The sequence below is a fragment of the Amblyomma mixtum genome, chromosome 1 (genome assembly GCF_055824585.1).
Source record: "Amblyomma mixtum isolate Tamu chromosome 1, ASM5582458v1, whole genome shotgun sequence".
Taxonomy (NCBI): Eukaryota; Metazoa; Arthropoda; class Arachnida; order Ixodida; family Ixodidae; genus Amblyomma; species Amblyomma mixtum.
The window spans coordinates 61,349,689-61,490,194 of NC_143012.1; the positions used below are offsets into that span (position 1 = coordinate 61,349,689).

General features: G+C 48.9%; 2 protein-coding genes and 2 pseudogenes across 2 annotated transcripts; 2 read left to right on the forward strand and 2 right to left on the reverse strand.

Annotated features, from left to right (window-relative positions):
• Positions 1 to 7,627: 7,627 nt before the first annotated feature.
• Positions 7,628 to 8,944, reverse strand: LOC149366450 (uncharacterized; annotated as a pseudogene).
• A 9,696-nt stretch (positions 8,945 to 18,640) lies between these two features.
• On the forward strand, positions 18,641 to 45,335 carry LOC149366451 (uncharacterized; annotated as a pseudogene).
• Positions 45,336 to 51,666: 6,331 nt separating this feature from the next.
• Positions 51,667 to 68,680, forward strand: LOC149366452 (uncharacterized). Its single transcript, XM_089570859.1, has 14 exons — positions 51,667 to 51,754; positions 52,332 to 52,494; positions 55,043 to 55,209; positions 55,305 to 55,455; positions 58,966 to 59,274; positions 61,043 to 61,197; positions 61,304 to 61,433; positions 62,180 to 62,319; positions 62,832 to 62,946; positions 63,023 to 63,174; positions 64,486 to 64,657; positions 65,446 to 65,627; positions 68,066 to 68,204; positions 68,452 to 68,680. Exons 1-14 carry the CDS (start codon positions 51,667 to 51,669, stop codon positions 68,678 to 68,680), a joined length of 2,292 nt encoding a protein of 763 aa, XP_089426985.1.
• A 9,079-nt stretch (positions 68,681 to 77,759) lies between these two features.
• On the reverse strand, positions 77,760 to 79,225 carry LOC149366453 (uncharacterized). Its single transcript, XM_089570869.1, has 2 exons — positions 78,938 to 79,225; positions 77,760 to 78,083 (listed from the first exon to the last, which is right to left on the reverse strand). The coding sequence occupies exons 1-2, from the start codon at positions 79,223 to 79,225 to the stop codon at positions 77,760 to 77,762; spliced, it is 612 nt and encodes a 203-aa protein (XP_089426995.1).
• Between the last annotated feature and the right edge of the window lie 61,281 nt (positions 79,226 to 140,506).

Sequence of the window (140,506 nt, forward strand, 5' to 3'; positions counted from 1 at the left end):
CGGCGTTCGCCCTAGTATCTGCCAGCCGCTTTGATTAGCTTAGTTGGTATAGGGAAACTGCCGCTTATAGACTAGACTATGGTGCCGGGTTCGACCCCGGACCGGGATGAGTTCTCCTTCAAGTCCGAAGCTTCCCAGACAATATGTCCACTTTGTTTAGCTGCCGCATCGCCGTCCTCAATCGTTTGCTATTGAATAATTAGACCCTCACAATTACATGCAGCTGCAACTTTCAAATAGTTTTTAATAGTCACGAACCGCCAAACCTGATAAGCAGTGCATAAACACAAAGCACTAGGAAGGTTCCGAGTAATTTCCGGAGCGGGCAGGGCTCATGGAAGGCTCTGCTTTCTTAGGAAGGTACTAAATTTTTACTTACGCGATTGCTCAGCTGGAAAGAAAAAATAATAAGCGATTAGTGGCGTTGCGAAATTATTTTGCGGCAAGTTATATTTTTCAACAGTAAAAGACTGGATCAAGGTCTTTTTTCAACACAAGATGGAAAAAATTGCGAGGACACTTTGGCAATTCAAGTGTTCAGAGGCGAAAGCCGAGGACACTCTGCCGCGACGTCTTCCGGTGGATGTGACGTCACACCGCTCCTGTGGCCATATCGATACCCAAATTACACATCTTTCGGGGATCTTAAGTGTTAATTATGCTTAATTACACACTTTTTCATCTCATTTGACACAAATCCGACGTTTTCCCGACCATTCTGTGACAATTTTCACTATGCCGTAACGACTTCCGGTGGATGTGACGTCACAGCGTTCCCGTGGCTATATCGACGACCACGCTATTTAGACGCAATTTGGCCATTTTTGCCTATAATTAATTATTCCACAGTCATCAAAGCTGGCTTCCAGATTCATTTTTTCCTCCTCTAGCTGAAGCAACCATTCATTTTTCTCTATATTTTTAGTTTCCGAGTTAAATGCGTGTGACACGCTTTGTTAACGGACGACAGTATGAGCCATTAAAGGCTTTTGCCTTAAAAGCAATAACGGAAGCAGAACAAGACCTAGGAGACATACACGCAACTCCGCTATTGTGCCTTTTATGTATTGTCCTGCGTGCAGTTTTACTGGTTCCATCTTCCATGCATTATGAACCTACTAGCCCAGCATTTCCCACTATTGAATTATTATTTTGTATTCTGCACTATGTTCTATGTGATCACGTAAAAAAAATCCCGCGGTATTGTGTGTGTGCCCCCTCTGTGTTGTTCGGCGTCCGTTTTCGCGGGTTCTTACCTTTTGTACTGTGTTGTTTCGTCACCATATAGATTTGTCCCCTGCTCATTTTTTGACTATGCTTTTTTTTCTCGCGAGCTTACGTGTGATACTTTTTTACGTGTTTTACCCCTGTATGGTTTTTCGTGCGCCGGTAGGACCTGTGCTGCCTTGTCGCTTGCTGTTTTTCTTCGTTCCATTTTGCCCGCACAGGATGCGACCCGTTTGCCCCACATAATATAAGAATAAAATGCTGAATTATGCATCATGTCAAGGCGCATTCATAAATCGAGCTTAAGATGAATCTACCAGTCCTGGCTTGACATAAATGCCTCTTCCATATATTAACATTTTTCTGTAGCTGCTGAGGCAAATTTATCCCAGCCAACTTCATCTCCTTCACACATCTAACATTCTGCCGACCAGTGTTAACCTTGCCATGCCTCGCAATCCAGTCCGTTATTTTAATGACCATCGGTTATCTTGCCTTCACAATACGTGGCCTGTCCAAGCCATTTCTTATTCTTGATTTCGACTACGATGTTACTAACCCGTGTTTGATCCCTGACCCAGTCTGCCCTCTTCCGGTCTCTTAACGCGACATCATCATTTACCTTTCCGTAGTTCCCTGCGTTGTCCTTAAGCTGAACCCTCTTTGTTAGCCTCCACGTTTCTGCCCCAGAGGTGAGTACCGGTAAAATACAGCTGTCGCATACTTTTCTCTTCATGGATATCAGTAAACTGCCATTCATAATCTGAGAGTATCTGCCGAATACACTCTACCGTATTCCTATTCCCTTAATTATTTCACTGTTGTGGTCCGAAAATGCTGTGATTACCTACCCTGTCGTTCTTTACCGAGACCGTTGCACATTAATTTTCTGTACTTATTTTTAGACCTACCTTTACGCTTAGCCTGAGCACACGATCACGGCTTGCAGTTCGGCGCCTGAGTTACTTATCAAAGCAAACTGCGAGCAAACCGCCTACCGTGGCAGGTGGCAGTTAAATTCATGACTGGTTGCAAGAGGTTGCTGGGAAGATCAACCTGGGTCGCACGAGCCCAACCATTGGCAGCACCTGTCATCGCATGGCAGTGGCGCATCGCTTAACCGCAGCACCACTGCGCCAGGAGGGGTATGGGGACTCCCAGGGATCTATGAATGTTAAGTGGGAGTATATGTCCTCGCTTCGGCGAGCGCGGCTTCGGCCGCTTATATGTTTGTTCAGCAGCGTCCGCTCCGGCGGACGCAGTTGTTGCTGCGACGCGCGTCTTTCCTTTCCTTTTTCTCTTTCTTTTGATCTTTTAACTCTCCTCTGTCTGCACGTGGCAGCGGTGATGGCTCGGCTGGAGCCAGTAGGCAGGCTCGTGCAATTTCCTTTTCATCCTTCTCTCAGTCACAACAACAACAACAACATGAATGTTAAGTAGAGAGTGCCCAATTCTTCATATATGGGCATGAACCCATTAGCTATCGCGTCATACCGATAAGGCGAGCTTAAGTGTAACCTTCAATTTTGTTTTGCGTGTCTGGGCATTCTTGTGGTCACACGCGTGAGGGAGGATACATGGCTGTCGGGCGAAGAAAAAAATAACCATGCGCCTCCGGGGTGCTCATTTAGCAAAGCCCTATCACGACAAAGTGCTAGAGTGCTCTGAAAAGACGCTGCCATCGTAGTGCCGTGCACGTTCGACGTGTAGCCCATAGGTACGACAGTGTGCTTCCATCATGCGTAGAGGCTTACAGTTTCCATCTTTTAAGCGTGTTTTCGTGAGCTAATAATTTAAGCGCGAAGGAAAGACCGGTTAAGCCCTGGGTGGAGGGATAAAATAGCTAAGACACAGGTTTAACACGCTGACCGCGCCGTGGGTCACTGGTGGGTCACGTCGTCGTATTCGGAATTCAAGTCGTGAGATAAAGCCGTGGATCAGCTCAGATTTTTCAAAGAGCTTACGAAAAACGCACATTTCTGCACATTAGCCATCGGCATCTGTTGGCGGTTCCAAGAAGTTGGCTTCGCCGGTGGCTTACTGGTGGGTCACGCCGCAACCAAGAGAATTTATGGGTGGTATGCCGATGGGCCACGGCGCGCAACGATTAGGGCTCCGAAAATCGGTGCCTCTATAAACCTGCTAATGAGAGCACTGCAAAGACGAAAGCGCCCGCAAACTAACTCCGCGGCCGCCATTAGAAGGTTACAAATGCTGGTCTTTGCGCACTTACTCATGGTTGCTGGTGTGTCCTTGTAAGTCGAACTTTGTCAAGGCTGCTGTGAACGATCAGGGGACGGCACCCTTGCCAGGAGAAGTCACGTTTCGAGAGACGCTGCGCAGCGGAACCAGAGACAGGCGTCTGGGGATTAGCAGCTGGAACCCTCACGTAGTATGACTGGGAAACGATGACAGCGGCAGCTAGCAACGCCTTACCTGGGGAGACAGCAGCTTTCGACGAGGATTCCGGCAGGAAGCAGGGGCTGAACCTTCAACGGTAGCGGTCTCGGCAGAGCGAAGCGCACGCGGTCGGTCTCGAGGAGCAGATGCGAGCGCGCTTTTGGCGCGCGACTGGGCAGAGCGCTGATGATGATGATGATGTCTTCAGGCTTAATGGCATATACCCACGGCGGGCGATTGGCCAGGGTGCATAGCGGATACAAATGCACTCATGTACAGGGAACGGAGTATTTGTATAATTTTGGGACGTAGAGCTAGAATTTGTACCAAAAAAAAAATACGGAAAAAGAAAAGTAGTGAATTCAGATCCTAGCACAGCAATCTGCCAGAAGAAATTATCATCATCATAATTATATAATCGTGAATATAATAGCACACTGGTTTCAGCGGGCTTCGTGGAAAGCGCAACATTTTTTTCGAATCGCCGATAAAAGCCTCGTAAACGTTGAGCTGCGTCTGATGCAAGAGAGCTTCTAAAATGTATAAAAATTCTGTAGAGCTTGAAATGCTTGCCGAAGCCACAATATTGGGCAGGAAACGATCTTTCCTTTGCTGAACAAACTGATGGGTGGTCGACTTGATTCATGCGAAGGAAATGCGATATTTTTTTTCTCTCAGCAGTCGAATCCATTTCTGATTCCATTTGAATTGTGATTATCTTGTCTTTCACTAAATATACTATTCGAATCCTAATTCTATTCCAATTCTCAAAGTATTCGTAGCAGCCGCGCTCGCTCACTGTGGTGAACTGTGGTAGTGAAAGACGACGACGATCCTGAGGTGTGACGCTCGCTCCATGCTGTCAAAGGCTACAACAACAACAACAAGGCTCGCTCGCAGCCCGAACGCTTGGCCTGCACCTTTGCTGAACGTTGCAAAGCGACCTAGGTTCTGCTCAGCCACAACCCCCTCCTACATAATTTTGATTCCATTCCGGTTCTCTTCTTATTCCATGTTTGTTCATTGTGGCTTCTTGTATTTATTTTTGCGAATTTATTTTAAGTCCATCGGTTCCTTCCCTCTTTCCTCTCCCTTAAAAACTTTTTTGAGCAAATGAGAGGCGCGGTGGTGAGGGCTCTCGGCCACTGAGCCCGATCATCCAGGTTCAAAACCCGACCGCGGCGGCAGCGGTTCGACAGTGGCGAAACGCGAAAGGCGCCCGTGTGCTGTGCGACGTCAGTGCACGTTGAAGATCCCCAGGGGGTCGAAATTAATCCAGAGCCGTCCACTACGGCACCTATTTCTCCCTTCTTTCACTCCCCACTTTCTATCTTCCCTTATGGCGTGGTTCAGGTGTCCTACTAGGAGTGAGACCGTTACTGCACCATTTTCTTTCATCAAAAGCGACTCATTTTTTTTTACAAAGGCGAAGTGAATGTCTTACTTTTTGGTGGACGCTTCAACCGCACAGTGAGGCGAGGGAGGAAGGAGTGAGAGAAGGAAGATAGAAAGAGGTGCCGTAGTGGAGGTCTCCGGAATAATTTAGACCACCTGGGGATCTTCAACGTGCACTGACATCGCACTGCAGATGGGTGCCGTTTATTTAATGGGCACATGGGCCCATTCAAGTACAAAGGGGGAAGAAGAATAGAAAGGTGTGTGAGGGGAATAAGGAGAGGGGGCCGGTTGGCAAGTGCACAGAGGGAACTTCCCGTAAACCACAACTGCCAAGGTTCTCAGGTGGAAGGCGCCAAGATTGCATTGCCAAGGTGTAGGCCGTGAATGTCAAAGTCAACTCAGTTTTTAATGTGTCGGCATCGTCAGTGTGATTCGAGATATCGAGTGTGCGAAACGAGGCTTTAAAAATCGGGTTGCCTTTACAACGATGTACATTGAGAGAACAAACGCGCGTTGATGATATCCAAGTTGAAATCAAGAGGAAGAAGTGGGCTTGGGCAGGGCATGTAATGCGAAGGCAAGATAACCGCTGGTCCTTAAGGGTAACTAAGTGGATTCGAAGAGAAGGGAAGCGTAGCAGGGGGCGGCAGAAAATTACGTGGGCGGACGAGATTAAGAAGTTTGCGGGAATACGGTGGCCACAACTGGCGAAGGACAGGGTTGATTGGAGAGACATGGGAGAGGCCTTTGCCCTGCAGTGGGTGTAGTCAGGCTGATGATGATGGTGATGATGATGACAACATTGATCATATGGCCTCCCGAATTTTAACACAGGGCATGCCTTGTAGTTAACGTGTTTTCGTGTTTTGTCACGTTGATGACGTTGACGTTGTTTCCGTGAAGATACCACAGGCATCGACACACCTTGATGGATATGCAACGTGAAAAAGACAATTTAAAAAGTATCAGCCGCTGTAGCTTAATGGCTTCGGCGTTCTGCTGCTGATCCCACGGTCGCGGGATCGAGCCCAGTCATAGCGCTCGTATTTTGATGCAGGCGAAATACAAAAATCTCTGTGAGCTGTGTGCTCTTTGAAAATGTTGAAAATTATAGTTTTTTTTCAATAAACCTTTAGTTTTTAGTGAGCGCTTGTCCTTCTTCTTTCTTGTCTGTCAACGCGGCGCTGTTTTCAGTTCATCAGTAATGCACCAACTCGCTCATTTTTTGGTTCTTCAGCACTCAAGGTGGACAAGCGTACTCCGGAGCCCTCTAGTACGGCGTCCCTCCAAGTTCATGGGTCGCTTTGAAACGTTAGATCTCACAATTTGCAATTCTTAGTTTGAAGAGCGTTCGAAGGATCGTTTTCACTTTAGCTACAGAACCAAGTTACCGACGAAGGCATTTTAAACAATAGTCCCAGATTCGGTGTTGACGGCATTCAGCTTCGCGACATAATTTTTGTACCGAAACAAGGGCTTTTAAAACTTCATAATCTTCTCAATCGTCTTTGATTTCCAGTTATTCAGGTAAAAAGCGTGCGTTGGCTTTTTATTTTTTATAACGTGTACTTACGGCTACTGAGTCATAACCGTCTGCTGGTTTTGTTTCTGCATTTTTGACTGATTATTATTAATATTGATAGATAACTTTAACGTAATTGTTCCGGCCACCTACATAAAACGATGATTTTAGGACGAAGCTGCAAAGAAATTATTCATGATCTTACTTTTATGCGAATTTTTCAGTGTGCTGAGATATCTAGTGGACTGCGGGACCCCGAACTACGCACTGAGTACATACTATGCTATCATATTTACGCACTGTGGACGAGCAAGAAAGAAAGTTTCTATGTAAAGAATTGTTTGGTTCTACAAAGCACAGGGACATTCTACAGTGGTTTATTACATATTTTAGATAAGTGGGCGTAATCCTGCAATAAATTCTCGGGTTGCACCTTTACAGCTGTAGTGTAACATCAGCTATGACTTTCCACAACACGTCACATAATTCATTTCGTAACCCTGAGCAGGCGATGAGTGAGTAGTGCACCGAACCAAAAGCATACAGCTTACTTTTTCAGTTCTATGAACATATATAGCCGAAAGAGTTTTACTGCTTTTAGATAGAAAAATTCTAATAAATATAAAAAAGCGTTGTAAAGAGGCATCAACTCCCAACTTTCTTTACAAGCAAAAATTTAGTACATTCCCGCAAGCAGTCAAACGGCCGCTAACGTTCGTAGTTTATTCATTTCTGTATTGATAGCGCTTTTTTCACAGAATTATTGCGTAAGCATTTAAATTTCAGACATCACACAGGACATGCACACACACACACACCTACAGGTGTCTTCACCAGGACAGCTTATTTGCATTGCGCTTATGATTGAGATAAAAAACTGTAACGCGCTTTTGTGGCCATGCACCGTTCCTTCTTCATATCAACGTCCAGTGTTAACACGTGTACTTCGCCTTGAAAGTCCAGAGTCCGAATCCTAAACATCAAGGTTATTACCAATAGAAAGCTATGTTTTGGCACATATATTACCCAAGGGCGGTTACGGTAAGTCACTGGCCTACAAACAAATTACGATTCATTGATTCATGAAATATGAGTCAAATAATGAGTTGGCTTTGGGCGCCATGAGCGTTTTGCCACCGAATGCGAGATCATGCGAAGAAGCGGCACTGGCTATTCTCGTCTTCTTCGGCGGAGCGCTTGCCGCAGCCAAAGACGGAGGCGAAGTCTGGGAGGCTCCGAACCATGGCGGCGTAGTTGGTGCCCGTGTTGCACAGGAGGAGACAGTAGGTGATGAGGAAAATCTGGTCAGGAGTATAGTGCGTGTTGCACAGGAGGAGACAGTAGGTGATGAAGAAAATCTGGTCAGGAGTATAGTGCGTGTTGCACAGGAGGAGACAGTAGGTGATGAAGAAAATCTGGTCAGGAGTATAGTGCGTGTTGCACAGGAGGAGACAGTAGGTGATGAAGAAAATCTGGTCAGGAGTATAGTGCTGGGTGCTTTCCGACCAGTCCAGTATGCCCAGCAGTTCGCCCGATGTCTAGTCACTGCAGAAACGCGTGAGTCGAAGTATAAACAAGGGTACGTTTGCTCCTAGTGGCAGTGGTTCCACTTGTTACAATAAAAATACCCTTACAAAGATGAAATTTGAACGAGAGTTGACGTCTTGTTGAGCTCGAGTTGAATCAACTGGAAGCCAACATGCACTCGAAGTATTTTGAGTTCACTCAGCTGTTGCTCAAAAGAATTTCAATCGCGCTTTTCCCAATAAAATTTTAGTTGGGGATTTTGCGTTCATTTTCTAGTTGTGGTTTTACGGAACACACAAATAGTACATTCGAGCTTTGGCCGAAACGTGGAAATAGACACGTTTTAGAATCTGTCTGAGAAAGTCAAATAGGCATTGACGACAACTTCTTCTAATTATTGTTCTAAAGAAAAAAGTTTCAAGTTTCGTGAATCAGATTACTTCTCTTCTAAAGCAAAAGATGAATTTATTGATCACAAATATGGAGTTTAAAATGGAGCGTTTCTTTCCGGCCAATCGATGCAAACTCGTGACGCAAATAAAGAAAAGGGCTCAGTGATCACCAGCTGAGGGTGGATGGGGATGTAGACTACCCTCAGAGATCAGCACTCAGCAGCTAACAAGAACAGATCATGTTTGAACTATGCCTAAATGACTCTGCCCAACAGGTGTTGGCTATGCACGGACTATGTCTAACAAACTATGCTTGACAGCCAAAGAATTCGTAACAGACGTCTACAGCGGCCTACCTCGAGTCGTTCTTGTAGGCGTCCCAGAAGACGCGCAGGCTCGCCACCTGGAGCAGGTTCTCGCCTGTGACGCTGCTACACTTAAGCCTCTTGTAAAGGTGGTACTCGGCCAGCGGACTCATCCAAGACCTGCGCTGGCGTTCTTGCGTTCGGACGCCCTGCGTGTACGAGATGCGCTATAGCCGCCGCGATGGCTCAGTGGTTATGGTGCTCGGCTACGTACCCGAAAGACGCGGGTTTGATAACGGCCGCTGCGGTCGCATTTTGATGGAGGAGAAATTCGACTCCGAGCCGGAGTACCCGGGTTCGAACCCGAACGCGGCGGCCGCGTTTCGATGGAGGTGAAACGCAAGAGGCGCCCGTGTGCTGTGCGATGTCAGTGGACGTTAAAGATCCCCAGGTGGTCGAAATTGTTCCGGAAACCTCCACTACGGCACATCTGTCTCTCTTCTTTCACTCCTACCTTCCTTCCTTCCCTTACGGCGGTGGGTGGTGAAAACTTTTATTTGGTGAAAGAGTTTGGGAGCCACAGAGTGGCCTTGCTACATGGTCGGCGTCCCTAGTCCGGGACACCGCATGACGAGGCCCCGTCTCTCACCCGTTTCACCAGAGCCCTTTGGGACTCAAGCGAGGAGCATGGTTCAGGTGTCCGCCGAGATATGCGAGACAGATACTACGCCATTTCCTTTCCTCAACAACCAATTTACTTACCAGAGTGGTGAGCTTCAAGTTGTTAGTTGTCCGCTTTTCGGCGCTCGCACACATCTTGTCCTCTGGAGGAGTGACGTACGGTGACATGGTCGTTGTAGGTGACGCGGTTGTTTCTGCCTGCTTGCCCATGTCCCATGGAGAAGAGGCGCGCCGTTGGTCCTTGTCGTACGACTCGCTGTTAACCCGGCGGCTCTTTCCTGCTTTCTTCCCTTCACCTCGAGTCGCGGTGTGATCGCTACCACCGCGCCGTTGTTCCCTAAAAGACGCACCTGAGGCCAGCAAATGACAGGTCGAATGCCGCCTCGAGTGCGTAGGCTGCGCTGAGTGTGACGAGGAGAAACGGTGGGAATGCGTCGTCGATTTCGCGAAGGTGCCCATTGACTTGGCTTTTCCGGGATCCGCTTCACGACCTGGATAACAATGAGTTTTTTTTTTGCGAGGACACTTGGAATTGCGAGGACACTTTCGCAACTAAAGTGTTGAGAGGCCAAAGCCGAGAACAGTATGCCGTGACGACTTCCGGTGGATGTGACGTCACACCGTTCCCGTGGCTATATCGATACCAAAATTATACATCTTTCGGGGATGTTACGTGTTAAGTACGCTTAATTACACATTTCTCCATCTAATTTGACACAAATCCGACGCTTTTCCGACCATTCTGTGACAATTTTCACTATGCCATAACGACTTCAGGTGGATGTGACGTCACATTGTTCCCGTGGCTATATCGACGTCCGCGCTATTTCGACGCAATTTAGACATTTTTGCCTACAATTAACTAATATACAGCCATCAAACTTGGTTTCTAGGTTCATTTTTCGTCCTCTATCTGAAGCAACCATTCGTTTTCTCCTATCTTTTTTAGTTTCCGAGTTAACACGAGTTAAACGCTGCCAAAGGTGTGACACCCTCTGCTAACGGACGACAGTATGAGCCATTAAAGGTTCTCGCCTTAATAGTCAATATCCGATGAGTCGGCACATAGATAAGTGAGTTATTCGTAGCTACTGGATTTATTTCCCTTCCATTGTGCTGTGTTCTTAGCTGCTGCTCAAACGTGCGTTGGAAGACGCACCTGACTTTACTGAACAGCGAGCCGAATGCCGCCGCGGTGTGTGTACAAGCTTCGCAGACTGAAAAGGAGGCACGATGAGAAGGTGTCGTTCGAGGAACGAGCAACCGAGGTGCTTTTTTCAGGATTCATGGTGCGAACTGGACGACAATGACTTCTTTATTTTTTTTTAATCATGTCGCTCTAAATTTAATGGATGGAGACCCAGTGTGCATACAATGCCGAATTAATCAATGGCACTCTTCAGTGTAGCTAAAACACTAAAACGGAATCAACGCCGGTGATTCTTATGATCAATCCATGGAATGGCTCAACAATAGCGAAACTCTACACGGTAGGTTCGACGTACAGCCGGCCAAATCTTTAACTGGCTCGGGTGTTGCATCGCTAAATGCACCTTGTAAAAGGTTCTTTTCGGCTGCACCGCTGGAATATTCATGCTGTAATTTGACGCGTGAGATGACATTCCATGGTTCTTTTTTGTTCATATAATGTTTGAGTGGGGTACTTGCGTGTTTAGATCAAAGTGATTAGAAATATTCATCGCCTGCCACTACGAAGACCCGAAACAAGCGGCATACGAAGCAATGGTTCTGTTCCATATGGCCTCCTCCTCTGGGTAAACTACCACTCCTTTCCTGGCGGACAAGTCGTATACCCAGAGTAAGCGCAAATGCGCCACTAGAACCATTGCTGCGTATTCCGCTTGTTTCGGCTCTTCGTAGTGGCAGACGATGAATATTTATCATAACTTTGGCCTAAACACGCAAGTACTCCACTCAAACATTATATGAACAAAAAGGAACCACGAAATGCCATCTCATGTGCCAAATTGCAGCATTAATATGCCAGCGGTGTAACCGAAAAGATCCTCTTTACAAGGTGCATTTAGCGATGTAACACCTGAGCCAGTTAAAGATTTGGTCGGGTGTACCTACTCAGTATTCTGCAAATTGAACCTCACCTAACTTGAAAGGAGCTCCCATATACATAATCAGCGCAATTCAACCATCCTCTCCCGTACGCACACACACACTCGCGCCTGCAACATGCGTGTAGCAAGGACCAGAAAAACCGGCAAGACCTTTAAGACGAAGAGCACATTGAATTACTCCTGCGTCTTCTGCCTGTAGGCCCCGGCTCTCCGTTTTCGAAGAATGCCGTACAAGATCAGCTGAGAAATACAGAAGTGTCTGCTTTGACGCTTTCTTAACCAGAAGTAGGCGCTCACCTATCCAGAGGCGAACCGAATGCCAGCCATCCAAGTCTTTGCTTCTTCGTCTTCTCGCAAATTTTGCACGAGGTCAGGGGTGGGAGGGGCTCTGAGGTGGGATTGGCCGTTGTTGTTGTTGTCCTCATAAAATGGCACAGACCCACAAGGGGGATTGACCGTTAGCGGGCTTGTGACTACCAGTTTTGTAAATTGCATGCAGCAAACATGAGATGTTAGAAAAAATTTGAGCAACTCAGTTTCCGTGACAGAGGTGATGTAAAAAATTTTGAGCAAATCTGTTTCCGTGACAGAGGTGGTTGAGGGTGGTAAAGCGGCTGTTAAACCTAAATTTGTGGGAGGTGAACGCTTCACATTGCACACTTCTTTTAGGGCGCAGATTAAATAACAGGGGCGGAAATTAAACAAACTTTTCGTAAAGAATGCTTAATTGATTAGCGTTGATTTGGTCGAATTAACAGAGTGACTCCTAGCGAATAAAGAGTCATGGGCGAAAAGAGCCAGCAAGTTATGAATAAATTCGGCAGCAAATAAGTCCCGAGACAGGCGCTCGCAGATATCCGCTATGCACCCTGGCCAATCCCCCGCCGTGGGTATGTGCCATTAAGCCTAAGGACATCATCATCATCATCCCCACCTTCCCTCAGGCAATTGTTCGTTTGCAGTAGGCAACTTTCGCGACCAGAAAAAGTATGTGACCCTGCCGCTGGACCCCATTTCATCATAATCTCATTCAGATCTATGGAACGATACCATGCACCGATTTGATTCAAGGAATTGCACAAAAGCATATTGTTGAATAATATCCTCTTGATTGGAAGGCGTTTTGGTCAATTCTTATCCGTGAGCCGCCGCGGTGGCTCGGTGGTTCTGGTGCTCGGCTGCTGACCTGAAAGACGCGGGTTCGATCCCGGCCGCTGCGGTTGAATTTCTTTGGAGGAGAAATTCTAGAGGCCCGTGTACTGTGCGATGTCAGTGCACGTTAAAGAACCCCAGGTGGTCGAAATTCCCGGAGCTCTTCACTACGGCGTCTCTCATAGCCTGTGTCGCTTTGGGACGTTAAACCCCTAAACTAAACCAAACCAAACCAATTCTTATCCGTGAGATGACAATGTAGCCTCCACAATTATGTGTTCATGTGTAGGCATGATATATTTAGGATCATTTTCCAAATGAGAACCAACGGTAGCTTTTTTTGTCAATACAGGACGTATGGGTACGACTGTGATGCTCCATTGGAACTATGTAAGCGAACGGAGAACTCTTTGCGAAAACTTTCCCTCCGTCCATAGAACGTCCGGAAGGAGAGAACATGGTGCAGTTTGTGGTCGTATGACGATTGAAAAAGCCTTTAACTCACAGGCGCTATTTCACATGCGGAAATGAACTGAAAAAGAAGGGCTAAGAGTGTTGAGCAAAATTCCTTCGGCGCTCCATTATGACGCCTCAGTCGCCACATCTGTTATTGAATTGTCAGTGCGTGAGTGCAGGACTAAATGCGGCAAGTATCTTGCCTGTCCTGCGGGGTTCGTCTTCAGTGACATCCAGCTGAAGTACTTACTGGACTAGGGCATTCACTTGGAGGCGGAGCACAGATCAACTTCTTTGTAAAGTTTTTATTACGCGGCCTCTGAACTTGGTCCCTCCCTCACCTTCTAACTTCTGGATCGACAAGAAACGCCTCCTAAGACTGTTCCTGCTGATGAAGCGCTGAAACAGGCTGCCGTACACTGTGTCTCCAGCTCAAAGAAATATTCCTCTTTTCAAGATCTGACGCACTTGGAATGGGCTGTGTGAGCTTCAGTAATACTCTAAAGAAAGGAGAATGAAATAGATTAAAAAAAACATTGCTTTCTGGTCGGCGTGTTCACGCTGGCTTTTACGCTTATAAACAACTCACTGAGAGATGCTGACATATGTGCATCATGTGTAAAAATAAAATACTAGTGACTAATCAGCTCATACTTGGGCCTTTCATGTTGTCCATTGCCTTTCTGTGCTGTGTTCGAAGAAGTAGAAGAAGCAAACGTCTCTATCCGTTTGCCTCCACAACACTACACACGAACTTATGCAGGCCCACAGACAAGCACTCGCCTAGACAGGCACAGACAAGCACAAACACTCGCCTAGCTCAGTCTTTCAGGGGACATCACATACTTGGCACCCTGAAAATTCGCATACGAGCAGCGGACCCCCCACTACTACCAGCCCCGCTCTATACACACACAGCTCCTAGTAAAACCCCTCCCTCGGAACACCCACTCCACCTACATCTCGGTCCGCTCCATAGCCCGTGCAAACGCTCTCCAGAAATAATACGGTTCGGAAGTCGACGCCGTATGGGCGGACGTAGACTGTACAGGCGAAGACGTGGCAATTGCAGTGGTTGACCACACACTCCAACCTTTCGCCGCTCTTCAACTTCCCGCCACATCCACCCTGAAATCCTCGGAAGAGGCGGCAATCGTGCTTGCCCTTACACACACACTGATACCCGGTGCGTCCTTACCGACTAAAAAAATGCACTCTTAAATTTTGCACGAGGGTGAGTCCATGTGACTGCTTTCCGAATCCTCAGCTCGCCACCCCCCTCTCCTCCTACCTCCCCTCCCCCTCCACCCCATAAACCTGCCCTGCCATGTGGAGCTGATCTGGGTGCCTGTATACTCTGGGAACCCCGGCAACGAAGACACCAGTGACCACGCCCGAGGCCTTATGAACCAGGCGGCGGCGGAGTCGGGGTCGGGCTTTTCCTGGGAGCGCATGCACTCCTTAAGCAAGCTGACCCAGACATATCCCCACCCCACAAATCCCTTGACAAGTGCCACCAAATATTATGGCGCCGCCTCCAGACCCGCACCCTTCCCTCCCCTATTTCTGCCCCCGCATCCACCCTCGAGCATAAACCGCCTCAAACACCCAGTGCACCCACCCCCACGCCACTCGTCCCCACATTCTCCTTGAATGTCCTGCGGATTCTTCTCCACGGGGCCCGGAGCTCCTGACCACTTGGGAGGAATGGAAGATCCTACTGCAATCGGTGGACCCAGGCAGGCAGACGAACGCCACTGACGGGACCACGTACGTCATGGAACTCCATGAACTCATGAACGTATAGTGCAGTGGGGTCGTGCGGGGACCCAGGGACCTACGTGTCCTAAAACCACTTGGTCAATAAAGTTACTTCACTCTCTATTTTGGTGTTAAAAACAAATACTCAACTGTGAGCCGCTCGGGAATGCTGCCCCTGCCACATGGCGAGTGGTTCTTTTGATTAGATTTTTGAAATGCTTATTCCAATTTCATTTTTATAAATGTAATCTTTCTAATCCTAAATATTTCGGGTAAGCACCGCCACCTGGTGGTAAATAGGAGAAATTGTATGAGAACGGTTAGAGCGCGATTAAAAGCGTTCAAACTAAAGTAGTATTTTCCAGCAATGACGAAAAAATAATTATCCGGCACAGTGGATTAATGCTGTTTATTTGACTACGTAAGACAGCAGTTTCATCCCCTTCCTACGAAAAGCTTCCGTCGGAGCTGAGTGGCTACGTTGCTTGGGTGCTGACCCGAAAGACGCGGGTGCGGTCCGGGCCGCTGCGATCGCATTTCGATGGAGGCGAAATGCTAGAGCCGCGTGTACTGTGCGACGTCTGTGCACGTTAAAGAATCCCAGGTGGTCGAAAGTTCCAGAGCCCTTCACTATGGTGGCCCTCATAGCCTGAGTCGCTTTGGGACATTACAAACCCATAAAACCAAAGCAAAACCTTCCTACAAAAAACATTTTCTCCTTTTCTTCGTTCTTACGCCAAGACTCAAGCAGCAAGCAAATCATGCACCATTTTCCTTAGCTGCATGTTATCTTTTAGATTACATTTTTAGATGCTTGCGAGCGAGGCAAAATACTGGTTTTAAAATCTGTTAGATTAGCCTAGTGGCGAAACCAGAAGTTTGTGGTGCTGTGTGCTCTTGAATGAAAATAGCCCGCACAACTAACTCTAGTGCACGACCGGTCGAAAGTTATACCTTATTGCGAATTAAGAAAAAAAAAACAACAGTGGCTCGGTGTGCGCGGGCCGTAGCGCTTCGCTAGGCGACGAAGACGAAGAGGAGGCAGCCATTCCCAGCCGCCGTCCCAGGGCCGGGCCATGTGAACGGCGCGGGCTGCCGCCACCCGAGGACTCCTGACCAGCAGCCTGTTCCAGGTATCGCAGTATCGCGCGTGGCACACGCTTATCGAACGAAAAGGAGGTCAGCTGCGTACCAGCCATTTGTTTGCCGGCGGTTGTCGGTGGCGATGCGTTGAAGTGTAAAGGTTCCGGTGTCCATCGCTTCTGCGGCAGTGATCTGGCAGGCAATGGAGCGACAGCTTACTAACGTTCTCCACTCTACTGTACAATCTTAGCACCAATCCCCCTCTATGGGGAGTAAAAGGCGTGTAAGCTGACCTCTAGCGCACTCCCTTGAATAAAAGGGCGTGCACTAGAGGAGGATTGGTGCTGGCGCTACACTTATGTCACGGTTAGTGAGTCGTGCATCAGGCGTAGAAATTACATCTCATTAACATATGGCGTGCACACAGGTCGACGCGTTACGAAAGGCAATGAGGGGAGCCCATGTGAATGAGGGAAGATAGCGCGTTTGTGGCTATTCTAAATGTTGAAGGCACGTTCAGTCGTGCTTGCGCGGAGCTTATTTTAAAAAGCAGTATGAAAATTACGCACGCTGAAGGACTTGTTCGGTGTCTGTACCGCTTTGAAAACTAGGCCGTCTCGTTTTTTTTAACGGCCGTATGTGAGCTATCGGCCTACAACGCCATGGTCTGGTATGCTCTATTTAATGTCGCCTTCTACTTGTGCATACCTCCTTTATATTCTCCTGTGCATATGTGTTGTTGGCATTGTAGTGTGACTTGCGGTCTGTTAGTGCATCCGAAAGAAAGTGGCCGCTGGTACCATTCCGCGGCGGTCACGATAGGGGTGTCATCGTTCTCGGGCGCGATAAGTGAGTGAAGAGCAAAGCTACCCTTGCAATATTATGACAGATATACATGCAATATATGCTTATATATGACAGTCTCGTAACGTAACCCTAAAGAGAGCTGATAAATGGGGTCCAAAAGGGACCATTTCAACAAACAACGGCTCATGAGCAGGACCGGCTAAATAAGGGCGCTCTTGTCTCATATTTGCCGTTTGAGCAAAGTGAAGTGCCATGATTTCAAAAATATGGCGCAATACAAGTAGACCGCCACATAAAGCACGCGAAGCTGCAAACTATGACGAGAAATGACGTCACTACCAAGTTTGTTTTATAGGGACAGGACTACACTTATACATTAAGGGAGGGGCAAGTGACGGAATTTCACGGAGGCGCTCAATTGACTAGAGCCACTATCTCTAGTTGGGGCTCGGACATGTGATGGGAACATAAATGTGGAGCAAGGAGATGTTTTTGGGGCACGTGGTGAGTGCACTGTTGTAGCGGGGGTTCGTGGTTAGGTCGTTTGTTAAATATCATCACCTCAGATGCTTTGTATGCCCTTAAAAGGAAGGCTCAGTATTTATTCCCTTGCACTTTTGGCCTTATAAAGGGCATCAAATTACCTTGCGAGCGGGCTATCGGCGAGATTCGAGGCGTGGAATTTTTCTTGTAGGTATTCGTAGGCTATGAAAAATGTGGATCTTCTACAGACATATTTGAACAAGTTGTCTCTTTATCGGCATGCTAGCAGCCGTTGCTGCGAACCTGGGACACACTGTGATAATGCCTTTGCTAGCTTTATTTACTAACCACCACCACCATTGTGAACAGACCGTGCGAAGTGCAAGAATGACCGGCGCTTTTCGAAATAATGTGTATTTGGTACATAATGGAGGGATCGCCGATTTTGCCGTATGCTGTAAACCACCAGCACAAAGCACAACAGAGGGATGGCCAATTTCGCTTTCTATTGTAAACCACCAGCACAAAAGACAAACTTGCGAGAAGATTGATGAAGCCGTTTCATCATATAAAACGCGCTTGCCGAACGAGCTTAGAGTATTGTAAACCCACATCGCATGGCTACTTAGCCGCCCTTTCACAGATCTTGGAGGTGCGGTGGTGTGACATACGTGCACATGAAAATACAACCAAGTGCGGAAGTTATTACACAGTGAACGGCGCTGAGTGAAACGTGTGGCATGGATCAAATGGAACTTCCTAATCAACGAATTTCCCGCATTACGTAATCAGTTTTGTTTACGCGATAGCGTTTCTGGTCACATTCAGCGGACAACTCGGCATAGGTGCGTCGTGGCCGGTACGAGAGGGTCGTGACGTCACTCGCAGAACTGTGGAATGAAAAGTGCTAATAAATTTAAGAAGTGCTGATTAGAAGGCCGTAATATTACTCAAACGTAATGAATACATGTAAGTACATAAAGTAAATGAACTGCGCTGGAAGAAAAATTTGGGTAGTTATTATTACGGAATCACACCCCTGACCCTTGTGTTGCGAGTCAGACACGCTATCCCTAAGCTGTGCAGGTATGTTCGTACGGCTTGGATAAAGTGGGGCTTCAGCAAGAGGAGTCGCTGACAGCACCCATTAACGCTATGAGTCATACCCTTTTGCGAATTTCACACATCATTACTGAAGCAGGGGGCGGCAGAAAGTTATGTGGGCGGATGGGATCAAGAGGCTTGCGGGGATACGATGGATGCAACTGGCGAAGGACAGGGTTAATTGGAGAGACTTGCGAGAGGCCATTGCCCTGCAGTGGGCGTAGTCAGGCTGATGATGATGACACAGTGGCGATGGCTGCAGGTCTGCGGCTGGAGATGAGGGCCCTCGTCGCGTTCATTGGCGCCGCCCTCTTCCACATCGCTTGCTGTCATGCCTCGCCGGCGGATGTCGAAGCTCAAAGGGGTAAGTGATATATTTCACGAATATTCCAAAGGGATATGCACCCCTGTGGGCTTTCAAAAGTACCCCATACGCCTTCCTTTACGCATTCCCAGTAGCTCTTCACTGCGCCGCTACTCTAGGGGCCGACCAAAAGTAGGGATGAGCCACCGATTCAGCTCGCACGAATATATTTTTGGTACATAAATGAAATTAATTAAAATGTTAATGTCTTTTCATCACCGATTGACGCATTTATTCCTTAAAAAATATCTATTTAAAATATGATAATTCTCTACCCGCCACTACATTAAAAATCGCGAAGGCCGAGCAGGATTCCGTGATTACTGTTTTAAAGTGAACGGCCGTAAGCCCGCGCTAAACAGCTTCCTCGACATAATTGAAAACTGCTTGCGAAAACTGGCCATGGAGGCAATACCTCCATTATTTCATTTTTGTACTTTTTCTAGTCTACAGAAGGTTCGTTTTTAGTGTAATTAGCCTCTTTGCCTTCAGCACTCTTTCATCAGTCAATAGACCAAAAATTCGCAGACGTCAACTACATTATGTGCTGGTAATGCGATATCATGAGCAGGTGTTCTTTACTTTACCGGAAGTGACGTCACTTTCGTTCAGCCAATGGGAATGATCCCATCTGGTGACGTCACTCCCCCCCCACCCCACCAATGATAAGGCTCTGTCTGGTGCCGTCACTTCACTTCAGCCGATCTACAAATATTATGGCCGATGATGCATTTTGGCCCCATTGGGCTTCTAATGCGATCGCATTAAAAAAACTCTATTAACCATAACTTTCACTAACCAGAACCTTTATTAACGTTTAAGATCCAAACTATAATCGCAGGCGAGGGTGCCTGCGACGAGCCGCGCTTCACCGCTGGCCTGCAGGAGTGCGACACCAAGTTCAACCGCAGCGTCGCGTTCGCCAGAAGGGCTGGTGCCCAGACCGCCTGCTCGTGAGTATAAGAAGCGCCATACCTTTCTTTGCTTCATTTCTCGCTGATTTATTTAGTCCTGAACCATGGAGTCACAGGTTAAGGAGACAGACCACGGAGCTGAAGTGGTTAGTTTACGTCTGTGTCTTTCTCGCTGTAACCAGGCATAAGCTGTACTAAAACCGATGCTTTTCATCATTGGAATCTTTAGGGTTGTCACCGGGTTCCGCAACATTGTTTCTCTACCTCAGCTGGCAACTGCGCGCGTGCGATCACTTTTTTGCAGCAAAGAGGCACTGAAAGAAATGTACTATTTTCACTATTATTATTTATTTACCTGAAAGTTCCACGAATGACGTAGAATGAAATGTGTGCAGAGAAAATTAGGAGATGCTGGGCTTAAACTTGAGGTTTGTTTTCAATGGTGTCTGGAGCGTTCGTGGTTGGCGATGGTGATGATGGCGCAAATGTACACAAGGGGACAAGAGGTTCCCGGGCACAAGAGCGATATTCGAAGCAGATCCCTCTGTTAGCCGGATGCTACAGACCTCGCTGCCGATGGGAAGGTCATACTCATGCCATTTAAATGAAGTGACCGTTCTTAGACAAGGCTAGGTCGCTTTTACAGCGACCTGTAAACGTTTGCCACCGATAGCACGTCGTCCCTCTGCTTTTAGGAACCTCGTCCGTGTCTATAAACTACAGGGTGCATCACTTATGATTTTACACGATTTTTAAAAATAGGCTTTTTAGTTAGAAGAGTGCTTTTTTCGGCATAGTTTTTTTTTTAATATTAAGGAACTACTTTACACGCCGTCCCGCCCCCGTAGGAGGGGGGGGGGTGCACTTGGAGAGGAAATAATGAACGTTCTCTCGCGCAAGGCATTCTGGCCTATTTCACTAAATGATGTGTTCAACTGTAACACTGCTGAGTGCAAGTCATGTTGAAATGTGATCAATTAAGGCAATCGTGATAGAGACTGAAGGCAATACGGATGTGAAAACCGAATTTCTATCAATAGCGGCGAAGAAGCCCGCACTTCCGCCGCCAATCTTCTGTGAGCACACTTAATCAAGAGATTTTTCCCGTCTGTCCACAAAAAGATGCAGTCACAAGAAGTGATTATGCTAGTGAGCCCAGCTTAGCTGCTGCGTCAGTGCGCAGCTTGCCCAAATTGCTGCAATTCAACAGTAATTTCTGTAGGGCAACGAACATCGGTACACGGGCAGCTAATATCGTTACTTATACATATCAGTGACTAGAAAGACTCGATTACTGCTCTTCTGTCGGTCTCGACCACCTATATAATTTATTTCAGCGTCTTCTAACGCCTCTATAGTTAAGCGAAAGCTTCATGTCGCTACAGGTGAGGTTGCAGAGACTAAACCTTTACTAGGCCTCTCGTCGCACCCTGCGCAAACTTGTGTCATGCTTTCAAGCTTGCAAGCCGAGTGATCATGTGCAGTCGTCTTATGACTCAGTTATGACTTGCAGGGCGGTCGGCGAATACAAGGCGTGCTTGTCCAGTTTAACGGGAGCGACTGGATGTGGCAACAGGAAGTTCTTGAGCAGGCAGCTGCGGACTGCAGAGACATACTTGGAACAAGAGAAGCTCTGCGCCGGAAACATGAGCGGTACGCCGGCAGCCAGCTTCTTTCATAACATGAGAGATCTAACATATCACGATACTTGATGCCCTAGTACTATCCGCTTTCTCAGTAGCTATCTGCGCAGACTTGCAGGTGGGTGCCCCTTCAGGTGGGTGTAGGTGGGTTGGTGGTATTGTCAAGCAGGAAGAGAGCCGAGGAAAAAACTTGGGAGACGCTTAAGCTCCGCTTAAAAGTGAAACGCGATAGGGCTAATGGACAACGTCACGACTTTATCACATAGCTTTAACAGGCTAAGCCTTGGTCTGCGCCTTCTCTACCCCTGCCTTATATGGCCTCCTTGGTCGAACAGCCGTCGATGTAAACGGCTCATGAGCACTCATGGAAGGCTCACACTCAGAAGAAAGCCCCGCAATAGTAGACGTTACCGGCTCCATCACGGACGTGTGGCAGGAGCAAGAAAGCGCCCGCGCTTCATACGATCCACTTGACGGAATCACTCCGTACTGCCCCTAGAGAGACCCCGTGTCAATGAAAACTTTAAGCTCCGCTTCCTTAGAGGCGAACGATGACTTCAAACTAACTCAGAGCTCTCCTGGTGGCCTCTGCAAGAAGTAGGAAGCTTCCGTCCTCTCCAGCTGCAAAAGGCCCACCGCTGGTGCTCGCGGGATTTTTCGCGCACTAACGACGCGTCGGAGCCGCGGCGGGCTTAGATTGTGGCGACGCCGACGATGACGCCACCTGTCCGCCTCATGAACTCCTAAGCGCTTTCGCGTTAAAAGCCTAAAGGACGAAGCCGTGCTATCTTCATAAAGAACCTCGCATTGCCTTTTGCTGCACTAGGGGAAAATTGAACGTGAATCCGCCTGTATAAGCTTGCGTTTATTAAGCGCATAACCACTATTTGGTGCCCTGTCTAAGTCTGACGTGCGTGCTTAGATAAATGTGCCTCAGATTGTTCTAAGCTCACTCCCGCATCTGTTGCACGTGCTCAATTTTGTCGGCGTGGTATGGCGCTCTTGCTGTGCAGAGCTTAATAAATTTTTCTTTTCGAGCACGACTGCTCGTTTTCTGCAGTACAGTCTGCGCATAGCAAAAGCAATAGCCCATGACTAGCTGGACTGTAAAGGAAAGTGTGGAAGGTCGTTTGTAAATATTCCCATGAGCCGCCAGCCGAGCTCTCGGGCAGCTTTTTAGTACAGCGTGATTTAATTTCTGAAAATGGCTCTGAGCCACATACTGGCAGAAGCCAGTACCCACGCGACGGCTGCCTGCAGTAATGAATATTCCTAGAGATGAACCAGTGCATGTGCTTCCTTCCTCGTACCTTGTGCAAAATGCTGTCGGCAAAAAATGCTTGCGGTAGGTCTCAAAATCAGTAAAGTTCAGTAAAGAGTTTAGTAGATAGAGTTCAGTAAAGTGCTCTTGTCCTGTCCGTTGTCCCAGTGTTTTGCGTGTTTTTCTGTGCGCCGTTTTTAGAAGGTCTCAAAATACATAGAGAAAAATTTAACAGCGGGCAATTTAGTGTGCCAGGAATGTTTAGCGGCGGCTACCACCTAAATTACACCCCACATTTATTGAACACATACTATAACCAGGACCTCATCAATAATCGTCTCTTAAATGAAACAATGCAAAAATTTGGCGATTTATTAAGAAAGATGATCGCATGACGTTAAATTGCGCCAATTCTGATTATTTCATATTGTCTGTGGACAACAAAAATCCTCAGGAGTACTCAGCCGCATGTCATAAATGAAAAAACTTCCTCATCATCTGCCACTGCACCATTACGAACACAGATATTTCAGGCTGTTTGACCTGAAAGGTCAAACAGCCTGTTTGACCTTTGTTTGAAGCCTGTTTGACCTGAAAGGTCAAAGGTCAAACAGCCTTCGCAACAGGAGTTTTCGCAATAAGAGTTTTCTGCAACTATGACAGCTATTTGCGCACTTGTGAAATAAAAAAAGACATTTCGCATTCGATCCCACGTTACACGCCAGTCATTACCAGGTTTAAGGGAGGCTTAGGCCAAATTGAAGTTGGCATGCATCAATACATACCAATGTTCTAATTACGAAGATGCTACCTTCACATCAAACGAAGCTCTTGAAATATAGAAAATACAAAAAAATTGAAATATAATCATAGCCGGCAACAGCTGTTATCACAAGAAAATTGCAGTGACGTCAGCAATGATAATAACTCGAATCTCTGAGGCTGGACAAGACCAGCATTCGTTTACAAGCGATGATCTCGCTCTACTATTGGTCTTGGCGTCATCAGATGAGATGGATTTGCGCGAAAATAGAACGCCTTTTTAACATAGCACGCCCAGAAGACGGTATGCAATCAAATTACTAAGGAAAAAATAGCATGGCTTCTCATAAAGTAACTTGTCTAACAAATTGCTTAAAGAAAGTCCTCATTAATAGGTGGTTTACAGGTTGGTGTGGCTTACAGGTTCCCGATTGCCTTTAGCGGTGTCACCTTACAGCCTGAAATGGAAATGGGATACTTATTTATACTATGGTTTCAAAAATATATTCATGCAGCAGTACGAATGCGATTCTGAAGAAAGCTTATTTTTTTATAGGATAGGATAGGAGTAACTTTATTAAAATTCCGGCAACCGACGGTTTAACGCGTCGTGACGTTGGTCAAGCGTCGGCCTGGGGTTGGGCCCCACTCTGCACTACCCCAGTTCGGCCCGTTTCTGGTGGGTAGGGAGGTTTGTGCTTTTCGAGTGCACCCCGGGCCTGCTGTTAGGCCCACATGTTTTGTATAGTTGCTTTGAGTGAAGGATTGAATGAAAATAAAAAAAATTGCCTGGACACTTTGTGAGAAATATGATTTGTTGAAACCTCGAGACCACCTATGAAATTTTGGCATGCACAGAACCGCGCCGCGCGAGGCGTCGTATAAGCCTTAGGGATATGGGAAAGGTAAACACGTCTCTAAGCTGGAACCGAATACGAATAGGAAGATTTCCTCCCTCACAGCAATGCGACTTTAACATTGCTATTGAAGCGACGGCAAATCGCAGTGCAACGAAATCACATGAATCGAAAGCCGCATCAAATGCTATCGTTTTATAGGTCACGTTCTTGATGTGCAATGAACTAATGACTGGAAACTATTTGTAGAGCTCCTAAATGACAGCGCTGTTTTGTAGTCTTGAAGAACGCTCACAAGGTCAAGTTAGCAGTCATCTGGAAGATCTGAATCTTCTCTCATTCACGGCAGCGTGTCGTGGTTCGCAAACAGAAGAGTGCAAAATTAGTAAAAAATGTCACGGCAGTGCATCATTCCCATTATTCAAAATCAAGTGAAAACTATTTCCATGGTGGTAAAACTACAAGAAAATTCGAATGCTTTTTGTGCTCGATTCACTTCGTCCACTGGATACTAGTCAGGAAACATGGGATGCTTGATTAATAAAATTCACAGGGCAGTTACCCCTCTGTTGTGTAACACGAGGTCCAGCAAAAGCTTTTTTTTTTCTTCTCCTGTAGTAGAGCGCGCGTGAAGTTAGTAAGCTGTCAATGCTGACATCACAGTGTTCGGACCACTCACGTTGGCGCATTGCGGAGACGTCATGGCTAACACTACAGCATGCTCACCATTTGTCATGGAGTGGGTTCAGCGGAAGCTGTTTGTCTCCTCCTCTCGTAGAGCTTGCTTGACTTCACTGTGCTGTAATTTGTGACGTCACTTTACTTCGACCACTCAAGTAGGCGCATTGTAGAGGCGTCATGTATGGCGTCACAACATGCTGACGAATAAGCATGGCGTGGTGCTGAGCGAGTGGAAACGCCTGAGGACGGAAAGCGTGTCCTTGACAGGTGTCGCTGAAAAATATGTATTTTTTCTACACCTGCTGTCAAAGGTGTCTTTTAACAGCTGACGCCCCCCTTTCAGAACTGCCTCAGCACGCGCCGCCCAGGAATAGAAATCGGGCCCCCACAGAGACATGCGCGAAAGACTTGGTCTGGAATACGCAATTTCTCTGCGCCCAGAAGTTTCACAAAGACGTGGAAAACGATAAAGAAGACGAAGGAAGAACAGGAAACAGCCAAATTTGCCGGTAAGTACTCAGTGACCTTGGAAGTGCTGCGAAGTATTCGACGCCAGCTCGTAGCATTCTGACAGCTTAATTGTAATTGTGTGTGCGTTTTTTTTTAACGTTCAGATCAAGATAATGAGTCCCAAAACAAGATTAAAATGGCTTCCGCTATGTTTCAACGTTTGGTTGTGTGTAAGGGAATTAGTAATGCAAAGAAAAGCTTACTATTTGAAGACGACGATAATAATTGGAGCATTCATAGGTATCTGTTCGCGTGTGTTGTTTTGCGCTGTTTTTGCTATGGACATAACAAGATTAATTGAAGAGATAAGGGGAGGGTATGTGCCCTGCAGTGGGAGTAATCAGACTGATGATGATGATGCTAGAATTCAATGCTAGACTTCAATATCCACAAGAATCCTCAAGTGTCAGAGAAGCACACTGACTTCCACGTTTTTGCGAGCTCCTGAAGACGCTGGAAACAATGTGACTTTTAGCACGCCCACTCGATAGCAGCACATGCTCGACAAGTAGAAAGAGCTTTTCACAACACTCAACCTCACTCCTCGGCTGTGGCACCTGCGAACAGGCTTACTAATTTTTATTAAACGTTTAACGTTACGTAAAGTACGCTACTTATCGTTACGTAAACATTGCATTACGTAAGCGTGAAAATTACCTACATTTAAACGTAAATTAAATGTTGCACTGTCGGCAGACAGAAGCATATTTAACACACACACGCGAGTACGCACGCACACACATCCTCACACACACACACACACCCTCTCTATCACACACACACCCCCTCTCTCTCTCTCTCACACACACACACACAATCATGCATGCATGCACACACGCACGCACGCACGTAAAGGTGGTCGAAATTGTCTGGAGCCCTCCACTACGGTGCCTCTCATGCTAGAGTCGCTTTGGGACGTTAAACCCTCAAACCAAACCAATTATTCGACTATGACGTAGTACTATCGCAAAGTCAGGAAGCTGCGGTATCCACAGCGTCTTCCCATTGTTCCTTCACATTTTCTCACACACACGCACTGGCCATGCATTGTTCTCTTCATTTTTTCTTCTCTTCTCGCAGGTCCGTGAGACGCTACTACAGATGCCTAAACACCGTGCTCGGTGACGAGTCTTGTCGAAGCGACCCCGAATTCATGCAGCACGCGGAGTACTTCCCCACGGTGTTGACCCACAAGTACCGCGACCTGTGCCCAGCCGAGCTGGGGCTCAAGACGCAGCGCGCCAGAGGTAAGCTCCGAGGCGACGTTCCTTCCCCCGTCGCCCTAACGACCCAACTCTCTGTGCCTCGCCTCGCTCCCTTTCAAGTAAAGGTTCTCCGCGCAATCGGTGTCGTGGGCCAGGGTGCGGAGCAGTCGTGCGAGCAGGACAAGCTGACCAAGGAGTTCTTCGCCTGCGGCCTGCTCTTCAACGTCATCGTGAGCCGCAATCCGCCCAAGGAGAAGCTATGCACGTGAGCATGTCCCTGCAGCACACTGAGCAAAAAAGAGTAAAAATGGAATAAGCTCTCTTGGACCAAGGACGGGATATACACGTGAGCATATGAGCATATCTGTGCACTCTAAACAGAAAGGAGTAAAGCTGTCCTCGCCCAAGCGGAAGATATGTACGTGAGCATGTCTCTGCACTCTAAATAGAAAGGAGTAAAAACAGAGTAACCTGTCCTCGCCCAAGTAGTAGTTACGAACGTGAGCATGTCTGTGCACTCTAAACAGAAAGGAGTAAAGCTGTCCTCGTCTAAGAATATATGCACGCTAGCGTGTCTCTGCACTTTAATCAAAAAGGAGTAAAGCTGTCCTCGCCCAAGCGGAAGATATGTATGTGAGCATGTCTCTGCACTCTAAATAGAAAGGAGTAAAAACAGAGTAACCTGTCCTCGCCCAAGTAGTAGTTACGAACGTGAGCATGTCTGTGCACTCTAAACAGAAAGGAGTAAAGCTGTCCTCGTCCAAGAATATATGCACGCTAGCGTGTCTCTGCACTTTAATCAAAAAGGAGTAAAGCTGTCCTCGCCCAAGCGGAAGATATGTACGTGAGCATGTCTCTGCACTCTAAATAGAAAGGAGTAAAAACAGAGTAACCTGTCCTCGGCCAAGTAGTAGTTACGAACGTGAGCATGTCTGTGCACTCTAAACAGAAAGGAGTAAAGCTGTCCTCGCCCAAGCGGAAGATATGTACGTGAGCATGTCTCTGCACTCTAAATAGAAAGGAGTAAAAACAGAGTAACCTGTCCTCGCCCAAGTAGTAGTTACGAACGTGAGCATGTCTGTGCACTCTAAACAAAAAGGAGTAAAGCTGTCCTCGTCCAAGAATATATGCACGCTAGCGTGTCTCTGCACTTTAATCAAAAAGGAGTAAAGCTGTCCTCGCCCAAGCGGAAGATATGTATGTGAGCATGTCTCTGCACTCTAAATAGAAAGGAGTAAAAACAGAGTAACCTGTCCTCGCCCAAGTAGTAGTTACGAACGTGAGCATGTCTGTGCACTCTAAACAGAAAGGAGTAAAGCTGTCCTCGCCCAAGCGGAAGATATGTACGTGAGCATGTCTCTGCACTCTAAATAGAAAGGAGTAAAAACAGAGTAACCTGTCCTCGCCCAAGTAGTAGTTACGAACGTGAGCATGTCTGTGCACTCTAAACAGAAAGGAGTAAAGCTGTCCTCGTCCAAGAATATATGCACGCTAGCGTGTCTCTGCACTTTAATCAAAAAGGAGTAAAGCTGTCCTCGCCCAAGCGGAAGATATGTATGTGAGCATGTCTCTGCACTCTAAATAGAAAGGAGTAAAAACAGAGTAACCTGTCCTCGCCCAAGTAGTAGTTACGAACGTGAGCATGTCTGTGCACTCTAAACAGAAAGGAGTAAAGCTGTCCTCGTCCAAGAATATATGCACGCTAGCGTGTCTCTGCACTTTAATCAAAAAGGAGTAAAGCTGTCCTCGCCCAAGCGGAAGATATGTATGTGAGCATGTCTCTGCACTCTAAATAGAAAGGAGTAAAAACAGAGTAACCTGTCCTCGCCCAAGTAGTAGTTACGAACGTGAGCATGTCTGTGCACTCTAAACAGAAAGGAGTAAAGCTGTCCTCGTCCAAGAATATATGCACGCTAGCGTGTCTCTGCACTTTAATCAAAAAGGAGTAAAGCTGTCCTCGCCCAAGCGGAAGATATGTACGTGAGCATGTCTCTGCACTCTAAATAGAAAGGAGTAAAAACAGAGTAACCTGTCCTCGCCCAAGTAGTAGTTACGAACGTGAGCATGTCTGTGCACTCTAAACAGAAAGGAGTAAAGCTGTCCTCGCCCAAGCGGAAGATATGTACGTGAGCATGTCTCTGCACTCTAAATAGAAAGGAGTAAAAACAGAGTAACCTGTCCTCGCCCAAGTAGTAGTTACGAACGTGAGCATGTCTGTGCACTCTAAACAGAAAGGAGTAAAGCTGTCCTCGCCCAAGCGGAAGATATGTACGTGAGCATGTCTCTGCACTCTAAATAGAAAGGAGTAAAAACAGAGTAACCTGTCCTCGCCCAAGTAGTAGTTACGAACGTGAGCATGTCTGTGCACTCTAAACAGAAAGGAGTAAAGCTGTCCTCGTCCAAGAATATATGCACGCTAGCGTGTCTCTGCACTTTAATCAAAAAGGAGTAAAGCTGTCCTCGCCCAAGCGGAAGATATGTATGTGAGCATGTCTCTGCACTCTAAATAGAAAGGAGTAAAAACAGAGTAACCTGTCCTCGCCCAAGTAGTAGTTACGAACGTGAGCATGTCTGTGCACTCTAAACAGAAAGGAGTAAAGCTGTCCTCGTCCAAGAATATATGCACGCTAGCGTGTCTCTGCACTTTAATCAAAAAGGAGTAAAGCTGTCCTCGCCCAAGCGGAAGATATGTATGTGAGCATGTCTCTGCACTCTAAATAGAAAGGAGTAAAAACAGAGTAACCTGTCCTCGCCCAAGTAGTAGTTACGAACGTGAGCATGTCTGTGCACTCTAAACAGAAAGGAGTAAAGCTGTCCTCGTCCAAGAATATATGCACGCTAGCGTGTCTCTGCACTTTAATCAAAAAGGAGTAAAGCTGTCCTCGCCCAAGCGGAAGATATGTATGTGAGCATGTCTCTGCACTCTAAATAGAAAGGAGTAAAAAGAGAGTAATTTGTCCTCGCCCAAGAAGGAGTTACGAACGTGAGCATGTCTGTGAACTCTAAACTGAAAGGAATGAAGCTGTCTTCGTCCAAGAAGAATATATGCACTTTAGTATGTCTCTGCACTCTAAACAAAAAGGAGTAAAGCTGTCCTCGCCCAAGCGGAAGATATGTGCATGAGCATGTCTACGCATTTTAAACAGAAAGGAACAAAAAGGGATTAAGCTGTTTAATGGCAGCTCAGAGATACACACCCTCAAATCGGTATGGACGTCAACGTAATTCGTTTGTGGGAACAGCTGGTGTCTCTATACCGTACATTTGACTTTTAGTCTTTTTTTCTAGATAATAATTAAAGTTCTACCCTACTGAAAAAGGGCTTTATTATGCAAAAACATCGAACAGGCTTTGCCATACTACTGTCATACAGGTTGCATGACATCGTATGACTTGTGGACAAAGGTATGATTTTGTAAAAATTGCGGACATTTGTATGACATTTGTTAGATAACTGTATGACATTTTTGTTACAAACTTCTATGAGGTTATTGCATCAACAGCTTTTTTAGCTAGGGTGTTTTCAGTGAATGCAGCGTCTTTGGGAGAAATCGGTAATCGATCGATACGGGCCGACACCGATCGGTCATCAATGTTCCTTCGACGGTAAGTGAACACAGGATGAAATGAACATCCCAACTGAACCCAGACGGAGCTCAAGAATAAACATGACGTTAGAAAATAGACGCGCCTTTGTTCATTCCAAACCAGCGAGCCGGCATGGTGGTGTGGTTAGCGTGCTCGTCTCGCACTCCGGAGACCTTGGTTCCATTCCCCAAATCGACCAATTTCCTACTCGGATTTATTTATTTATCTTTTCTGACTGGAAAGGTTAATTAGGCTAATTGGTTAATTAAGTAATTAACTAAACTCAGTCGCACTTACTTGAGGCAGCACTATACCATCTCATTAATTGGTTGCATGGTTAGTAGCCAAAGTACAATTGGCCCCGCTTGAAATTCGAGCACTGTGACGTCACGACCGTTTCGACCAATTGAAAAGCGTGATATTTCTGTCGACAACTCCAGCTTACAACGATGAGGCATTAAAGGCTTCCGCCTTAAAAAAATGGCTGAGGCTTAGCTTAGGTTAAGCCTAGTCAGATGCGAAGCATATTGTCGCCGAGTTGCATATCGAGCACGCCGCTTGGCTAGACGTTCTTCACACTCTTCATCAGTCTCTGTAGCACGCCGCAAGTTTTGCTTCTCATTCCAACGAGCAGCCCTGTCTCCAGGAGGCATCTCTATCCCGTGTACGCCTAGCAGAGGCGGGCGCACCCCTTTGTATACCGCCGCTCCAGAATCACGTGTTCACTACAGCGTACTTAGCGGCAGAAGCAGGAAACACATTGGTCGCGACGCCTCGCGCGACGGCGCGAGCTGGGGCCCCGTTTCTCCTATGTCGTTACCTCACGCATCACGTGGTCCTCCTTGGTCGCGACGCCTCGCGCGACGGCGCGAGCTGGGCCCCCGTTTCTCATCTGCTGTGACGTCACGCACCACGTGGTCATCCTTGGTCACGACGCCTCGCGCGACGGCGCGAGTTGGGCCCCCGTTTTTTTTCATCTGCTGTGACGTCACGCATCACGTGGTATGACATGGAGGTCACGAAAGGTCAATGGTAACGACACCGCCGCGCTCGAGGAGCTGGGTTGGGCTATTTTAGTATGCTTCGCATAAAACAAAGCTCCCGCTGCTGCCGTTCTTTCGCAGGGCGTACAAAAACATGGAGCAGTGCACGCAGCAGTTGCAGTGCGGCTCTCCCTCGGACTTCAACAAGCACTCGATGCGGGTCATGGACACGCTGCTCACCCCGTACGACAAGTACTGCCGGGGCTTCGTGGCCACCGACTCGAACCGCACCGTGCCCCCGTGGACGGGCACGGGGCCGACGCCGGGGCCGGGGGGCTCAACCGTACCGCAGTGCAACGAGGACCTTTACCTGGAGCAGTACTTCGACTGCGGCCTCACGTTCCTGTTCAACCTGCCGGGTGCCAACGTGTCCGACCACAGAGAGAGCACCAAGCTGGTGTGCGAGTGAGTTGTGCCCTCTCCCTCTCTTTCACTCTGCGTTGATGTTGAGAGTTATACTCCGTAGATGGTTTGTTTTTGGAACGCAGCATTCTTTTGTGTTCAGAGTTTTACTAAAAAAAAATGTAGAGAGCATAACATTCGTTGGTGTTCAGAGTTATACTCTGTAAATGTTTTTTTTAGTGCAACATTCGTTGGTGTTGAGAATTATACTCCGTAGATAGTTTTTTTTTTAGTGCAACTTTCGCTGGTGTTCGGAGTTATACTTTGTAGATGTATTTTTTTTAAGTACAGCATTCGTCGTTTCCTTGCCAGCGGATTAAGAAGAAATTCAGTTGCCACTGTGTAACGCGCCCAGCACAACAGATACCAAAATTCTGGACGAAAGCATTTTTCAGCGGGAAACCGTTTATGAACGCAATTTTTTTTTCATGTAATGTAAGGTTTCACTATACCAATCAATATAACCGGAGATCACCCGACAGCAGTCTAGAATTTTTTTGTATTAACGTTTTTTGTATCGCCCAAGCGTTCCCCATTTTTTTTATTGCAGTCTTAGCTGTTCGATGCGATCGATGGAAATAATTTCAAAGCAAAATTTTTCCACATATCAGAAGAATGGGCCATTACCTTCCATACTTCCATAACAGTATCTTCCAATTTTCAAAATTTTCGTCCGAGAATGTTGAATATGAGTCACCTTTGTAGTCATGCCCAGTATTCTTGGACAAACATTTGGTATATTGAATAACTGTAAGTTACTGTTACAGCAATATTTTAGGTGATGATCCATTCTTTCGAAGTGTAGCACAATATTTCTTTTAAACTTTTTTCATTGCTCGCATCGAGCAGTTAAGACTGCCATATAAAACCAATGGGGAACGCTTTTTACGATGGCAAGTACGTTAACAGAAAAAAATCGAAGCCTGGCGACGGGAGATCTCTGGCTGTATTGATTGTTACAGTGAAATCTTACAATATGTGAGAAATTTGTGTTCATAAACACTTTCCTGTTTTAAATTCTTGTGTCCAGTATTGTTGGGTATGTCTAAATCTCCGTTCTGAAAATCAATATTTTAAGTGATTACTTAAACACCCTGCGTAGTAATTCGAAGACTCAGGAACAAAAGAAGAAAAGTTTTTAAGCTCATTTAAGTAGTACCTAGTGCATTCCTGCAGGTCCTGGCGGATATCTCGTAGAAGCCCTCCGCTCTAAGTAAACCGAGCGCAGGAATCAGTGCTCGTTTTCTCTCGAAACTGGACTGTGGAGGCACACGCGAGGAAAACGAATGCATCACTCTGAAAATCTTTTCCATTGGCTATATTCCCAAGCGGCACAGGTAATCGCCCCAATATTGGAAATGAATGGCTTCACTAAGGTCCTTCGTAGGGCTGGCTTATGCCAATATCTTTCCAATATTGAGCCGATTACATGTGTTGCTTGGGATTCTACAATGTCTCTACGTTGCAGATGTAGGTAACTGAAGGTCACTTTCACGTCCATTTGAGCCTTTGAAGTGGGGCGTCACTCTGCCAACTGTGCCTAATGCTAAGTTTGAAACTGAAGTGGTCGCCTGTGTGGGAGACAGCCTGAGCTGAGGAAAGAAGGCGAACAGGGAGATTAGCAGCCCTAGAGTACTGTGCGGGGCTCAGTCCTTTCTGGCTTTTTCCCTCATTTTCCACTAATAAAGCCTTGCCAACATTGAGGCACGAACATTGGAACGTTTAGCCTTGTTATTTGTACTCTGTGATTCGTGGCTTCTTCTTCTTACAGGCTCGCCCGGAACCACAAGGGGTGCGTAGACAACATTAAAACGATCACCAACTGCCCCCTCGGTATCGGAATTCACGCAAACCTCGACTACTTCGACAAGGAGCTTCGGGAGAATCCGAACGTACAGTGCACCACCGGCCTTCTGAGAGGCACCGGTACGTTTTACGGGGCTCTTGCCTTATCTCAGAAGCCTTCTTTCCTGCATCTATTTATGCCGTCATAGAAGGCTGTCTTGGAATAGCAATAGTCCGGTCGTCGCCTTTCTCTGTGCTGTTGAAACGCTGCGTTTTTTCGTTGATCATAATGTTTGACTAACTAGGTCCTCAGTACACTCAGTTAGACAACAGGTTGCGAGGACATGGACTGCAGGGCTGCGACAATTTAGGGAAAGTAGAGTTGATTTCTAGCGGGCAAGTCTGGCACTGCACAAGAATTACCGTATGGTGCTAGGTGGTGCTATTTGACCGGCTTTCACTGAATATAATTTGGTAGCAACAAGTTTGATGTCCTCTTTACGCAGCTACAGTATTCACATGAGTTAACAGTAACGTGAGAGCGTGTCGGCAGCAATACGTAGAGCCCGTATCGTGATAGCGAGCTGCGTGAGCGGCGAGGATACGCGTATTCGCCTTCTCTCGTACCGTCATTCATTATACACGTTGCCATGTTGGGATAATGCGGAGAGTTCGGCTATTTGATGCGGAAAGTTAGGCATAGACCTGCAAGAAACAGCAGCAGCTGTAGTTGCTTTTTAAGTGCACTAGCACTTATAGTGGCCATTCCCCGCATATGGGCGTTGTGTGTTTGTCTCTCTGAAGCCGCTTTTGTGGCAGGATGCTCACCTGTCCACCGTGTCAGGCGGCAGCCCATATATTCTCCAGAGGCTGCTCGGGAAGAGCAACCTTGGTCGCAACCCAACCCAAACAACCCAAGTGCCTCCAATGGCAACACCTGCCATAGCACCTGCCCTGTGCCACTGCGCCACTGCTCACCTGTCCACCGGGTGACTTACTGGCCAAGGTGTAGCAGGTGGTAGCCAGTATAAAACCTGGGGAGCTATGATCTGGAACTGCCCGCAGTACCTACGCGCGAGTCACTTCATTACCGAATCTGATCAGTGGGAGGCTCTAATGCTCATCCTTGACCCGGGGACAAAGACCAAGCTCCCGCAGCTGGCTGAAGACGTCGCCGCTGCCCAAGGGATAGCGGCTGTCGTTTAAAAGGAGGGCCGCTTTGGGTCGCTCCTATGTCATCATCATCATCACCAGCCTGACTACACCCACTGCAGGGCAAAGGCCTCTACCAGGTCTCTCCAATTAACCCTGTCCTTCGCCAGCCGCGGCCACTCTATCCCCGCAAATTTCTTAATCTCATCCGCCCACTTAACTTTCTGCCACCCCCTTCCTACGCTCGCCTTCTCTCCTCTGTATCCGCTGTTAATAGTTTCAGCACCATCACCTGGGGATCTTGAACGTGCACTGACATCGCACAGCACACGGGTGCCTTTGGCGTTTCGCCTCCATCGAAACGCTGCCGCCGCGGTCTGGTTCGAACCCGGTGAACTTCATCGAACTCGTCAATGGCGATATTAGTACAGTCCCCCATGACCAGTACAGCTCGGGGTTGGTGGTTAAAGGGGGGACGAAGTGAGTGGAGGTTGGCTTGCATAGACGCTGGTCACGCTTCCTCCGTCTCTCTCAATCGCTTGATATGCGCACAGTGAATAAATCACCAACTACGCAACAGGCGCGGCTCTCAATATCCGAGCACGAGGAACAAGAGCCTTGTGATTCTGTTCCACTTACACGACGTTCGCAGGGAAAAAAAAGTTCCGAGCCTCGCCGCCCCGATGCCACCTACGCGAGTACGTCGGCTCCTACTTCGAATGCGGCGCTACTTTCCTCCAGGCCACGTTCCCCGACATGCCGTCCGACGACGAAGCCTGCCGGTGAGCTGACTGCCGCCATAGATTAACAGCGCAGCGAACACGTTAGGCATAGGTTATTACTGCGATAGCATTTAGGTTATCCTGATGTAGTTTCCGGCTTCTCCGTGACGAAGTTCCCTGATTGGTTGAGATAGGTCACGTGACCTTGTGATGTCATCACAACCTGTCCTGACGGGCTTTCCAGATTTGTCGAGAGATCTGACGTGGCTTTGTGACGTCATCACAACCAGTCCACCTTGGTAGGTGGGCCCCTAAGTTTTGAAAGTTGACCCACTCCCCGAAATTCTAAAGAACCGCCTTAATTTTAGAAATTGGCCCACTCCAGATAATTAATTCGGGTGTAGAAGTGGGGCTTCGTTGGTCGATTATGTGGGTTGGTCGATCCAGTTAATATAATCCCTTATTATAATCGAATGCAAGGTAAACGAATATTCTTGAAGGTGATGCTTATGCACACCGTAAGGGCAATAGAACCGGTTCCACTAGAATTTTTGCCGGGAAAATCGGAAGAACATATGACGCATATTGTAGACACCACAGAAGGCAACTTAAAAGCTAGCCCATTTTCTACTTGAATGTTCTTAAATAGGGCCGAAGTTCATTGCATTTTTCACATCAATAGCGATCATTCATAGCCTTTAACAGTATTTGAGTGCCTTTATATTAATCTTTCTTTTGAACAGCCTATACTAAATGCGGATTGATCCTTCTGTAGTTAAAATCGGCTACATGTGCTTCTTTTGTAACTGTTGCCACTGTGGGCTGTAACTGCGTTGAGTTGTACAAGGTTGCCTTTTGTGCATTTTTCCCCGTGTGTGACAAAGAAGAGCCGGTGACATTATCAGGCATCAACCTCTACTTACAAGTTCATCTCAGTGCTTTAAAAAAGAACTCCGAGTTGTCAGTTGACAGAGTGGATACACGCTCACTATATAAGGTAGCGATGCTCTCTTTGAATGACCGTTTTTTTCTCCCATAGACTTCACAGCGAGTTTCTGAAGTGCATCAGCTTCCTGATCCAGTGCCAAGCGGAGAGCGACGTTCAACAGTCGCTGAAATATTTCAGCGATGTATTAACTGAAGGTTACATGGATCGTTGCAAAGGCCACAACGCGACCGGCAAGTAGAACCTTCACTTTCTCCCCGTAAAAAAACAGCCGTCGCGAATTATTAGCCAAGGAAGAAGTCTGCAACGTCGAATTTTTGAGAGGAATAGGCCAAGACTGCAATGAACAATGTTGTACTCTCTCATGTGGTTAATTATAACACTTTACACTGCTTTCAGGGTCTTATCCTATGCTGTAATAGATAGTCGATATCTAAACTAATCAACAGATTTTCGAGTTTCTAAACCGCTCGTGTTTTCAAATAGAGGAAAATGAAACGCACGCTGAGTGATGCCGTATGCTAGGCTCATCGCACAACAGGTTGCGATGCTTGCTTGATACGACTTTATGTGTTCGTTTCGCATGCCTGGATTGAGATAGTGGCCGCAGATATAAGCTGCTGTATTGACGGTAGGCGTTTGTGTTACCAACTCTGCGAAGATAAAAAGCTGTTATGTATATTAGAAAAGCTAAAAGCGCCTCAGAGGTAATTTTACTGGGTCATTAGACACCTGCAGGCATAATTTTCTATCAGTTGCGACCCTTTTAAGAGGATTGGGAGATTCTGATAAATGACGAAGTGCTACATTGAGAACGAGAAACGGAATGTTCCTTAACCGTCCCGTTTCCACTTTTGCAGCTCCATTTCATAGTCGTACTCCTGCATGCTCTCCAAGTGGAAGTTCAGAATTATTTGTTTCACAGGGGTTGCACAGCATGCGTCATGACTGCCTACTTGTAATGCACTGAGTATATGCTGCGATGCATTTTGATTTTGAGTCATGATTATGACTACGCGTCACGACTACGCATACTTTGCACAAATTGTATACACTTTACGTCATGTTACTGTAAAGTGCCGAGTCATGTTGAGTTGTAGAGTGACTACGAGTCAACATTCATAAGTCATAGTTATGTTTCAACATCCCTGACTTTGTTAGCTTACATGTATTGTGACATCGTACACCGGCGTTCTGACATCCACCGGATTTCAAGCCATAGACGCGGACGCCAGTTTTGGGGTAATGGGAGGTATAATGCTTTCGCATTAAAGACAGTAAACAGCGTTAAATAAATTGCAAAATGAGCGTCTTGCATTTAGAATCAAAGAAACGCGTGCATAAGGTTGCAACTCTCCCTCTCGTTTTGCAGGAACCTGCGAGAAGTTAGTTCTGATCAAGAACTACTTTTCCTGCAGTAAGACCTATTACCAGGCGTACAACGAGTACGGCCAATCATACCTTCTCACGAAGCCGCACATTTGCAAGTACGCCACAGCTACTGAGAGCTCTTTTTCGCGCGAACAGATGGCGACAATGTCTCTCTGTCCCTCTGTGTTTTGATCTCTCCGCTTGCAGGCTTTTGGAGGATTACGGTAAATGCGTTTACGATGATGTCTTGAAGACCTCCTGCGACTCCCTCAAGGAGCTCTACAGCAATGTCAGGGAAGTGCGTAACTACATAGCCAAGCGGTTCAACGAAAGGCACCAGTCATCGTGCTCTATACCCTCAGGTGAGTTGTTTCCATTTTGGCATTTCTAAATGATACGCCTGAATTCATGAGTTATTTAGATCGAAGGGCTTTCCTCCTTGTAAGTAACTAGAATAAATATAAAATCATCAAGCCGCAACTCTAAAAAGAGCGCTGTAATCGGTACCGAGGAGAAAGAGCGCACAAAGAAAAGTATGGAATTGTGAACATCCAGTGTTAATAGTTTCCCCGCAATGTTAATGATACTATATGCAGTGTTCACATCAGTAATGTAGGATACTGCCCGTATGCGTACGAAGATGTAAGAGCGGATAGGTAGGGCAGTGGCGTTGCGCCCACTTTGGCTGTAACCAGATAGTTAGGCTCGGCGTACAGAACAATTAATGTCCCCGGGGCACGCGAAGTCCTATTAGTTGGGCATTAGACACGCCAACCAGGAAGTAATCCCAGTGAGATAAACATTATGTAGGATATATTATATTGTAAACAGAGTATGGCGGTGTGATAGCGGGGTACAGTATCGTAGACAACTCGTGCCTGCACGTTAGGTGGCGGCGTCTGGTTGACTGGAGGACTAGTATAATTGCTGTTTCAGTTACGGTGTAATCAAACCTTACGACATATGTCTCATAACACGCTTTGCTAACCCAAGAGGAGGGAAAGTGCTGCTGAATGCACCAGTAATAAGTGCATCCAGTTGTTGCCACAGTTCACACTTTGTTTATACAACACAATAACAATTCTTCACATTTCTGGAAGTCACAGGATCTGGCAGGTTATTTATTAAAAACGAAAAAAAAAACGCAGAAACGGTATTCATTTCTTAAAATGGTTATAAATTTAACGAATACTAGACACACCTATGACACACAATATATAAAATGAAAATGTGTAATAATGATGCGCATAAATCAATTAGTATACTGGTTGGCTATTATTTTTAGTTTTCTTTTTGTTCTTTTTGTTGACTGTGCTACGCGCCTTGGCAAGGACGCAAATATACACACGCAGAAAATTGCAGTTTTGTTAAAACAAAAAGCCTGCGTGTAGCCGTTACACGCAGCAAATTCAGAACCGCCAGCTCTCAACGCCATTACCAATGGTACGTGGGGCCTATGACTGGTCGGAGACCTCTGGCGAATACACATCATTAAAATGACGAAATGTTCCCCAGATTCGGGAGCCCATGAGTTCGGAAAGATATGGGGAATTTTATTTGCGCATATCTCAGCGACGTAGCAACCTTCTCGCGTAGAGAAAAAAATTGGGGAAGTGACGATAAAGAGGAAGTTTTTCTAGCACAATCTCCCCTACGTCTTTCAAGATACCTGCTGTTACCTGGTCCTCGCCAGCTGTTTTCTCTGTTTGCATTGCTCCTAAGACTTTCTTTACTTCCTTTTTCTTTACTGGCGGGATGTCCCATGTCTGTGCGCTACTCTCTCCCTCATTAACGTTGTGATTGCAATCGCTATTGCATAGATTTGTGAAGAACTCTTCGGCTACTTTAGCTATCTTATCCATATTGTTAATGACATTGCCCTTCTTGTCTCTTAACGCATACATCCGGTTTTTACATATCCCTAATTTCCTTTTCACCGCTTTTAGGCTACCTCTTGTCTTTAGAGCATACTCGATTCTCCCATATCCCTCTAATTAACCCTGTCCTGCGCCGTTTGCGGCCACCTTATCTCTGCAAACTTCCCAAGCTCGTATGCCCACTTGACGTTTCCTTCACCGGAACTACACTGCGCCATCAGGTTTCTGCAGTCCCCACTACACGTCCTGACCATGCCTATTTGCTCCTCGATTACAGCTAGGTTCTAGATAGCATACGACTGCTCGTTAGCACACTTAGCTCCCTCCCTTTCTCTCAATGTTACTGTCATCATTTTGTTTTCAGTTGATCGTCGCTTTGTGAACAAAATTTCTATTCCAATTAGCTAGTGTCAACTGTTCTTACTATTTGAGCGAAATACCGAATTAGGATGAGAGTCTCGTATTTCGGACGGCTGCAAATCTTAAACCATTACGCAGGGTTTCAAGCAAAACGCGGTCTACTTACCCCGCTGGCCTCGCGCCAAACTTCCTGCGACCAGTTCGGGGCCGTCAAGAGGCTGGTGCTGTGCGGGGTAGCCTTCCACAGGATGCTTACGTCCTCAGCGGAGAGCAACGCATCCGCAGGTGTCCAGTTGGAAGAAGAGAACGCAACGACTGCAGTGTGTCCGTGAGTATGCCTGTGGCTACCTGCTTCCGGATATTGTCTTTCGTGTGGATTGCGCCGTGACAGGAACTTGGCACACAGGAGGAGGTAGCCTTTGTCAAAAGTTTAGAGCCCAGGGGATTTGCTGCTGGGCCACATTGCTTTGTTCGTAATGCGTCCTCATCGTCCTTAGTCTCCTGGAGGTAAGAATATATTTGGTCCTGCTCCCTCCGATGCGTAGGACCTCCATTAGTGCAACAGGAGCGCCACAATAGTGCTTGAAAGCAAACCCCCCGGGCTCTAAACTTTTGACAAAGGCTGTACATGCGATATGACAAGGTCAGCGAGTGTATAACTGCTGCATGCAAATCTTACTTGGAGAAGGAATCATGCTTGAAACTTCACACCGAGAACTGTTACTGGTGCGTATATTCTATCGGCGTCAAATGGAACGCGAACAGCGGAACGCGTGGCGACAGGCCCAATTGAGGCCGCCTGCTTGTAGTTATCAGAGAGAGGCGCGAATTTCCGGTTCGTGATAGTTTGCTTCTGTTTTCTTTGGCGTTCGCATTATTTCTTTGTCACTGCAGCTCCACATTCATACTTATCAGTCCCAGTGTATTTGAGCTCTTCTGGTGGCTTTAAAGTTGTGCGCATTATCAGAAAAAAAAGAGCGATTAAAAACGTCACGTTGCACACCGACCGTTCCACATCGGCCTCCTGCGCTGTTCGCATCGCAACCAGATGTTGATAACATGGCATCGATCGAAGCAAAATCAAAGCGCTGTGCAAGTTGTAATCGGTGGTAAGTGCGAATGTAGCGCTCCAGTGACAAAGCAAGAAAACGAACGCCAAAGAATGCGAACCGGAAATTCGCGAATCTCTCTGCTAACGTCAGGCAGGCGGCCACAATTGGGCCTATCGCTACGAGTTCAGCTGTTCGCGTTTCATTTCACGCCGACAGTACGTCACTACAAAGTGGCTTCGGCCCATCCATGATCACGTGAACAGCCCTTGCGCAAAGCAATTGAAGAAAAATGAGTGTCACGATTCGAACATGAAACCTTCTGCTCCGTAGTCAGACACCTAGGCTTTTACAGCGAGAGATGTTATTGCTGCGCTTTCGTTGTAACGGGAGAACTCAGAGACAGCAGCGCCGCCTGTAACCGCTATGACGATTGACACTTGATTCATAGCACAGCTCGTGGCACGAAGTCAGGCGAAGTCACACAAAGCGCTCGTGTGCGTAGGCGTTCTATGCAGTTTTAAGGGATGATGTAGTAGTAGCTGTACAACGGAGGACACATGGGCCGCTCATTGAAGGAAGAGATTAAGGAAGAAGTGAAAAGAAGTGGGGTGCAAAAAAAAAGACGACAAAGATTGAGGTACCTTTATGCTGAATATGATGATTTAAGTGACACACATTAACGTTGTAAATTTTTCTTAGCGTAGCTCTCTTCTAGAAAAAATAGCCTCCTGGGGGCGTGCCGAACTAACCTTTAAAAAAACATAAAAGGACATACTTTTTTTAAGAAAGGGAACACTTGGGTCAAACAAGAACAAAAAGACTACAAGAAAAGTTTACCATTTCTTTTTTGTATATCACGGTGGGTTTGCCCATTGCTTTTTTATGCGCGATATAGTCTTCCCTTGGCTTTACGTGATCGCTTAGGTGTAGCGATATATAAAGTGAATAAGGCGTGATTGAGGGGACGCGGAGGGGCGGAAGCTAGTGAATTATACCGCACCGCACGATCATACAATTCATGCAAACTGAAGACGGTGTAGCATTTCAGCCAAGCATTTTCATGTGTTGTGCATATTGTAACGTTTTGATATGGCCTCCGAAAATTGTAAGCGTGTTGTTGGCTTCCTATAGGCAAGGGTACCTTTTGGAGACCCCAAAAGATTTATTGTTTTGTTCGCTGAAGCCTATATGCGCCACGTGTATTTATGCTCTTGTAAATAAACCTCCTGGCTTTTCAAGCAAGGAATTAATAGCCGCTATCACTCGAAACATGCAAAAACAAATAAATATCTTGCTAAAAGAAATGACTGGCCCATTTTTCACCTGGTATACATTCCCAACAATTCTGCAGACGAGCATTTTGGAGCGGGAAAGAGTTTATGAACGCAATTTTTTTTCTTATATTGTAAGATTTTACTATAACGATCAATATATCCGCTGATCTCCTTCAGTAGGCTTGTATCATTTTGCTATTAACGTTTTTCCTGTCGCCAAAAGCGTTCCCCATATTTTTTTTTTATGGTGGGCCTAACTGCTAGATGCAATCGATGGAAACACTTTAAAAGATATATATCGGAAGAATGAACCATTACCTTCAATATCTCCACATCAGCACCTTACAATTTTCCAATATCCAAAATTTATTTAGAAGAATGTTGGACATGTCATAAGGCGTTCGCCTAGATTTTTAGGTCACCGTGGTACTGTCACCGGTTTGGATTAATGTAGCTCTTGTCGAGACTCTAATGACTCGCCTTCTAACCAATACACTCCTGTGCCGGACAGCACTAAAACATTTTGACCCCTCCTTTAAAGGAGGGGAGGGCCCGCGCTGTAGTGCGGTGTCTTCTGACACCTATCACATGGTGTGGGCCTGCCCCTCCAACCCGGCTATTCCCCCCATCCCCAACCCAACCCTGCAGGACTGGGAGGCGACCCTGCTCGGCTGCCACGAATTACAGGCCCAAAAAGCCTTAGTCGGGCGCGCCCGGGCGGCGGCCACCTCCACTGGGGTCCCATACTAGGGACCTCCACCTAGTGCTTGTAAGGATCGGTCCCTTACGGGCTGATCCAAGCATACATCCTGTCTCTTCTTAATAAATGTACACCACCACCATCCGACTTTGAGTTAGTGTGCACTAAGCGGTGTAGTTAGACTAGCAGAAGCTTCTTTTCCATGCTGGTATCGCAGAAGCCGACAACGCGACCTTGAAACGACCTCTACACTTTTGTGCAGCACCACGCGTATGGCCGATTCTTTGGAGAAAATTGGAAAAATACCTGTAAACTAATATGAGCGCTTGCGTGTCTCTGTTCCTTTCAAGCCTGGTGAAGGAGATGAAGTACTGCATGTACTCGGCCACACGCGACTCCGGGTGCTCGGAGGCTCTCTTCCTCAACACGGAGATGTCCACGTTCAGGAAGCGTCTGCTCACGGAGTTTGAAGGCACCTGCGACACGCTTCCTTGGAACGACAACGGCACGGTCGGCGGCAACAAGAGTCGGCAAAGTACGGAGCATAACTTCCTAGCGATCAGCCTGAACCTTTGGAAATCCTGAGCGAAAGCCAGATGTTAATGGAAAGTTAAAAAAAAAAGAAACTCTCAAGGTTGTTACCGCTGAATAACGTGAGATCTATGGAGAGCTTTCTGCGCAGGTAATTATTATATGGTTTATTAGGTATCTGTCCTCTTCGCGAGTAGACTGCTCGTGACAACCCTATGCCCCCAGTCGTGACGCCATTGTGGATGCCATTGTGGAGTGCGAACCAGGCAACGTGGCGCACTGTAGTGACATCATGCGGGACGTCACTGTATTCTGACCATTCACTGCGGTTCTATATCCAGCTGCCCATTCCTTCTCTTTTCGGGTTACGTCAACGCACCTAAAGAGATAAAGGTTCCTTTAACAACTTTCACTGGAAAAATGCATGTATACAAGCGTTGATGTCAATTTTTTTACATGTTTTTATTGGTAGAGGCTCTGCCGGTTTTCGGGCACTGTGAGTCAGTATCAAAGAGGTCACGAAAGAGGACATCGGAAGAGACGAAAGATCCGCCCAGGGCACGATTTCGGAGGAAATTAGGTATGGCGCAAGGTACGGGCCTCTTGGGCCCCTCCTGGTTATATAGACGTCGCCTAAGTTAAAGGTACGGTGTTTGTCAGAAATACAAAAGGCACCTGTCTAACTTGCGGACCACGCATTATGATTCGCTTGGCATGGTTTTAACTGAATCTCTTTCGAGATGAACTCGTGCCTAGCTACTGGAGAAGTGCTAATATGCTTTTGGAACGCTGTCGAGAAGACTAACAGCAAGCCTCATAGCCTGCGTATTTTTGAACAAAAGATGAGCGTTCACTCTGGCTGTTTCTCGGTGCACACTTCTGCTATAACTTTTTATTCGGTTAACACTGACAGTTCTCCGCAACCATAGGTCACGGTGCTGGGAGTCAGAACAAGTAAGACCACCACACCATTTTTTTTTTATTTTCGGCACGCTTCAGCCGTTTCTATTCAATGTACCTTTCTTACTGTACCGTTATTGCCACAGCGAGCATATCAAACAAATTTCGGCTGCAGTTTAATAGTAATAAAAAATAGCCATCCAGCTTAAAGGAGTATTTGCTGTTCTCTATGTTCCGCAGGCTGCGAGCTCAAGGAGTTCACCCAGGAGTGGGAAGCGTGCGACGCGACCATGGAGGCCGGCATCAGTCTGTACAACCACAACGGTTCTCGTCGAGGGAAGCCTGCCGTCAGCGACATGCAGCGACGGAGGCTGTGCAGGTGAAGTGTGCTTTCGTCTGCCTCGAGCGCTAGGCTGCGTCGGTACACTCTAAACAGTTAGGAGTAATTCCTTTTATAAATAGGTATGGTTTGGTTTGGTTTGTGGGGTTTAACGTCCCAAAGCGACTCAGGCTATGAGGGACGCCGTAGTGGAGGGCTCCGGAAATTTCGACCACCTGGGATTCTTTAACGTGCACTGGCATCGCACAGTAACACGGGCCTCTAGTATATCGCCAGTAAGAGAAATTCAATAGACAAAAGGAAATAGCCCTTGACGAGTAACAGTAGTCTAAAGGTAATGAAACAGAAGGTTACAGAAGGGCACAAACCCATAAGCCGCTAACCGAAGCCATGCGTGTTAAATTCTTTCGCTGTTTCATGCTCATGTAACAAACCTGGACTACTTAAAGGGCAACGATTGATATCGCTAAATGGCATTCTTTTTCAGCGACCTGGTCGGCTACCGTCGGTGCGTTCGTGATTCGGCAGGAAGGCACCATTGCCCGGCGTTGGCCCCGGGTTTGGCGGACGTTGGCCGCGGGGAACTGTTGCAGCGCTTGGGCCTAGTGGCTTGCTCTTCCTCGACCTCGCCCTGCCCTTGCTGGGCCCCGCAGCTCGTGGCCCTTGCCAGTGTCGCGCTTTTTGTGGCGCGAGGGTTTGCAGGCTAGCTGGATTAAACACGACGGCGGACGAATAAAAGACGCCATGCTCCCTCTGACGGGACTGGGTTTAGACGGCTTCAACAATGACCAATTAATTCCAATGACTTCGAGAGCTTGGAAGCAAAACTGGCTGCTACCTTTTGACCCTAGCGCTCAGTCTACACGAGAGAGAGGCCAGGGTATACGGAATTTTCGGCCGCTCAAAAAGAAAAACTTGGAAGCCGTTTCACGTACCTTAAGAGTGGAAAGCGCGTTAGCATTGGAGATTCCCTTTGTACGTGTTTTGGTATTTCTGTGTTGTTTTTTACCTGCTTCGGGATTTCTCTTGAGGCCCTCGTCAGCATTCAGCCGGTCCACATCGATCACGCAGCTGAATCAGCAGATGAGGTAACAAGGTCACGTGATCTGTAAACCCGGTGGCCGGGTTGCCAACTGCCATCATGGACACGCTATGATGACGTCACTAAGTCAGCCGACCTCTCTCGACCAATCATGAATTAGTCCAGACCCTTCATGGTGGGCAGGTTGTGATGATGTCACACAGTCAGGGGACCTCTTATTCCGGAGGGCCGGTTGCCAGCTGTCGACAGTTGGCTACTCAACTTTTCGACAAGAGTACTTGCCTTCGTGTGGGCGCCTAGGCAAACCCAAGTTCTCATCTCAAAACACTGCCGGGAATAGTAAAGTTTTTCCCCACATCCTTTTTGTTCATTTTGTGCCTTACTCCTCGTCTCCTTCCTTCTTGAGGTTTGAAAACCTACAGCCATGGGAGCATTGCAATCTTCGTTGCAGTGCGTCCCCTAAGCGCCCTTATTCCTACTGTTATCTGTGCTGTGCTATCCCGTGCTGTCATTTAGATCGCTTAGCCTTCGCAAAACGCTGTTGCCACTGAGATTCCTTGCTTTATCATTTTTCTGGCTCCGTGAGCTTGATGGCGCCAATCGTTCAAAGGCTAAGCTGTCCAAACCCTTTGCACGTACTGACGGTTCTTTACTGATGTACTGACGGCGCGCGAACGGTGAAGACCCCGCTGATTCGAGCAAAGGAAAGTTGAACCATTATAACGTTACGTGCTCTAGTGCCAGTGGTTCGCACATCTACTGGGTACGGTGAAGCGTTGCTGGAGCGGTCAACTGTCATAGCCATAACCGCGAACGGTTCGTATGGCAGAACTAGTGGTTATGTAGCGCTTGCTTGCTTGGCTTCAATGACCTACTTCCTTTCTGCATAATACAAGCAGGATCTGGGCAACTGAGAGATAAAATGTCCCGGCTTCCCCCTCTGCGGTTAAATGTCCCGAGAAGTTTATCGTGTCCTGTTTGCTAGCTATGTTCGGTTTTCTTGGCTGCTTATGACGGATTACGTGCCGCCGCACGCAGCCGCTTCCTTTTTCTGGGTAGCATGCATGGCGTCTCTCGCTTGCTTTCGCTCTGTGACGTCAACCAAGCCATCCCGCAGTTTCATCGAAGTGCATGCCACTTGGATGGCGAGGCATGGCGCCGCAAAGTCTTCGCAGCTATCCTAGTTTCACCCAAGTGCAGCATATGGAGTGCTATACTGTGTAGGCATTGCAGACAATTCAAAGCCACAGCAAAGGCGAAAGTTGGGAAGTTGGATAACGTTCATGATGTAACGATAGCGCACAAGGAACACGAGGGACGGTCTGCTTCGTTTCCTTTCCGTCCCTCGAGTTCCCTGTGCGCTATTGTTACATCACAAAGCCACAGATGCTGGTATATATTGCAGCACTTAGTTTAGACACCACTCTACCGGCGCCCCCGTGCGGTCTGTCTTCGACCTCTGTCGCGCGCCGGACTACGTCCTCTTCTGCTCGGTGCTAGGGCTGCCGGCTGCGCTCTGCCCAGTGTGCTGGCCAGGTACTGTTCTGCCAGGGATAGAACGTTCTACCGGCGTCCGTGACAATATTTTTTTAAATAACGCCAACTACATGGTCTTTTTTTACGTTCCGCCCGATGACTTTGATACCTTGTGGGCCACTCGTTCTACACCGCAGTTTGATTTTTAGGGCAGTACTTTCTAGCGACGTAAGAAAAATCACTCAGCTTCCAAAAAGTATTTCATTCCTGGCGCAGGCCGAAGCCCCCACATCAAGTCAATGTTCTTATGCCATCGTGTGCAAAAACATTCACGTGGTAACGATACACTACGGTCCTGCTGAAGAAGTGGAGTTCTCGTCCTTTATAAACCGTGGCATAAAGTGAATTGCGACCAACTTGTTCAAGCAGTAATGCGATTTCTAGGGAAAAATCATAAAAAAATTGCGAGGACACTTCGGCAACTAAAGTGCTGAGAGGCGAAAGCCGAGGACACTATGCCGTGACGACTTCCGGTGGATGTGACGTCACACCGTCCCCGCGGTTATATCGACACCCAAATTATGCATCTTTCGGGAATCTTTTTAAGTGTTAATTACGCTTCATTACACATTTTTCCAACTAATTTGACACAAATCCGACGTTTTCCCCACCATTCTCTGACAATTTTCACTATGCCGTGACAACTTCCTGTGGATGTGACGTCCCACCGGTCCCGTGGCTATATCGACGTCCACGCTATTTTGACGCAATTTCGACATTTTTGCCAATAATTAATTAACTAATTATTCTGCAGTCATCAAACTTGGCATCTAGGTTCATTTTCTTCCTCCTCTATCTGATGCAACCATTGGTTTTCTTTTCTTCTATCTTGTTTAGTTCCTGAGTTAGACGCGTGTGACACGCTTTGTTAACGGACGACAATATGAGCCGTTAAAGGCTTTCGCCTTAATACCTTTCAAGAATAGCTTAGGTTCATTAGCTCCTCAAACAGTGTAGGCCAGTTAGTTGTACTTCCGGCACTACCTGGCCCGTTTGGCCCAGCACGGGCTTGAATGAACCATGGCAAGGAATAGTAAACTGAGCAGGGAAGGAAATTTAACTTAAAACTACAGCGAAAAAATGAGGAGTGCGGCAAAAACGGTATATTATGCTTAGCCTCTACCAAATAAAGCAGATCTTTACTGCTCTGTCAAGTTTCAAGAAATAAAAGTTTTATCCCAGTTTCCTGATAAGTTTTTACTGCCGATAGTACTCACGAAGGGGTTAGTCTCGGCTTCTAGAGCAGTGCCAAGCAGGACACGAAGAGAACAGACGAGAAGATGAAAAGCAAGAACCTTTTTTGTGCAGAAATATATAGCTTGGAGTTGAGTTCTCGATACATAAGGCTTTTTTTTTTCCTATAGAAGACACGGTGTTGGCGTTTGTCTTTAATTAACTTTTACATCATAATCTTAACTAGCGGATTTTTTTCTTTTATGAACAGAGGAGCTAAAGCAATTTAGACACCTTTATCTCTATAACAATGTGACTACATTTAATTTTGTACTTGTGTATACTACAAATTCCATAATTTTTGTTTGCCGTTCTGTAATCGTTGCGAAGTGAAGCAAGCAACGCCAGAAAAAAAAAGCATGCTATATGAAGAAGTGCGGTGAGAGGCATCGCCATCGAGGTCGGGCCTGTCATTATCCAATCCAATCCAAAATTGCGTCTAATCTCGGCCCGCCCCGACGGCGGGGCCAAGCTGAAGTATCAAGGTCGCCAGGTATCCAAGAAGAAATGGTTGCCGCAGGCGACACCCCGAACGTCCTCTGACCTAGGCTCAGTACTCAGCAAAACGCTGACCCGTTGAACCGGGTAAGTAAGTCCTTGATTCTCGATTCCACTATGGTCCTCCTGATCGTTGCTGCACCAGTTTGGCAGGAAGCGGCCATGGGGAAACTGCACTAGCGTCACCTGCACGAAATACAGAGTCAGTCGTGCTTTCATTCCCGGCAAAGAAACAGCCCTTGGTGCACAGCCATAATAAATAAGTCTCTAGGCAGTATAGTCATCTTTTGAGCTATTTATTGGGGAACACCCCTGGAACTCAAAATCTCTGAAGGCTAACAAGGACTGTCGTTCCCACAGCACCCTGGTCCCCCAAAGGCGCCCTAATTGCTTCAATGCGTGGCTGAAAGTAGCCGCTTTTACCTGCAGACTTTTTATCGAAGCTGTACATGAATTAAACTAAAAATGAGTCCTCTCATGCGATGTGCATCGTAAAAAATCTGGCAGATGTCAAGTGGTTTTCAGTATTTTTTCGATTAAACAAAGTAGTTTGTTTGACCGCAAGGCGTAACAGCCACGTTGTTAATTACCCAGCAGTGTCAAGAAGTAGCTCCCCGGCGTCACTACTGCAGGTGCTACCTTTCGGAGCGGCACGTGTTGAAATAATGAGCGCGGAGCCAAGAAAGCAAGATAATAGCTTCGATAACGAACAGCTGTCACCAAAGATGTTAGGGTCGCCGCGGTGGCTGAGTGGTTATGGCGCTCGGCTGCTGACCCGAAAGACACGGGTTCGATCCCGGCAGCGGGGGTCGAATATCGATGGAGGCGAAATTCTAGAGGCCCGTGTACTGTGCGATGTCAGTGCACATTAAAGAACCCCAGGTGGTTGAAAGTTCCGGAGCCATTCACTACGGCATCCCTCACAGCCTGAGTCGCTTTGGGACGTCAAACCCCCGTGAACCATGAACGAAGATGACAGTGTGCAGCGCAAAAGTAAAGGAGGAGCCTTCAATAGTCATCCGGTTTGGTTTGGTTCATTAGGGTTTAACTTCCCAAAGCGACTAAGGCTATGAGGGACGCCGTAGTGAAGGGCTCCGGAAATTTCGACCACCTGGGGTTCTTTAACGTGCACTGACATCGCACAGTACACGGGTCTCTAGAATTTCGCTTCCATCGAAATTCGGACGCCGCGGCCGGGATCGAAGCCGCGTCTTTCGGGCCAGCAGTCGAGCCCCGTAACCACTGAGCAACCTCGGCGGGCTCAATAGTACTTCATTTCTTCATCTCCGCGCGTAATCACTGTGTCTACACCAACAATCTGCTTACTTTTGTTGCAACGTCTGTATTAGTGGCTCGTTCACCGATTCTCCCAAGGCCGGTGATTACATTGCATCGAGAACATCGGGGCCAGTAAGGTCAAAATGTATCCGGCAAGCAAAAACCTACAAATGACATGGCCACTCGCTTTTGGCCTTCGTGTATCATCTTTTCAATTTTGGTTACATTTCGTGCGAATATGCAAGCACACCATGTATAGCAGAAAAGTTAAGTAAAATATATTTAGGTGGTATGTATATCAAGAAGCCTGTGTGGCCGGTGCATAACTGCCATTTAATTTCATTTGTTTTCCTCCGGAACTCGTTTACTCCTCGTAAGGCTCACCAGCCTGATAAAAGGTGAAAAACTCTGATCTAATACATTATAATCGCCAAAATATCCGCATCAGTAAGAGAAGTAGTAAAAAAAAAGGTAAAAAACGCTTCCAATGAGCAAGTCTCATTGCAATGCATCGAAAAATAAATACGGTAACGTATTGGCTGGATGCATGTAGGACGAGAGGATTACAATTAGTGAGTAATTAATTATTAGCATGCATTAAGCGAATTTAGGGGGCCGCGAAGCATAGTTATAAAGCGTTTCTCAGAAACTTCGCCGTTCAATAATTTTTTTTTTTTTTTTGCGGACCAGGACGAGTTTTCTTGTAAAGGCGAAGCTCCTCAGAAGGCTGTATAGTTTTCCTATATAACCGTATGGGGGCTCTTTAAGGGACTCCAATGAGCAATGAGAGCAATTGGGAGAGCGCTGTGCTCTTTTACTACTTTCTTTCACAACTTCATGGAGGGGGAGCCTACTACGGCAATCAGCCTCATTGAAGGCTTTAAACACTAGGCCCCTTCTCCGCTGTAAATAAAACAATACATAACACCCTGGAACCCAGTAGCACGCTACGCGAGAGCGGCCTATTATTTGCAAACCATGTATTTATTAAAGATACGCATGTGAAGAATTCGGGACCTCGCCGTCCACGCTTGCTTCTTTGCCCACGATACGAATTACCGCCGGACTAATTGCAAGCATGACACCTGAACCACCTGCGAAAATCTTAAAATATATTGATTAATTCGTTTGTTTAGAGTGCACAATTAACGCAGTGATTGAAAAAAATAACGTTTTCTGACAAAGAAAGCTTAAAGAGAAGCAATGATGTTTCTGTGCCCGTACTGATGCACACACAGCAAGGCCCCGTAGCCTATATCGTCAATTGGAACTCAGGGTGGGTAATTCGGTGAAAAGAAATTATTTTCTCAGCGAACTGAGCACTACGAAGTGCACATAGCGTGCAGACTAAAGTTCGGAAATTACGACACTTGTGTTATAGCGGCTTCGGCTGAATGCCGTTCTTGTCCCTTTCTTTGCTGCCGTTGTGGCGGACTTATGCAGGTCTGAGTATGAGGGCCCTTGTGAGCCTGCTCAGCGCAGCTCTGGCCACTTGTTTAGGCTCTCGTGCTACACCGACGCCGTCCACAGGACTGACAGGTGAGCATATAAGGACGTTGTCTTGAAACGGCTTCTCCCACGACACCCAGACCTGCTAAATGTTTCAGGTATTTCAGCGGAGAACCTAATCTAGACATATTTGAGACACTTGCAAGCCGGCCTTAGTTGAGACACCCCTAGCCCCAAATGAGTGTGTTGCACGCGTACGATATGGAAAACAGCACCTGTCGGTCCCCGCACGCTATGCTCTGAGCAACGAATATGCCTGTCGAATTTTTAAAGGCAGTTCAGATGGACGTTACATGTACAAGAAATGTCTTTATTGCAATACTCAGCCAGGCAACCTTTGAGATGTGCTGCTTTTGTCGAGCGAGCATTTAAAATGCGGTTTTATTTCGAGCCCATTCATTGATATCAGGAATTGTTGTCGCAGCCAGAATCGGCAGCCTCGGCTTTCGTATCACTTTATTCTGTTCATTGTTAGTGTTCTTGTGAAAAGTGGCCACCAGAATAGCCGCCAAAAGAATCCCACTTTCACATTTGTTTCGTAAGCCTTTTTTTTTTCTACAGCAAGGGGGCGTTCATGCAAAAGTGATATTTTTGATCTCTCCTCCAGTATTCCCGGAGTCCAGGCCGACAGAGCGCTCTTGGGCCAAGCCGGACCTGTGCGCAAAACACGAAGTGTGGAAGGCGCAGTTTTTATGTGCCAAAAGATTTCATGGCCACTTGCAGAATATAGAAGACGACAAAGAAAAGGCCGAGCCACAGATAATCTGCAGGTGAGCAAGCAGTTCGTAGACTGGCGTTTACAAGAACTGGACAGCACCGGGCCATAACTGATTGTTCGGCTGAAATTAGTCCCTCGAGCCTTTCAGGTAGTGCTTAGCAGCCTTCACTTCAGACCTAGTCTGCCTCAGAGCATCAGTCGGGTTTGTTTGCTGTCAGCAGCCGAACGCTTTATTTTTTGTCCTCCTCATCTTTGCTGATGACTGAGGCCTGCAAAAATCTATTGAGAAGTGGCAGGTATGTGGCCGTGTTTACCCCTCTGGATCATATGCTCATACCCACTTGCTGCTTCGGTGAAGCGAATTGCGTGATCCCAAAACTGTGTTAAGGCGGCGGCTGTATACAACCGTCTAATTTGGGCGACAAAAATAGGACGGTCTTTCGTGCAATAATACGAATTTCACCTGCCGCTATCGTTGTCAGACCAGCCACCGGCATAGTGACGGAAGGAAGCGCTAGAGGAAAACAGGAACTATTACCGTGACGAGTGTCGTGGTGTGTTAGGAGAAATCTGTAGCTGGCATTCTGGCCAGTCAGAAATTCTGCGTTGCCATTACGTCATTTCTGACATCAGAATTTTCTAGCCAGTCAGCGTGGCGCATCGTCTCAACGTGATGCCTGACGTAGATTCAGTCTGGCCTGTAAGCGTGACGCTTTTCACGTGGTGAATTCTAACGCCAACGACGCCACAGCGATGGTGGTCTTAGCTGTCACTTAGCTGTCGCGAGATGTGTGGGGCAGAGCAAATGTTCAGCGTCCTTCCTAGCGCGGCTAAACGGCAGACGCAAACACACTATTCCGAAGGTTGACTATAGAAGATGGTTTCAGTGCTTGCGGACGTCCTAACCGGTATATGCCTCACTTGTTGCCTAGGCGTTCGGTCATTTCACGAGGCCGATACTTCGCGAACTGAAAGCCATACGGGAAAGCGATGCAGATTAAATTCGCTGCGCTCTGCTGCTGTAACGGTAATTAAGCCATACTTGGCGGTCTTGCTCTCAGTAAGTTGCGCTAGTGTCTGGAGGTGTAAAGTTGCCAAGCTGCATAATGAGGGTAGAAGCATGGGAATAATGGGAGGACGTCTGCGCGGGAACGGTGATGCTCGGGAAGGTAAGCCAGGAGAAGAAATTACAATCGCTTTGTGACAAAGCAGCATCTAATAAATGACCTAAAGGGCCTTTCTTGGTCGTTTAAATAATTTTTTTTTTCAGCAAAGTGATCACAAAAAAGCGATAGGCAATAATAAAACGACTTTTTCGAGAACAAAATTTCTCTACGGTCAGCTCCTGCCGCATTTGTGCCTTGCTTTGGGCCCCTGGTTGCCAGTTTTCAAGATCCAATGCCGAGAGACGCCCACATTGATTAACTTATTAGAACGTTATCACAAATAGCAGGAATATTTTCCAGGAGTAGCCACGTATTCTCCTGCCTTATTGTGACATTTATTAGCAACAGCCTTTTATCCTATAGACTGGAATGCTGGCTCTTGGTATCGGCATTATCTGCTAAATCGTATATAGAAATGAGCTCATTGTGCACCAGTGTGCTACCACATACGTGGATTATACAAAAATTTTACCGTCGTGCCTGCCACATATATTGCGACTATTTGCTTCACAAGTTGATTAAGCAAGAAACTAAACCTAAAAACAGTTCTCATATGAAGGCAGCTAAACTAGTAAATAATGGAGACTCCTATAAGGCATGTGATATCGCGCCATGGAAGGTGAAAACCAGTTTAGAGCAACAGGTGGTCTACAAATTCTGCTAAAGAAATTACCTCAAATATAAAGTGTAGACGCAAAAAAGATGCAGCTTCAGAACATAACGGTCAAGACATAGCGCGATCTCTTGAAAGTATGGAACATGTGATTATTTTTTTCTTATGGGTTTTCAATTTAAAACGCATTCGTATGTGTTTCAAAGGTGAACGATAGTTCTTACATAATCTAATATTCTTTCCTGCCATGTGCGCCTGGTATCACGCAAGCACTGTACATTCATGTTTTAACGCGACAGCGGTAAGGAGCCCGTGTCGCATTTAGTCTGGCGTCGTCGTTGCTGTCGTTGGCCGTGCCAGCCACGCCGTACCAGCGCACGCCGTAGCAGCTAGACTAAGTACCAGGTAAGCTAAGTACCAGCTTTAGCTAATTCCTTACTGAAATTTTTCACATGAGCGGCGCATATGGCATGATGGAGAATACGGAATTCATATGCCACGCAAAAGTACGCAAAATTCATAATTCACATGCGGTCTTATTTTCGATTAGTATGCGTTTTTCGTGTAGTTTCTACATGATTTCCATAGGATGTAATCACCTGAGACGGAGTCCGTATGATTTTCGTTTTTTCCGTGTTTGTTGATCGTGCACCTCAGTGGATTCGTATGTGACATATGGTTTTGACAGGAACCATATCACAAGCACTCAAAAGTGATGATGATGACGGTGAATTTTTATGGCGGAAGGCCATCTATGGCCGTTCAGACATGTGGGAATTATCATACGGAACGGTTCACGAAGTACCATCCTTTGTGCGCAGCTTCGTCGGCGCCTATTACACATGCCTGGACGGAGTACTGCACGGGGGATCCTGCGCTGGGGACTCGGAACTCGTCGCGCAGGCGGAATACTTCTCCAGAGTTCTGACCCAAAAGTACCGAGGGATGTGCTCCACCGAGATGGTGCACGTGGCAAAGCGGCTCAGAGGTAAGCCCACGCTAATGTCTGCACGTAGCAACGGGACGACCTGGCCCACGGACCGCTAACAACCGACGCTTCTCGAACGCGCGGTTGGTTTCAAGTAAAGGTTCTTCGCACACTGGGAACATCTGACGCCGACTTCCCTGCGCCCCAGACTTGCAACGAGGAATTGGCGGCCAGGGAGTTCTTCGCCTGTGGTCTCCTCTTCAACATGATCGTCAGCCACGGGCCGCCTAAAGAGAGGACCTGCACGTGAGCACAATTATTTTTCCTTTTCAGTGACCCATTAATTACAGTTTGCATGGTTAGCAGCAAGGCTATGTCCTTTGAAGGAGATGTTTATGTTCATTTTTATTTATTAGAGTTGGCCGTCCCGAAGCGACACAGACTATGAGGGATTCCGTAGTGGAGGGCTCCAGAAATTTCGAGCACCTGGGGTTCTTTAACGTGCACTGACATCGCACACTTCTGCTGGAGAAATGAGACTCATAATGATTTTCGGTTTGCACTGAAAAGTAGTGTCTTTAATCTGGGCCACGATAAAGCAATACCGAAGGGCAAAAACTGTTACAAGGGAAGAGCAATTCGCAATTGGTAGCGAGGTGCTGGGAGTGGTAAGCGTATACGTCTACTTAGGGCAGGTAGTAGCTGCTGATCCCGATCATGAGAGGGAAATAACTAGATGAATAAGATTTTGGTGGAGCGCTATGGCAGTTTTCTCTGGTCATGAATGGTAATTTACCAATATCCTCGAAGAGAAAAATATACAACACCTGTATCTTACCGGCATTCACCCATGAGACTAAAACGTGGAGCCTAACGAAAAGGATTCAGGTTAAGTTAAGGATAATGGCACGAGTTACGGAAAGAAAAATGATAGGTGTAAGGTTGAGAACGGAAGCGGGCAGAGTGGTTGAGGGGACAAACGCGGGCTAATGACATACTAGTCGAAATCAAGAGGTAGAAATGGGCTTGGGCAGTGCATGTAATGCGAAGGCAAGATAACCGCTGGTCCTTAAGGGTAACGGAGTGGATTCCAAGAAAAGGCAAGGCGACTGCCTATCGGCGCCGTTTCATAGGCGCCGCTCATAACCACCACGCAGTTTTTTTCTCGAGACGTTATCAGCGACGATAAAAAGCGTCAGGCTATCAAACGGGTTGTCAGGCTTCGTAATTGTTCGTCGTCGGTGCCTGTCCTCTAATGCGGCATAGGTATGATGCACGTTTATGCTATCGAAAGTGGTATCAGAGGCAGGTTTCTGACACGGCTAGCGTGTTGATGTCGCTCAAGGCCAATATCACAGGAAGCAGCGACCTGTAGCGCTTAGAGATGCCTGACGGAAACGAAACTAATCGCTACTAGTTGGAGCCCTTGACCATCTTTGTAACTTGCGCAGTTTCGACGACTTCTCTTCAGATTTAACATCGGCTTTGAAGAAAATATGAGGCAGTCTATCATAATGTCTAGCCATAAATTTATGGTACCCTTTGATTACCTTGGCACTCTGGAGGCACGTATTGTGCTTAAAGCTAGAACTATGTCGGATCCTTATTTAGTAATGTAGATTTTTTCTCATTAGCCCGGATTTCTTGCCGACACAGAGTTCTGTAATCTTAAGACCGGTAAGACTTAGGACATCTTTGATCGAGATTGCATGTTTTGGCTAACTGGATTTTTGTCAATGGACGGAAATGCATCGATCGGTATACCATGCCTTTCCTTCTAGCATTAAGCTCAGTGCTAACCAGTCGATCCCAATTACTTAGCACCTAATTCCGATAAGCTTCTTGTTTAAACGAACATGTTCTTTCACTTGCAATCCAGCATTTTCCTTTTCCGTCAGTAGTAATAAGGGAGTAATTACTCATTAGCATACATCAAAGCGAATTCTTAAACGTATGACTGTGCTTGGGTGAGTGCTATTGAATAATTAGTGCCTTATTACAAATCTGCCCAACCTTGGGGCATTCCCTTAAAGCATTGGACAAATCGCGTAGGTAGTGTCTGACGAAGGACCGCATCTGCGGTTCAAACTTTCCATGCGGGTTGTGTAGAGGTTTGCCTCTAGTCGTCTCATAACTCATTGGCGGTTGATTTAAAACAACAGTTCACAAAAACCAATCTTAGTAAAACTACAGGTTTCCCATCCTGACCGAACCCAACATGGCCCAAGGAGGCATACGCAACAAAGAAGGCGTAGGTCATGTGGCGCTGTTGGCACTGTGCCATCTGTAGTCGTTATATGGTTTAGGGGCGCTTGAGATAGGCGTGCTTGCGATGAGACAGACGTGAGTGTGGTGCAGATCTCGCTAGCGCTTCATGACCTTGTGGTACGGCGAAAAATATGAAGTATGTGGTTGTTTTTAAGCATGAAATGCTTTTAGAGCCCGTTGTCGGCAGTGTGGTGACGTCACGCCGAGACCGAGTGCCATCATCCGGGCACTGAAATCCACTCATCCGGGCAGAGAATTCCATTCATCCGGGCTCTGAAACGAGAACATCCGGGCGCTGTACGAGACTTATAGAGATTCAACGAGACTCTCTAAGCCCTCCTACGGGACCGGCATGCAAGCGCCGGTTGGTCTCCAAACGAGTCACAAAAAATAACTGCTGCCAGTGCCTTCTCAATGTTTATCAAGATATCAGTCTCGCTGTGCATTTGATAATGCACGGAATTGTAATTTCCGATTTCTAATAACGCGTGCAAAAAGCACATACATGCCACAATACACTTCGTTGTCATACGTGATCTGTTAGGGGCTTTGAGAGAAGGCCGCTTAGAGAAAGAGGGGAGCTCCAGGGCGAGAAGGGCTTTCGGCTGAAAAACTGCTTTCGCGTGCTCCCCAAGGATGGCGCTGCGGTCCTACACTCACGCATGTAAAAGACCGGCCGCAGGGCCTTCATGCCCTTTCCCCCTCTGGCAGGCAGATGTATACACGCTCGCGGAGTATTCAAACGCGCTGCATATACATTCTTGTCAGGCCTGCGTCTCGTCGTGTCCGCGTACGCTTCTGCATCATCCTGGATTTCAATGCCGCCACCGTCACAGCTGCTTAAGCCGAGCAATGGAGCCTGTGTTAGGCCCGTCAACATTTCATGCTTACTCTACTCTCGGTTACGGGAGAGGCATTTTTTTGCACAATATGAGCTGTGTTAGCCATGCCCCGTATCTCCAGATCTCATGGTCACCCTCCATATGAAATGACATAAGAAAGTAACAAGGTCTCATGACTCAATTAGAGGTGTTGCATTAATTGGTAACATGCCTTATTAAACCCTTCACACATGTCCTGAATCTTCACTGATCTTATTACAGCTAACGCTGGAACTGGCCCTGCACTCAGCATGTGTTTCATAACAATATGTATTTAAATCTACTTTCTTGTGACGGCTAATCTTGTTTCATCGTCATCATTGCAATCAGCCTGACTACACCTACTGTAGGGCAAAGGCCTCTCCCATATCTCTCCAATTAACCATCTCCTTTGTCAGCTGCGGCCACCATATCCCCGGAAACCTGTTAATCGCATCCGCCCACCTATAGTTATGCCGCCCCTACCTTCTTTTCTTTTATTTACCTCCTAATCAATGAATGTGATACGATTGCGCTAATCGACCCCAGGTGGTCGAAATTTCCGGAGCCCTCCACTACGGCGTCTCTCATAGCCTTAGTCGCTTTGGGACGTTAAACCCTATAAACCAAACCAAACGATTGCGCTAATCATTTTTGTTCTATTCATTTTATCCTCTACTCCCACAAGAGCTTACAAGGACCTGCAGAAGTGCACCAGGGACCTGCAGTGCAAGGTCCCTTCAGCTTTCAACGTACTCTCCTTGCACGTGCTGGACGCCCTCCTGAGTCCGTACAGCCCCTTCTGCAAAGACTACGAGCTGACCACCGCGAACTACACGGGAGGGCCGCCGTACACGTCGCCAGGTTACACCACCGAGGGGCCGTGTAACGAAGACGTGTACCTGGAGAAGTACTTCCATTGTGGACTCACGTTCATGTTCAGTCTGCGCGACGCCAAGTTCCAGGACGAGTCACAGCGCTCCAGCCTGGTGTGTGAGTGAGTGCATAGAGACTCCTATGGCGCCGCGCAACCGCTTCTTTTGCAGCCCCCCCCTTCCCCTTGTTTCATATCCAACAATCCTGGCAAAAACATTTCTCAATGAGAGAGAGTTTATGAACGCAATTTTTTCATATATTGTAAGATTTTACTATAACAATCGATATATCCGCAGGTGACTCGTCGGCAGGCTTGCGCTTTTTTTTTAGCTATTATTGTTTTTGCAGTAGTCAAAAGCGTTCCCCGATGGCTTTCTTTGGCAGTATTAACTGGTCGATGTGAGATGGAAAAACTTCAAGAAAAAGATTTTGCTACACACCAGAAGAATGGACTTATTTCCTTCAGTACTTCCACGGCAGTGCTTTACTGTTTTCGAATATTCAAAATTTTTGTTCAATAATGTTGAACAAGAAGACGTGAAGGAAGCAAAAATTCGCTGCTCTTAAGGTGTATTCACACTGGCGAGTCGCGCAAGTTGCGCGACAGGTTTAAATCGATTTGCTACGCACTCCCTCCCCACTTTCCTAGTATTTCGGAAACCGTAACTAATTGCCGAAATCTGTCGCGCGACGTTTGCGACTCGCCAGTGTGAATCTGCCTTTACTCCTCAAGGAAGACGCTAGGTCACCTTCGAATTGCTTGGCATTTTCCTGAGTTCTGTACGTGCGAGTAATGTCATTGGTGGTGACAAATATTAGAGTGAAAGCTAGACGAGAAATTGCGTCATAGAGACTGGCATGAAGGACGGCCTTGCCATTACAAGAAATTCCGTAAACGTGCTCATTAGTTTGAGGTGTCTCGCACGGCGCGTATTGGTTAGATGCTTGGTGAAGTCGACAGTCATACCGACTGCAACCGCGAGGGCCCTAAGTTCTAAGTATCAGGTGCCTCAAGCGACAAAGTACGTTCCGGCTAAGGAGTTTATAGCACCATCTGGGAAAGGTTTGCTGTGCGGAGATTCTGTAGGTGGAAATGACGCCGCCATTAGGTGTATCTGCTATTCACTCGTCACATGACAAACATACAAAATTTTGTGCCGCTGCGTTGTCTCAGTGGTTATGGTGCTTGGCTGCTAACCCGAAATACACGGGTTTTATACCGGTCGCGGCGGTCTCAATTCGAAAATGCGGAGGCCGACGTACTCCGTGATGTGATTGCATGTCAAAGAACTTCACGTGGTTGAAACTGTATGTAGTCTTCCACTACGGCGTCCCTCACAGCCTGAGTCACTTTCAGAGGTTAAGCCCTATAAAACCAAAGCAATGACAGTCTTTTGTGAGGCTTATCTCTGAGCACTATGTTGAAGTACTAAGGGCACTGTGACCATCGTGGTAGTCGTCACTCCAAACGATGTGCAATAAGGAACAGGTGAAGTTGGAAATGACATCACATTCAAGGAACATCTCGGAATGCTTGTTTTGCTTCAGTGCCGTAACAGCATGGAAGTTTCGCAGAGTGCGAAGGATAAAAAAAGGCAAAGGGAAAGTGGGTGACGTAGCGGCATGCACTTGAACAGAGTGATGGGAAACAGGTTGGCTGTACTTTTCGTAGAGCGCTGTCTTTTAGAGTGTTCTATAGAAACAATGAGGCGAGCGGTAATGGAGTGCACAAGCTCAGCTTTCTAGTATGTATGGTCTACGCTCCCTGCAGCCTATGTATTCTACCTCGCTCGCCATTTTGTGCTAACGTGTTCACCTTGTGATAAATTCTAAAGGTTGACTTCTAGTAACAGGGGTACACGCCTTCTCACGTTCTTTCTCGATCGCAGCCTCGTACGCATCCACAAGTCCTGCGTGGATATGGTCAAGCGCAGTTTAAACTGCCCTACCGGAATCGGAATTCAAAGAAACCTCGACTTTCTTGACCACGAGCTCCGAACTGCGCCCGGACAAAACTGTCCCTCTAGGACCAACAAGCGAACCGGTACGACTCTAAAAGTTAATATTGAAGCAACTAGCTATAATCAGACAATGACGTCAGTTAACCCACGGTACACAACACACGAGCTACCTTCGTAAAAATCTCACAGGAAAGATCCGGCTGGGAGCTTCACTGCATTACTGCAGCGTACTCCAGTACTCATCGACGTACTTTACGTGCGGGGCAATGTTCCTGCAGGGCACCTATCCGAACCGTCCGGATACTGGAGAGTCGTGCAGGTAAGCGCTGTAAGAGTGCCACGCCGCACAAACGGGACGTTTGTGCCTATACGACTCGGAGTTGCGAAACATCAGTTCTCTTCTTATAGACTTGTTCTCTCATGAAGCAGCGAACAAACGTGACAGATCTTTAAAGACCTCTCCCCTCTCGTCAGACACTAATCAACTATACATCCAGCGAAACTAAATGAAACCTAGCCTAACCCGACGTGAAAGCAGTAGCTCTTCACTACGGCGTCTCTCATAGCCTGAATGGCTTTGAGACGTAAAACCCCCATAAACCGAACAAACCACTCCTAACCAACCGAAGATGCCGAAGAGTCGGACATTGATGAGGGGCTCACAATCACCTGAAGAGGGCTGTAGCACAAGTGAAAAATTCAGTTGTTAAAAGTCCTATGTAAATCTCTGTTCGACAAGTAAAAATAATTGCTCTGCTTCAAGCGCTTCCGCGCAATTTGTCTGCTGCTATCAGCTTCACTTGAGCTAAGGTTATGTGATCCATAATTTGTTTTTATCGTGAACATGTTAGTTTGTTGAAGAATGTAGATATAAATGCACTTGCTGACCGACCTTAAAACATGTGCAAACAATGTGCCCTGGTCTATATTTTACTAAGACATCTTGCTATTTTTGGTGCCAGGGCGTGCACCACTGATGTTTTCTCTTGTTGGTTTCCTTATCAACAAAGTGCAGAAGAATTTCAAGGCTGAAGGAGTAACTTCTCTGATTTCATTTCCTTACAGATTATACAATAACTTCCTGGCGTGTATCGAGAAGCTTGTCGTTTGTCGCCCGCAGAGCGACATTGAGCCTTCGTTCAAACACTTCACTGAAGTTCTAACGGACGGCTACACGCAAACTTGTAGAGGGTTCAACAGAAGCGGTAAGTGGCACACCGCTTTGACCTTTACTGAAAAAGTGATCTTTTTAAGGTCAGATCAGTCCGTGAGTCCACATACGTGAAGAAAATGTCGCTCGCGGAGAACCGTAGTCGTAAAATACTCTTGTGGGGTGATACTAGGATGAGTCTTCGAATTTGTTTCCATTTCCCCTCCTTTACCCTAGCCACCGCCGGAGCACGCGGTGTCAAACGGCTCGACTTGCGTGTGGAAAAATATGATACGCTTGCAAACATTTTCAGCGTATCTGCAGGCCGGCCAAAAAGTGGATTTTGTATGTTAGGTGCCAGATACCATGTGAGCTAGAAATTTCTACTTATGTAATCAATGAAAAAGGCAGTATCAATATTATCTATTCATCCATTCTAATCTTAGAGTTGTCTTGGCGCCTGAATTATCGGGATTATGCCAAGTAGGGTTCGGGTTGTTCTTTTCGGTAGGAAGACACACAGGAGGTTAACTTTTTCTTTGTCCCATGTCTGACTACACTGGACAGATACGTGCGACAAGCTAACCCTGCTGATGAACTTTTTCTCCTGTGGTCTGACGTTCTACCAGTCGTACAACGTTTTTCTGCCATCGTACGCTTCAGCCCAGCCGGAAATCTGCAAGTATGGTCTGCAAGCCCACTGAGCGCATCTTGAGCCACTTTGAAGTCCACCGTTCGCTTTCCGTTTTTGCCCGCAGGATCTTGGGAGATTTCACCAACTGCACCCAAGAACGAGTCCTGATGAACAGTTGCGGGTTCACGGAGTTGTTCTCCAACATAAGGGAAGTCCGCGACTACATAGGGAAGAGGGTCAACAGAAACCACCGATCGAGTTGCACTGTTCCTAAAGGTAAGGCTTATTTTATTTGATGACGGGCGTGTAACGGCTAAAGGAACTTAGGAAACTGAATGTCTAGCGTTGTAAAGCGAAAAATTCTCTACCTATTGCGGACTGTCGCAGGGTGACGCTCCGATGCCACCTTAACGCCCAAAAGTGAGCAGATTAGTTAGGTTAGGTTAGGTTGGGTTGGGTTGAGTTGGGTTGAGTTGAGTTGGGTTGGGTTTTGCGTTGGGTTGGGTTAGGTTAGGTTAGGTTCCTCCTGTAGGGCCTCAGTATACCAGACAGAGCGATAACGCTATCCGTGCAAGTTATTCCCAAAAGGAGTGACAACTTTCTAAGGCCTCGCTTCCTGGTTCTATGGCGTCGGCCTTCGCATAATTATTCGCAGAAATTCAATACACTGTAATTTATGAGCATGCAGTAAGTTCGCGCACCAGGCCGAGTAGTTCGAATAGAGTGATGTCACGAATGAGAGCATAATAGTGGCGTGCGCACTCTACCAGTGAAGATGATAAATAGCAAAGAATAAATGGTTTCATATTCACTACCTAAAAGAGTTGGGGTGGAATCTTGCTTTACTTTGACACAGTTAGGGTGCACGAAAAAGAATTAAAATTACATCGCGCTTTTCGCACCGCCTATGTCTCTCGTTATAGGGGTGTTAACCATCCCGTGAGTTTTTTTTCTCAGTTCATTGAGTTTATAGCGTAGTTTGCAGAGTAGTATTCCAAGTTCTAAGGCGAAAGCCCTTAATGGCTCATACTGTCGTCCGTTAACAAAGCGTGTCACACGCGTTTAACTCGGGGACTAAAAAAGACAGAAGAAACCGAATGGTTGCATCAGGTAGAGAATGAAAAAGTGAACCTAGAAGCCAAGTTTTATGAGCGTAGATTAATTAGTTAGTTACTTATAGCCAAAATGTCGAGATTGCGTCGACATATCGCGGACGTCGATATGCCACGGGAACGGTGTGACGTCACATTCACTGGAAGTCGGGACGGTATAGTGAAAATTGTCACAGAATAGTGGGAAAAACATCCAATTTGTGTCAAATTAGATGGAAAAATGACTAATTAAGCGTAATTAACACTTAAGATCCCCGAAAGATGTATAATTTGGGTATAGGTATAGCCAAGGGAACGGTGTGACGCCACATCCACCGGAAGTCATCGCGGCAAAGTGTCCTCGGCTTTCGCCTCTCAACACTTAAGTTGCCAAAGTGTCGTCGAAATTTTCACCGTGGCTACGCGCTGAACAGTATGGCCCACTCGTAGCTATCTAGAAAGTTTGGCGTCCCTCATATCTGTGATTTCTGTGCAGCAGTGAAGAAGAACCTCGCTGCCCTGGTGGAGCGCCAGAGCATGTGCGACCAGTTCGGGGCCGTCAAGAGGTTGGTGCTTTGCGGGGTCGCCTTCCACCGAATGCTGGAGTCCTCGGACTACACTTCTGCCCAGTCCCTGCAGGAAGAGAACGCAACGACCTCTGTGTGCCCGTGAGTGTACCACATGCTTCGAAAACCAGGGACAGTCCCTATTAAGCAGTAGAGTACGCAAGACGCCGAGAGTAAAGCCGGCAGTGGCGGCTCGAGCCTGACTGGTTAATTGGTAATGATTGGTGATTCGTTCATAACTGGTTAATTGGGAAACAGTGCGACAGCGCCAGTGTCTCGTAAGTGCGGAAAGAAGCGGAGCACGTAATAGCCTTCGAACGGCAGCTGGACCGAAGACGCACTAAGGGCAGAACCGCATACGTGGAGGTATAAAAGTGAAGAAAAAATTAGAGGTGCGCAGACCTAAAGATGCCTCGTAAGGCATTTTCCGTCCTGTCGGTCTCCTTCGACATGTTCTGATATTTTCACCCTGAACTATTTTTACGAACAAATAATGAACCAAATAGCCTAAGAATACATCGTGCTGGAAATAAACTAATGCCTGCCACATTGTTAGGAGCATTACGACGTTAATCTCTCAGAATATGAATAACCTGTTGTTTTGTGATTTTTTTTCAATGGATTTTCAGATCTTTGAGATATTTCTTGCTAGATTTATGTACGCTTGTATATTCTTGAACATCTGCGTCTCCTTGTTTTTCTTACATTGCATTACTGTTTATGTTCGTGTTTTTTTCTTCAATTCCCGCGTGTTGCCGTCTGGAGCTCAAGGTATCAATAAATAAAATGAAGCTAGCTCAATTAAGACGCAGCTGTGAATGAACTACCATTGGTACTTGATGATGTTAGGATTCTAACGACATTTTTCTTCTTTCTTCCGTACTAACGAGGTTGGTGAAGGAGATGAAGTATTGCATGTACTCGGCCACCCAAGATTCCGGATGTTCAGAGCTCCAGTTCCTCAACTTCGATATATCAATGATAAAAAAGCATCTCCTCCAGGAGTTCAATGGCGTTTGCGACGCTGCATCCTGGAGTGGGAACAGCGCTGAACACAGACTGAACCAGCAAGGTATATGCCCACCTCTTTACTTCCGTGGCTCCCTGCCACTCTTCTCGTTCATTCTAGGCGGTGACCTCGGTGAACCAAGAGAATCACGGATGCTTAGTGAAAGGGCTCGTCTTAACGAAGCCTTTAAAGTGTGGTTAACCGCTGCAACATTGCGCCAGGAGTGTCATCAGAACTCTCTCTGGTGTACGAATCTAAAGCAGAGAGTGACCAATTACGCATAGATGCACATGTAGGCAGAATCTAGGGGACAGAGGAGTTCGCGCAAGACATATATCTAGTGCTATCACATTATACCCTCGAGGCTAAGTTAATAAGGGAGTAATTACTCATTGGCATCCACCTGAGCGCAGCCATACGGCTACAAAGGAAAGCTATACAGCTTTCTCAGAAACTTCGTAGTTAAAGAAAAATTCGTCCTGGTCCGGGGTTCGAACCCGGGACCACCGCTTCACCGGAGCAGTCGCTCTACCAATTGAGCTAACCGGGACGGCAAGCTTATGGTAGGGCGAGAGCGAATTGATCAATAACTCGAAGTGGGAACAGTGTTGGTCAAATGTTCCCACTTCGAGTTATTGATGAATTCGCTCTCACCCTACCATAAGCTTGCCGTCCCGGTTAGCTCAATTGGTAGAGCGACTGCTCCGGTGAAGCGGTGGTCCCGGGTTCGAACCCCGGACCAGGACGAATTTTTCTTTAACTACGAAGTTTCTGAGAAAGCTGTATAGCTTTCCTTTGTAGCCGTATGGCTGCGCTCAGGTGGATGCCAATGAGTAATTACTCCCTTATTACAAACCTACTCCACCTTGGGGGATTCCCCTAAACATTTGACCAACACGAGGCTAAGTTAAGCGTTATGTGATGCGAACTGATTTGCGAACAACACCCCAGGGCGTTGAAGAGACTCGTTAACGCTATCGTTCCATGCCCTTAAGGCGGGCTAAATGTCACCTCAGGTTTTTTTGGAAGCCTTGCAATTCACCGTCGTCCTAACATCACATAAAGATGGAATCACGGAACTGAAAGCGCTGCTAGTAATTTTAAAGAGAGTGTATTCTGCGTGAAGAATTGAGAAGGGAACATCATCGAAGGCAACAAAACTACGCTTGGGCTGAGTTAGTGAATTGTTATGTTACCTCTCACTGGACTACTGATTCCCTATAGGATCAAAGGAAACAAACCACCGATAACCTTACTGGGTGTGAGCTGAATAAAAGCAACGATTCGCTTATGAGAACTCCTTGTCGGACTTGTTGGTTGAGCGTCAGTTTTGTTTGAAGGCGCCAAGAGCAGGACAGAACATCTGACCATGTTCGGTGCTTTACGAATTCAGGCTGCAGTAAGAAAACTAAAACCTGGTAACTGATGCAATTGTTATTAACCGAAAAAAGGAGTTTGTGTGTAAACGAGACAGCAGTTTCTTTTTGAGCGGCAGCGAAAAAGAATTTAAGCTTTCCATGTCAAATCCCCCTTGCTGCTTGGGATGAGTTCTTTCGTATGTTACAACCGAGACTGTATATTTAGAGTCTTGGTCAAAAGTCTTAAGGCTACAGTGTTCAGCTGCAGCGAAATTATGTTCCTAGGATGCTACGTGTAGCGGACCATTCAAACAAAACTCAAGCAGGTAGCTTCTATACCGCAAGAATAAACTTTCTGCTAGCATTTAAAGCTCATTCAGTCTTTATTAGTGCCGTAGTGACTTTGTAATGCGGCTGAAGCGAACAGCCTTTGGTCCTAAGACTTTCGACCAAGACTGTAGGTATCGTTTCTTGAATGAAAGTAGTTCGCGTATTTGTCTGCCATACTTTCGTCTTTCGTGTTCTGTCCTGTTTTTGGCGACGCTGTACCAGGAATGAGGACTCATTTGTAGTTCCTACACTTCAGTGGTTTACAATACAAGCCACCATGAAGGAACTTAGAGCGGGCGCATATTCCTTGTCCTTAAGTAATGCAACTAGTAATATGGTACGTTATATGGGGTTGAGCAGCCTAGAGTAATACATGGTTCAATTCAGTTTTATTCCTATAAAAGATGCCGTAACAGGGTGCACCATCATTACTTGAGAGAGGAGCTCTTTAACGGAAAGGAATTTAGCCGGCGTGAATATTCGGTGGCACGCTACTCTGCGTAGGGGCGGGAATAGGGGAGTAAAGATGGAAGAAGGGTGTAAGAAAAGAGTGCTATCATTGAAGAGGGTTGCAACGTAATAGTTCATTTCATAATGGCTTCTTGGAGATGAGATAATTACTGGACTGCCTGTGGTTCTTGAATGTACAGCTTATAAGTGTCTTGCATTTTGCCTACATCGAAATATGGCCGCACGGGCCTAGCACCCTAACCTACTTAGTCACCGTGGACGCTTGCAACTTGTAAAGGCACTCGAAGAAATGTTCCAAGCATATGATATTTATTGTGTGCGCATGTCACCGTGGCTGAGTAGGCTGTGAGCTGAAGGAGTTCACAGAGGAGTGGGAATCGTGCGACGCGACCGTCAAGAGGAGCACCGGCATGACGCACCGAAAAGACAATGGCCATCTGGTGGGGACAGTCAACGACACAGAAAGACAGAAGATCTGCAGGTGAGTGCAGCCAGGCTTCTTCACTAGTGTAATTCCCACGGCTTCCGGAACTAAAGATCAGCCCTGGGTGGAGGTGAACGTCAACCTCAAAGTGCTTGTCAACGTTTCGGCAAGAGGACTTGTCTTGCCTAGACGAAGACAAGTCCTCTTGTCGAAACGTTGGCAAGCTACATGAGGCTGTTCCTCCCTTGCTCACTTTGTTATTATCTACTTCCAACAAATAATACTCGAGAATATTGATTCGCAGCGACCTCATCCGCCACCAGCAGTGCCTGTCCGACTCCGCAATCAGACACCACTGCTCGCCGCTCGTCGCCCAGCTCTCCGACCTGCGCCAACGAGGCACACTCGAGCATCCTGGTCTCCTAGCCTGTTCATCATCCTGTCCCTCCAAGCTTGGCGGCCATCTGTCTTCGCTGCTTCTGGTGGCCGCCGCCGCCCAGAAGCTTGCTTTCCTGCCTACGGGCACATCCTAGCGGCCATGCCCGAGACGATGAAGGACGCCTTACCTCGTTACGCTTAAACGAAACGGACGAATGACTCTGGAAGCAATGTATACAGCACCGCACCATCCAGGACGGTGTCCTTGAAGCTCGCACGTGACTATAAGTGAAAACGTGCGCACGGCTTTTTTACTACGTCGCCACGAGAGAAAAAGAGCTGGAATGAACACTTTCGCGTATTTAAACGAACCTGCTTTGCGAGCGCTATGGTTCGTGTATAAATGTTTGGATAGAGTTCTGAACATGGCTTTTCCATTCTGAAGGACACCGTAGTACGTAGTTAGTGTGGCCTCCCAGGGCTCCAGCTCCGGTAGTGTTCGCTGGGAGGAATTACCGCTTTCGTCCGCGCCTATTGCTCGGAGCACCAAATGCGGAGCTTGCGACTATGTGAAAACAGATTTTCCTTTCTACCTCTTACGTCGTCTCGGCTTAAACTGGGCTTGCCATCGCATCAGCGCCTATGAATATTACGAGTGCTTGAATAAATGCTTATGATCTATATTAAAAAAATTCAGGGGCACTTTGGCTCTCTAAAGTGCTGCAAGGCGAAAGCTTTTCCTGGCGCACTGTTTTCCATTGACTGCGAGACTGTTTGTGCTGTAATATTGGTTTATTTGACTATACACACTTTTACTGCCGAATTTGACTGCTTCTTTAGCACGACTCTGTCTCTGCTTCGACGAGTTCGGTTGTATCCATGGCTCTGTTCGCAGTAATGTGGTCCCCACGGACGCCTTACGCCCCCTGTCGGAGCGGACGACAAAAATTTCATTAGTTGTCGTCTGCATAAACACTTGAGTGGAGTGGGGTCGTGCGGGGACCCTGGGGCGTGCCCCGAATTCCTGTTGTAATAAAGTTTTCTCTCTCCAAAAGGGGGCGTTAGGCATCCGTGGGGGTGACCTCATTACTTAGAATCCACGCAGTCTGACCTCATAACCATTTTGAACAACCGAAAAGCGTGACATCTCTGCTGGCAACCCTCTGTCGACAACGATGAAGCATTGAAGCCTTTCGCCTTAAAACGTTCAGACGCAACTGCAGGCGGCTCTGATTGATATAAAACAGTTAGCAACTAACGCGGTCCGAATGTTCAGCAGCGACGTTTTCTGGCTCGTGATGCCCGCCCAGCTAGTGTCACATTATATAGAAATTTTCATTTTGTGGACGCTTCCAGAAAACGCACCATGTTGTTGTTCATCCCAATCTTTGGATGAATTGTTCCTTAAATTTTATTTATTTATTTGGAACATTTTTAGATGGACAACTCGGTCTTGGATAACAGGGCAAAAAACAGATGTTCTTTCTGCCTCACAGTGACCCTGTAACCGATACACTGGTCAGAAAGTACAAGTTTGGTTTGTTTTATGGGGGTTTAACGTCCCAAAGCGACTCAGGCTGTGAGAGACGCCGTAGTGAAGGGCTCCAGAAATTCCGACCACCTGGGTTTTTTTTAACGTGCACTGACATTGCACAGTACACGCGCCTCTAGAATTTCGCCTCCATCGAAATTCCTCCGCCGCGGCTGGGATCGAACCCGCGTCTTTCGGGTCAGCAGCCGAGCGCCATAGCCACTCAGCCACCACGGCGGCTGCAAGTACAAGTGAGGGAATGAATTATTAGAGAAGTGCTAATAAAAAAAATTAAAAAACAACACAATTCAGCAAGTTTTCAAAGATGTATATATTCTTCGCATAAAAGAAGACATTGAAAATATTCACAGCATTGAAGAAGAGAGCATGTAAGTTTTGATGACCTTTTTAAACCTCCCTAAAGATGTAGACTGCTGAAGGATGTCAGAGAAAGATAAGGGTGCGTGTCCAGAAAGTTAGGTATTAAATCCATCAATGTTAGGGTGCCGTAACTCGTTCCCATGGTGTGTAGTAACGTGTCGCGCTTTACAACATGAGGCATATCTTGGCTATCACAATGTAGAAAGGCAATCCTGATCGTTTTAGTTTGGTTTAAAAAGAGCCAACGTGACTCAAGCTATGAGAGACGCTGTAGTGAAGGGCTGCGGATAATTTCGACCACTCGGGGTTCTTTACCGTGCACTAGCTGACATCGCTTAGTACACGGACCTCTAGTATTTTGCTCCATCAAAATGAGCCCACCAAAGCCGGGATCAAACCACTGCTTTAGTTCTCTTGTTGATGCGCGTTTAATCCGTTCCTGATTAGGATTCCTGGTGCGGCATCATTGAACCTTGACCTCTTGCTTCTTTGATTTTTCGCCTTTTTGTGTACATATTGCTGTTTTTCCCAATAAACGTTCAGGTGTCGTGTTGTCGTCTTCTTCGCTTCGTCTTCCTCTTTCTGCGCTCCTTAACCATGAATACGAAACAACTAGCCCAACTTCTTACGTTAACGCATCAAACTTGCGCCTTCAGGTCGACAGACAAACACGATAACCACTGAGCCATCGTGCCGGCTTCATCATTTCAGTAAATACGCGTGACAAACTCTAAATGGTTTTCATAAAGGCTAAGAAAGACCCATAATCCATGGAGAACGCTCCCTCTGAACAGAATAGCTACTGCCATTACTGTTCCCTGTACAGCACTCCTTTTACACCGGAACGGAAGACTTCGAATAATTGTGCCCCATATCAGCATTGACTCATTATGAGCTGTTGAAAATAGCACCTCCATAAAATGCACATCCAATGCTCTTTACGCAGGGATCCTAACAGGACAATATTGCAGCGTTTATTCTTATACCCGCTATTAAACAAGCGCCATCAGTAATACCCTGCGTGAAGCTTCGTGCGTACGCCGATACTCAAACCTGCACAAGCCATGCAAAACCTGCCAGGTAGTCCGCGAGCCACTTCCCTGCAGTTTTGCGCCCGTAAATTCAAGCACGAATGGGAACAGCATTGCCATACATCAGCGCGCGCTCTTAGAAACAAGGGGGTTGCAGCACTTCCTCGTAACACGCATTATACAGAAATACTCAAACAGCCCATAATGGCTGCAGCTGCGCCGTTTCAAAAGCAGACGGGAGCTTGAGACTTCATATAAATTACCATCACGCTGAAATGCCGTCTCAAATTCACTCAGTTTTTCCTTCAAGTGCAGCCCCAACAGCGCAGTAAAGAGTTGGTTCTTCATGCATGCAGGTATTATAATCTAAGGCTGCTAGAAATATCAAAGAAAGCAATGAATGCCCTCCAGGTAGGAACTATTTGAATTAAACAATTGACGCCTTCAATCACAGGCGCAGCCATAATCATGCAGCGCGAGTTTAATGACATTCGTTTGGGCAAATAAGCGGCGTGTTACACTGGCGTTTTCGTAATGCAGCAGTCTGAGATCAGAAACGCATTCTCTGCCCCTCGCGCAAAAGCCGTTCGAGAAATTTGCGCACGCGTGAGCGGGGTTCATGAATGAGTCTCTCGGAACGAAATGCAAGCCATCTCTTGTCGAGAAGACCTTTACTCCGCTTTGAAAATGAAAAGCGAGTAGGCCAGTGGAGGCGGGCAGCGGCTCGGATGACAGAGGTATATGAATCCTCACGTGTGCAACGAAAGCGGAGACTGGATATAGCTCGAAGGTTATGTGCTGTGTCTGTAAACGCTGGTCGTTCGCGTCGGCAACGACTTTTATGCAACCATCACACTATTAGCATTCCTCCTGCGCCGCTTGACTACAACTATGACAAACGTCACAGCCTCCAGTCTATATAGCATTAGTTTGGTTTATGGGGTTTAACGTCCCAAAGCGACTAAGGCTATGAGAGACGCCGTAGTGGAGGGCTCCGGAAATTTCGACCACCTGGGGTTCTTTAACGTGCACTGACATCGCACAGTACACGGGCCTCTAGAATTTCTCCTCCAAAGAAATTCTAGCCGCCGCGGCCGGGATCGAACCCGCGTCTTTCGGGTCAGCAGCCGAGCACCATAACCACTGGGCCACCGCGGCGGCTCTATATAGCATTAGAAAACATCTTTGGACAAACGTCGCGGTCCACGACACGCGCCAAGCGAGCGTCTGCGAGTAACAAACAATGCACGCCTCTCAGTAAACAGCAATACATGGCCCGGACAGGCGATAACAAAAAGATTTTAAAAAATTGCGAGGACAATTTGGCTACTAAAGTGTTGAGAGGCGCAAGCCGAGGACACTATGCCGTGACGATTTCCGGCGGATGTGACGTCACATCATTTTCGTAGCTATATCTATACCGAGTTTTTACTTTTTTCGGGGATCTTAAGTGTTAATTATGCTCAATTACACATTTCTCCGTCTATTTTGACACAAATCCGGCGTTTTTCCGACCATTCTGTGAAAATTTTCACTATGCTGGGACGGACGACTTCGGGTGGACGAGACGTCATACCGTTGCCGTGGCTATATCGACGTCCACGCTATTTTGACGCAATTTCGGAATTTTTGGTTATAATTAATGAAGTACTTAATCTACAGTCATCAAACTTGGCTTCTAGGTTCATTTTTTCCCTCCTCTATCTGAAGCAACCATGGGTTTTCTTCTATCTTGTTTAGTTCCCGAGTTAAAAGCGTGTGACACGCTTTGTTAACGGACGACAGTATGAGCCATTAAAGGCTTTCGCCTTAATAAACTTAATCCAACTCAGAACGGAAGTGTGCCCTTCCGGAGGCGCCAAGCGAATCCATCTCACACGGAGCTAACCAAAGCATATTCCATTTCGGCCGTCACTCACGAGCCAAGCGATATTTCTGACCGTGCACCTGCAGCACGAAAAAGCCAGCAGAAAGCTCGCGAGGAGCGGCTTACAATCACGGGTTTCGCACCGACTGCCTTTCCGCTCTTTAGGAGCAACATAGCGACACAGACATAAGCGGCATTAGTCGATAGTCCGGTGGTTTCCGCTGCTTATAACGCCGCTGACTATTTTGAAACTTGGGACCTGCGTAAGTAAAAGACAAAGGCAGAGAAGAGCCACGCCAGACAATTGCTGGACGTCACCTAGTGCTTTACTGCAGAAAGACACGTACACAATTAGACAGGGGCGGAAACAATTTGCAAAACGCGACAAGAGTTATCGCATGTATATTTCGCGGGAACAAGCATTCAGGAAGGCAACTTCTTTCCGTGATAACGCCAAAGAAGACGTGACTTTACCATTCTTTTTAATGCAGTATACTATTTCTCTGCAAAGATTCCTTTTTTTTCCTTTACCAGTGGCGTTAACTGTGGCTCATTTGCTTTGCATATTTTTCACGTTTTACAGTGTTCTGCGAGGGGACCATCCGTAGCTACAGCTTGCAGTGCACGTCGGAGCTCCCTAAACCTTGTTCCCGCGAAATACACATGCGATAACGCCCACTTATGTTGCATTTTACGAAATGTTTCTGCCCCTATCTGTTCGTATATATCAGCGTCTTTCTGCAGTACAGAGCTAGTTGATGTCCACCGATTGTCCCATGTACCTCTTCTGTGTCTTTGTCTTTTACTTACGCTGGTGCGAAGTTTAAAGATGAATCCCTAACTCGGCCAACCTTCTGCATTCCTTGCCGCTTACAAACGAGGATAGAAAGTTTGTTGTCACTATGCAGATAATCTGTTCTGCACACAGAGCTCGGCTTAGAGTGGTGTAGGAGACCGAATTAATAAAACATAATCGAGTAGACTTACCGTGAGTGGACGATTAAGTTGGATTTCGTTGGAAACGTAATCCACGAGAGAACACGCGGACGATTCTAGCCACCCTAACGATACCGACACATCCACGCACACAGTTGTTCGCAGCCCGAATGATTTCCCGCCGTCTCGCGTTAAAATGGGCAACATGTGAAACAGAAACCCATTTTACGGCCGTAACTTTACCATTCGCACTCTTGCCGTGGGTAGCTTGATCTGGTATTCAAGACCGCAGAGGCCGATTGGTTTGTAAACTTAAATTATCCACTCACGCTTTAAAAGCACCATCTTTCCGTGAAAACAAAACCGAAACCTCAGTACTTAGCCCATACGCGTCACATTTCCCACCGAATAGTCTGTGGTACACTTTTTGAATAATAATTGAAAAGTTTCTTAGCATGGTCTTTTTGTGTTTGTTTTTAGAAAGCAGGTACGGGCGAGATCAGTGTCATCGGCTCCGAAACAGCAGACGCGTAGGCAGGAACGAAAAACTTTTGGCTTTATGATTGTTGCGTCGGACCACTTTTTCAGACTGCAAAGGTGTAAATGGCAGGTGTTAATCGCTCACAGCACAATGCTCGTTAAGACTCTTCAAACGGTGCTTCTAAGAGATGGGCGCACCCTTGAATTCTCACACCCGTCTTTCCCCTTTGTTTTTAGGAAGTTTTAGAGAAATATGGAATCGCTAATGAAACGTTTCTGAGTTAAGCGCGTTGTGTCGACAGCAATGATCGGAAAATTGAATGAACGGTTTCGAGCGGTTCCTTTGAGAGCGTGTTCTTTTGATGCAGTACAGTTTGCGGGCACCCTTACTTCAGGCATATGAATGCCTTTCCTCGTTTTCCCTGCTATCAATAAATATTCTTTATTTCTGTGTTTGCAAAATAAGTCACTGTATAACGAAAAGAAGCTTTTCAAGGTTTTTCAAAACAGTATACAGGAGGGCGTTGCGCTGTCCTGAACCAATGTTTTTCTAATTACCGAAAAAGCGAAGGAGGCTGAGGACTCTAGCCATAGTTGCGGTCACCCACTGCAGAGTTCCCCTCGTCATTCAATGCAAAAAGAAATTGAAATTATTATAGACTTAGTCGAAGGGCAGTGTATAGATTGTCTACAAACAAAAATAAATTGGGACTTTTATAGACTTTGGTCTATACACGGTCTATAGACTGTGTGTAGAGAAAAGGAAATTAAGGCTCCTATAAACTACAGTCGACAGATAGTCTATAGAACGTCGATAGACGAAAAGAAATGGAGGCCGCTCTAGACGTTACACTATAGATTACCAAAAGACCGCCTACACACAAATGAAATTAATGCTGTTGTAGATTTAGAATACATTGTGTTGTGTTTTATGGCACGTAGGCAACTAAGGCGCCAAGCACACAATTTAGGCTGTAGTATGCAGACTCTATATAGTTAAAAGGAAATTAAGGGAATTAGACACACCGGGGAATGTCAAGTGACTTCACCTGAGCCGAGGGCCCTCTCAGGATCCCGTGCAAAGGGAACGAACGTTTTATTTGAATGCGTGGGTCTCAAAATGAGTAGATTTGTGCCCACCTAAATGAACCCCCCCCCCTTCCCCCTAAAAAAAATCAATCTGGTAAGAACGTTTAGTATATTTGGAAATACGATTAATAAGTATCGCGAGTGAGGCGGACGATTTGGGAAGAGAGTGCGCAAAATTAAGTTTTTGAAGGAAAGAATCAGCTAATCGGACCTCAGCGGTATTCTTGTGGTGGACAAGTCGCTTCCTTGTAGCAGGCAAGGGCCATGTTACCACCGGCCGACCTCTCCACCTTTCCCTCATTAAAATTCCTTTCTCTCTCTAAGTCGCTTCCTTGGCAGCTTAGGCATTAAGCTTATTTCGTGGCCATTTTTTGTCACATCTGTTTCCTGCTAGAAAAACTAGGACGGGGAGGCTTGCCTTGTGATTACTAATTGCTGGAAAATCCTGTGTAGCCATTTTCTTTAGGTGGCAGCGCACATTTGAATCATCTGCCGCCTTTGATCACGCTCATGAAAAACTGTGAAACCATCTGGACCCTCCACTGCTACCGGTGTTCGCTTTGTCACTGGGCTGTTTCGGTACGGTCAACATAGCATCCTCAGGGAGTTTCAGGAGAAATACCTTCATTAAAATATGAGCTCTGGAGCGCTCAAAGAGCAGACGACTAATAAATCTTAAAAAGGCGCCAATCCAGACTCATGCAATCTGTCGATGAAAAACAGTTACTAGAAAAATGTATAAGAGGCTAAGATATTGCGCGTGGTAGTTCAATGAATCTGACGCGGGCTAGAAATGGCACTCATGCCGGGTAACCTGCTACGATGATTAAGAACTAGCATTTGTCACGTTGGTTTGTATGAGTTGGTCAAGCTTTCCTCCCTGGTAGTGTCGACATCTTAGTAATAGTGTGACGCAAACTGTTTCAAGCAACGAACAGCCCATTCATGATTAAGGTGGAAATGCAAACTGCACGATGAAAATTACGACACGTATCAGAACCGCAATGTTCATGTAGCTTTTATTAATGCATGTGAAATGCAAACAAAAACAGCATGTGAACTCGTTAGAAGAGCCATGCACAGGTGCCGCACATAGTCGACGGCAGACAACCTGAGCAAAAGAATCTGGTCGCATGTCTTGTAATATCTGTCACCGGCTGACTTAGGCTTCATGGAAAAGCGCTGTGACCTGCCTCATCGCGTTCTGCTTTTCACTCTTGCCGCAACAACGATGAAAAATAATTCGCCCAAAAACGTGTGGCTCCAAGTCCGTGGTTGCGCGCGTTCCAGAGGATGGTGGTGAGAAAGTTTCCACTGTAACTTTTCAAGTCCTGTGACTGCGGATTGACAGCGTTTCTTTTGTGGAGTAGGTGCAGAACAATCGAGAAATATGAACAGTAGTTAAAAGGGCAAGCAAGGCATTGCTGGTCATGAAAAAAAAAACGCGCTGTACGGCGTCTACTTCGGTCACCTCAGAAGTGGGTGCCAGAGGAAATGTTTGTTTCTCGTGGCCAAAGATGTTTATGCATCACCCGAAGTTCCGCAGTGTACGAAGCACATTTGTGTTGCATGGTCAACTAGCGGCCATCTAGGTGGCATTGTCAGCAAGGAAATCACCGCCAAGGTCCCACAAACAACCACTACTTCGTTGCCAGAGGAGCCTCATGTGGAAGTAGGTATCGTAGACGTGCTCTTCAAAAATAGCACAAAACACACATTATCAAGGGACTAGATGCTTTGGGAGCAGAGCTCGCATTCTTGCCTCTTCGAAAACAATGAGGAACACATTGACATTAACGGATCAACCCCTGAACCTTCTTCTTCCGACGTGTAAACTTCAGAATGTTTGAATGACCGCCGCCTCCATCCGCAATGGTCATTTTAGAAGCGGCCTCACGATATTGGAGGTGAAGTTGTTCTTATCTACTCGTAAACAGTTCCTCGTGTACGCGTTCTTCGAAGTCGGCGAGCAGGTCAACGACTCGGTCGAAGAGGCGGTCGCACTGCGTCCGCCACCGCAAGGAGGCGCGCCGGTGGACATCATGGGCGCTAGGGTGCGCAGCCTGTGCCGTCAGGTCGAGGAAGGCGGAGTGCCTCTGGCATAGCTTGAGACAGCTGCACAGGGATGTCGTTGCGCCGTTGACGAACAGGTTGTACAGCGCCACCTGCAGGCCTGTCGCAGCCGGTGGAGGCTCGAGGCCCGACGCCAGCGCCACCGCCTCCACCTGCACCGCGGCGATGGCCTGCGAGTTCGGCAGCGCAGCTTCTGTGACACATGTCTTCAAGAAATTGTAATCTACAGTTTCTAAGTCGCAGCATCGCCTCCAACGCGGTTAGGGGAATCCTTCTAACCCTTAATTATAAATGCGGTCCACCAAGGAGGATCGCCCTCAACACTTAACTCGATTTCGTCTTCGAGTCCATTTGAAGAAAAAAACTACACTTAGTGACATCTTTCTTTTCTTCCATTGATTCCTTTTAGCCTCGAGAAACTGAAGACTGGCCCACACGAGGTTACCATCATCGACTAACAAGTGTGCGTCTATAGTGCAATTTTAAACCAAGCCACATTCTACCTAGCCTGCTCACAGAAAGAGTCATCTTGAACATCACCATACTGGGTTACTTGAGGCTGTTCTACACTCAATAAAGATCGCCACCAGCGACGACAGTCTTTTTCAGCACATTCACGATTTCACTAATGGATGTCGTCTTGAGTAAGGTACCCTGGTGTCTTGTTGGTATCTCAAGGTGAATGCATTCAAAGCTCTTCCTTGATCCCAGAGAGAGAGAGACTTTAATGAATACAGGAGAGGTCTGCCAGGTTATTAGCCTAGCATGCTACTCCAGGTGAGGGTGAAAGAATAGAAAAACAGGGTGAAAAGGAGAGGAAAAGAGAGAAAAAAAAGGGTGAAAGGTGACATGAAGCATACTCAAAGCACACGCACTCATAAACACACATTATTATTAAAGGATGTCCACCAAACTCGTGCACTTAAGAAATACTAATATTGTTTTTAGCCCTCACGCAGCCCAAGCCGCATTACTCCAGGGCGGACAAAGTAACGCCTTATAAGATGCATGAGAGGCCACCTGCCTTGGCGAGCGTGAGGAAGACGTCGGCGACGAGGGTCTTCGTAGCGGCCGCCTGGGCCCTATAGTCCATGAGCAGCATGCCGACCCTGACGTCTGCGGCCGCGCCCGGCGTTCCGAAGGCGGCGGCCGACTGCAGAGACTCGAGCAGCGCGTCGAAGAGGCCCGTGGTGTCGCACCAGGCCACGCCCACGGCTTCGGCCAGCAGGCTGAGGAAGTGGGCACTACGCAGGACGTGCAGGCCATGCAGGCTTCGCGCCAGCGTGGCCCCGCCGCCCGCAGCAGAGGGCATGCTCTGCGGCCCCCCGGAGCTGCTGCTGCCGCCGACGCGCTTCTAATGATGCCGATGCCGATGCGGCCATTCCTCTATGCGGCTCAGGATTACGCCCCTCAAAATCAGGCCATGAAAAGAAGAAGATTCTTCAAGATTTTTTATGTGCTGTTGCTATCCATGGCGGTCGTGCGTTGGTAGCCTGGGATTGAGTTTCCGCATCACTACACGTTGGCACTGTTTACAAAAGAGCAAAGAAGAATGCGCAAAAGCCATATTTGTGGCTTACGTGAATTGCCGTCATTGTGACGTTCTATATGCAATTCAGCGTTGCTTCGTGAATTGCAAAGGTAAAATTATGTTCCGGGATGATTTGCAGTGGACCTTGAAGAAGCGAAATAATTTGATTTCTTATAGCACACGATACCTGACTACACTGCAATACTCTGTGGAATTTTTTTCGCTTAATCGGACGCATTGTAACAATTGTCATATTTAGACATGTTTTCTTCGCCTAGGAAGCTGTGAAGCGAGATTTTTGTTGAGTCTTTTTTTTCTAATGATAGTAATATTATTAAGTTTTAATTCACCACCAAAGAGTATTACCGTAGAGTTCCGACCAACGTTAGTAGATTACTTTTTACTAGATCACCAGGTTATCAAGTACCGTTGGTTCCGACAGACGTCATGGTTTTCGACTGCATTGTCGGATGCGATAGCGATGCCGTTGACTAAAAGCACCTCCCGATGAGGACATGGCGCGGACCGCCAGAAACGATGTGAACAGTTACGGGCAACACTTGGTGTGGCCAGCAGGTTTCTGTGCCTCCAGCATCAAACTGTAATGTATTGCTCAAGTAAGCAACACTCGTTTCAAAGTACACGAAAACTGATGAAACACGTGGTCAAAGGGAGGAGCCACAAGCGAGCTCATATAAGGAAGAAGAAGAAGGTGGTCAGTCGTCGAAGAGCCATGGAAAGCAGCATTGCATCCCCGAAGTCTACAAAGCCTTCGAGGACCGTGAAGTCTACCAGGCCGCATAAATCCTCGAGATCGAACAAGCAAACCAGGAAGGGAAAGTCAGAGCAGGCCATTGAAGATAATGACGTCCAGTCGAAGCGGTCCGAGAAGTCGACCAACACACCAAAACGGACTGGCTCTCCTCGGTTACACAAAGCTCTACCTGCCAACCCAGAAGATAGGAAAGCAGCTGCTGAACATGCTGGGCAGCTATCTCCTACCAGCCTGAGATCCCGTGAGCAGAAAAGTGGGACATCAACCGCGGCAGCCACGAGTCCAATGAAGACTCCGGGAGGATCCAAATCACCCCGAAAGCTGCAACCTCCGCCTGCAGGATCCTTGAACTGCGCTCAGCCCGAGAGCTCACTGTTGTCGCCAGGAGCTGTTCCTGAAGTGCCTCCTGGGCGTGCCGACGCAAAGATTGACAGAGAATCAAGTCCTGCAGGCGAAGAACGCCAATTAATTGAATACGAAAAGACGGACAGGGATAAACCAGAAATGCGAGAGTTGTTAGACGAAAGAAGCCACCAGGCAGCGCATGGGGAAACTCAGGATCAACTCTACAGGGTAACCGACAACAAAAGCAAGACCAGTCCTGCTGAAAGCAATGCTTTGCATCAGGTACGTAACCATCGTAGTTCTGCTTATTTTCTTTTTGGAGTCTAAGGAAGGAGCTTTAAGTTCAGATTCAAATGGATACTTCGGGGCAGTCTTTGATGTTGCCGTCCGTTTCCGGACGCTATAGAGTGCCGTGGAGTTTCGTTCCTGTGCAGATAAATCAAGTTTTAGGTTTTCACGACTGCAGTCTACGGGTTGCACTGCGCCCGTGAAGTCACAGTCAATACACGCAAGGTCGACTGCCCATCCCAGTTTGCTGCACAAAGTTTTAAGGCTGGCGTTGTACCCTATCAAGAATTTCACGAATGGGGTCATCAGTTGCTGTCGATATCGCAGTTTTTCAAGGCAGAGGTTACAGTGTGAAGTGGAGGAAGCAACAGGGTTAACCCTAAGTGGCTTTCCCGCCCTCATCATGGAATGCATCCAAGGATGCTTGGTCAATTTCAGATATGCTGCAGGAATGCTGTTTGCAATTTACAGCTCGTGGTAATAATGGGCAACACGTTTATTTGGTACTTGTGTGTTGGGAAACAAATGTATTGTTGTAGCACTGCCGCGCCACTCACTGGAGTATACATTTTCAAATTCTGGATTCAGTATACACTTCCCATTAAAACTTAGGACGTTTCAGGAGATTGGTTCCCGGGATGATGCTGAAATAAATTTTTCTTCCGCACATACACACCCCGCAAACTCTTGTTGCCGCTTCTATCTTAGAATCACGTCACCTCAATAGTTGGTTGTTGCCAGATTTCCCGGCACTTTGGAATGCCATACTTCGGCTAGTTATCACGAGGCGTCACCAAGACAGATTCACCTTGGTTAGCGTGCATGCTGAGACGGTGTGCACGGGAGTGCGCTCGCGGCTATAGATCTTCACCCGGTAGAGGTGCGGACAATGAGTACGAGCAGCATGCGATTCCGTTCTAAGTGCAATGGTAGCAACATTGCTTGTCCAGGATGACTTGCACAGGCGTCCCCTACCCGTGTGTGCACACAATAGCTGCAAGTCAACACAACAGTCAACGGCAGTAGTCTGCCTCGTTTAGTTTTTTCCGCACCTGTACATGAACTCTACGGTTCAACGCGCGGACGGCATTCGTTCAGATAAGTTTTGTCGACAGCGCAGCTGTTACTGCCACCTTTTGAAGGCTGAGTGCCACCGACAATGGTGGTGTAACCGGGGTGCGGGGGAGCACCCCGGATGGGAAGCTCTCCAAAGGTGGCGCCGTCACGTGACTACCTCCCCTCCTCCAAATCACACTCACCTGAAAAAACGCTTTTGGCGATGCACTGTTCTAGGTGTTGGAGGGAAGCCCGAAATTACTTTTTAAAGGAAGGTTTTGAGCTAAAAAGGTACCTCCTGTTGCATGAGATATCTAGTACGTCACGGATAAAGCTGAATAATGTTAGCCAGTTAACTCGTCAACTATCTTATGATAGTTCAAGCTTCATCTATTACTGATAGGTCCTTGTTCCAATTAGAGATTTGTAGCTGGGAATTCGTGACAACGACTTCAGTTTTTTGGCATTTAGAAAACACGATTACCCTGGGTGCTCTGCCGCAGCCCATAATGGCAATTTTAAGCGGGATTCCAAAAATTGCGCGCCGGCGATGCGCGCTAGGAGACGTCACGTGACTTTACGGCGTGCATTTAATTTGACTTTCCCTCCTCCGCCTCGGCTGGAACACTGATAGGATGGCTAGCGTAGCCGCGAGTACCGCAGTCTGAGCGAGACAAAACTTGTCTCGCTAGTTTTCCGCACAAAAATTCAGGGGCACTTTATTCACTTTAAGTGCGGTGAGGTGAAAGCCTTTTGCGCGGTGTTGCTGCTTGTGTCACTGATGTGTGGTTAAGATGTTAATTAAGTGCACAATTGTTTGTGAATTTTAAATGCTGGAGACACTGGAGGGCGTTTGGGAGGCATCCGTATGATTCGACGACTTTCTGCAAACACTCTCCAGCGTTCTAGACAAGGAGAACTACATATGCGTTGGCAGGAAGTAGCGTAGTCATTAGCACGCTCGCCTGCGGAACGGAAGGATGGTGGTTCGAATTCCATCGTGCACAAAGATTTTTTTTTTCTGATCTGACTAGAAAAAGCGTGACACCCATGCTGAAAACCTTCTGTCGACAACGATGAGGCATTAAAGGCTTTCGCCTTAATTACCTACGGTTTCTAAAGCAGTGCAAGCATCATAAAATTCTGTGCAAGCTAATGATAGGGGGTGCAGTTTGACTTCCGAACGTTTTTAAGGCGAAAGCCTTTTTTGCCTCATACTGTCGTTAGCAGACGCGTCGGCAGCCGTGTCGGCAGATTTGTCCGCCTTTCGGCGTCACTGCTTAAAAAGGAACTGCGCCGAGGGTGGGAATTGATCCAGGGCCTTTGGCATTTGAAGCGGAGACGCTACCAATCCGCGACGAGGGCTCAGAGTTCGAGCATGAATAAAGGCGCATCTAGTGAATGCATGGGTTTCATAAATAAAAGGAATAAAGTCAGGAAAAGGGAAAATAAAAGTAAGAAAATAAGCAAAAAATAAGAACAAAATAAATATATGATCAGGGAATAAAATAAGAAACAATAAAAATAAGAAAAGAAGCAAAAAAAATAAAAACAAAACAAAATATGAAAAATAAAAAACTAAAAAATACAAACAGTGCGCCAGGAAACGCTTTCGCCTTGCAGCACTTTAAAGGGTCAAAGTGCCCCTGAATTTTTCTGTTTTTGGTTTTGTTTCGTTCTCTTTTACTTGCAGGAACACAGACCGACCGGCGAGCAAGCCAACACACTTAAACCTGAAATCGAAGTGGTGGCCAAGCAGTCCGGTTCCGCGAGCGAACAAAGGCGAGGCAAGGAAGACAATGTCAGCGACAGGAAACTGAAGTCGAGCGGCCCCAGTATTGGAAATAGAGCGGAAGTGCACGCTTTGAGAAAGATGCCCACGCCCCAGCGCCTTCCGACGCAATACTCCACACGCAGAAGCGGTAAGGAAGACATCGCTGCGGTTTCTACGGCACGAGATTCTCTGTTTCACGCCAGCGACAGTAGCTGGCGTTGGCAGCGCTGTTTCCTGGTTTGTGTTTGGTTTTAAATTTTCACATTTGTGTGTGTTTATTCTGAACGCTAGTGTTTTACGTTCCACAAAATGAAACCTCAAAGTGAAGAAACCGATGCGGTGAGAGACGAGCGCATTTCAGAAAGTACGGATCAGCGGGCACAAAAAAACTAAGTGGCCAGGCAGGTCGAATTAAATTGCCGTCAAGGATTTGGTTTATAAACTATATTGAGTTTATAGAATATAGATCAGTAAATTTCAGCGTATTAGTTTCACACCAGGGAATTGGATTACGGGCAAGTGAACCCAGGAACAATATCCTGCGTCTTTACCGGCGCCGTCGTGCCACCGAGAGCGCACTCCGACTCGATGGTATCGAGTTCAGGCCGAAAAACGAGGGCTAGCTTGTATGGGAGTGCTCGAGCAGCCCTCTGCTCGAAAACGAAATGAAGTTTTAGAGAAGGTACTGCAGCCCAATGACCATTTAAACTCCCATGGACGTCTTGCGGACGTTCAGGACGTCCGCAGGATGTCCAAGGAAGCTCCAGTTCTCATTGGGTGGTTGTTACGGCAAGTGTTTCCGTTGTAGCGAAGCTACACAGGAATAAAAGCAAGGAACCGGCACACTGCGCTTAACAAAGCGCTAGCGTGCTATGATTTCTTTCGCAGCACACAGCTCCAGCGCTCTAAAGAAGTTCGCTCGCGAATTAGCAACGTACAAGAACGTTGCTAGCGCGACTCAAACGATGGCCCACATAAATTCTGCTATTCAGCTAGCTAAATTGAACTCCAAGCACACGATGGGTGAAAGCGAAACCATCGCAAACCATTTTAGTTTTCAGTGCTATACAATCATTTCGCAAAGCCTTGCTTACCTGTATTAATGCGTATAGGAACTCGGCGTTGGCGATCTTGACATCGCTCAAAGCTTTTTGAGTTGTGCGACGATCGTGTGGGGTTCCGCTTGGACGGCGGATGTTTACAAAAACAGGTCAGCAGTCTAAATTGTAATCAGTTCTTAAGTTTACGCCGAAGTGTTTAGCTAGTACTAGGCGCTCACCTTTAATGAAAAAGCGTGACTCAATCGTTCAATCAAGGAAACTTGTTATACGCCCAGGATGACCATAGGCGGCAGTCGCCCTTTATGGCTGCCATGTGGTCTCGACTCCGATGGCGTTTATAGTTAGCCAAAATTTCCAATAACTTATTAGTTGTGAGAACTATGGGGTTCAATGCTGTCTGACTCTGGCAACTATATCCTTTCTCGATGCTGCAATGGCGGCACCCTGCCGCTTCTACGCAGTGCACTGTAGTATAGCTGATGTACACCTTTGGCATACTGTATACTGCGTTACCGTTACCGTTGCTGGAATACCCAGAGCCCTCCCAACGCCGTTGCTCGCGCGCTGATTGGTCCTGATGCTGCGTGCGCACGGACAGCTGCCGGGTACCTGGCGCCACCTAGCGTCCTAAAGGCAAATCTACGCATGCGCACTGAAGGTGCGCGGCCTCTGGGTACTCCCGTGACGGCAAGGTTAGCACGGTACACGTCATGCTAAACGGTATACTAAAGGTGTCTAAGGTTAACCCGGAAAGCATGCGTGGTTTGAGCGGTCTGAATATTTTCCAGTGACTACAGAGGCTCTTTCTGCCGTACCGTCATGTTCGCGCACGTGGCTGTTCACGTCTGTACTACACAAAAAGACACACCGGATGAATAAACAAACATTAATAACCGAATATATTAGAGCGAGAGCCCTACTCTTCGGGGTAGAACTTGCGATTTCGATGTGGATGAGACAATGACCTTCAGTGCCGAATGATGTCAAACCGAACTTAACTGTGTGGTGGTATGGCTGAAGCTATTGTAGACGAACACGTGATCATATGACCATTGGGTACCTGATCTTGACCTTGATATCTGATTTGGGACAGCGAGCACCGCATTGACAATGATCTTCAATGCCTCACAAGGTCACATCGAACTTAACTGCGTGGTGGTATGGCTCAAGCTATGATAGTATGACCACTTGACTATGACCATTGGGTACCTGACCTTGACCTTGATATCTGATTTGAGACAGCGGGCACTGGACTGACAACGACCTTCAATGCCTCACAAGGTCAATCCGAACTTAACTGCATGGTGGGGTGACCCAGCTGTGGTAGTGTGGCCACGTGATTGTATGACTATGACCATTGGGCACCTGACGTTGACCTTCCACATTAATTTTTGACCCTTGACTTTGACATTTCATTTGAGATAGTGGAGACCATGCTTAACATCGCTTTCGCTCGTATAGCTAGGTTCAAGCCACCTTAAAGCCCAGCCATTTTTCTTCTTCACTTCTGTACCTGCGTCACCATTGCTGCGCAGGACGTTCCGGACTGGGGACGCGATCTTCTCCTTTTCGAGCCGCCCCTATCCCGCATCGACCCGGCGGTGCATCTCCGACTGCCAGCAGCATCGCGAGCAGACCCACGGTTGCCGGAACGCCGGGGTTTAGCACCGGCAGGATTGACGACCCTGAGAGGGAACACAAGGTGCGCGCCACCCCCAAAAACACCCCACTTTCTTATATAGTCAGATTTGAAAGGCTGTGCGCTAAAAAGACGTTCACAGGAAAAATGATAGAGACGACAGGAAAGAAGCGCAACTTTGAACTTTAATGACTACAAAAGAAGCCAGGCGCGCTTATATATCCGCTGATAACCAGGGATGATCTAGGTGACGGAGGGTGAACCCAACAACCAAACAAAAGAGAGCGCAAAAAAGCATATCTAAGTGATATCAAATATGAATATGTGATATCAAATATGAAGGGATATCCTAAGTGATAACAAATATGAATATGTACCAACTAGCCCGTCAAAAAGCCTTTCTTATATTGCACACGCGGCCTTCTAAGTACGCGGGCACTAATCCTTCGAATTTCGAAAAAAAAAAAAAAACCGTTGTCTGTTCGAGTGTTAGAAGCCAACTCGACCTGCAGAAATAAGATATGACCGCGACTGGGTTTCGAACCCGCGGCCGCGAACAGATCAGTTTCGCTGGCCAGTGCACGAGATCACCATGATATCACCGCAGTTTTTTTTTTCTTTCTTGCATGCAAAAACTGCCGAATATGAAAATCTGAATATGTATGCTCGTGCCACAAAATACAGGGCTTCATAATACCAGCTCCCTCGTGCCAAGTTTCCCGGCGTGGTTTACAAAATCGTCTGCGCCGACTGTTCCTCAGTTTACGCAGGCGAAACGAAAGATCTCACGAGACGCCTTAAAGAACATCAGTACGACGTACGAAGAGGAAAAGCGACAACGAACGCAATCGCGGAGCATGCGCAAGAGACTGGCCATGAAATTAACTGGGACGAAGCAGATATAGTGACAACAGAAAAGAATGCATCAGCCCGCCGAAATCTCGAGTCACTAATCATCCAGACTACGCCTAACACAATAGAGAAGAGTGATGGCACATTGCAGCCTACCTATGCTAAATGTCTAAAAACAATACTAACCGCTACAAAAAGCCCGGGACATCCAGCCGGTTGCTCATTGCGATCAAGGAAGCCGTAGCTCTCCCGAAACGTCATTTTTGCTTGACCATGGTCAGTGTCTAGTGACTCTCATCAAATAATACGAGTCCCCATACCCCCGCACGTCCCCATCTTCCCAAATATCGAAATTCTTGGAGGTACAGTCGGGGACAAAAGTCTCTGGACCGCGTCATTCGCAAACGAAGCCAATAGCTGTATTATTAGCCGCCGACTGAATTCCACACTTGTGGAGATGGAAGAAGAGGATTTTGACTTTAGCCTCCACAAGTTCGGTCTCCAACCGGCGGCTAATAATAGAGCTATCGGCTTCGTTTGTGGATCACGTGGTCCAGAGACTTTTGTCCTCGACTCTACACATATGCATCTAGATAGGGGAGCCCGCTAGGCTGCTAATCCAGGGCATCATATACTCCCTGCACCAAAACGAACTGCTCTCGAAAGATTTCGATGACCGCGGTGATTCGGCGCGGGGGCCACTCATAGGTTTCTTCCAGAGACTACATAGTGCCGTCAATATGCACAGATCCTATGGCACAGCAGTTTTTCTGAACAGCAAAAAAAAAACGTATACTGTAGGGTGTGATTTGAATGTCCTTCTTAAGTGCTCGTCGTAATACGTCACGGAGAAACATAGCATCACTGCACAGAATGAAGCAATGTCGATGGTCTCTGGTGTATTGCTGACACCGATTCAGCGTCGACGGCACAAACATCTCCTTAGCGTAAGCCATGCTTTGACAGGCGGTGTCTATATGTGCAGTCTAAAGGAAAACGTATTTGCAGCAGATGCAATGCGCATTCGCTTGACACGTAGGTTTGGTTAGCTCTTGATTAATATTTACCCTTGTATAGAGAACCTTATAGCACACTCTTATGCACCTGAGCGAAACATCAACAATATTTGCATATACATGACCGCAAACATGAAATAGTGACGAACTCTATCAAATGCCTTCGCAAGATGAATCTGAAAGCTACTTGGCCACTCTCATCTGATACCGTCTCCAAAACCGAACGTGCAATATGGACATGTGTTTGGATACTGAGGCCCGTGTTACCGCAGACCTGATGCGAGTCTATCAAGTCAATGACAACTGGCTACTGACGACCACAAAAACATTAGCAAAAAGTTTGTAATCTACATTACAGACAGCGATTAGACGATATCCTTCAACCGTTTTCAGTCGTTTATTATCTGTGCTTTTTGGAATTAATACAGTATGCGAGGATTAGAATGTTGGAGGCAGATACGAACATCATAAGACACCCGAAAAACCTCCATCGAAACAGGCGCAAGGCAAGGTGAAAATGTTTTATATAACTCCCTGGTAATGCCACCTGGGCCAGGAAATGTGTGACCCTGCAGTTCAGAAATGGCAGACTTAACCGATCACCCCTCGGGTCTAACTGCAATTCTCTCGCGCTGTGCATTACATCTCGCCGTCTTCATTAACGTGCATCCGTTCCGCTGTTAATTCAGAACACACCGCTGTTCAAAGGTGCATTAAGCGATCTAAAATTTTTATAATGCTCTACCAGCAAGGTCCCCAATCACTGATTTCACCGATCGTTGCCTGAAGCTTGACCTTGAAACTGCACTCCAAACAGAAAGGAGAAGTAAGCTGTCCTTTAGAGAACTCTCTTTAATGAAAGGGACTGCGCTGGAGGACAGATTACTACCTTTTTTACTCCCATATGGGTGTTTTCGTTTTTACAGAGTACCCTTTGAATAGAAAGCGACATTTAACGCGCCGTGCTAGCGCACATACTTCACATTTGGCGAAGTTAAATCGGCTGTAATTTTTTAGAGCAGCTTGATAAGCATACCGCCTAGATCACGACCAATCGCTGGCGGTGTGCACGACGGCCATCACTAGGCATTCGCAATTAAAAACGCACTGGCTTTCGTCGTGCAGTGCAACGTGACTGAACAATGCGCTTTGACACACGAATATCTCACGGAAAGGTTTTTGAACACCCTTGCTGCGATAACATAGGATGTTGAAAATTAAATTTTCCGAATTTTCAAAAACCTAACGATGAACAGTGCCCCTAAGTAATTTTCGCAAGCTGCATAGGCGACCAGTCGCGCAGAATAAATTTAACAAACTTTTCAGCCACTGCAACTAGCGTACTACACCGCCCGGAAACAACACGAATTCTCCATCGCGTGGCTTAGACCGACCGGAGCGTTTGCTGGCGCTCAAAACATGGTACACAGTGTGCTCGCTGGGGCTGACGATAGCCGGTGTTCTGTGTTCGCCCTAGCATGGTCTGGAACCCAGTGGCCAACGCTTCGCGGCGCTAGCACTAGCGGTCCAGGCCACACGATTTTTCATTCATACCGAGATATGTGAGACAGATGCGGCCGCCATTTCCTTTTCCTAAAAAAAACCAAGTTACCAATTTATTTACTAAGTTTGCGTTGGGCGGTACATGTCTGTTTATTAAACTTAGAGGCGGTAGCATTAGTATGCAGCCAAGAAGAGCTGTTACTGATTATGTGGTTTCATTTTCATGAAAAAACGACGGTACCTGTTGGGGCCATGCAGCTGCAATGTCCTTTGTACTAAAACCATAATGCGAGAGTGGCCAATGCGTCATCGATGACAGTCATAACCGGCTGTGAAGAAACTAATAGCGTGGCGGCCCATGGCCAATCTTTGTCGAACGTGTGGCCCTGCATAAGATTTTGGCCTCTCACAGCTTCTTCGCTTGCAACCAAAAGGATCTATGAAGGCTTTTGTACATTTCTTAATACAAACTAGAGCGTCGATGCCGCCACTGCTTACCTACCAGGAAAAATGCATCACGCGTAACGTGTGTGTGGTATGTGTGCAATATATTTGAAAGTGTTTCGGTTGTTTTCATGCGTATATACTGTGCACTTTTCATGGAGTTATCACTGGATAAAGTTAAGCTTCAGTGTGCCCGCCAACGTTTCGTTTTTTGCTTGTGCCTGTCTGCGGTAGCAGCTTGTGTTTATCTACAGTGCCGCATATCATAAGGCGACAAGAACTTACGCAAGAGAATTAAGGGGCACGATACGTAACCAAAATAATTCTAAATGACTCCTCGTTAGCTTTGGCGGGAAATCATATGAGTTTGCAAGCAGTTCTGCGTTTTCACCTGCGAGGGGGCGTTAGCTTCGTAAAGACACTTTCGGCAGCGTCTGAGAGCGGTCCGCTTCAGCTCAAGAATAAAATTTTTACTATCACCATATGTAGACTAAAATGAGATGCGGAGAAGCCAGTTACTGTAATAAATTCCGGGTTCCGCTACTTTTTTCGAGCAGGAGTTCGCACGGTGTTCTCGATGCGAGCGATTTCTGACTGCATTACAAATTACCGTCGGCACTTCAATCAATCAATCAATCAATCAATCAATCAATCAATCAATCAATCAATCAATGATTTTATTCAGACATGAACTTGTATGCACAGTACATGCCCACGAGATGAGACAAAAGGAAGGAGCTGCTGGCATTCTTCCTGACGAGGCCTCACCCCGGGTCACACATCAAAGGCAGAAGGGTGATCAGATTCATTAAAACTCAACAAACTCTATAGTTCAATTTTCACAGTAGTTGAAAGTTAATCAAGGCACATGGGATTACAAAGAGAAAAGAAAAAGACCAGTCACGCTACAGTTCGCAACGCAAAAGAAAATATGACAGGAGTAAGACTATCACTGTAAACACTACATATCACAAGTAGTTGATGGGTCAGTAGTACGCATAAAGAGCATCTTCATTTTCTTTTTTAAATGACAAATGGTTTTACAAGTTACAGCTTCGTCAATTATGGAAGGATACACATTGCCAACTGCAGAAATTTGGTTATCAGTGTGTTGATTTGAGTTAGATTTGCAGGTCGTAATGGCCAGGCAGCTGAGAAAAAACGACAAGCAGTTTTAACACGGACTGAGCGATGACCCAGCGAAAAGCACGGTTTACTCCAGAATAGGCCGCCGCGGTGGCTCAGTGGTCTTGGTGCTTGGCTGCTGACCCGAAAGGCGCGGGTTCGATCCCGGCCGCGGCGGTTGAATTTCTTTGGAGGAGAAATTCTAGAGGCTCGTGTACTGTGCGACGTCAGTGCACTTTAAAGAAACCCGGGTGTTCGAAATTTCCGGAGCCCTCCACTACGGCGTCTCTCATAGCCTTAGTCGCTTTGGGACGTTAAACCCCATAAACCAAACCAAACCATCACTTCAGAATACGCATTTAATCTGCCCGCACGTGGTTGTCCCTATTAACGTCGTCACCCGTGATGCCGGTATGCTCTCGTGCAGCCGACGGCCGCCGAGGTGGCCATGGAGAGGGTGGCGCTGCGATCGACGATTGCCAGCTTTGCGGTGCTGGTGGTGTTCTCGCTGTCGCTGTCGCTGTACATGCTCACCTCGCGGGCGACGGCCAACCCTGGGGGCCGACGCAAGCAGGCTCTGTGCACCACCATCGCGTGTCGCCGCCACGCCCAACTGGTGACCACGCTGGTGAACGAGTCCATCAACCCCTGCGAGGACCTCGAGGCGTTCGCCTGCTCCAAGTGGGCGCCCAGGGTGGCCGCCGAGCGGGGATCGCCGTTCGGCTACGGATCGGCCCTCATGGCGCTCGTGCTCGCCGACTGGTTCGCACAGTTCAAAGTGCGTTGCAGCGCGCTGCCATTGGAATGATTGTTCGATCGCTTGGTTAAGTGGACTTCAACAGGATAGCTAGAGTGGAGTATCTGTTCTCGCTTCGGCCGCTTATCTGTTTTTTCAGCAGCGTCCGCTCCGGCGGACGCAGTTGTTGCTGCGACGCGCGTCTTTTCTTTTCTTTTTTCTATTTCATCTAATCTTTTAACTCTCCTCTATCAGCCCGTGGCAGCGGTAGTGGCTTGGCTCGAGCCAGTAGGCAGGCCCGTGCAATTTCTTTTTCATCCTTCTCTCAGTCACAACAACAACAACAAGCGGGCGAGTTGGTGACACATTATGCAAAAAACAGCGCGAACAAACGGGAACAAAAAGAAGCATACACAAGAACAAGCGGGGACTCTCAACTAAAGTTTAATCACAGGAAACACGCTTATAAAATGAAACAGAAAACAGAAAACCGCAAAATCAGAACGCACGTGCTACTAAGTGACATCCAGATATGCAACTTCACAGTCACGCAGGAGCAGGGATGGTTTGCTGACACACAATCTTGCTTTCTTTGCCATGTTATCCGCCTCGATGATTTTCGTTGTCAACTGGTCGGGGTGTTTGTACAAAATGTCAGTACAATGCAAGGACGGAACACAGGATTGACTCTTTCGGCAGTGATCAACTAGATTAGTGGAGCGATTAAATTCTAATGAATTGAGATGTTCTCTATGTTTCCTGTGATTAAACTTTAGTTGAGAGTCAGCGCTTGTTCCTGTGTATGCTTCCTTTCGTCCCCGTTTGTTCGCGCTGTTTTTTGCATAAATAGACTTAGAGGAATAGAGCCTTTCCTGTTGTTTTTGTATAGAAGCTAAGGCACCTCCGCTGTCCTCCGAGCTCCCTTTCTTTAAGCAAAGAAACATTCTGGAGTGTCTGGCAGTTAAATAATTGCAATGGAGATTTTACGCGAATGCTTCTATTCTTCTAGGCGCTTATTACTGAAAAATAAAACTTATGAACTCACTTTTAGTTTCAACATATTTGTGCTTTTTGTGGTACAGCCTGGTCGCGCAGAAGTAGCACTATTTCTTTAAGTTGCAGATTACATATATAGAGGCTTTTATTTGCCTCTGCTGGTTTTATACGTTAACTAGATATTCAGTGTAAAGCAGCTTTTATACTATCAGCAGTTTTGCTTTTTACTGGCACGGCCACTCGAGATCGAGCGGCCGTGGTACTGGGGCACACGTCCTTGTACGCACTGTTTTTCACTGACATATTTGTTCTTTCCGCCTGACATAGAAATGCTGTTGTTACGTGTATAAGTACACACAAGTTTTGTTAACGCTCATTCGCTAGCTCGGAAGCGCAAGGTGCTTGCAGGTCGGTCAGTGAAGTTCGCCATGTATACTCAGCGTTGGTAAAGAAGATTAAAGCAAGCATATCCATCATTTAAATATTTTATTGTATTGTATAGCCCGCTTGCACATTCGTGGTTCTGTAGAGGACTAAAAATATCGAGCACTTTTTTCTGAACTATTCGTAGCTGTTCGTAGTAACAATTTTGGCAGAAGTTTTAGTAATCGATGTAATATTATTAGAATTTTTTCGAGATAGATGTACTTGTCAAAGACAATAAGACGACATGAATATGCTGCGTACACAACATAACACAGTCGTTGTCGCAGATTAATGGTTAACAGAGTCGTTGCTAACATGCGGGAAGAGTACGTACTGGACAGGAAGCGTTTTGGCAGAGAAGGCGTTTCGATAACTCGTGCTTTTCAGCAATTACTGTGCACGTTCCACGCTTGTGTACTAATGCTCAAAAGCTATTCCATATGAACAATGACTGAGGAGGCAACAAGCAAGTACAAACTTCATAGACCAGTGACCACTGCGAATGACGGAATGGATGAAAAGCTTGACGCGCTATCTCACCATTATAAAGTCGTTGTCAACTTATCGGAGATATTAGCGGCAAATTCGTATTATGCGGACATTATTTGGGAAAACGTGACGCAACTTATTTAATAATGCCTTACAGGTTTGCCAGGCCATAAGTTAGTGAAGGTAAATGTAAGTCAATATTCGCAATGTTGGCGTATTAAGCCACTGCTTGGCACATGGATGTCCCCCCCTCCCTCCTCATATAGAGTTAAAAGTTCAAACGGACTGTGGGGTCAAAATTTATGACCGCTTCAGCTTTTGTGCACTTTGTTGGACTACAGTAGTTGAAGGATGACATATCGCTACCAGTATAACTTTGGCGTTTAAGATATACCGTACACTCCACCCATACCGAACAATTCTGGGCAGAAGCATTTTTGAGCGCAAAAGTGTTTATGATCGCAAGTTTTGTATGTAAAGTAAGATTTAACTATAACAATCAATATATGCGCAGATCACCCCACTGCAGTCTTGTATTTTTTTTCTATTAATGTTTTTCCTATCTTCAAAAGCGTTCCCCATTGCTTTTCTATGGCCGTCTTAACTGTTCAATGTGATCTATGGAAACACTTTAAGGGAAAGATTTCGGTACAAATCACAAGAACTGACCATTACCTTTAATATTTTAGTAACGGTGTGTTACAATTTTCCAGTTTTCAAAATTTTTGTTCGATAATGTTGGACATGTTCTCAAGTTGTAAAGTCAGCCACGCTAGCGTTATCAGCTGGTTTCCAGCCTTTCACCCCAGCAATGTTCATTAACCCCTTTTTTCCGAGCACGATGTAACAAGCTGGAACAAGTGGGACATAACAAGCTGAAACGGCCTGCCAGGGAAGCTGATGCGGAAGAAAGAGATAGCCTTTAACCCAGTTCAGTATGATGCTCTGATGAATGTCATTGTTAACGTATTCGGAAAACTTGTTCCAAATCAACGAAGAGACCACTTGCAAAGAAATACACTTGTATCCAAGTGTGAACATCATTTCATGAAAACATGTATACGTTTACAGCAGTAACGACATCTCTCAAGAGTTTTTCATCCATGCACTATAATGAAATAGCCGTAGCTTTGTTCCTAGACAAATAAATCATTTGGCACTGTTAATCATTTAATCTTAATACAAAAGCTAGAGCACTAAGGCTTTAAGAATTTCGCTCTTGATTTCTTTACAAGGTACCTTATTAGCGGAGAGCGATATGTTCACTTGAAACACTTCAAATCATTTCAAAGAACTTTTGCTTGAGTTCGCTAAGGATCAGTTTTAGGTTTTTTCCTTTACGTTAATGACTTCGCTTTCCGGTTGATGAGTTCCGAAAAGGTGATGTACGCCGATGACACTGCATTAGTTTTAATGGGCACCATTAATTGAAACTGAGGCTAACAGAAACGGATTATCTCACATGTCTGCGTGCTTTCAAAGTAACAAATTAACAATAAATGCTGCTAAAACAAAGTGCATTCTGTTTAGGTCAAGGCACAAAGTATTATTGACACTCAGTAACATATCTGCCTCCATAATATTTTTATTGAGCAAGTTGACTTCATTAATTGCGCCGGTGTTAACATTTGATAGCAATCTGAATTGGCAGCAATATGTTAATTCCTTTCGTTCCAATCTTGTTTCAGCCTGTTATGTCCCACTTATCTTGTTCCAGCTTGTTACGTCCTGCTCGGAACAAAGGAGTTAATGAACATTGCTGGGGTGAAAATAATTATTTTTCTCTTTTTCATTGTCACTTGACCTAATGCTGCGAGTTGTGGGCTAGTGTATACAGGTCCTACATTGATCCAATTATCTATTTGCAGAAAATAGCACTGTGTATGACAACCTACTCCAACAGGTATCAGTGCAGCGCCCCTTTGTCCACAGGTTACAGATTTTCCATTTTCTTTGGTATGCAAAAGGAGAATCGTAATGCAAGTAAATAACCCCATACATATAATTGCCCGATATCAATCGACATTTTTGTGTTTGCTAACAAAAATACTAGAAACGTCAACAATATTAATTTATGTATGTAGCCTGCAACCAGAACCATCTATGGACTGTATCTAATTCAATATTATGGGGCTAAAGTTTGGCATACAGTCCCATTCGCAATCAAAACGGCTAGCGACTTCCTCTTCTCTGTTCAGCTTATCTACTTGAATATTGAAGGGTATGTTTGTTGACCTTTCATACGTCGGCTCATGGGTGTGCATCGATCACGTGTAACCGACATTACGTACAGTCTTTGTCAAAAGTTTGGAGCCCAGGGGGTTTTCTTTTGAGTCACACTGTGTTGTTCTTAATGAATCTCTAGCGCTCCAAATTTCCTGGACATGAGAAGATTTCTGGTACTGCCTCCTGCAATAGGTAGGACTTTCATGAATGCTCCTGGAGTCCCAATATAAATCTTAGAAGTGAACCCCCTGGGCTCTAAACTTTTGACAAAGACTGTACATTCTATTGCTGCAATAACGAATGTGTACAAAGGGCCTGTACCAGCTTTGGCTATTGAACCAGCAGATTTTGCATTTTTTTGCATTAAACTTGAAAGATCAATAAAGAAAAAATATATCTGTCTTGTTTGTTTTCAACACCCTTGCAGAGCGAGCTGTCCTCTGCCGCCGAGCATCTGGCCTTAGCTCGCCCGGCGCTGGCAGCCTTCGAAGCTTGCATGGGCGGCAAAAATCACGGTGGGGCAGCAAAGAACCTGAAAGTGCTGCGCCAGTTTATGCAGGAGCGCCGGATATCCTGGCCTGAGTCCTCAAAAGAAGACGTGCATCCACTGGCAGTACTTCTAGATCTTGCCTATAATTGGGGTATCGGCCTCTGGTTTGAGACACGGACACTACTCCGAACGGATACTCGAAAGATGGAATTGTCGCTAAGCGCTGGGGACATGGTCCCGATCTGGTCAAACTACCAGGGAGGTGTCCGAAAGCAGAACTACGAGGCTTACTGGAAAATTTTCTACGCGGCCTTTGGCGGCAGAAGGGAGTCCAGCCCTGGCGCCGAGCAAATACAGAGGGTAGCCACTGTGGAGGCACACGTCTTCCACGAGCTCACGCTAGTCTTCCAGCGTACTGAGAAAAAGCCTGCCAGGATCGATATTGGGAACATCAGCCGGTACACGCCCTCGATATCCTCGAAGGAGTGGATGCAGCACCTCAACGCAACCGTGACTTCAGGACAGCATAGTGGCTACGGTTCACTCGAAAGGTTGTCGGTCTCCGACACTGCGTTGCTGGCGGTCGTCAGCAACCTGTTCAGCAACTACAGTCGCTCAGAGCTGCTGCAGCACACCTCCTGGTTCTTCGTCCAAGTATTCGCACCACTCGCTACGAGCGACATTTACCATGACATGTACAGACAGAAAGGCGCAGCCGATCTCCAGCACCGGATATTCTGCTCAACGGAGGTGGAGGCCATGTTTGGGCCGCTCGTTGCCACGCTGTACGCGGCCAACCGCTTCGACGCAGAATCACGACAAAGCGTTGACAATTTCTTCACTGACGTACAGCTCGCTGCACGTTACAAGACATCCAGTCTTTCTTCAGTCGACAATGTCACACGTAACTTCATTGATGAAAAACTGGCTACTGCGCAGACTGTCTTGTGGCCGCCGATTGACCCCAGTAACGACACGTCGATAGCTACGTACGCCAACTTCTCGATGAAGGACACTTTCGTCGGTTCCTGGATCGAAGCGCTGAAGACCACAATGCGCTTGGCGCACGCCGGAACTACTCACGAGTCATCGATGCGCATTCCCCGCAACTATCGGCTTCCGTTCTTCACGTACGACTACATGGCGAACAGCGTGCTCGTATCGGTGGCCGGTCTTGGCAAGCAAGCGCTTCTCCAGTTCTCCGGCACCGCTGCGATTCTCTTCGGAGGTCTCGGCTTTGAATATGCCCGGCAGCTCGTTCGCGCTTTCGACGACGTCGGTCAGCACGTGGACGGTCAGGGCAATGTACGCGATGAGCCACTGCCTTCCCTGGCGGTGAACCCCGCCGACTGCGCTATTCTGGGCGGCGACGGAATTCGGGAGCTGCCAGCGCTGGAGGTGGCCTATGCGGCGTTCAAGAGGAGGACGAACGATTCGACTCTGCGCACCATGAAGGAGTACTCGGAGGAGGAGGTCTTCTTCATCACGGCCTGCTTCAACCTGTGCAGCCAACCAACCACATTGCGAGGAGTTTTCGCCGGCGGATGCAATGAAGCAGCTGCGAACTTTGCGCCCTTTTCACGGGCGTTTAATTGCCACGAAGGGGCTAATCTGAATCCTCCCAAAACGTGCAGCTATTTTCACTGAACTCCACCGTACAAGCTACCGCATGAAACATTTTATTTATTTCCACCCGCACAAGGGGTTGAGCCACCTATCGCTGATTTCTTAACTGGAGTAATTATTTTTTTTTTGGTTGGAATAGGAACAATTCTAACGGAGCTGTAAAAATGTTTATTCGCAGGAAAGTGATGACAATACTGACTTACAAAACAGTCTCAATAAATGTATTTCGCAAAACATAAACCTGCGCGTGTTGTTCAGAATCCATAGTAGTTAAACAGCGCAAAAAATGACTGACCAAAAAATAGAAAGTCACGTATGTTTTCCTTCCTTCTGGCCCGTCATTTATTGCGGTGTTTGACGAGCATAAATAGGATTCCTTCTGAGTGTCTCTGAATGAAAATTCAAAGGAGGAAGTTTAGAAAATAGCGATTTTGCTTATTTAAGAGTGTCATTGATTTCATTAAGTAGTCACAAATAATGCGCTTCCCACTAGAACCATTTCAAACAATTGTAGCTGATTAACTACAGCTATGGGTGCACTGCTTTGGTTGCGTCAGGAAGCTCGTCACTGTTGGCAAAAAACCGCTAGTGGCGTCAATTTCATGCAGCCCGTGAATATAACACCGCTTTGACGGCCCTTAAGTTCAAGCGTGCCGTGAAGCTTAAGTCGCGCGGTGTGATGCGTCGGGGTGACTTGTGCTCAACGTCGCTGTAAAGGGTAGCGCATATTCATTGCATTTCGTGTCTCCCAAAAAGCACAGCCTTAGTGGCACATTGCCACAGTCCAGGTATATAAATTTTCTGCGTGAAAACCGCGCCTGGGCTTCAGTGCACGCCGTATTGGAGTACCCTTAAGTAACTTAGATTTCCGATGACTCCTTAAGCTCAGCTCGCGAGTGCGTTACCATTTCGACCCCATCAAAATGCTGCCGCCACAGCCGGCGTCTAATTTGAAACCAGGTGCTCACCACTCGAACGCCGTCGCCACTGAGCCAATGCGGTTAGTGAGTCAACATGTGTAAAGCGGCTTACGAAGAGCTGCGGGATTACGTGTAATTGGGAACTGGGGACGCTATTCTGTAACGCTTTGTTTCGGGTATTGTGGTCCGCCGTCAGTTACTTTGCCTTACATTACCTACGACAGACCATCGAAGGAAAGAAAGATATTGGGGGGGGGGGGGGGGCTATAATCGGTACACGGTAAAGACATGTGCACAGCCTTCGCTGAAAGCCGTTGAGCTTCGTTTAGCAGCAGAGGCTGCAAGCACAAGGCCGCTTCAACACCAGACGCTATGTACAGGGCGATCCCTTCTAAGATGAATACGCGAACTGTGGCCATTCTCTACGGGAGTTGTGAGCGTTCCTCCAAACGCACATCGAAGCAAAGTGGCCCAGAGGGACCCGGGGAGGAGGGGGGGGGGGGGGGTGCTTCCGAGTTGTCTCCGCATCGCTTTAACGTTCTTCTGGGATGGAAACATTGGCGCTGAGGTTCCCCCTAAGCATGGTCCACCTTGTACACCCAGCCAATTCTCAAAGGTATCATGCCAGCGTCGAGCAAACTGCCGTACTGAGCTCTGTGAATAAATCGAGCGGCGGAATAGAGAAGACAACCTCCGACAGTGGGTGCTGCGCCGTACGTCCCTGTATCAGCGCCCTCTGTGGCGAGGACCGGAAAAGTTGAAGCGCGAGCGCACTACAACACTGCCCTTTGGAGCGCGAAGCATCATCATCGCATCGCTTCCGTGCAGGGTTAAGAATGTGTGGCTGTTCCCTTCTTGTTCCATTCTTCGAAACGAATAGCTGGTCACGAGCAGCAGAAATTAGAGCTATTGGTCTCCTTGGGGCCGCTCAGAAAAGGTAGTAAAATATGGCACAGCTTGGCTGAAACGAAAAATAAATTGCATGCAGAAAGTTTTAGCAAACTTGTGCAAGCACTTAAAACGTTTGGCCATTTTGGTTTTATCGTTTATAATACTGGAGACCCCTTGATAATTTCAGGAATTCCAGCAGACATCTCTTGCATTGTAGTCAGTGCGGACAACACATGAAAATAGTGAAAGCGCGGCGCGCTCCTTTTCAGAGGCAGCGGTGGCGTTCGTTTTCCTGCTGCTTGGCAAAAACAGTGAATGCGCAGGGATAATCGCTACGGTTAGAAAACAGCAACACAGCATTCCTCGATTCTCGTAGCGGGGGCCCACCTCCTAGCCGGCAGAAATTTCCGGCACCTGCCCCGAGAATGCAAAAAGATCTAGTTGCTGCAATTTGGCACTAACTAGCATTGAGGACGGAAACGAACGGGCACACGCTCTAAACCAAACGCTGCAAAGCAACGACGCGACGATGCTGGTCCGCGCAGGGAAAAGCTGGACTCGAAGGGTGCGGGAGAGAATATACGGAGGCTATTCGCTAGGGATAATGGGACGGGACAAGATGATAAGTAGGATAGTAAAGTAAAAGGTCTTGTAATTATGGGGAAACTGAATCACCCTAAATACGAAGACGTCGAGAGATGCTCTTAACTGCGGCATTTTCAGGCGATAATGCTACGTGTCTCTCCAATGGTGCGGAGATCAGCATGAGCAGCGTAACACTGTTCTTAGGCTGTGTGATATGCTTGGTCGACGAGGCCGCTCTTGCAGGTACTAGTGCAGTTGAGACTTAAAGCAGATGTAGAGAACACAAAGAACGTCGATGAGAATGTACAAATACAGAGAAAATCGAAGACGTCAGCCGCCCCTTCGGACGAGTTGATGGGAACGCGCATGTGGAAACAAACTACGGCACTTAGTGCGTGGCGTGGAAGACCACTTGTTTTCAGGCCTTTTCCGCAGCCCACCGCAAACGATCGCAGAGTCCCTTGCCGAGGCTCAAGGAATGAAAAAGGTACTCGAAAAGCTTTTTTCAGTTTACGAAGCACTGGCTCCTTTGTCTGACTTCAGAGTCGCTGCTGCAAGGCATCGCGTACAGGTTGTTTACACTGAGGGAAATTGGTAGCGCGTCACCATAGTTCTTCGAGAAGCGCTGCCACCGAAAGCCGCCTATAATGGCAGGCATCAAGCGTGTAGCCAGAAAGTCCAGCCGGCCGTGCTTACTGCGCATGCGCCTTTGCTGCCGATTCTTCCCGGCTGTAGGCGGCAGCACCTCCCACCGCGCAGCTGTCATGCGCTCCTATAGCTGCCCTTAAAAGGTGAAACCGCCTACGTCAGTTAACAGCAGCGGTATTTGATTGTTTCCGCTGTCGGAGTATCATTATGGTAAAGTCACAGTGGCCCTTGATCATAGATGTTGTTCCGACTGATAGAAGGATGAAAAGGAAAGTGCACGGGCCTGCCGACTGGCTCGAGCCGAGCCATCACCGCTGCCAAGTGCAGATAGAGGAGAGTTGAAAGATAAGAGGTAAGAGTGAAAGAGACGCGCACCACCATAGCCACATGCAGATAGAGGAGAGTTAGAAGAGAAGAGAAAAGTGTGAAGGAAGAGACGCGCGTCGCAACAACCGCGTCCGCCGAAGCGAAGACGCTGGCTGAAACAACAGACCCCCCCCACTGGTCATAAATGAACTCTGCGCAACTTATCTGTTTCAGACTAGTGGATATTAGAAAAATTTTCTCTTTGGGGGAAACGAAATGGAGCAGTGTCTGTCTCGCGAATATCGGTCGACACCTGAACCGCACCCTAATGGAAGAGATAAAGGAGGGACTGAGAAGAAAGGGAGGAAAAGGTGGCGTAGTGGAGGGCTCCGGAATAATTTCGACCACCTGGGAATCATTAACGTGCACTGAGATCGCAAAGAACACGGTCGCCTTTTGCGTTTCGCCTCCGTTGAAACGCTGTCGCCGCGGTCGGGTTCTTACCCGGGTATTCCGGCTCAGTAGCCGAACGCGCTAACTGCTGAGCCACCGCGGCGGGTGCCCGTGACTGCCTCTCTTTCTGTCATCGTTTAGTACAAAATTACTACAAAGGTGTCTACTTTACTACAAAGGTGTCCACTGGAATACGGCAGTTACTGCGCCTTTCCTTTTCTCTATAATCACAATCACAACGGTGGTGGTGTGACACTTTTTATTAACAGCCTTTATGTTAGGCGTTCAATAGGTCCTGGGCCAAGGTGACGAGGGCGCGTTGCATGTTCAGGTCCCAGGAGGCAAGCCAGATGGGCCACGGTGGGGGTGGCGGGAAAGGATAGGTGGGGGACTGGAAGGCTACGTGGCATTGTGTAAGGCAGTGTTCTATGTCTGCATATGTGTGTGGACAGTTTGGGCACTGAGGTGTGGAAGTCTGCCGGTACAGATAAAGTTTGGCTGGTGTACGTAGGAGATTAAACTGTATTCGGCGAAGAATGCGAGCTTCACGGATCGATAAGGATGGGTATGGTGGCGGTAAATCAGCTAAGTCTAATTTTTACTGCGTGTAGTATTCGTCGACAGTTCGTCTGTAAGCCCTGACCGCCTGCTCCGTCGGTGGGCTCGTCCATGGGATCCCCGGCGCCCGGTGTACAGTTTCGCAGGCAAGCTGGTGAGCCAGCTCATTGCCGGGGATTCCCATGTGACCAGGGATCCACCGAAGGGTCACCGGTCGTGGGCTTAATACTAAGAGGGCGGCATCTAAGGCCGATCGGGTAGGGAAACGGAGGGCTTTTTCATGGAAGGCACGCAGAGCTGCCTGCGAGTCTGTATAGACAACGTATTGGGGGGCGGGGGGTAGGGTGGCAAAGTATGTGTGGAATCGGGGATCCCGTGTATTTCTAGGGCGAGTGCGGAGGGTGGGGAGGTGTATGGACCGGTTGTGTGAGTGCTGGTTGTAGAGAGGCAAGGGTGGAGGAAGAAGGCTGTTGTGGAGCCCGCGGTTTCCGTGAGAGAGGCGTCTGTGTAGGCCACCGCCGCAGCGTCCAAGGGTGGCTTGTGTTTGTATGCGTATGCCTGGCGGCGGCCTGCGTGTGTGTGGGCGGACATGTTGCGTGGAATGGGTGCGAGGTGGAGGTCAGGGGGGCAGATCGGAGACTGCGGTGGGCCTGGGAAAGAGATGGGTGCGTAGGGGGTCTGTGATAGTATCCACCGCCCAGCTGATGAACTGGACAGGCGGATGATTTGTCTCTCTCGGTGCAGATTAAGGAGGGCTGGAAGGGGTTTGAAAAGGCCTGTCCTGTTCAGGGTGTCTGTAGAAGCCTGAGGGGGGAACCCTAGTGTTGTTTTGTATACTGTATTGATGGCCAGGATTAGTTTGTCTTGTTGTGTACTTGTAAGGGGGCAGTAAGGGATATAGTATAAAAATTTGTTCAGGGCCAGCGCTGGAGCAAGACGGCTGGCCTGTGTCTCGGAGAGGCCGGCATATGTTTTAAGACTACGCGGTGGAGTGTGTGATTGAGTGGCATGTGCGTATGGACTGATTGATGGCAGACGTGAAAGTGTTGGAGGTCAGTGGCATACCCAGGATGCGACAAGAGTCGACACGGGGGATGTGTTGTCCGGCTAGGGTGAGGGAGATGCAGGGGTCCATCGTACGTTGATATTTACTGCGTGTTATGAGTAGTTCAGATTTCTCCGGAGCGGGTTGCAGGCCCGCTTGGGAGAGGTGTGAGGAAATGGTGCTAAGTGCTTGTTGGAGTGTAGTTTGGACTTATCCCGGTGAGCCAGTGGTGACCCACAAGGTGAGATCGTCTGCATAGAAGAGGAAATGAAGGTCAGGAATATCGGCTAGGGCCCGGGCGAGCGGGACCATGCCTAGGTTAAATAGAATGGGAGAGAGGAGGGCACCCTGTGGAGTGCCACGAGTGAGTGGAATGGGGTGAGACAGTTTGTCGAGATAGCGGATACGAGCGGAGCGGTGGGAGAGGAAAGCTCTTATGTAGTTGTACATGTTGTGTCCGCATTGCGTGTCAGCTAGTATGGTGAGGATGTGGTCGCGTGATATGTAGTCGAAAGCCTTGCGTATGTCAACTGTTACTAAGGCTTTGACCTGCGCAGCGTCTGGGGCATTTGTGTTAAAGAAGGTGTGTTGAAGGAGAAGGAAAAGGTCTTGGGTGGATAGGGCTCGGCGAAAGAAAATGAGGGTGGGGGGAGATAGTCGGTGGCCTAAAGATGGGAAGTGATGCGGGCAAGCACCATGTGCTCCATGAGCTTGCCCGCGCAGGAGGTAAGGGAAATAAGACGGAGATTATTGATGGTGGATTGTTTATTTGGTTTCGGTATGAATGAGACCAGGGACGATGTCCAGTCCACTGGCAGGGTGCCAGAAGTCCAGTCGTCGTTGATGACAGTAAGGAGAAATGTTTGGGCTTCGGGAGGAAGGTTCTTGAGAGTTGTGTATGTGATTTTATCTGCACCGGGGGCAGAGTGTGTGTTACAACGTGTGAGTGCTGTGTCAAGTTCTGTGTGGGTGAAGGAGACGTCTAGTGCAGGAAGGGCTGGGCCATGATATGGTGAGTTTAAAGATGATTGTGAGGGTGGGAAATAAAGTTTTTGGAGGTTAGTGAAAACCTCTGTTGGGGTATGGGAGGCGAAGAGGCGTTCGAGAGTGGGTGTGGGACGAGTTTGAGGTCCGAGAAGGGAGCGGAGAAGGTACCATGATGATTTTTGATGTAAAGTTCCGTCTAAGCGGTCGCATGTTCGTGTCCAGTGTTCGGTGTCGAGTGTCTTGCAGTGGGAGATAATGTTTTGCGGAGTGCTTGTATTCTGTCGCGGAGCTGTGTGTTGTGTGGTTGTGTAGCAAATGCGCGTTGGAGACGTTTTCTCCGCTTCCACAGTCGTAGAAGGTGAGGCCCAGGATTGTCACGGGGGGTAGGATTGGAAATTTCACGTGTGGCCCGCGACTGGGTGTTTCTTAGATCAGCTACCCATGAAGTGTAGTCGGAGGGGTGAAACGGGGGTGGGGGTAAGAACCGGCGAAAGTCTGACCACGAAGTGTGTCGCACCTTCGCCCTGCGTCGGAGTTGTTTTATGGGTATGTTGATAACAAGGATGGAATGGTCACTTAGTAGGTATGTGTCAGTATTGTGCCAAGTAATATGTGGAATGTGTAGAGCGAAGGTCAGGTCTGGTGTGGTGTCTCTGTGATAGAAGGAACCCTGCCTAGTGGGGCGTAAAAAGTCATTCAGCAAGGAGTAGTGTCGAGAGTATATGTGATTGTGAAGTAAGCGTCCTGCATTGTGTGTGCTTCTGTATCCCCACTGTGTTTGCGGTGCGTTGAAGTCGCCTGCCACAAGGAGCGGGGAAGTGATGGTTTGGTGGAAGCCGAAAAGGTGGGGCAGGAGGGAATGTTGTTGGGGGGGGGGGGGGGGGGGGGTTGTAGAAGTTAACGAGAATGGTGGGAGGTGATGTAGGTACGAGGAAGAGTTCGACGGCAACTAGATGCTGTGTGAGTATATCAGGAATTTGGAGGACTGAGAATTTGAGGTCTCTTCGGATATATGTTGAGACCAGTGGTGTTCGATCCGTAAAACTTGCATGAATCGCTCTGTACCCGGGAGGTTGCGTTCTCCTCTGGTTTCCTGGAGTAGGAGACCAGAGGGCGGGTGGGGAAGGGTGAGGAGATGTTGGGAAAGGGGTGTACGTGCCGTGCGCATGCATCGGCAGTTCCACTGGAGAAAGCTATGGAATGGGGGGTGTGGCATAGTCTGATGTGTCCTCGGTGTTGTGGCTCTGAAGACGGCCACTGGGCTTTTTCTTTTTGAGGAGTGGGGAGTCAGATGGTGAGGAGAGGGCTGTAAGTGTATGTTGGATTTGTTCTATGAATTCCGCCTGCTTGGCGGCGGCGTTGGAGAGTGTAGTGACTAGAGCTGTGAGCTGAGTTATCTAGTGTTTGTGCCTGGATTTGTTGTTCCAGGGCTTCTTGTCGTTGTGGTATGGTGTCAAAGAAGGAGGCGAGGTGGTTCATGCGTGGCGGTTCATGCGCCCACCTGGTTCATGCGCCCATGAACCAGGTGGTTCATGGGCGGCGGACGTGATAAGGTGGAAGATATGACGCACCGGTGCAGCTATGAGTGAGGCAGGTAGGTGAAGGCCAACTGAGATGAGCGTGTGTCGATGACAGGGTGGCTCGGGTAGCTTGCGGGTTCGGCGGCCGTACACAACGGTGGTGAATGAGGTGGGGTCTTCTTCTACGTCTTGAAGTGGAGAAATGTTGGGTAGCAATGCGGGAGCAGGCAAGGCTTGTGGTGAGGCCAAAATAGCGTCCGGCGCAACGCCGTCTTCGGCGACTTCCATCGCCTGCATAGAATGTGGAGTGGCGGACGAGGCGTCGGCGGTAGGCTTACCGCCGCGTCTACCGCTTCGTATTTTCAAAAGAGCGTTCCGTGGTGAAAAAAGGTCTGATACCTTAAATATGGGTGTTGGGTGAAAGCTGCGAACTTGCCGGAGATGGTGCTGAAGGTATTCCGCAACAGTATTATGGGACGATGAGCAAAATGTCCAGCCAGTTGGGGCAAATTGGAGGGAGCTCGATGTGAGGCGGTCTGCATCCGCTAGGTGGGGTAAATTGGTTTTTGAGGAACTGAAACAGTATCTGTCTCACTTCTCGGTCGACACGTGAACCGGACCGAAAGGGATGGGTTAAAGGAGGGAGTGAGAAAAGACAGAAAGGTGCCGTTGTGGAGGTCTCCGGAATAATTTCGACCACCTGGGGATCTTCAACGCGCACTGACCTCGCGCTGTACACGGGCGCTTCTTCCGTAGACGCACAGCTGCCAATTAAAGGAGCAGCGTCACTGCAGACCGTTCTTGATCTGTTTTAAGTAGCGGATGTGCTGTTTTCAAAGGGCTAGAGACTCCGAGCGTTGATGATGATGATGATGAAAACTTTATTTATAACAAGGGAGTTTTGGACACGTCGGTCCTTGGGCCCCCGCACGGCCCCACTGCACTCAAACGTTCATGTCCCGGAGGCTCATGACGCTGGCAGCCCGGCCGGTGGCGATGGCTTGCTTGGCCGGGTCCTCGGAGCGAAGTAGGGTCTCCCAAGCCTCCCATGAGGTAAGGTGCTCCAGGCCCCGCGGGGGAGGATCCGCCGGGCAGAGGAAAAGAATATGGTCGAGGGTGGCTTTGGGGTGGTGGCAGAGGGTACAGGAAGGGTTCGTGTGGACTGGGTGATATCGCGAGCGTATATAAGGGGAGGGCAAAGTGCGTGTTTGGAGCCGCCTCCAAAGTGTCTGATGGTAATTGTCGAGGGAAGGATGAGGTGGGGGGTAGAGCCGACGCTCGGCTTTGTAGGCCTGCGTCATTTCACTGAATGAGTGCATGCGCTCCCGCGAGAACCCCAGGTCGGAGGCCGCCGGTGCCCGGTTGAGAGAAGCTCGGGCTAAAGCGTTGGCGGCCTCGTTTCCGGGATTCCCGGAGTGGGCAGGCACCCATATCAGCTCCACATGGCGGGGCGGGTGCGCGGCGAGGGAGTCCAGTATGCGAAATGCAGGGACGTGAACTCTCCCGCGAGCAAAATTTAGTATGGCAGTTTTGGAATCTGACAGTATATATCGCGCCTCCGTGCGGGTGATGGCCAGGGCAATGGCGGCCTCTTCGGCCTCCTCCGAAGTGGCAGTAGGGGTTATGTGAAGTGTGGCAATGGGTTGGAGGGAGGGGTTCGTGATGGCGACAACCGCGTCCTCGCCCGTGCATGCGGCATCCACCCAAACGGCATACGGTTCCGTGCCATAGTATTTGTGGAGTGCCCGTGCGCGAGCTCTGCGGCGGGGTTCGTGGCAGGTGGGATGCATGTTTTTGGGGGGAGGTTTAATAAATAAATCGCGGTGAATGAGGCGGGGTACCTGGAGCCGTGTGGGATCGGTAACTGGTAGGCGTATACCGAGGGTGTGTAGGATGTGTCTCCCGGTGGTGGTTCTAACGAGACGTATGTATTGTGTCTGTCGGTGGGCCTCAATAAGCTCCCCTATCGTATTGTGCAGGCCTAGTTGAAAGAGTTGAGAGAGTTGAAAGAGTTGAAAGAGAGAGAGGCCTAGTTGAAAGAGAGCGTGCTCAGTTCAACAGGCAAGGCGTAGCGCCGAACGGCGATGGCGTTCCGTGGACTCCCTGGCAGCGCTGAACACGCTGTCGCGTTGCACTCTTAAAAGCGCAACTTAGGCATCCTGCAATTTTTGAATAATTCATTGCACCCTTGAGTTGGCTTAAAATTTCATAACATCTTAGAGTAGAACACGATTTCAAGTGCTACTGATGGGAATCTTGCATATGTCTTTTGGAACTTTTGAGTAATATATGCACCAATCACAACTTAACTGCTACAAAAATGCGCGCTGTTTGAAAAGAGTGTAAGTATGAAGCGGGAGTACGATTACCTGCACTTACCGTTGCTGAATATTTTCAATGTCACAATGATGACGAGACTGTCATCACGCCTGAGGAGGACCCGACGCCGCCATCGTCGTCTTCGTCATCGCTTGTACGAGAGCCAAGATCATCTCCAGACGCTGACCCTGTGCAGTCGCCGTCCTCTTCAACATCGAGGATCAGCGCTAGCACTTCTAGCGAAGAGTCGTCGGATATTGAGATGGTCGCTTTAAGTTCGAGCTTAAAGCGTCCACATGCGTCGACTACGGACTCGGACAATTCTGCCGGTCGGCCAAGGATGCCTCGTGCCTCCTCTGGTCCGACCCTCCGCAAAAAGTGAGGTGGTTTAGCGCCGTTCGCGGCGCGCTTTGTATTGCCTAAGCATCACGACTGTTCAGGTTTTATTTTTCATTTCCAAAATGACTAACCTTCAAATTATTACTCTAAACGTGCAGGGGTTCCGCAGTGTTTTGAAGCAGGCAACGGTGGTCGCATTCGCTCGTTCCTCGGGTTGCGATATCGTCTGCCTGCAAGAAACCAATTTTTTTCGTCTCAGTGACGTGTTGAAATTCAAGCGTAGGTTTGGCGTCGATGCCTTCTTTTCGTACGCCAGCACGCGTTCTAGCGGCGTTGGCGTTCTTGTTTTGAACCGCTCACTGTTGCGCGATCATCATGTTACCTATGGTTTATGGTTTATGGTTTATGGGGTTTAACGTCCCAAAGCGACTAAGGCTATGAGAGACGCCGTAGTGGAGGGCTCCGGAAATTTCGACCACCTGGGGTTCTTTAACGTGCACTGACATCGCACAGTACACGGGCCTCGAATTTCTCCTCCAAAGAAATTCAGCCGCCGCGGCCGGGATCGAACCCGCGTCTTTCGGGCCAGCAGCCGAGCACCATAGCCAATGATGCGCTTGGACGCGTGTTGGCGTTCGACTGCACGTTTAACGCACTTCACCTGAGAATTCTTTGTATTTATGCGCCTGCGCATTCCAATTTGGTAAACGCATTCTTTAAAGATTTAGATGTGTATTTTCTTGGAGGGCGTAATGTTGTGATGTTGGGCGATTTCAACTGCGTGCTCGATACGGTCGCCGATGTGCAAGGCCCTGGTAGGGGTAGGCCAGGCTGGAATGCGCGTGAGTTGCGCCGCTTAGTGAACCATTTCATGCTCACGGACGCGTATGAGCTCCTCTATGGCAACGTCTTTGTGTGGACTTGGCGTCGCGGGTTATCGTCGAGTAGGCTAGACAGGGCGTACGTTCCGGCGAGCCTTTCGCGGTCAGTGTGTGTAGCTAATGTACTAACGCTGCCATCCTCGCCGGTGCACATATCAGACCACCGCCCTTTTCTTCTATCACTCACAGTTCCGGCGCCTGCAGTATCACCCCATAGACCATGGCGGTTGGATGTACGCATACTTCACGACGCCAGCACTAAAGAGGGGCTCACACGGGTATTGCGTTTTTCGGTTGTTGGGGCGGTGCCTGGTGACTGGGACCGTCTGAAGGAGCAGTGGCGTCACCATTGCGCCGCATCTGGTCGAGCCCTTAGGGCTCGCGTGTCAGATGAGGTGCGTGTGGTGACGGCGAAGCTACGTATTGCTCAACGCACCCCGTCGCCTTCGTCGCTTATGTGCGCATGGAAAGAGGAGCTTTCGGAGCGCCTACAGCGTCTTTTACGTGCCTCCTCTTTGACAGCGGCTGCATGGCGTTGTCGACGCAGTCCAACTGCTCATCCTGAGGTGCTTCGGTTGGCCCGCCAAGAGCTGTTGTACACTCAAGGTGCCCCTGCGTTTACATCTTCCGCCGGGGCTACGTCCCAACCAGGTGGCAGGAATTTCAGTGCGTTTTTTAGCCATTTCAGGGGTATTGCTCAGTCGGTCATTCTAGTTGATCGCAATGTCGTTTCCGCAGCCCCATTTTTAGCAGGCTTGCCGCAGGTTTCAACTGAACTCCATGACGGCCTTATGGCTGTGCCAACAACAGATCAAATCAAGGAGGCGTTGGACTCCATCAAACGAGGCTCAGCGCCTGGTCCAGACGGCCTTCCTGTGGAGTTCTATTTAGAATTTTGGGATATTGTGGGCCCTATTTTCTCGGAAGTATTAAAAATATGCTTTACTGAGCACGTATTTCCTGAATCATTCAAAAGAGGCCGCATTGTCCTTATTCCTAAAAAGTCTCCTATTTCGACATGTCCGGCAGATTGGCGCCCTATCACCCTGCTAAATTCAGATTACAAAGTATTAGCAAAATTACTCGTTCGTCGTCTACGAACTCTCCTCCCGTCACTTATTTCCTGCCACCAGGTTTGCTCCATCCCAGGCCGTGAAATACACAGTTTATCTTCTGTAACGCGAGACATCCTAGCGTATACTTTACGACGGCGCGCACAGGGTCTTCTTGTTTCCCTTGATCAGGAAAAGGCGTTCGACTTCTTAGAGCACGAGTACATTTACGGGATGCTGGATGCTTTCGGCTTCCCACCTTCTTTCGTGCTTCTCATTAAAGAGATGTACAGAGATATTTCAAGCACTCTGTTCCTCGATGGCCGGGAAAGTACCGCATTTGATGTTCGCCGCGGCGTCCGTCAAGGTTTTCCGCTCTCCCCCCTTTTGTTTGTGTTAGCATTAGAGCCTTTCCTCTTGGCATCAATCGCCACTCCTTTATTAGAGGTTTGGCTTTGCCAGGCAGCGAAGCGGTACGCGTCACTGCTTATGCAGACGACATCACTCTGTACTTAGCTGATGAACGCAGCCTGCTTGAAACTTTAAATGTTTTCCGTGAGTACGCCTCCTTGTCTGGGGCTGCTCTTAATTACTCGAAGAGTTGTTACTTTTTTGTGGGGTCTACCCAGACTCGTATTACACGTTCAACACCTTTGCAGTGGTGCGCGCAGATGCGCATTTTAGGTGTGACCTACGACTGTGCTGGAATATGGAATGGTGTGTGGTCTTCGGTCGTCGAAGACATTACAGCTCGTGTGCGAAGGGCGCAGACATTCGATTTGCCTCTGCGTGAGAGGCGCTACCTGGTTCAGTCCGTCATGCTCGGTGCCTTCTGGTACCTCTGCTACACTGTTAAACCACCCCTCCGTGTCATAAGGCGAGTGCAGACTACAGTTTTTTCGTTCTTTGGTCAGGCGGAACCGAGCTTGTGGCCCGTGCTGTTCTTGGACAACCACGGGAGAGAGGAGGGTTTGCCTTTCCAAATTTGTCCGTCACGTCCTCGCTGTTAGCGTTGAAGAGTATTTTGCGTATCCTGCTAGGAAACGCGTCTCCGGCGCTAATCCTGGCTCGGTACTTTTTGGGCCCTTCTTTACGCTTTTTGGATCCGGCGGCCCCTGTTAATCATGGACCCCAGTCAGAGCAACCTACAGCTTTCTACGCTTCATCAGTAGCCTTTTACAGGCATGTTAGAGCAGTAGCACCTGCTGTCAACATCGTTGCAGACCGTGTGGTGGACATTATGGGCACGCTATTGTTACCTGTTGTGCCGGCGTCTCGCCGCTCACCTATGCGCCGGGTTCAGTGGGCGCGTTTAGCGTCGACACCTCTCCCAGATCATCTACGTGACTTTGTCTGGAAACTTGGCTGGGCAGTGCTCCCTACTTGTGATCGGTTAGAACGGTGGGGTGTGTTACGCTCCAGTACCTGTCCGAATTGCCCGCTCCCGGAATCTAATCGCCACGCTACAGTCACCTGTGTTGTAGCGCGTGTCTTTTGGCGCGCGGTTCATGCGGGATTTCGTGGGCAGGGCATTTCGTGCTTCGTCTCCCGCGGACGCTTCCCCAGCGGCCGTTTTGCTCGCCTGTTAATAGTTGCAGGTCTTTTTAGTTTATGGCGCAGTCGATGCGCCGCGGTCGCTAGTGGCTTTCAACGCCGCGCTGTGTGGCCAATTCTCGGCCGTCTCCGACGGGAGCTGATCAGTTTTTTGTCCGAGGAACTCTTTTTTTTGGGTGAGGAAGAGTTTCTCCGACAGTGGTCATGCCCATTTATCTCTGTAAATAACGGTCGTATTGTCTTGGTTTTTAGGCCAAACTGGCCCTAAAGTATCCTTTTCAATGTTTCATTGTCCAGTTATTGCCTTTTCGCTCTTCTGACAATCGGTATATATGCATTCCTATTTTACATCGCCCATTCCTGTTAGTAACTTAAAAATGTTTATGGTACCTCTTTAATTGGCTCGCCTTACATGTGTCATGTGTTCTTGTAAATGTGAATGTATCTAGTAACCTTGGCATGTGTACATATGTAAATAAAATTTTTTCTAAACGTCACACAGAGAAGTTTATTGTGTAAAAATGCAAACCGCGTCCGAATAAACAGGTAAGCGGCCGTATGGGTGGACGCTGCCTGCACGGGTGATGAAGCGACAGCAGCTGCGGTGGACTCCTCTTCATCCACCCTCCTCACACTACCTCTCCCTCCAGATACGTCCCCAGAGGCTGCAGAGGAAGCCGCCATTGCACTTGCTATAACCCGCACGGAAGCCCGGTATATTTTAACTGACTCTAAAACTGCGATTCTAAATTTTGCTCGAGGCCGAGTTCATGTCCCTGCTTTTGGCATACTGGACTCGCCCGATGCACCCCCGCCCCGCCAAGTGGAGCTGATATGGGTGCCTGCGCACTCCGGGAATCCCGGAAACGAGGCCGCCAACCTTTTAGCCCGAGGTTCTTTAAACCGGGCTCAGGTGGCCTCGGATCGGGGATTCACGAAGGATCGCATGCACTCATTCAGTGAGCTGACCCAGGCATACAGAGCCTCTCGCCAGCTCTACCCCCCGCCCCACCCCTCCCTAGATAACAGACACGCAACACTCTGGCGCAGATTACAAACACATACTCTCCCCTCGCCCCTTACCCTAACCCAGTATCATCCCTCCTTCCCCACTCCTGCTTCCGCCCTATGCCCAGAACCCTTCGCTTCTTCCCTCCACATCCTTTCCCTCTGCCCGGCGGACCCTCCCCCGCGGGACCTAGAGAACCTCAAGACCTGGGAGGACTGGGAGACCCTGCTGCACTCGGAGGACCTGGCCGTGCAGACCATCGCCACCGGCCGTGCTGCCAGTGTTATGGACCTCAGGAACATAAACACTTGAGTGAAGTGGGGTCGTGCGGGGACCCTGGGGCGTGCCCCGAATTCCTTTGTAAATAAAGTTTTCTCTCTCTCTCTCTCCACCTCCCGCGCTGTAAAGCGTCTATAAATGCGCGCTTGCCATGGCGTGAATGCTTTGCGATCCAGTGCTCTCTAAGGAGAAGTGGCAGCGACAGGAAGACGCGAGAAAGCGACAACGTGCACAAGAGACGCCAGAACAGCGTGAAGAACGTCTTGCAAAGCGTCGTGCTAAGGATGCAGCTCGGCGACAACGTTCTACCTCGCAGAGTGGTTCTACGTCATTGGTCATCGATGAATATCAACACCTGGCTGCAAGAACGTCGCAATGCTACCAGGCGAAGGCAACGCCCCGAAGAATCGCCAGAACAACACGCGCGAAACTGCTAACGCAATTTACTCGGTTTAGCCAAAAGTAAACCACTGCCCTTTTTTTCCTAATACCACCCGTCTCAAACCTAACGCATTACAGATAAGTTGCGCTGAGTGCATTAATGACCAAGAGCAGCTGCGACACTGTAATGATACTCCAACAGCGAAAACAGTCAAATATACCGCCGTTGTTAAGTGACTACGCTGTTTTACACTTAGAGGGAAGCTATAGGATCGACGGATAGCCGCACTGTGCGAGGTGCTGCCGCCTACAGCCAGGAAAACAGGCACTAAAGGCGCTTGCGCAGTAAGCACGGCCGGCTGCGCTTTCTGCACATACGCTTGATGCCTGCCATTGTCGGCTGCTTTCGGCGGCAGCGCTTCTCGATTAGGATTGTAAAAAATTAGAAGTCACTTTGGCGACTAAAGTGGTGCAAGGCGAAAGCCTGAGTACAGCATTCTGCCACGAATGTGGTTGTGAATGATGATTCAAGTGCTGCCAGCGAATGACGCGTCCATTGGCTGTCTGCGTGTGTTACTGATGTTTGGTTAATATGTTAAGCTTCGCCATTAAGAGTGGAACGCGACAGCGTCTTGCAACGCTGCCAGGGATGGATGGATGGAAACAACTTTATTACACAAAAAAAAATCTTCCAGGGTGGTCCCCTACTGGTCCAGGAGTCCACGGGCTAGTGCTTCACGTAAAGCCCGATCCACTAGCCATTTCTGGCCGGCGGGCTGAGCGGTCCGTAAAGCAGCCTCCCAGGAAGAATGAGTGGGATTGGGGATGGGGGATACTGCCTTTGGGGAAGGACATTCCCAAAGGTAATGGAAAAGTGTGGATTTGGGCACGCCACAGGTGTTACAATCAGGAGGAAAGGTGGGATGAAAGCATGAGAGGCGGTGGGGTGAAATAAAGCAGCCTGTCTGTAATTGCCGCCATGTGGCGCTGGATAAGGGCGACAAGGTACTGTGGGGTGGTGGCAGTGTCATGCGGCTGAATTTGTAAAATGTGGTAATTTGGTGATATGTAGAGAGGACCGAAGGGGCTTCTTGCGCAGGGTTGGGTGCCTGATCCTCCGGGGTCCGGGAGGAGAGTTCTCGGGCCAGCGCATGAACGCGCTCATTACCGGGGATCGAGGCATGCCCAGGGACCCACGACAGAGTAACCGTTCGGTCGAGAGAGGTGGCCGTAGTAAGAATACGGTGTGTTGCCGGAGTCGCCACGCCCTGTAGGTAGTGGCGGTACGCGGCCTGTGAATCTGTGCAAATTTCTGTTATGTTTTTGTCAATGATGGAGTGGGCCAGAGCAAGTGCGATGGCGGCTCCTTCCGCCTCTGCAGGCGAATTAGTTCGAATAGTGGCAGCGGCCCCCACTGTGCCGTCTTCATAGGCTGCGACTGCCGTGAAATATCCTGTTTTAGAATTTTGTGCCGCGTCGACATAAAGGATATCGGAGCGGTTGCTGTATGTTTTCGTGTAATAGCTCGCTCGTGCCTGCCGCCTACCGTGATGGAGACTAGCACTCATATTGCGCGGTAGGGGCTTCTGATATATGTGATCCTGCGTGCGCAGAGAAATCATGTAAGGTGTAGGACTTGTTGTGGTGGGAATTGGTGGATTGAGACGTAGCTGTCGCAGTAGGCATTGTCCTGTTTCCGTGCGACTCAGGCGGACTAATTGGTTGGTGCGCTGAGCCTCTATTAATTCCATCACTGTATTGTGGGTACCAGTGGCCAGGAGACGTTTCGTGCTAACCGTCCGTGGAAGACGTAAGGCAGAGGTGACAGCCGTGCGTATTAGGATGTCTGCCTGTTGTCTTTGCCGCTGAGTGAGTATGTGGTATGGAAGGTGATATGTAATGCGGCTAATGATTAGTGCATTTGTCATATTGAGGGTCTCGCGTTCAGACAGCCCATGATTGCGTGCTGCCACCCGCCTGATAAGTGCAGCGACCTGTTTGGTCTGTCTCTGCAAGAGCTGAAGGGTGGCGGTTGCATCGAGTGTGTTGTTAATTAGAAGGCCGAGAATCTTCGCCTGAGGCACAATGGGCACTGGATTCCCGTACATGTGCAGTTCAATCGGGGGGTCACTGGGGAGGGGTTTCAGCTGCAGGAGTTCCGATTTATTTGGAGAGCAACGGAGGCCTGTGTTTGCTAAATGAGTGGTGGTGATGTCTATGGCAGATTGCAGGATATCCTGGGCTGTTCCAAGGGATCCTCCCGTTGTCCAGAGGGTTATATCATCTGCGTATATGGCTGTGTGGAGCCCTGGGACAGCAGCAAGGGCCTTTGCCAGTGGCGCTAGGGCAATGTTAAAGAGTAAAGGTGATAGAACCGCCCCTTGTGGGGTTCCCCGGTTAGGCAGGGGGAAAGGCTGGGAGGCAATATCCCCAAGGTGGAGGTCTGCCGTGCGCCCCTGAAGGAAGGCCCGAATATATTGCCATATGCGGGTGCCACACCCCGTGGTGGCTAATGTCGTGAGGATATGGTCATGGCTTATTGTGTCGAAAGCCATATGGATATCCAGGGCCAGTATGGCTCGCGTAGAGGCTGTACGACGCTTAGTGCAAAAGAGGGACTCTTTAAGCGCGAGAAGTACGTCTTGCGTCGAGATGTTTGGGCGGAAGCCGAATTGAACGTTTGAGAGAAAGCCTGTTGTTTCTAGGAATGGTTGCAGGCGATTGAGAATGACGTGCTCGAAGAGCTTGCCGACACAGCTCGTTAAGGAGATGGGGCGCAAATTTTGAAGAGTGAGGGCTTTGCCCGGTTTGGGTATAAATCGCATGCTGGCATGGGTCCAGGCTGATGGGAGCGTCCCAGCTTGCCAGTGGTTATTAAAGAGCTCCGTGAGTTCCTGGAGGGAGACATCGTCCAGATTGAGTAGTGCCTTGTACGTTATGCCATCCGGCCCCGGCGCCGTAGAACGGCGAATACTAAAGAGTGCTCGGCGGACTTCGTTTAAGGTGACGTCGGCATCAAGTTCTGGGTTAGGTGGAGGTAGATTGGGTGGATCTGCCGACTGAAGAGATGTGGGTATATAAGTGTCCCGTAGTTGGCCAATTACGTCGGTGCCCTTTTGGAGCTCTAGTTGTGTTAGACGTTGTGTGTTTACTTGTGTCTGAGATTTAGTGGTTGTTGGATCCAAGAGAGCGCGTAGGAGGGACCACGTGCGTTTAGTGCTTAATGTACCCTTGAGGTCGTTACAAAAGGTTGCCCAGTTTGCGCGGGCTAGCGTGTTCGCGTATTCTTCTGCCCCGCGAGTGAGAGCGGCTATGCGGAGTCTCAATTTACGATTGTGTCGCTGGTGACGCCAGCGCTTGAGAAGTCCCTGTCGGGCCTCCCATAGATGAGCCAGATGCAGATCAACCTGCGGTGCCTTAGGGGTATTTTTAATGTTTTTGCTGTTCGCCTGGATGGCCTTCACCAGACGGTCTGTCCAGTCAGTGACAGTACGGGGTTCTGTCGAGAGAGAGAGAGAGAAAACTTTATTTACAAAGGAATTCGGGGCACGCCCCAGGGTCCCCGCACGACCCCACTGCACTCAAGTGTTTATGTTCCTGAGGTCCATAACACTGGCAGCACGGCCGGTGGCGATGGTCTGCACGGCCGGGTCCTCCGAATGCAGCAGGGTCTCCCAGTCCTCCCAGGTCTTGAGGTTCTCTAGGTCCCGCGGGGGAGGGTCCGCCGGGCAGAGGGAAAGGATGTGGAGGGAAGAAGCGAAGGGTTCTGGACATAGGGCGCAAGCAGGAGTGGGGAAGGAGGGATGATAGTGGGTTAGGGTAAGGGGCGAGGGGAGAGTATGTGTTTGTAATCTGCGCCAGAGTGTTGCGTGTCTGTTGTCTAGGGAGGGGTGGGGCGGTGGGTAGAGCTGGCGAGAGGCTCTGTATGCCTGGGTCAGCTCACTGAATGAGTGCATGCGATCCTTCGTGAATCCCCGATCCGAGGCCACCTGAGCCCGGTTTAAAGAACCTCGGGCTAAAAGGTTGGCGGCCTCGTTTCCGGGATTCCCGGAGTGCGCAGGCACCCATATCAGCTCCACTTGGCGGGGCGGGGGTGCATCGGGCGAGTCCAGTATGCCAAAAGCAGGGACATGAACTCGGCCTCGAGCAAAATTTAGAATCGCAGTTTTAGAGTCAGTTAAAATATACCGGGCTTCCGTGCGGGTTATAGCAAGTGCAATGGCGGCTTCCTCTGCAGCCTCTGGGGACGTATCTGGAGGGAGAGGTAGTGTGAGGAGGGTGGATGAAGAGGAGTCCACCGCAGCTGCTGTCGCTTCATCACCCGTGCAGGCAGCGTCCACCCATACGGCGTCCGGCTGGGGGCCGTACGCTCGATGGAGTGCCTTCGCACGGGCTCTGCGGCGCTGCTCATGGTGGGACGGGTGCATATTCCTCGGGAGCGGCCTGATGAGGAGCTCTCGGTGAAGGGATCGTGGGATGGCGAGAAGGGTTGGGTCGTTGGCCGGTATTTTGATTCCCAGGAAGTCCAGGATATACCGACCTGTGGAAGTTTTTGTGAGCCTGATGTATTGGGCCTGTTGGTGGGCCTCCACCAGTTCCCCGATCGTGTTGTGGAGGCCCAGGCCTAGTAATCTGTCTGTGGGTGTGTTGAGGGGAAGATGAAGTGCTACCTTGAATGCCTTGCGAATCAAAGCATCCAAAGCGTTTATGTCATGTTTGGATAGTTGTAAGTATGAGGTAGTGTACAGTACACGGCTGAGGACAAAGGCATGAATGAGGCGACATAGGTCGCGCTCCTTCATGCCTCTATGATGTCCCGAAACCCTGCGGATGGGGTGCGATATCGCGCCTGCAACCTGCTTGAGTTTCTTGAGGGTAGTGGTGTTTTTGCCATCGTTCTGGATGTGCAAGCCCAATACACGGAGGGTGCCAACCTCAGGTACCGGGTAACCATTCAATTCAATGGCAATGGGGGAGCGGGGACAGCGGTGGTTCTTAGGCCGGATGAGGAGCAGTTCGGACTTCTCTGGGGAGCAAGACAGTCCGATGGTCCGTGCGTAATTTTGGGTGAGGGTGGCTGCTTCCTGTAAGGTGTTCTCTATGTCGCCGTCACTGCCGTGGGTGGTCCACAGGGTGATATCGTCGGCATAAAGAGTGTGCTTGAGGTGGGGAATAGTTGCCAATTTCCGGGCGAGGGGTATGAGGGTTATGTTAAAGAGAAAGGGGGAAAAGACGGACCCTTGAGGGGTGCCGATACTCTGAAGTGTGTAGGAGGTGGAAGACAGAGGCCCGAAGTGTATCTCAGCCGTGCGGTCAGTCAGGAATGCTTGAATGTAGGCATACGTGCGCACACCCACATTCAATGGGGATAGAGCAGTCATGATCGCCTGATGTTCAATGCGATCAAAAGCTTTGGAGAGATCCAAAGCTAAGACTGCCTTGGTGTGACCTGGAAGAAGCGGGTCAAAAAGGTCGTGTGTGAGTTGCAGCATGGCATCCTGTGCGGATAGATGAGGGCGGAATCCCACCATGCTATGCGGGTAGAGATTGTTGTCCGCCATGTGACTTGTGAGTCTCGCTAACACAACATGCTCGAGGAGCTTCCCGAGGCATGAGGTTAGCGAAATCGGGCGAAGGTTTTGAATGGTGAGTGGTTTGTTGGGTTTTGGTATAAATATTACCTTCGCGTGGCGCCAGGACTGCGGGAGGTTACCCTCCCTCCAGCACTGGTTGAAGTATTTCGTAATGTGGGTGATCTATTGGTCATCCAGATTACGGAGCATGGAGTTTGTGATTTGGTCTGCACCAGGTGCGGAGTTAGCGCGGAAAGTCAGGAGGGCCGCTCTGACTTCCGTCTCCGTGATGTCGGTGTCGAGTGTTGGATTTGCTTGTCCTGTGTAGTGCGGTAGAGGTATGGGGCCGCCTGGAGATGTGTACATGGTTTGAAGTGTGTCTAGAAGGGTGTCGGGATCGTCAATGTGTTCATGTGTGAGGCGTGTCACGTGGTGCTGTGCTGCTGATTTGGTGCGTGTGGGGTCAATGAGGTGTCGGAGGAGTTGCCATGCACGTTTGCTGGACAGGTTTCCGGCGATGCCGTCACATATCTGTCCCCAGTTGGATCGACAGAGCTCCTCAGAGTGCTGTTGGATTTGTGTCTGCAGCGCGGCCAGCCGCTTTTTAAGCGTTCTGTTGTGTTTGTTGCCTTTCCAGCGTTCCAGGATGCTGTGATAAGCCTCCCAGAGGTGGGCTAGGCGTGTGTCAAGGGTCGGTGTTTCGGTTGTAGTTTCAATGTGTCGTGTGTTGTGGTGAACGTCATGCTTGAGTGATTGCACCCATGCATCGATGTCTGCGATGGGAGTGTCTGGGAGGGCGGTGCGTGCAGCGCGAAAGGCATCCCAGTTAATGAGTTCGTGTGTCATATTTGCGTGACGGGGTGGTTTCTATGGGACAGTGATTTGTATAATGTAATGATCACTGCCCAGTGTATGTTGTGTTCTGTTCCAGGTAACGCCGCGGATACAGCGGCTCAGCGTCAGGTCCGGACTGGTGTCCATGCTGACACTGTTGCCGATCCGCGTGGGCGTCTGAAACGTGTTGTGCACAGTGAGTTGGAGGTTCTGCAGGAGCAGCCAGAGCCTGCGACCTCGATGTGTCGTGGTTGTGTATCCCCAGTCAGTATGCTGACTGTTGAAGTCCCAACCGATGAGTAGGGGATGTTTCCCTGCTAGATGGTGTAGCTTTCGCAGAAGTGATTCTAGCGGGGCCATCGGCAGGGACGGGGGGTGGTATATGTTTGCTATAAATATAGAAGGAAGTGAATGTGTGTGATGTATAATTTCCGTGATCACGCAGGGCGTCTCAGACGTAATGTGATGAGTTTTGTAGGTGAGGCTGCGGTGGATGAGTGTGGACGCCCTGGGTGTGTGAGTGGTATCCGAGTGTGTAGATGTGTAGCTGGGGAGGGTTGCTCGGTGTGCAGTCTCCTGGAGAAGAAGTATGTGGGGCGTGGGTGTGATGGTGGGAAGGAGAAGTTGCAGAGGTGCGCGCTTTGCCCGGAAGCCGCGGCAGTTCCAAGTTATAATGGGGAGATAATTAGTGTTCCCCCCCGCCATATTGGATGTTGGGGGGATTGAGGAGGGTATTAAGACGGGTGTCAATTGGTATGTGTGGCTCAGGGAAGGTGTTTTGTGCTTGTGGTGGTAGGATGGGGGGAGTGGAGGGGGTTTGAAGTTGGGTGAAGCGATGGGTAAGATTATGCTCCAAGAGCTCCATCATCTTGGTAAGCATAGCGTCCATGCGCTGCTCAAGTTTTTCGGTGAGGGCGGCGGCAAGGTGATTGAATCTGGCCTCGAGGCGGGCGTCTAGCTCCTTTAGTTTATGGTCAAATTTTGCTTCGAGTGCTGCTAATTTAGCGTCTATTTCTGGGGGGACGGGAGGGGGTGTAGCGTCTGTGGTGCGCTGTTTCTTTGCAGGAGGGGTGCTCGAAGTGTCTGTGGATGATGAGCTCGAATTAATGACAGGGGGTGCGGGTTGAGGGGGCATGGAGGGGGCGGGGGTGCTTAGGAGAGAGGAAAGGCGGCTTACCTCGTCACGCAAGGCCTTGAGTTCCTGGTCTCTCGGGTCTGCCTGGGAGGACTGGGGTGGTGGGGGTTGACGGGTGGTTTTGCCGGAAACGCGGTCTGCCCAGGTGAGACGCGTGGCGTTCTTGCTGCCATTCTGCCGGCTTGTAGAAGGCGACCGGGAAGCCGTCGAGCTGCGTCTGCTGGCTGTGCCTGGTTGATCGCAGCGGGAAAGCCGCGATGCACCCGGAGGAGAGAGAGCGTTCTTCGGGGACGCTAGTTTGCGGCCCCGTCCCTTGCAGTTCCCGGTGCCGGTCATATGAGGGCCTCCGCAGAGAATGCAGCTGGGGGTGCATGAGGGCACATCTTCCTTTGGGTGGGACTGCCCACAGCGGGGGCACTTATGGGATCTTGGGTGGACACACACGTCTGCCCGGTGACCAGGGACGCGGCAGTTAGTGCAGGCGTCTATATGCCCTCGATAGGGTGTGCACCTGTGGAGGGCTCCTCCATAAAGGACGGCGCGTGGGACAGGTCCAGCCCGGAAAGTTATTAAGATGGAACGCGTGGAGCCCATTCGGCGGGCGTCCACGATGAGGGCGTCTGGGTTGCCGGTGAGCAGGTCTTGCAGGAGCTCTGACGGGGTCTCATTCCAATAAGCATTGGAGATGACTCCGCGTACTGCTCCGTCCGGCGGAGCTATGTAAGGTGCTACGGCGAATTCCTTGCCTTGGTGTGTGATGGTGTTCACCCGAACCAGAGCGAGCGCGTCATCCTTTAGGGGCGTGCTTACGGTGCAGGTGTTGTTGACCGGGTGTACCCTGATTTGGGTACGCGCTGGCTCCTTAAGCTGGGACGCCGCTTGGAGGATGGCCTCTCGTAGTTGTCGGGGTGGAAGCAGGTCCAGCTGCAGCCCGCCTCGTGATCTAAAAACGATCTTGTAATCTGCAGCAGGAAGCGGTGGCTGCTGCCGCGAACGCTGCGCAGCTGTGCGCGTTGCTTGCAGGTGCGCTGACTTTTCAAGGCATGGAGACTTGGGGGTACCGGTAGCAGAGGCTGCGCCCTCCTGGCGTCGGGTTGTTGAAAGGACGTCCTTGGAGCGAGCAGGCACACTAAGAATGTGCGTCCAGTCCCTTGGGTCGTAGTCGTTGGGGTTAAGAACCTCTCCCTGCACCTGCACCTCCATGATGGCGTTGGTGGCGGAAGCGTCCGTCGGAGTGGGCCTAGCTCAGGCGGAGAGGTCACAGAGAAGAAAGGGCCGTGGGTGCCCGAAAAAGGGCGTAGGCGGGCCAAAAATTGATGGCGCGCAGCGCTCACATTCGCAGATCCGTGGGTGGTGAAATTTTTGCTGATGATGCTGGCGATTGGCGAATTCCGCTGTCTTTGTGCGGAGCCGATGTGGGGTGCGTCTGTACTACACGGCCCCCTAGCGGCCAATCCGTTCTGTCGAATCAGTTGCCAAATATGAGCGCAATTTATCCCAGTCAGTGAGAAGCCAGGGAGTCCACAGAACGCCATCGCCAATTCGGCTGTACGCCTTGCTGGACGGTAAATTTATTTTTTGAGGAAAGGAAATGTATCTCTCTCGCATATCTGGGTGGACACCTGCACCTCGCCGTAAGGGAAAGGGGGAAGATGGGAGTGAACGAAGACGCGTATTAGCTAGACGCGCCTTTGTTCATTCCAAACCATTCAGCTGGCATTACGGAGTGGCTAGCGTGCTCGTATCGCACTCCGGAGACCCTGGTTCGATCCCCAACTCGACCAATTTCGTTCTCGATTTTATTGATTTATGCGGTCTAACTAGAAAGGTTAATTAGGCTATTTCATATTTATATTATTGTATTTCTATCCATCTTGTTCTGTCATTCACCTGTCAAATGTTGGAACTGTCTAGGATGTTCGACACAACGTATATGAAACGAGCAACGTCGAACTGCGTGGTGGTGGAGCGAACGCGGCTTCGTACTTATCTGTTATTTCAGCAGCGTCTCCTTTCGCGGACGCTGTTGTCGCTGCGACGCGCGTCCTTCTTTTCTTTTCCTCTATCTTAATTAGGCTACTTGATTAATTAAGCAATTAACTAAACTGAGTCCCACTTACTTGGAGCATCACTATACGATCCCTTTGATTGGTTGCATGGTTACTAGCCAAAGTACAATTGGCCCCATTTGAAATTCGCGCGCTGTGACGTCACGAGCATTTCGACCAACTGAAAAGCGTGACATTTCCTGTCGACAACTCCTGCTTACAACGACGAGGCATTAAAGGCTTCCGCCTTAAAACATCTATCGCGTCGAGAGCAGGTTGCAGGAGACATGTACCAGAGGGCCGCTAGCCCATAGCTGGCGGCGACCTCATTGGCCCGCTGGATTGCCCGGACTTGAATCTTGCGGTCCGAGAGAGAGAGAGAGAGAGATAGATAGAGGAAAACTTTATTAAGGCGGAAGCCTTTAATGTCTCATCGTTGTAAGCAGCAGTTGTCGACAGAAAATGTCACGCTTTTCAATTGGTGGAAACGGTCGTGACGTCACAGTGCGCGAATTTCAAACGGGGCCAATTGTACTTTGGCTAGTAACCATGCAACCAATTAAGGGATCGTATAGTGATGCTCCAAGTAAGTGGGACTGAGCTTAGTAAATTGATTAATTACCCAATTAGACTAATTAGCTTTACTAGTCAGGCCATATAAATAAATAAAACCGATTAAGAAATTGGTCGAGCTCAGGAATCGAACCCCGGTCTTCGGCGTAAGAGACGAGCATGCTATCCACTCCGCCATGCCAGCTCGATGGTTTGGAATGAACAAAGGCGCGTCTAGTGAGTACGGTGTCTTCACTCACTCTCATCCTCCTCCATTCCCTTCCGGCGAGGTTTAGGTGTCCACCGACAAATGAGAGATAGATACATTTCCTTTCCTCAAAAACCAATTTACCGACGAGCGAGGCATAGAACCGAATGGGCGATGGCGTTCTATGGACTCCTTGGCAGCGTTGCAAGACGCTGTCGCGTTCCACTCTTAGGGGCGAAGCTTAACATCTTAACCACACATCAGTGACCACACTTTAGGTCAAAAAAGTGCCCCCCTGAATTTTGTGAGACAGTTACTGCGTAATTTCCTTTCCTCAAATACAATTTTGATTTCCTTCATTACGGCTCCTCTTTATCTATCTTCTTTCACTCCCAATTCCTCCCTTCCTCTACGGTGCGGTTCAGGTGTCCACCGAGATGACAGAGCATTGCTGCGCCATTTCCTTTCCTCAAAAAGCGTTGCGTTCAAAGGGTAAGGCATCGCGCAGAACGGGTGGTGGCGTTCCGTGGACTCCCTGGCAGCGCTACAACGCGCTGTCGCGTTCCACTCCTAAAGGCGAAGCTTAAGCGTCATTAATTAGCAGTTAATTAGTATTCAGGTATTAATTAGTAATTAACCATTAATTAGTGATTTGTCATCACTTAGTAATTAGTACTCTATTATATGTGACACCACCAGTGCCACAGAAACAGCGAAGGTGGTGCGGAAAACGCTTCCGCCTCTATCCACTTTAGACAGTCAAAGTGCGCCCTGAATTTTTGTAAGAAGAATTCGGGGCACGAACCAGGATCCCCGCACGACCCCACTGCACTCAAGTGTTTATGTTCCTAAGGTCCATAACACTGGCAGCCCGGCCGGCGACGATGGTCTGCACGGCCGGGTCCTCTGAGCGCTGCAGGGTCTCCCAGTCCTCCCAGGTCTTGAGATTCTCTAGGTACCGCGGGGAAGGGTCCGCCGGGCAGTGGGAGAGGATGTAGAGGGAACAGGCGAAGGTTTCTGGGCAAAGGGGCATGCCGGAGTGGGGAAGGAGGGATGATAGTGCGCTAGGGTAAGGGGTGACGGGAGAGAGTGTGTCTGTAGTCTGCACCAGAGTGTTGCTTGTTTGTTACCTAGGGAGAAGTGGGGCGGGGGTAGAGCTAGCGTGAGGCTCTGTAGGCCTGCGTCAGCTCGCTGAATGAGTGCATGCGCTCCTTCGTGAATCCCCGATCCGAGGCCATAAAGAACCTCAAACTAAAAGGTTGGCAACCTCGTTTCCGGGATTCCCGGAGTGCGCGGGCGCCCATATCAGCTCCAATTGGCGGGGCGGGGGTGCATCGGGCGAGTCCAGTATGCCAAAAGCAGGGACAGAGACTCGGCCTCGAGCAAAATTTAGAATCGCAGTTTTAGAATCACTTAAAGTGCACCGGGCTTCCGTGCGGGTGATAGCATGTGCAATGGCGGCTTCCTCTGCAGCCTCTGGGGAGCTGTCTGGAGCGACAGGTAGTGTGAGGAGGGTGGATAAAGAGGAGTCCAGCACAGCTGCTGTCGCTTCATCACCCGTGCAGGCCGCGTCCACCCATACGGCGTCCGGCTCGGAGCCGTACGCTCGATGGAGTGCCTTCGCACGGGCTCTGCGGCGCTGCTCATGGCGAAACGTGTGCATATTCCTCGGGAGCGGCCTGATGAGGAGCTCCCGGTGCAGGGGTCGTGGGATAGAGAGGAGGGTTGGGTCGTTAGCCGGTATTTTGATTCCGAGGGAGTCCAGGCTATACCGACCTGTGGAGGTTTGTGTGAGCCTGATCTATTGGGCCTGTCGGTGGGCCTCCACCAGTTCCCCGATCGTGTTGTGGAGGCCAAGGCCTAGTAATCTGTCTGTGGGTGTGTTGAGGGGAAGTTGAATGCCTTGCGAATCAAAGCATCCAAAGCGTTTATGTCATGTTTGGATAGTTGTAAGTATGGGGTAGTGTATAGCATACAGGGCACACCTGTCCCTACTGCCACTTTTTAAAGCATTGTTGAGGTGTCCACTGTTCCGAGAGGGCAGTTATGCGCCTTCCCTTTGGTTCAGGTGTCCAGCGGGATGCTGACACCTCGCTCAATTCCCGTCATCATGCAACTTTACGGCAAACCAGGAGACTTCTTACACACCCTCCTCATATGCCCCACCTTCCCTCATCCTCCATCCCCAACCGCTGCGGAGTCATACTGGGAGCTCTTCTGACCAGCTCGTCCGCTCAAGACCAGCGCCGGATCATCTCCAGCGCTCACAGAAGGACTGCGCTCCAGGGGCTATCCTTCACGTTGTAAGAGTGTGTCCTCCTCACAGTGAGGAGGCATCCAAGTGCCATGTAGGGGCTTCGCCCCCACGATTTACATCATTGGCAATAAACGTTTCCACCACCACCTACCCCTTGCCCCACCCTTCCCTAGATAACAAACACGCAACACTCTGGCGCAGATTACAGACACACATTCTCCCCTCGCCCCTTACCGTAGCCCACTATCATCCCTCCTTCCCCACTCCTGCTTGCGCCCTATGCCCAGAACCCTTCGCCTCTTCCCACCATATCCTTTGCCTCTGACCGTCAGACCCTCCCCCGCGGGACCTAGAGAACCACAAAACCTGGAAGGACTGGGAGACCCTGCTGCGCTCGGATGACCCGGCTGTGTAGACCATCGCCACCGGCCGGGCTGCCAGTGTTATGGACCTTAGGAACGTAAACACTTGAGTGCAGTGGGATCGTGCAGTGACCCTTGGGCGTGCCTCAAACTCGTCTTACAGTGAAGTCATCTGAAAAGGGACAACCACCCATCAAGGTACAAATATCGCCGTCGTCCAATACGCAACGACACAGACCTGCGACCTCCCGGGATCAAAACTGAGCGCTACTGGAACCGACTCATGATACCTCCGCAACTGCTCGCCTTCATAAACAGCGCACAAAGCTTTCTTCAGTAGGCTGTAAAAATTCGTGTGCACTTAGAAAAGCGGAAAGTGGGATGCGCTCGACCTCAGATTCCTGCACTCAATTCAAAGCACAGCACTACACTGTTAATGAGCTGAAACTATAAACCTAAAGCGTGATCTTTTATTAACTACCACTTGAAATATGACATCGTCGTTACCGAAAAAGAAATTAATGCTAAGATTTTGAGGAAAGAAACCCTAACTGTTTCACTTCTCTATGTTGTGCAGGCAAGATAAAGGGAAAATTTGGTTGATAAAAATTGTTTTTTTTTTTTAGGAACGGTAATGGCGCGGAATCTGTCTCACATATCTCGGTGGACACCTGAACCGCACGGTAAGGAAAGGGAGGCAGGACGGAGTGAAAGAAGAAAAAGAGCAAGAGGTGCTGTAGTGGAGGTCTAAATTATAACTCGGTTTTTGGAGGGGAGGAAATGGAGCAGTATCTGTCTCACCCATCTCGGTGGACACCTTAACCGCGCCGTAAGGGGGCTAAAGGGTTCCAGGCGAAGTTCATAAGGCAGCGGTAAGGCAGCGATCAAGGCATCGTCAGCGCGACGTGGTCCGCAAAAGCCATTCAGCACACATGTTGATGATGATGATGATGTCCTCAGGCTTAAGGTGGTGGTGAAAACATTTGTTTCGAATGAACTGGAGGTATGTTTGGATCAGCCCGTAAGGGACCGATCCTTACAAACACTAGGTGGAGGTCCCTAGTATGGGACCCCAGTGGCGGTTGCCGCCGCCCGGGCGCGCCCGACTAAGGCTTGTTGGGCCTGTAAGTCGTGGCAGCCGAGCAGGGTCGCCTCCCAGTCCTCCCGGGTTGGGTTGGGGATGGGGGGAATAGCGGGGTTGGAGGGGCAGGCCCACACCATGTGATAAGTGTCAGAAGACACTGCACTACAGTGTGGGCAGCTGCCGCTAAAGGCACATACCCACGGCGGGGATTGTCTCGCGGCATTGGTCACAACCGCCTTTGTCCTCTGCAGCGGTTGCCTGCACTGGGCTCGCACTAGCCAGCTATATTGCAATCACACTCTGGCGAAGACGAAGCCATCGGGCGACTCATGGCGAGCACACAACCTGGGGGTCGTAGCAGAGATTTAGGCGGTCGTCGTGAACAATTTCGCGCCCACGACGATGCCGATCCGATGAGGAGGCGAGTGGCTCGACGAGGTAGTTGACCGGCGAAGCTTGCTCAATGACGTTGTAGGGACCGTTGTAACGGGATAGAAAGAGCTGAGGCCGGAGGTGGAGGAATGGACCCAGAGCCAGACGAGGGAGACTCGAGGGTAGGAGGGCGCCGGAGCTGCTGGCTTTGCTGCGTTACTGTGGTCAATTCACGGGAAAGCTGGCAGCACAATTCGGCGTACTCAGCAAGCAGCCTGGGAAAGTGGCATTGACTCGGAAGCGTCAGGGCGATAAGGGAGGATGGTGTCTAATGTGCACGTAGGGTCCCTGCCGCAGAGGAGGAAAAAGGGCGAGAATTTAGTTTAGAAGAACTTCTTGTTGGGCGCGTTGGCGCATCGCTTTGAAGGAACCACGTTGCGCTGTAAAAAAGACAGCCACAGGAAAAAGCCAAGGAGACAGACAGAGCGCAAACTATCAACTGGTTGATAGTTTGCGCTCTGTCTGTCTCCTTGGCTTTTTCCTGTGGCTGCCTTTTTTATAGCGCAACGTGGTTCCTTCAAAGAATTTAGTAGTAGCTTTCACTGCGGTATTATATGCGTATGAAACAAAGGGAAGGATTTTGTCCCAATTCGAGAGAGAGGGAGAGAAAACTTTATCGTAAGAGGAATTCGGGGCACGCCTCAGGGTCCCCGCACGACCCCACTGCACTCAAGTGTTTATGTTCCTAAGGTCCATAACACTGGCAGCCCGGCCGGTGGGTGGCAATGGTCTGCACAGACGGGTCCTCCGAGCGCAACAGGGTCTCCAAGTCCTCCCAGGTCTTGAGGTTCTCTAGGTCCCGCGGGGGAGGGTCCGACGGGCAGAGGGAAAGGATCTGGAGGGAATAGGCGAAGGGTTCTGGGCATAGAGCGCATGCCGGAGTGGGGAAGGAGGGATGATAGTGGGCTAGGTTAACGGGTAAATGGAGAGTGTGAGTCTGTAGTCTGCGCCAGAGTGTTGCGTGTTTGTAATCTAGGGAGGGGTGGGGCGGGGGGTAGAGCTGGCGTGAGGCTCTATGCCTGGGTCAGCTCACTGAATGAGTGCATGCGCTCCTTCGTGAATCCGCGACCAGAGGCCACCTGAGCCCGGTTTAAAGAACCTCGGGCTAAAAGGTTGGCAGCCTAGTTTCTGGGATTCCCGGAGTGCGCAGGCACCCTTATCAGCTCCACATGGCGGGGAGGAGGTGCATCGGGCGAGTCCAGTATGTCAAAAGCAGGGACGTGAATTCGGCCTCTAGCAAAATTTTGTATCGCAGTTTTAGAGTCACTTAAAATATGTCGGGCTTCCGTGCGAGCGATAGCAAGTGCAATGGCGGCTTCCTCTGCAGCCTCTGGGGACGTTTCTGGAGGGAGAGGTAGTGTGAGGAGGGTGGATAAAGAGGAGTCCACTACAGCTCCTGTCGCTTCATCACCCGTGCAGGCAGCGTCCACCATACGGCGTACGAATCGGAGCCGTACGCTAGATGGAGTGCCTTCGCACGGGCTCTGCGGCGCTGCTCATGGTGGGACGGGTGCATGTTCCTCGGGAGCGTCCTGATAAGGAGCTTCCGGTGAAGGGATCGTGGGATGGCGAGGAGGGTTGGGTCGTTGGCAGGTATTCTGATTCCGAGGGAGTCCAGGATATACCGACCTGTGGCGGTTTTTGTGAGTTTGATGTATTGGGCCTGGCGGTGCGCCTCCACCAGTTCCCCGATCGTGTTGTGGAGGCCCAAGCCTAGTAATCTGTCTGTGGGTGTGTTGAGAGGAAGATGAAGTGCTACTTTGAATGCCTTGCGAATCAAAGCATCCAAAGCGTTTATGTCATGTCTGGATAGTTGTAAGTATGGGGTAGTGTACAGCACACGGCTGAGGACAAAGGCATGAATGAGGCGACATAGGTCACACTCCTTCATGCCTCTATTATGTCCCGAAACCCTGCGGATGAGGTGCGATATCGCGCCTACAACCTGCTTGAGTTTCTTCAGAGTGGTGGTGTTTTTGCCATCGTTCTGGATGTGCAGGCCCAATACACGGAAGGTGCCAACCTCAGGTACCGGGTCACCATTCAGTTCAATGGCAATGGGGGAGCGGGGACAGCGGTGGTGCTTAGGACGGATGAGGAGCACTTCGGACTTCTCTGGGGAGCAAGACAGTCCGATGGTCGATGCGTAATTTTAGGTGATGGTGGCTGCTTCCTGTAAGGTGTTCTCTATGTCGCCGTCACTGCCGTGGGTAGTCCACAGGGTGACATCGTCGGCATAAAGAGTGTGCTTGAGGTGGGGAATAGTTGCCAATTTCCGGGCGAGGGGTATGAGGGTTATGTTAAAGAGAAAGGGGGAAAGGACGGACCCTTGAGGGGTGCCGATACTCTGAAGTGTGTAGGAGGTGGAAGACAGAGGGCCGAAGTGTATCTCAGCCGTGCGGTCAGTGAGAAATGCTTGAATGTATGCATACGTGCGCACACCCACATTCAATCGGGATAGGGCAGTCATGATCGCCTGATGTTCAATGCGATCAAAAGATTTGGAAAGATCCAAAGCTAAGACTGCCTTGGTGTGACCTGGAAGACGCGGGTCAAAAAAGTCGTGTGTGAGTTGCAGCATGGCGTCCTGTGCGGATAGATGGGGGCGGAATCCCACCATGCTATACGGGTAAAGATTGTTGTCCTCATCCCCCTTGCCCGAAAATTGGCAACTATTCCCCACCTGAAGCACACTCTTTAGGCCGACGATATCACCCTGTGGACCACTCACGGCAGTGACGGCGACATAGAGAGCACCTTACAGGAAGCAGCCACCCTCACCCAAAATTACGCACGGACCATCGGACTGTCTTGCTCCCCAGAGAAGTCCGAACTGCTCCTCATCCGTACAAAGAACCACCGCTGTCCCCGCTCCCCCATTGTCATTGAACTGAATGGTGACCCGGTACCTGAGGTTGGCACCCTCCGTGTATTGGGCCTGCACATCCAGAACAATGGCAAAAACACCACTACACTCAAGAAACTCAAGCAGGTCGTAGGCGCTCTATCGCACCTCATCCGCAGGGTTTAGGACGTCATAGAGGCATGAAGGAGTGTGACCTACGTCGCCTCATTCATGCCTTTGTCCTCAGCCGTGTGTTGTACACTACCCCATACTTACAACTATCCAAACATGACATAAACGCTTTGGATGCTTTGATTCGCAAGGCATTCAAAGTAGCACTTCATCTTCCCCTCAACACACCCACAGAAAGATTACTAGGCCTGGGCCTCCACAACACGATCGGGGAACTGGTGGAGGCCCACCGAGAGGCAATACATCAGGCTCACACAAACTTCCACAGGTCGGTATATCCTGCACTCCCTCGGCATCAGAATACCGGCCAACGACCCAACCCTCCTCGCCATCCCACGACCCCTTCACCAGGAGCTTCTCATTAGGCCGCTCACGAGGAATATGCACCCGTCCCACCATGAGCAGCGCCGCAGAGCCCGTGCGAAGGTACTCCATCGAGCGTACAGCCCCGAGCCGGACGCCGTATGGGTGGATGCTGCCTGCACGGGTGATGAAGCGACAGCAGCTGTGGTGGACTCCTGTTTATCCGCCCTCCTCACACTACCTCTCCCTCCAGACACGTCCCCAGAGGCTGCAGAGGAAGCCGCCATTGCACTACCTATCACTCGCACGGAAGCCCGGTACATTTTAAGCGATTCTAAAACTGCGATTCTAAATTTTGCTCTAGGCCGAGTCCCTGCTTTTGTAATACTGGACTCGCCCGATGCACCCCCTCCCCGCCATGTGGAGCTGATATGGGTGCCTGCGCACTCCGGGAATCCCGGAAACGAGGCTGCCAACCTTTTAGCCCGAGGTTCTTTAAACCGGGCTCAGGTGGCCTCGGATCGGGGATTTACGAAGGAGCGCATGCATACATTCAGTGAGCTGACCCAGGCATACAGAGCCTCACGCCAGCTCTACCCCCCGCCCCCCCCCCCCCTCCCTAGATAACAAACACGCAACACTCTGGCACAGACTACAGACACACACTCTCCCCTCACCCCTTAACCTCGCCCACAATCATCCATCCTTTCCCACTCCCGCATGCGCCCTATGCCCAGAACCCTTCGCTTCTTCCCTACACATCCTTTCCCTCTGCCCGGCGGACCCTCCCCCGCGGGACCTAGAGAACCTCAAGATCTGGGAGGACTGGGAGACCCTGCAGCGCTCGGAGGACCCGGCCGTGCAGACCATCGCCACCGGCCGTGCTGCCAGTGGTATGGACCGTAGGAACATTGTTGGGTTTTGGGGCATCCCACTGTTGTCACCACTGTTGGGACTGGGTGTCCGAGCCAGGAAACGGTCGAGGCGACGGTGAGTCAAATGAACTTTATGTACAGTATGTACAAGGGCTTTTATGTGATACAAGGGCCAAGAGCACCACGGGCTAGCACAAAGAAGAAGAGCGGCCCCGGCGGCGAGCGTAGCTCCGGCGTGGTGGCTCTTCTGCTGCCCGTCTGCTGCTCGGGTTCAGCGCGGCTCCGTTTTTATAGCCGCTGGTAACGGTTACGGCAGCCAGCCGTTCAAATCCTCCAATCACTGGCCACCGTTCAAATTAGACCAATGGTCGAGAGCCGGCGAGCGTCGAAGGAGTTCGCACCGACGGAGAGGAGGAGAGGAGGAAGGGTCCGTGTCGGCGCCGCGGCGGCGGGATGAGTCACGCTGCATGTCGCGACTTGTCCGAGAAAGTCTGGGCCTGCTTTGAGCGCCGGCGGGCGCGCAGCGCTGGTTTAGACAGGCCCGCCAGCGAAATGTGGGCGCCGGCACGACAGCACCACCGCCGCCAGACAATGCGCCACGAAGACGAGCTACTTCCGCGTGGCTCGGATGCGGGGCGCGCTCGTACGCCAGGCTCCTCCAAGTTCTCGTCCGGTGTTCAGCCGCAGGTAGCTCCAGGCTCCTTTCCATGAACAGGTCCCGCTCGTCAGGACAGGATCACTGCTCCGCAGCTTTGTCGCCCAGGTGACTGGATCAGCTTCGCTCGGTCCTTCGGAAGAGCTTGCTTCACAGCATCGGTCGTTGATCGTTCTGCATGTTGCCAAGAACCGACCGACAACAGGCAACACCAAACACGAGCAAGTGCCTTCTGTCACCCGTCAATACACCAGACTTAAAAGTCAAAAATCTCTGCTGGCTATATTTCTGTCCCCTTTTTGTTCCCTCTTCTACAAGAGACACATGTGGGATACAAGAACTCTAAAGTAATAAACTCAAACAAAGTGTCAAACACGTAACTAGGAATAGAATGAATGCAAAATAAATTCGCTCTCTTGAGATCACTCGGCCAGAACACACAGCTGAGGCCACAAATGAGGACAAATTTTTCCCCGATCTACGAGCGAACTTAAAACAGCTGTTCGCGAAGAGACAAAATGTAGGTCACGAGGAGGCGAAGCCAGCCTTGCTTAGAACACACGGCTTAGTGCGTCTACGTTCGCGTTTTCCTCGCTTCTAACGGACGGTAAACGACACCCGCTACAGCGGAAACTAGTGACTCTGCCTCTTTCGCTGTGCTGCGCTTTTCTCTCTCTCTCTACTACTGTGGTAGCTAACGTCTCTGCCTCTTTCGCGGTAGACGCGCTTTTCTTTCTCTCTCTACTACAGCGGTAGCTAATGTCTCTGCCTCTTTGGCGGTGTACGCGCTTTTCTTTCTCTCTGTACTTGTCTTTCCAGTTTCTACGGGAGCTACAGTACGAGAGCGATTCGCTTTCATAGACTGGCAACTTGTCCCTTTCTTTGCGCTTCGCGCGCCAGTCGCGACGTCCCATAGCGAGTGCGCAACGCTTCCGATGGGACCGTTCTTTCTTTCTCTCTGTTCGTGGGGGCAAGTCAGACCTTGCAGAGAGAGAGAGAGAGAAAACTTTATTTACAAAGGAATTCGGGGCACGCCCCAGGGTCCCCGCACGACCCCACTGCACTCAAGTGTTTATGTTCCTGAGGTCCATAACACTGGCAGCACGGCCGGTGGCGATGGTCTGCACGGCCGGGTCCTCCGAATGCAGCAGGGTCTCCCAGTCTTCCCAGGTCTTGAGGTTCTCTAGGTCCCGCGGGGGAGGGTTCGCCGGGCAGAGGGAAAGGATGTGGAGGGAAGAAGCGAAGGGTTCTGGGCATAGGGCGCAAGCAGGAGTGGGGAAGGAGGGATGATAGTGGGTTAGGGTAAGGGGCGAGGGGAGAGTATGTGTTTGTAATCTGCGCCAGAGTGTTGCGTGTCTGTTATCTAGGGAGGGGTGGGGCGGGGGGTAGAGCTGGCGAGAGGCTTTGTATGCCTGGGTCAGCTCACTGAATGAGTGCATGCGATCCTTCGTGAATCCCCGATCCGACGCCACCTGAGCCCGGTTTAAAGAACCTCGGGCTAAAAGGTTGGCGGCCTCGTTTCCGGGATTCCCGGAGTGCGCAGGCACCCATATCAGCTCCACTTCGCGGGGCGGGGGTGCATCGGGCGAGTCCAGTATGCCAAAAGCAGGGACATGAACTCGGGATCGAGCAAAATTTAGAATCGCAGTTTTAGAGTCAGTTAAAATATACCGGGCTTCCGTGCGGGTTATAGCAAGTGCAATGGCGGCTTCCTCTGCAGCCTCTGGGGACGTATCTGGAGGGAGAGGTAGTGTGAAGAGGGTGGATGAAGAGGAGTCCACCGCAGCTGCTGTCGCTTCATCACCCGTGCAGGCAGCGTCCACCCATACGGCGTCCGGCTGAGGGCCGTACGCTCGATGGAGTGCCTTCGCACGGGCTCTGCGGCGCTGCTCATGGTGGGACGGGTGCATATTCCTCGGGAGCGGCCTGATGAGAAGCTCTCGGTGAAGGGATCGTGGGATGGCGAGAAGGGTTGGGTCGTTGGGCGGTATTTTCATTCCCAGGGAGTCCAGGATATACCGACCTGTGGAAGTTTTTGTGAGCCTGATGTATTGGGCCTGTCGGTGGGCCTCCACCAGTTCCCCGATCGTGTTGTGGAGGCCCAGGCCTAGTAATCTGTCTGTGGGTGTGTTGAGGGGAAGATGAAGTGCTACCTTGAATGCCTTGCGAATCAAAGCATCCAAAGCGTTTATGTCATGTTTGGATAGTTGTAAGTATGGGGTAGTGTACAGTACACGGCTGAGGACAAAGGCATGAATGAGGCGACATAGGTCGCGCTCCTTCATGCCTCTATGATGTCCCGAAACCCTGCGGATGAGGTGCGATATCGCGCCTGCAACCTGCTTGAGTTTCTTGAGGGTAGTGGTGTTTTTGCCATCGTTCTGGATGTGCAAGCCCAATACACGGAGGGTGCCAACCTCAGGTACCGGGTAACCATTCAATTCAATGGCAATGGGGGAGCGGGGACAGCGGTGGTTCTTAGGCCGGATGAGGAGCAGTTCGGACTTCTCTGGGGAGCAAGACAGTCCGATGGTCCGTGCGTAATTTTGGGTGAGGGTGGCTGCTTCCTGTAAGGTGTTCACTATGTCGCCGTCACTGCCGTGGGTGGTCCACAGGGTGATATCGTCGGCATAAAGAGTGTGCTTGAGGTGGGGAATAGTTGCCAATTTCCGGGCGAGGGGTATGAGGGTTATGTTAAAGAGAAAGGGGGAAAGGACGGACCCTTGAGGGGTGCCGATACTCTGAAGTGTGTAGGAGGTGGAAGACAGAGGCCCGAAGTGTATCTCAGCCGTGCGGTCAGTCAGGAATGCTTGAATGTAGGCATACGTGCGCACACCCACATTCAATGGGGATAGAGCAGTCATGATCGCCTGATGTTCAATGCGATCAAAAGCTTTGGAGAGATCCAAAGCTAAGACTGCCCTGGTGTGACCTGGAAGAAGCGGGTCAAAAAGGTCGTGTGTGAGTTGCAGCATGGCATCCTGTGCGGATAGATGAGGGCGGAATCCCACCATGCTATGCGGGTAGAGATTGTTGTCCGCCATGTGACTTGTGAGTCTCGCTAACACAACATGCTCGAGGAGCTTCCCGAGGCATGAGGTTAGCGAAATCGGGCGAAGGTTTTGAATGGTGAGTGGTTTGTTGGGTTTTGGTATAAATATTACCTTCGCGTGGCGCCAGGACTGCGGGAGGTTACCCTCCCTCCAGCACTGGTTGAAGTATTTCCTAATGTGGGTGATCGATTGGTCATCCAGATTACGGAGCATGGAGTTTGTGATTTGGTCTGCACCAGGTGCGGATTTGGCGCGGAAAGTCAGGAGGGCCGCTCTGACTTCCGTCTCCGTGATGTCGGTGTCGAGTGTTGGATTTGCTTGTCCTGTGTAGTGCGGTAGAGGTATGGGGCCGCCTGGAGATGTGTACATGGTTTGAAGTGCGTCTAGAAGGGTGTCGGGATCGTCAATGTGTTCATGTGTGAGGCGTGTCACGTGGTGCTGTGCTGCTGATTTGGTGCGTGTGGGGTCAATGAGGTGTCGGAGGAGTTGCCATGCACGTTTGCTGGACAGGTTTCCGGCGATGCCGTCACATATCTGTCCCCAGTTGGATCGACAGAGCTCCTCAGAGTGCTGTTGGATTTGTGTCTGCAGCGCGGCCAGCCGCTTTTTAAGCGTTCTGTTGTGTTTGTTGCCTTTCCAGCGTTCCAGGATGCTGTGATAAGCCTCCCAGAGGTGGGCTAGGCGTGTGTCAAGGGTCGGTGTTTCGGTTGTAGTTTCAATGTGTCGTGTGTTATGGTGAACGTCATGCTTGAGTGATTGCACCCATGCATCGATGTCTGCGATGGGAGTGTCTGGGAGGGCGGTGCGTGCAGCGCGAAAGGCATCCCAGTTAATGAGTTCGTGTGTCATATTTGCGTGACGGGGTGGTTTGTATGGGACAGTGATTTGTATAATGTAATGATCACTGCCCAGTGTATGTTGTGTTCTGTTCCAGGTAACGCCGCGGATACAGCGGCTCAGCGTCAGGTCCGGACTGGTGTCCATGCTGACACTGTTGCCGATCCGCGTAGGCGTCTGAAACGTGTTGTGCACAGTGAGTTGGAGGTTCTGCAGGAGCAGCCAGAGCCTGCGACCTCGATGTGTCGTGGTTGTGTATCCCCAGTCAGTATGCTGACTGTTGAAGTCCCCACCGATGAGTAGGGGATGTTTCCCTGCTAGATGGTGTAGCTTTCGCAGAAGTGATTCTAGCGGGGCCATCGGCAGGGACGGGGGGTGGTATATGTTTGCTATAAATATAGAAGGAAGTGAATGTGTGTGATGTATAATTTCCGTGATCACGCAGGGCGTCTCAGACGTAATGTGATGAGTTTTGTAGGTGAGGCTGCGGTGGATGAGTGTGGACGCCCTGGGTGTGTTAGTGCTATCCGAGTGTGTAGATGTGTAGCTGGGGAGGGTTGCTCGGTGTGCAGTCTCCTGGAGAAGAAGTATGTGGGGCGTGGGTGTGATGGTGGGAAGGAGAAGTTGCAGAGGTGCGCGCTTTGCCCGGAAGCCGCGGCAGTTCCAAGTTATAATGGGGAGATAATTAGTGTTCCCCCCCGCCATATTGGATGTTGGGGGGATTGAGGAGGGTATTAAGACGGGTATCAATTGGTATGTGTGGCTCAGGGAAGGTGTTTTGTGCTTGTGGAGGTAGGATGGGGGGAGTGGAGGGGGTTTGAAGTTGGGTGAAGCGATGGGTAAGATTATGCTCCAAGAGCTCCATCATCTTGGTAAGCATAGCGTCCATGCGCTGCTCAAGTTTTTCGGTGAGGGCGGCGGCAAGGTGATTGAATCTGGCCTCGAGGCGGGCGTCTAGCTCCTTTAGTTTATGGTCAAATTTTGCTTCGAGTGCTGCTAATTTAGCGTCTATTTCTGGCGGCACGGGAGGGGGTGTGGCGTCTGTGGTGCGCTGTTTCTTTGCAGGAGGGGTGCTCGAAGTGTCTGTGGATGATGAGCTCGAATTAATGACAGGGGGTGCGGGTTGAGGGGGCATGGAGGGGGCGGGGGTGCTTAGGAGAGAGGAAAGGCGGCTTACCTCGTCACGCAAGGCCTTGAGTTCCTGGTCTCTCGGGTCTGCCTGGGAGGACTGGGGTGGTGGGGGTTGACGGGTTTTGCCGGAAACGCGGTCTGCCCAGGTGAGACGCGTGGCGTTCTTGCTGCCATTCTGCCGGCTTGTAGAAGGCGACCGGGAAGCCGTCGAGCTGCGTCTGCTGGCTGTGCCTGGTTGATCGCAGCGGGAAAGCCGCGATGTACCCGGAGGAGAGAGAGCGTTCTTCGGGGACGCTAGTTTGCGGCCCCGTCCCGTACAGTTGCTGCGTAGGCTAGGGGGCCGAGTAGTACAGACGCACCCCACATCGGCTCCGCACAAAGACAGCGGAATTCGCCAATCGCCAGCATCATCAGCAAAAATTTCACCACCCACGGATCTGCGAATGTGAGCGCTGCGCGCCATCAATTTTTGGCCCGCCTACGCCCTTTTTCGGGCACCCACGGCCCTTTCTTCTCTGTGACCTCTCCGCCTGAGCTAGGCCTACTCCGACAGACGTTTCCGCCACCAACGCCATCATGGAGGTGCAGGTGCAGGGAGAGGTTCTTAACCCCAACGACTACAACCCAAGGGACTGGACGCACATTCTTAGTGTGCCTGCTCGCTCCAAGGACGTCCTTTCAACAACCCGACGCCAGGAGGGCGCAGCCTCTGCTACCGGTACCCCCAAGTCTCCATGCCTTGAAAAGTCAGCGCACCTGCAAGCAACACGCACAGCTGCGCAGCGTTCGCGGCAGCAGCCACCGCTTCCTGCTGCAGATTACAAGATCGTTTTTAGATCACGAGGCGGGCTGCAGCTGGACCTGCTTCCACCCCGACAACTACGAGGCCATCCTCCAAGCGGCGTCCCAGCTTAAGGAGCCAGCGCGTACCCAAATCAGGGTACACCCGGTCAACAACACCTGCACCGTCAGCACGCCCCTAAAGGATGACGCGCTCGCTCTGGTTCGGGTGAACACCATCACACACCAAGGCAAGGAATTCGCCGTAGCACCTTACATAGCCCCGCCGGACGGAGCAGTACGCGGAGTCATCTCCAATGCTTATTGGAATGAGACCCCGTCAGAGCTCCTGCAAGACCTGCTCACCGGCAACCCAGACGCCCTCATCGTGGACGCCCGCCGAATGGGCTCCACGCGTTCCATCTTAATAACTTTCCGGGCTGGACCTGTCCCACGCGCCGTCCTTTATGGAGGAGCCCTCCACAGGTGCACACCCTATCGAGGGCATATAGACGCCTGCACTAACTGCCGCGTCCCTGGTCACCGGGCAGACGTGTGTGTCCACCCAAGATCCCATAAGTGCCCCCGCTGTGGGCAGTCCCACCCAAAGGAAGATGTGCCCTCATGCACCCCCAGCTGCATTCTCTGCGGAGGCCCTCATATGACCGGCACCGGGAACTGCAAGGGACGGGGCCGCAAACTAGCGTCCCCGAAGAACGCTCTCAGACCTTGCACGAGTCTTGACTTTCTCGCGCATCCGTTTGCCTTTCCGCTCGGTGTGTAGTTCGCCTCTACACGGCCTTTTGATTTCACGCCTACTAAATGGCGTTATCCTGACACGCGGCTTTCTATCGCGATTGCACTTGGCCGAGCGCTTAGACGGTTTCTTCTCTCTAACTTTTCTGCCCCTGTCACTACGGCCCAGTACAATCTTGCACTTTTTGAGCCGTACACGCTTTTTCCTTGCGCGCGCGTGCCGCTTTCTGTGGGAGCGCGGTTTCTCCCGTGAGTGCAGCGGAAAAAGAGAGCCCGCATGAGAGCACGTGTCTTTGCGCATCTTGCTCTCTCTGTGCTCGCGGCAAGATTCACCCCTGCCTCGCTCCTTTATTTTGAGCTTCTTGAGCAGCGCTCTCTGGTATCTCGGTTTGGTGCCTTGGTGCACTTTTCCGCGCGAATGTTTCCACGATTTCTTTTTGCAGTTTATTCTACTGCCCAGACCTATGTGCCCCGACACACTTATGCGCTTCGCTTTGCGCGATGGTAATGCCTCGCACATTTCTTTAGCTCTGGTTCTGACGCTAGTTTCAGGGCT

Excerpts from the sequence above, each read along its gene's own strand:
- LOC149366452 (XM_089570859.1), top strand. The coding sequence starts at position 51,667 with ATGAGGGCCCTTGTGAGCCTGCTCAGCGCAGCTCTGGCCACTTGTTTA. Across the intron at positions 61,434-62,179 it reads GATACTGGAGAGTCGTGCAG|ATTATACAATAACTTCCTGG; the intron begins GTAAGCGCTGTA and ends ATTTCCTTACAG. Across the intron at positions 68,205-68,451 it reads GAAAGACAGAAGATCTGCAG|CGACCTCATCCGCCACCAGC; the intron begins GTGAGTGCAGCC and ends ATTGATTCGCAG.
- LOC149366453 (XM_089570869.1), bottom strand. The coding sequence starts at position 79,225 with ATGCCCTCTGCTGCGGGCGGCGGGGCCACGCTGGCGCGAAGCCTGCAT. Across the intron at positions 78,084-78,937 it reads TCTTCCTCACGCTCGCCAAG|GCCATCGCCGCGGTGCAGGT; the intron begins GCAGGTGGCCTC and ends CCGAACTCGCAG.